The 144,179-nt window shown below is 34.3% G+C and overlaps 7 protein-coding genes across 12 annotated transcripts in view; 4 read left to right on the forward strand and 3 right to left on the reverse strand.

The window, feature by feature from the left end:
- Nucleotides 1-14,579: 14,579 nt before the first annotated feature.
- Nucleotides 14,580-25,393, reverse strand: LOC111058599 (UPF0389 protein GA21628). Its single transcript, XM_022346146.2, has 3 exons — nt 24,954-25,393; nt 21,390-21,484; nt 14,580-14,950 (listed from the first exon to the last, which is right to left on the reverse strand). Exons 2-3 carry the CDS (start codon nt 21,476-21,478, stop codon nt 14,734-14,736), a joined length of 306 nt encoding a protein of 101 aa, XP_022201838.2. The 5' UTR covers nt 21,479-21,484; nt 24,954-25,393; the 3' UTR covers nt 14,580-14,733.
- A 1,801-nt stretch (nt 25,394-27,194) lies between these two features.
- On the forward strand, nt 27,195-28,880 carry LOC111058602 (sialin). Its single transcript, XM_022346149.2, has one exon. The coding sequence runs from the start codon at nt 27,384-27,386 to the stop codon at nt 28,698-28,700; it is 1,317 nt and encodes a 438-aa protein (XP_022201841.2). The 5' UTR covers nt 27,195-27,383; the 3' UTR covers nt 28,701-28,880.
- A 3,338-nt stretch (nt 28,881-32,218) lies between these two features.
- Nucleotides 32,219-80,576, reverse strand: LOC111058598 (major facilitator superfamily domain-containing protein 12-like). Of its 5 annotated transcripts, none has more exons than XM_039422047.1 (10): nt 80,490-80,507; nt 52,276-52,422; nt 48,454-48,579; nt 42,778-42,985; nt 41,837-41,951; nt 39,129-39,479; nt 36,335-36,446; nt 35,102-35,252; nt 33,916-34,022; nt 32,219-32,786 (listed from the first exon to the last, which is right to left on the reverse strand). In XM_039422047.1, the coding sequence occupies exons 2-10, from the start codon at nt 52,406-52,408 to the stop codon at nt 32,653-32,655; spliced, it is 1,437 nt and encodes a 478-aa protein (XP_039277981.1). In that variant the 5' UTR covers nt 52,409-52,422; nt 80,490-80,507; the 3' UTR covers nt 32,219-32,652. The 5 variants fall into 5 exon arrangements, with proteins under 5 accessions (XP_039277981.1, XP_039277976.1, XP_039277980.1 ...); XM_039422042.1 differs by lacking the exon at nt 80,490-80,507 and adding an exon at nt 71,355-71,610; XM_039422046.1 differs by lacking the exon at nt 80,490-80,507 and adding an exon at nt 63,032-63,157.
- LOC111058601 (alpha/beta hydrolase domain-containing protein 17B) lies at nt 57,234-97,523 on the forward strand. 2 transcript variants are annotated; one of them, XM_039422048.1, is made up of 3 exons: nt 57,234-58,073; nt 92,037-92,169; nt 96,449-97,523. In XM_039422048.1, exons 1-3 carry the CDS (start codon nt 57,433-57,435, stop codon nt 96,530-96,532), a joined length of 858 nt encoding a protein of 285 aa, XP_039277982.1. In that variant the 5' UTR covers nt 57,234-57,432; the 3' UTR covers nt 96,533-97,523. The 2 variants fall into 2 exon arrangements, with proteins under 2 accessions (XP_039277982.1, XP_039277983.1); XM_039422049.1 differs by lacking the exon at nt 57,234-58,073 and adding an exon at nt 80,823-81,659.
- Nucleotides 97,524-102,561: 5,038 nt separating this feature from the next.
- On the reverse strand, nt 102,562-119,394 carry LOC111046868 (tRNA selenocysteine 1-associated protein 1). Its single transcript, XM_039420247.1, is given in 8 exon segments — nt 102,562-103,179; nt 107,119-107,300; nt 108,000-108,180; nt 108,672-108,819; nt 110,482-110,582; nt 110,585-110,648; nt 114,343-114,410; nt 119,122-119,394. Coding segments are annotated over 7 exon segments (843 nt in total). The 5' UTR covers nt 114,394-114,410; nt 119,122-119,394; the 3' UTR covers nt 102,562-103,063.
- A 9,183-nt stretch (nt 119,395-128,577) lies between these two features.
- LOC111050088 (peroxisomal biogenesis factor 3-like) lies at nt 128,578-129,810 on the forward strand. Its single transcript, XM_039422050.1, has one exon. The coding sequence runs from the start codon at nt 128,613-128,615 to the stop codon at nt 129,534-129,536; it is 924 nt and encodes a 307-aa protein (XP_039277984.1). The 5' UTR covers nt 128,578-128,612; the 3' UTR covers nt 129,537-129,810.
- A 6,536-nt stretch (nt 129,811-136,346) lies between these two features.
- The window catches only part of LOC120350037 (inorganic pyrophosphatase-like), a 14,357-nt gene continuing 6,524 nt past the window's right edge, over nt 136,347-144,179 (forward strand). Inside the window, exons 1-5 of the mRNA XM_039422051.1 lie at nt 136,347-136,575; nt 140,182-140,297; nt 141,181-141,267; nt 142,294-142,357; nt 143,377-143,439. Coding sequence (XP_039277985.1) covers nt 136,365-136,575; nt 140,182-140,297; nt 141,181-141,267; nt 142,294-142,357; nt 143,377-143,439 — 541 coding nt within the window. The 5' untranslated portion in view covers nt 136,347-136,364. The remainder of the gene's footprint in view (nt 136,576-140,181; nt 140,298-141,180; nt 141,268-142,293; nt 142,358-143,376; nt 143,440-144,179) is intronic.

Genomic DNA, 144,179 nt, shown 5'->3' on the forward strand with positions numbered 1-144,179 from the left:
AGGAGCTTGCAGTGTGCACGATGTTCACTTGCAGTCATTATCCGGGCAGCCCGTTTATGCAGCTGCAGTACGTCCACAACCTTAACTGAAGCCCCCACATGAGAAGACAATCGGAAATATTACAGTGGAAAAGAGTGTAATACATCATGACCAAATAAGCCTACGTCACATGTCCCCGCAGCTTCAGCTATAGGGAACAAACTCTGGGCAGTCTCTTGGTCACCTGCTGAATGTGGCTAGCCCGGCTTAGTATGGACATAGAGAAACAATAGCGTAAGTAGATATCCCATGGTATAGGGCGTTTATGTTGCAACTTTTACGGTTATCTCATGCCGATAGTCCACGAAGTTCTTTCCCGTGAAGCTTTATGATGGTGGTAGTCTCTCATATTGTGCCGTTCATACACTCTTACCCGGTCAAAACAGTAAAAATCGGCTTGAGATAACAGAAAAAGTTGCGACATAAACGCCCTATACCATAAGATATCTACTTACGATATTGTTTCTCTAGGTTATGGACTTCATACTTCTCTCCTTAGTCATGATCACAGATCTGGTTTGACTGTGTCTAGAAGTGGACCTGACTTGTTCCTTGTCGTATTATTGATGTACTAGTTTTTTCAATAATACACACTTATTTACGATTGTTAACTTAGTCAAACATATAAATATAAAACATTTAAACGTAGTCAATTTTTGACTCAGAAGGCTCTGCCTGTGAGCATCACATTTATCACTCGACGTTCATCTTGTGTTTTTGTTGGCCTCAAAATATTCCTCCACTGAGTAAAATGGAGACTCTATTAACCTTCTTGATCTTATTAGGTTCTTGATTTTTGTCCTGAAGCTCCTGCCGTCCAAATTCTCCATCTAAAACAAACTCCTGTCGTCCAAGATCTTGTGTCAAAGATAAAGCCTAGTAACTCCATAGGGTCTCACCAGGCAGACTTCGTGACAGGCTACAAATGATATGCAGGGTCTTGTCTTCATTCAGCTGAAAGCGGTTGACTTGAAACCAAAAGGTTGAAAGCTGCAGATGTTCCACTGACATATCCAACACCTGCTGAATGTCGCACCCGAGGACAGAAGAAATATATCATCCGCAAGCAAGAGAATCGAGCCTTTGCTGTCCAAGTCATTGATCATGATTATTATGAAGTGGCCCCAGTATTAAACTCTTAAGCTGCGTCTACACCAAAGTTATTAACAAATTGTTGATAACTTAATCCTTGTAGATTCTATTAGATTGAACATAACTTATCATACACATGAACTTATGTGTTTGTCAAGTTCCGTTCAATCTAATAGAATCTATAAGGATTAAGTTATTAAGATTTTGTTAATAGCTTTGGAGTAAACCCAGCTTTTGGCACTCCAAAGTTCACAGAGAGTGGAGAGGAAGCTGTCTCTTCCAAAGACACAACCTGCGCCCTACCAGTCAGGTTACAGTCTAAGATGGATAGAGTAGTGTCCACACCCCATAGCATTGGAGTTTATTTATCAGGATGCTGTGATCAACACAATTAAAAGCTCTGCTCAGGTCATACAGAGTTATTGACCAAGACTCACCATCCTCAAATACAGAATCAATCTGCCCGCCTACTCGACGGACATCATCAAGAGTAGATCTCCCCCTTCGAAATTCAAACTGCATGCTTGAAAAAATTAACAAGGTAGATGGTACTTACTTAATAGGCCTACCTTATTCCATAGAATTAACAATCTATATTAAAGATTGTTTATTCTACGCTTATACCTCCTTCTTCTACCTCCATCATCCATACTTGTGGGTTCGATCACTACCTCAGTAAACAAAGCCATAGTGCATTCTGGTGATGTCAGCACAGGTAAGGCTCCTACACCAATATAAACACTAGTAGTTCTGTGAACAGTAGACCTCGCGCTCAGTACGGTAAGTTACATTGACCTGTTGTTATGTTTTCTCAAAAATTAATAAATAATTTAACAATTTAAAATGTCTAGAAAAAATCCTAAATAAACATAGAGCTTCCTGTCCTATCGTACCGCAACGTGTCGTCCCGGAATGTGAGTGTGAGCGCAGTTATCAGGTCTGGCTGCAACTGTCTACAACGTTGATGGAAAGATTCATTTTCAAGATGTTTGATGTTTTTGAATGGGAAGTATTATAGTCCACTAGACAGCTGATTTATGATGAATAATTCTATAGTCTGATTTTTACTCTAATATTGGCGTATGAAGGAGGCTCCTTTTCCTTTTATATTATCCTTGAAATGCAAAATTTCCAAAAACCTTGTATATACGTCGACGCGCAATTTAAAAAGGAACAGACCTGTCAAATTTCATGAAAATCTATTACCGCGTTTCGCCGTAAATGCGCAACATTTAAACATTAAGAGAAATTCCAAACCGTCGACTTGAATCTTAGACCTCACTTCGCTCGGTCAACTAGCTGATATAGATCAGCTGAAATCGACGAATTTTTATTGGTTTAGGAGCCCTACCTGTGCTGACGTCACACGAATGCACTACGGCTTCGTTTATGTTCGATGGCGTCATGTCATAGATAAAAGAAAACCAATAAGTTACTTGCTACACACCGGGTTTTTACCGGCCAAACATCAGTTGCTTCGACAAACTCCATGAGAGCATAAGAATGATCATCGGGTAATTGATATTAAATGCGTAGCTACTTAGAAGATTTACTTAGATAGTTCGCAGTAGCAGACGGGACATCAATTCAGTCACATGAGATCAGTGTAAAAACAGTCAAATCTTGCATTCTTTTCGGAACACATCACTTCTACAATTAACATAGGATCTTCTAGAAAAAATTGTTGAATGACGTATTTAATTAGACAGGGCAATCCTTCCAAATATCTTTTAAAAAGTTTGAACTTACTGTAGTTAATTTTTCTTCAATTATTGAATTATTCTTAAAAATATAAAAGTAAAAATCCATTCCTCTAGAAAATTTAATACAGTATTATTTGCCAATGACTTCCCAAATTTTTAGCATCACCTAAAACCTGGAGATATGAGAATTGACCGTGTAATAAGGGTCCTTTGGTCATTATCTATTTGTCTGCTCAAAATCTGCTTAAAAAAATTACTATATTATAAAAATATTCCTATATTCATTTATTACGTCAAACCATTAGAATAGTGGAAAGAAATATCAGGGGAATCGAGCTTTGCTCGGAAAAACAAAGGATGAAAATTGATAATGAAAGAAGAAAACTTGAATGTAATCTGAATAGTAATAACTAGTAGTATTAATGTAAACTAATGTAAAAATCTGCTTAAAAAATATTACTATTAATAAAAATATTTCTATTCATTTATTACACGTCAAACCATTAGAATATTGGAAAGAAATATCAGGGGAATCGAGTTTTGCTCGGAAAAACAGAGGATGAAAATTGATAATGAAAGAAAACTTGAATGTAATCTGAATAGTAATATCTAATAGTATTAATGTATAACTGATGTAAAAATATGCTTAAAAAATATTACTATTAATAAAAATATTTCTATTCATTTATTACACGTCAAACCATTAGAATATTGGAAAGAAATATCAGGGGAATCGAGTTTTGCTCGGAAAAACAGAGGATGAAAATTGATAATGAAAGAAAACTTGAATGTAATCTGAATAGTAATATCTAATAGTATTAATGTATAACTATGTAAAAATCTGCTTAAAAAATATACTATTAATAAAAATATTCCTATTCATTTATTACGTCAAACCATTGGAATATTGGAAAGAAATATCAGGGGAATCGAGCTTTGCTCGGAAAAACAGAGGATGAAAATTGATTATGAAAGAAAACTTGAATGTAATCTGAATAGTAATCACTAATAGTATTAATGTATAACTAATGTAGAAATCTGCTTAAAAAATATTACTATTGATAAAAATATTCCTATTCATTTATTACACGTCAAACCATTAGAATATTGGAAAGAAATATCAGGGGAATCGAGTTTTGCTCGGAAAAACAGAGGATGAAAATTGATAATGAAAGAAAACTTGAATGTAATCTGAATAGTAATATCTAATAGTATTAATGTATAACTAATGTAAAAATATGCTTAAAAAATATTACTATTAATAAAAATATTTCTATTCATTTATTACACGTCAAACCATTAGAATATTGGAAAGAAATATCAGGGGAATCGAGTTTTGCTCGGAAAAACAGAGGATGAAAATTGATAATGAAAGAAAACTTGAATGTAATCTGAATAGTAATATCTAATAGTATTAATGTATAACTAATGTAAAAATCTGCTTAAAAAATATTACTATTAATAAAAATATTCCTATTCATTTATTACGTCAAACCATTGGAATATTGGAAAGAAATATCAGGGGAATCGAGCTTTGCTCGGAAAAACAGAGGATGAAAATTGATTATGAAAGAAAACTTGAATGTAATCTGAATAGTAATCACTAATAGTATTATGTATAACTAATGTAGAAATCTGCTTAAAAAATATTACTATTGATAAAAAATTCCTATTCATTTATTACACGTCAAACCATTAGAATATTGGAAAGAAATATCAGGGGAATCGAGTTTTGCTCGGAAAAACAAGGATGAAAATTGATTGATATTGAAAGAAAACTTGAATGTAATCTGAATAGTAATATCTAATAGTATTAATGTATAACTAATGTAAAAATCTGCTTAAAAAATATTACTATTAATAAAAATATCCTATTCATTTATTACGTCAAACCATTGGAATATTGGAAAGAAATATCAGGGGAATCGAGCTTTGCTCGGAAAAACAGAGGATGAAAATTGATTATGAAAGAAAACTTGAATGTAATCTGAATAGTAATCACTAATAGTATTAATGTATAACTAATGTAGAAATCTGCTTAAAAAATATTACTATTGATAAAAATATTCCTATTCATTTATTACACGTCAAACATTAGAATATTGGAAAGAAATATCAGGGGAATCGAGTTTTGCTCGGAAAAACAGAGGATGAAAATTGATAATGAAAGAAAACTTGAATGTAATCTGAATAGTAATATCTAATAGTATTAATGTATAACTAATGTAAAAATATGCTTAAAAAATATTACTATTAATAAAAATATTTTATTCATTTATTACACGTCAAACCATTAGAATATTGGAAAGAAATATCAGGGGAATCGAGTTTTGCTCGGAAAAACAGAGGATGAAAATTGATAATGAAAGAAAACTTGAATGTAATCTGAATAGTAATATCTAATAGTATTAATGTATAACTAATGTAAAAATCTGCTTAAAAAATATTACTATTAATAAAAATATTCCTATTCATTTATTACGTCAAACCATTGGAATATTGGAAAGAAATATCAGGGGATCGAGCTTTGCTCGGAAAAACAGAGGATGAAAATTGATTATGAAAGAAAACTTGAATGTAATCTGAATAGTAATCACTAATAGTATTAATGTATAACTAATGTAAAAATATGCTTAAAAAATATTACTATTAATAAAAATATTTCTATTCATTTATTACACGTCAAACATTAGAATATTGGAAAGAAATATCAGGGGAATCGATTTTGCTCGGAAAAACAGAGGATGAAAATTGATAATGAAAGAAAACCTTGAATGTAATCTGAATAGTATATCTAATATTATTAATGTATAACTAATGTAAAAATCTGCTTAAAAAATATTACTATTAATAAAAATATTCCTATTCATTTATTACGTCAAACCATTGGAATATTGGAAAGAAATATCAGGGGAATCGAGCTTTGCTCGGAAAAACAGAGGATGAAAATTGATTATGAAGAAAAAAAACTTGAATGTAATCTGAATAGTAATCACTAATATATTATGTATAACTAATGTAGAAATCTGCTTAAAAAATATTACTATTGATAAAAATATTCCTATTCATTTATTACACGTCAAACCATTAGAATATTGGAAAGAAATATCAGGGGAATCGAGTTTTGCTCGGAAAAACAGAGGTGAAAATTGATTGATATTGAAAGAAAACTTGAATGTAATCTGAATAGTAATATCTAATAGTATTATGTATAACTAATGTAAAAATCTGCTTAAAAAATATTACTATTAATAAAAATATTCTTATTCATTATTACGTCAAACCATTGGAATATTGAAAGAAATATCAGGGGAATCGAGCTTTGCTCGGAAAAACAGAGGATGAAAATTGATTATGAAAGAAAACTTGAATGTAATCTGAATAGTAATCACTAATAGTATTAATGTATAACTAATGTAGAAATCTGCTTAAAAAAATTACTATTGATAAAAATATTCCTATTCATTTATTACACGTCAAACCATTAGAATATTGGAAAGAAATATCAGGGGAATCGAGTTTTGCTCGGAAAAACAGAGGATGAAAATTGATAATGAAAGAAAACTTGAATGTAATCTGAATAGTAATATCTAATAGTATTAATGTATAACTAATGTAAAAATATGCTTAAAAAATATTACTATTAATAAAAATATTTCTATTCATTTATTACACGTCAAACCATTAGAATTGGAAAGAAATATCAGGGGAATCGAGTTTTGCTCGGAAAAACAGAGGATGAAAATTGATAATGAAAGAAAACTTGAATGTAATCTGAATAGTAATATCTAATAGTATTAATGATAACTAATGTAAAAATATGCTTAAAAAATATTACTATTAATAAAAATATTTCTATTCATTTATTACACGTCAAACCATTAGAATATTGGAAAGAAATATCAGGGGAATCGAGTTTTGCTCGGAAAAACAGAGGATGAAAATTGATAATGAAAGAAAACTTGAATGTAATCTGAATAGTAATATCTAATAGTATTAATGTATAACTAATGTAAAAATCTGCTTAAAAAATATTACTATTGATAAAAAATTCCTATTCATTTATTACGTCAAACATTGGAATATTGGAAAGAAATATCAGGGGAATTGAGCTTTGCTCGGAAAAAAGAGGATGAAAATTGATTATGAAAGAAAACTTGAATGTAATCTGAATAGTAATCACTAATAGTATTAAGTATAACTAATGTAGAAATCTGCTTAAAAAATATTACTATTGATAAAAATATTCCTATTCATTTATTACGTCAAACCATTGGAATATGGAAAGAAATATCAGGGGAATCGAGTTTTGCTCGGAAAAACAGAGGATGAAAATTGATAATGAAAGAAAACTTGAATGTAATCTGAATATTAATATCTAATAGTATTAATGTATAACTAATGTAAAAATATGCTTAAAAAAATATTACTATTAATAAAAATATTTCTATTCATTATTACACGTCAAACCATTAGAATATTGGAAAGAAATAAGGGGAATCGAGTTTTGCTCGGAAAAACAGAGGATGAAAATGATAATGAAAGAAAACTTGAATGTAATCTGAATAGTAATATCTAATAGTTTTAATGTATAACTAATGTAAAAATCTGCTTAAAAAATATTACTATTAATAAAAATATTCCTATTCATTTATTACGTCAAACCATTGGATATTGGAAAGAAATATCAGGGGAATCGAGCTTTGCTCGGAAAAACAGGGATGAAAATTGATTATGAAAGAAAACTTGAATGTAATCTGAATAGTAATCACTAATAGTATTAATGTATAACTAATGTAGAAATCTGCTTAAAAAATATTACTATTGATAAAAATATTCCTATTCATTTTTACACGTCAAACCATTAGAATATTGGAAAGAATTCAGGGGAATCGAGTTTTGCTCGGAAAAACAGAGGATGAAAATTGATAATGAAAGAAAACTTGAATGTAATCTGAATAGTAAATCTAATAGTATTATGTATAACTAATGTAAAAATATGCTTAAAAAATATTACTATTAATAAAAATATTCCTATTCATTTATTACGTCAAACCTGGAATATTGGAAAGAAATATCAGGGGAATCGAGCTTTGCACGGAAAACCAAGGATGAAAATTGATAATGAAAGAAAACTTTATTGTAATCTGAATAGTAATAACTAATAGTATTAATGTATAACTAATAAATGTCCTAATAGTAATTACTCGGGTATTATAAAAGCCACTACTATTGAATACCCAACAAGTCGACACCACTTTAAACGTAGATTTACGTCTTGGACTTTCCAATCGCTTTTCACTGGTTTAAACTACTTTCAGTAATCCTGACACAGGCCAGGTCACACTGTGACCAGGTATTTGAGCACAGTCCCTCTCAACGACCAGTTCTGGAGTGATTGAAATTCATTCAGAAATAGTCACTACAGGCTACTTAATGGTCTGTTACTTTTTACTTATATCGAACATTTATTCATTTCATTGACAATTACAAATCATAATTATAATGAATATAAATATAACATAATTAGAACTATTCCAACAATCTCCTACTGAGCATATTTGATGATTACAACTTCTTCCAAAATAATGCAGATCCGTTTCACTTTTCAGTCATCCCAATATTAGGCTACGATTTTTCATCAGAACCTCTTCCTGAAGAGTTCTCTAAAGACCTGCAATTTTCAGAATATCAACGGTTATAATAAACTCTTCACAATCTAATAGAAAGTCAAAGAAGGGATACATTGTAGCAATCGACTTTAAAGAGAACCATTCACAAATAATGGTTCAGTAGCTTTATAATTGTTGAATCACGTATATATTGTTTTCTACATAAAAATCAAAGAACCCTTTCAACGTATTCTTTCACTGTTTTCTGTAAGTCATTCATATTTCTTCAGTTCCATTGAATTCTTAAGAGCAGGAATTATTTAACTTTCAAAATTTCACTCAAACATTTTCAGAAATGAATCATCATAATCTATTTTAAACTTTTGCTTAACCAACTGATTATATATTTATTTTCAGATTCTAACAAATTATAATAGGAGAGAATCTGCTATCAAAGACTGTATAATCTTCTCATCACACAAAATAAAACAGTTGAAAGAAGAAACTAATAGGGATGAGTTACAAAAAACTAAAGCACTCAAAAGTGAACAAACTAAGGTAAGTCTTCACTTCCATTTCGATTTGATAGCCTGATTAAAAATTAATTTAAACTATTGTGTTCTGCCCCGGTTTGAAACTATAATCATTGAAAAACTATGAACATTATTGTCTTGTAATTGAATCAGATTTTACCAAAAATGTTGGCCCACTGGTTTATTGAAATTGTAAAGAATTAATGTTAAAAGCCAATGACCAGATATTCTCAACAATGTTTATGAGGTTGAAGAAGTAAATATACCCTCAAATAATTCTCAATCCCATATTTTGTAGCATAATATTTCGAAAAATTATTACAATAGCAAATATTATTTAAAGTAGTCAATTTGAATTTGGGCTAAATTAGGCTAATTCACTAACGTTGGAGTCTTAATGAGGTTACAACACAGTAATTAGTAAACTGATAAATATTTAAAATCGCTTTGTCTCCAACAAATAAAATTTACTGCTCTCTATTAATATTTAATTAAAGTGTTATTTCCTTGATGAATATTCAAACATACTGTTATCAACAACACTGCAGTATTTACAATTGCTTCAACTAATATTATGCAATTATTAATAGACAAATGATTCACATTTTGAAACTAATCGATTATCCATCCAAAGCTTCTACATTTATCATGTAACAAAAAGTGTTTCAAACAGCTCTAGAAAACGGTGTAATTTTGTTTGGAAGTAGAAGCTTAGGCATTCAATCCGTATTTTATTTTGTTCAATATAGGCAAGACAACCTTCATTGATATTAAGTGCAATATTTGATTAGAATTTGTTATTTTAATCATTCCAAATTCAAAATTTCTAGCTCACATATATTTTTGGACAGAACTTTGAACTTCATCTTTCCTCAGTAAGAACATAACCTATTTTTTCGGACATTTTATTATTTATAAAAATTTGGGAACAGAATAGTTTTGGGCTATGCCTGTTGTTCTATCCCAATCATATTCATATGATTTGTAATTATATCAACTAATAAAATAAAATTCTCAACAGACTTCCTGTGAATCAATTGGAGTTTGAGGTTGAGGCAAAAGGGTTACTACCCTCTGATGCAACTGATTTTTTGGGGGTTTCTGTAGATCAGGGATTAACATCACATGGTCCTCCCATGTTCAATCTCTTTCTAGGAGATTAAACTCAGCTGCGTATGCAATGTCCAGGCTTATTGGGGTATTAGTTCATGAGGCAGTGATCTCTGCTTACTATGAGTCATTACTGTCTTATGGGATATTGCTGTGGGGAGGATCAAGATTCTCTACCTCTAACTTCCGTGCCCAAAAGAGAGTCCTAGGGAATCATATTTAGAAAGCCACCCCGTTTCTCGTGTGAATCGCTATTCAAAGATAATAGAATTTTGACGGTTCCTAGTCTCTATTTGTACCATCTGGCAATCTTTGCTTATAAAATGAAAGATGATTGGATGACAGGTGTGGATGTTCATCAACACAATACAAGATACAGGGGCTTAGTCAGAGTTGAACAGCACAGGACAAAGTTTTATGAGCACAACCCAAATTACATTGGCAAAAAAGTGTTTAACTGTTTACTCCAGAATATTAAACCTGACCAAACCCTAAACTCTTTCAAAACTAATCTAAGATGTTGGCTATTAGAGAAATGTTTTTATGAGTGGCGAAAATATCTTCGACCATTGAATATTTATTTAGTACAGTTGCTTTTTAGGAAATTATCCTATAGCAGGTTGACATTATTTACAAAATTCAATTACAAAAGCAAACAAATCATTACAGAAAATATAGATCACATACTAATCAAGAGAGTTCATGACAATAATGTCTTAAATGATAAATTTCATGGATATCACACTCATCACAGTACAATCAAAAGAAAAAAATCATAGTTCCTCAAATCATAGTTGGCACTTTAGACAGTCAAATCCACATCTTACTCGTTCAAAGAGAATGAGCGAATTTTCAAGCACTGCTCCACAAAAGTCGATAGGATCTTCATATCTCGCGTCGAAAGTGTGGCGTGATTGCGGATCACGAGGCTCGGATCCAGTTCCTCAAATGCCGGAACTCTGCCAATGAGCCATGCTCGCGGTGCTGCATACTGTGGGCATGAGAATAGCACGTGCTCGACTGACTCCAGCTGTTGCAAGTTGCAGATGGAACACAACTGATCGGCTCTGATCTTATGGATGTTGCCGCTACTTGTGAGGTTGAATTGTCGTCTCGTGGCAAGTCGCAGCTGTATCATCAGCCTGATACAGTGAAAAGGCAGATTAAGACCGAAGTAAGCAGCCTCACAATCATCAACTCCTCTCGGGACGTCAAAGAAGAGCGAAGCAGATCCATTGCACCTCTCAAGATCTTGAACTCTGAGCCTCATCTTGAAATCATGGAGTATGACCCTTTTATTCATCTGCCATTCTCGAACATCTCAGCTGAAGATAAGCTCTCTCCTGTTGACACCCTCCAGCAGCAACTTCAACTGGGCCGCCCAATTATATCTGTGATCAACTGCACCCAGTCTTATCAACTCAGCCTGTCTGATGAAACAATTTTTTGGAAGACGATCATCATCCATTTTCAAAATACGGATAACCCAGTTAATAGCTGCAGCAAAAATTAGATAGGAAATGCAAACCTCCCCGACCTCCATGCGCAATGCTGTATTCGGGGTACACTGAGGCAAATGAAAAATCCTTCTGTAGAAGCTGGTTTGCACAGTTTCAAACTCATTCAAGAGTCGTAATCCTCATATGTGTGCACCATATAGCAGTACTGACTTGACCAATGCCATAAATATCTTCTTAATGTAAGAATCGACCATTGAATATGTTGCATCAGTTATAAATGTTGTCTAGGTTTTAGATATAAGTTATTTGTGTTATGATGAGAGTTGTTCTATTATGTACAATTATTGTGTTTTGTGTATCAATATCTTGTTTTTTCTATTATTGTATGACTATTGTCGATATGGTGCTCGTCACTATCCATGACCTGTATAATAAACCAATACTGTATTATTTTGTAATGTTGTTTTTAAATTTCCTTATTTCCAGGTTCCAGGTTTTCAGCTTTCGAATACATTTAATTTCATTTTTATTATTTTTTAATTAATTCATCACTTCAGTAAATTATTTTCTATCGCTCAATGCTATCCTAAATGATTTGGATTCCATTCAATGAAACTCCAATTCCTTAATTCAACGATTGAAGATTCACTAAACCACTTTGGAAAAATAACAATTGTATCTATTTGCAGCTCCGTCTTTTCAAATCTGAACTGGGTGTTGAAGAAGTAATCAGAGATCAAACCCTCAAGACTTTCAATGAGAGATGTCGTCAGTTTTACAAGCCAGCCAATTTATATTCTTAGCATGAAATAGGTATATAAGTACGGTAGTAGAAACAAATTTATGTGTAATTGTTGATATTAAAAAATTGTGAGCAATTATTGCGTATTGCATGCAATTTCAATAGATTTAGAGATTTTTGTACTGTAAACATGATCAGGGATTTTAAATACAATAATTATTTTATCACAAATCATATTTTTGTGTCTTTTCCAAGTCTTATTCCAACCAAAGCGTGTTTGGCTGAGACTGCTTCCTAGAATACTCCCAGCACGCTTTTGATAACCAATCTGAACTGAATATTCTGGTGACTAGTTATCGATTACTATAATTATTGTTTGCTAGACAACCAAGGCTTGCTTGCTTAAAAAATCGTTTATAAAAACGGGCAAAAATAGGTGAAGTTGCAAAAAACGACGAAGCTGCCTTCTAAAGCCGGGTCCACACTGAACTAATGTTCGACAAACATGTTCGTTGAAACAGTTTGGGCAAACTTTATTATGTTTGACAAACAATGTTTGCTCGTGGCTAGTGGACGCGTCACCAAACAAAATATTTGTAATATTAGGAAAAACAGTATTTTTTTGTTTGACAAACAATGATTGTCCAAACATTTTGAAATGTTTGTCACTGAGCCCCTCAACAAACATGTTCGCCGAGCATGTATGTCGAACATATGTACAGTGTGGACACAGCTTAACACTTATTCTTTTGCATTTTTTTATAAATGAGAATATTTAACCAGCTTATCTACAGTGGAGCCTTGTGAGCCATTGAGGCTTTTTATTGCAACTCAATTGTACAGAGTGACATACGTTGAAGAAGCCTTACGTAGAGCTTCAACATACAACATAATACCATAAATATAAGACATCGATAGCATAAGTTATAACATTATGATATCTTTTCTCTATAATAATACCTACATTAAAAAGTTATTAAGCCGTCCCCAAGTAGATTGGAATTATTCGCATAATATGAGAATATCGAGGCACCGAGCTTCGCTCGTTATTTATTTATTGATAAACAGAACTCAATTCTTTAAAATAATTGGGGAAGGAGTAACAGGCATAGCCCAAAACTGTTTCTTCACCGAATTTTGATTTATACACTATAAATGTTCCAAAAAGTAAGTTATGTTCCATACACTTGAATTCAGCTCAAATTTTCAGTCTAAATATTTGAAAACATAAAAGTTCCAATTTAGATTGTTTACATACCAAACTGAATAACAAAATAACACTTCTGTTATCGACAGACGACGAAATTATCATGTTTTTCCAAGGATGAATTATCGTTTTCATGTCCTTCAGCGAGTTTTCCCAGGGATGAGACCTAGTGCAATCGAATTTTTATATCATAAACCTTGTTTTTCCAAGGATGAATTATCGTTTTCATGTCCTTCAGCGAGTTTTCCCAGGGATGAGACCTAGTGCAATCGAATTTTTATATCATAAACCTACTATGTTCCAAATTTCGTGAAAATCGTTAGAGCCGTTTTCGAGATCCGTTGAACATAATAACCAGATATGAAAATACAGAAATTGCTCGCTTAATATAATAGGATAATATATATTTGAAGCAATTGACTTGGTTCAAATATCACGGGGAATCTTCTACGTTGGCACCCAGTAGTTCAACATTTCCGGCAATGCATAGAAAGGCAGAAGAAGAATTTTCAAAATTTGTACAATATTAAAATTGATCTCTACTTATTTCCATGTATCCGTTTCCATGTATTCCCTGTTTCCATGTATCAGTTGGAGTCAATGCAATTATGTTTCTGACAATAAAACATTTTTCATTCTTGATAACCGTGAAGTAATGACGTCACCGTTAAGTGAAAATATTCTTTATGATGAGAACACTGGGATGTTGTCAGAAATATCACTGATTTATGGTAAAATTACATACATGTTTCAATACTATTCAGTGTGAAAAAATTCTTCCCATGAATTCTAATGATATTCTAACTGATATGTGGGATTCTTCATTAACTTGCTCTTCTATCATTCATTTAAATTTACTCAGTACTTACTTTGAAAAACATAAAGTTTATGTAATACTATCGTAGAATAATAATTATACGTTTGTTCAATTAATATAGTTTGAAAAACACTGATATCTTCTGACGTCATGATTGAATTACTACTGTTTTTGGAATAACCCAACAGTTTGTTCAGTGTGTACAGAGATAACTTCTATTTCACTTGAGTGATTTAGATAGTGTTTTAGTGATTTGAAGTGGAGTAGCTTTTCAATAATACTTTCTTTAAAACAGAATAGGCTATTTATTATTTTATAACAGTACAGAACATTACATGCAAAATTGTTCAATAAATATTTTTCTCTAAAACATTCTTAATTTGATTCTATTTTTAAACGTTGAAGGTTACAAACATGATTATTTCGATTGGTGACTCTTTCGTTCTTCCTCTTCGTCCATTTTCCTGTTGACCTCCTTGTGCCAGTCTAGATTCATTTTTGCAACGGTTTCCCCCCTGGCACGCGCTTGCTTCCCCATATAGACGGCCACCAGGCACCCGATTACGGTTGCTACCATCAGGCCATTCGCCGCCTTGATCCTGCATTTGTTTTTGCAATGGTACAGCTCTTCATACCTGAACAAACAATTATAATCAGCTACAATCTGCCAAGAACAAAAAAAATATCTACAATTTATGACATAGAGAAACAATAGTGTAAGTATATATCCCATGGCATAGGGCTTTTATGTCGCAACCTTTACTGTTAACTCAAGCCGATTACTATAGATTATTGTCGATTTTTACTGTTTTGGCCGGATGAGAGTGTATGAACGGCACAATATGAGAGACTACCAGCGTCACACAGTTTCACGTGAAAGAACTACGTGGACTATCGGCTTGAGATAAACAGTAAAAGTTGCGACATAAACGCCCTATACCATGGGATATCCACTTATGCTATTGTTTCTCTATAATTATGGTTTCTTGATACATTCCAAACTGCGATGTATTAATACACTGTTTTAATGTTTTAAACATTACGACAAGCAGTTATTAATTTACTGAATTTCGTTGTACAAAAAATTAAAACAGTGTATCATTTATAATACGATGCTCGACTGCTGACGATGCTGACGATGCTCGACTTCGGCTTCAATATAATAATTTCAAGCGCAAAATTGATCTTTGGATTAAGGAAACAAAGGAAAGATACTACAGTAGGCTGTTTGAGAAGGTCAAGGATAATTCCAGAGCTCAGTGGAGGGTCATTAACTCTTTATCTGGAAATAATAAGGCGAAAAATTGTGTAAAGAGTCTCCAGATTAATGGTAAAACTGTTGACGACCCAAAAGTTATTGCTGAACAATTCAATGAGTATTTTGTTAATGTGCCTAATTCATTGTCGACTTCCCTTATTGCTCCCAGTATAGACCAAAAGGAAGCATATGATAGAGTTTTTAATGCAAATCACGTTTCTAATTCTTTCTTTTGGTCTCCAGTATCTTGTGAAGAAGTAGAATTATTTATCTCAAGACTGAAAGGAGGTACAGCGACAGGTGATGATGGTATTTCTACAGCTCTGGTCAAGACAATTTCACATGTTATTTCTCCTGTGCTGGCTTACATTTTCAACAAATCATTCGCAGAGGGCATTTTTCCACAAAATGAAAATCGCTAGAGTTGTTCCCATCTTCAAGAAGGGACAAGCTGCTTCGATTGGCAATTACCGACCAATATCTTTGTTGTCAGTTTTTTCAAAGGTGTTTGAAAAAATTGTAAAATTTAGATTGATTAATTTCATGGATAAGCTGAATGTGATTTCTGATGTCCAATTTGGTTTTAGGGAAGGTCTGAGCACTGAGATGGCCCTTCGGAGGTTCATGATGCTGGTTCAGAATAGTTTGAACTCTAATGATAAAAACCGAGTCACAGGTGTCTTTCTTGATATAAGAAAGGCATTTGACACGGTTAATCATGATATTCTCCTCAGGAAGATGGAAAGGGTTGGAATAAGAGGACTGGTACATAAGTGGTTTGCATCGTATCTGGAAGAAAGGCATCAATATGTTTTCCTCAATGGTCAAAAAAGTTCACTGAGGAAAATTAATAGTGGAGTACCACAAGGTTCGGTCCTTGGGCCAATATTGTTTCTTATCTTCATTAATGATCTGTACTCTTCATCATTCAAAGGAGAGTTTACAGCTTTTGCGGATGATACGGCCCTAACCTACGGTGAAAAAACAACTCAATTGCTGATGGAGAGTGTTACTTACGATGTTAAAATGCTGTCATTGTGGTTCACGTGTAATAGGCTAAGTCTGAATATTGAAAAGTCTGTAATTGTTAATTTTTCACTGTCTCAAGGTTTTCAAATGCTCACTCCCATTAAATATCATTCAATAGATTGTCAGGGGCGGCTAAATGATTGTCCTTGTAGCAGTTTTCCACAAACGGATGTTGTAAGATATTTAGGTTTAATGGTCGATGAAAAGCTCAGTTTTAAGCAGCACATCCTATCTCTCAAAAACTATTTATACATGTTCATGCGCAAATTCTATTTTTTGAGATCTCTGTGTCCATTGAGTGTCATGAGGCAGATTTATTTTGCATTTGTGCACTCCAGACTAAACTATGCTATTACTTGTTGGGGTAGTACTTATCATACTCATGTGAAGCCGCTATCTGGATTACAGAAGTCTTTTGTAAGAATAATGATGAAGAAAACAAGATTGCATGAATCCTTTCCTCTCTTTTTAAATTTAAATATTCTGCCACTTAGATATATGTACGTTTTTAGAGTTTTGCAGATGTTCTTTAATAGGAGTGGCAATGCTGGCGCAATTGTGATATTATTCGATCTTCATCGCGACATGGTAATAGAGCTCAATTGCCAAGACCAAGATCCACCATGTTCCAAAAATCTTTCTTGTTCTTAGGTCCAAAATTCTTCAATAATTTGCCTGACAATGTAATCTTGTCAATCATACCCCTTGTACAGTAGATTGATCAGAGAGTGGCTATTCGGTCTTCTTCCGGAGGCGGTCGAAGCTATGTTTTTTTGTTGTTCAGTGAGAGATCACATTTCTCAAATTCTAAAAGTTATTTTAATTACTATTTTCTCTTTGTTAGCTTTCATCTTATTCTTTATTTGTTGTATGACTTTTATTTTTGTTTATCAATGCCTTGTTTTCCATTTCCTAGTTATAATTACTGGATACATTATGTAAGGAATTCAATAATAGAATGATTTTTTTTTACTATAAGAGAGTTTCTAGGGTCTGCAGCAACTCCTCCATGCGTACAGGAAGCTTCCCTTGCATGAGAGTATTTATTGTCAAGACAATTAAATGTATATATATTCATAATTGTATTATTTTATTATTATTAGTTTATGCTCTAGATGATTAAGTATTATTTTGTATGCATTGTTTTTGGCAATAAAATGTATTATTATTATTATTATTATTATTATTATAAAGATACTAAGAGTAATAAAGAGTCTATCTACTTGTAATACATTTTCATACTTCGTTATACACTTCTCTATTTTAATGAAGTTTGAACTCGTTTTACGAATAATACTTCATACAGATTTGATGTAAGAGACTAAAAATTGCTTATTGATAGCCTATACTTGAAGGCGCAGTTACAGTTGAATTTGAAAATCGAATTTTTCTATTGCTATAGTGAGGTCCATGTTACAATGGCAGTACTTTATTAACATATTGGTGTTGATATCCTTGTCTATCTTTCGACAAAGAAGATATCGCTATCCTTGTCTAGCTCTGTAACGTTGCCAGATCGTTTTTAACAATGTAGAAATATAATTACTGACAAAATACTCAAACTCAATTTTGAAAATTTATTAGTAAATCATTGAGAAATATATTTTCTTTGGCGAAGAGAATATAATTGATTATTTTAAACGAGAATGAACATTCAACATTACATCACATATACTGGTATCAAACTATTCTCTACAGAAGACAGTGGCAAGGCAGAGAATCGATTATCTTATCTTTCTTTCACAGCCATTATAACGTGGGCCTCACCATAGCTGGTAGTTGTTGCCATGAATTGGTTCTTTCGGCTACAGCAAGATAGAAATAATCACATGAAGCCTACAACGAATAAACGTTTTCACACTTATCTCGACGGTACGGCACGGCAGGAACACGACACGGCAACAACCTCTCCGATTGGCTGATTAGGTTGAGGTATTGAGAATCAGCCAATCGGAGAGCTTCCTGGCATGTTGTGCCGTCAATGAATCGGTAAGGGTAAAAACGACCTTTCTAGAGGCGACAGAAATCTGGTAAGCAATATTGTTTACAACAAATGTAGAGATTATCACTCGGTTTGTGTTTTGCAACCGGTGCTAGGAACTTTGGGACTGATACTTTTTGGGACTAAAGGGTTCCGACATAAGATGGGATGGCTCTTCACAGGTATCTCCAACCTGAGTCGACATTGTTCTAGGAAATCAGTTGCAGTCACCTATACACAAATATTCATTTATTATAATATTATTTATTCTGATTTTAAAGTTTAATTATTATTTCGCTTCTATTCCAAACTGCGATGTATTAACACACTTTTTGTGTAGTTGAAAAGTTGATATTGTGGTGATTATTCATATTAAATAAAAATACTAATAAATTGTCAAAAACCACAGATTTTATTGATAGTTAAAAAGACCGGTTCGGTGTAACAACCGAAACCGGTCTAAATATCAATAAATCTGTGGTTTTTGACAATTTATTAGTCTTTTTATTTAATATTAATAAAATGTTTCATACAACGACATGCAGTTATTAATTGACTGAATTTCGTTGTACAAAAAATTAACAGTGTATCATTTATGAAAAGACACTTATATTCAATATTATAAGTGTATCTACTTGTAATACATTTTCATATTTCGTTATACACTTCTCTATTTTAATGGGGTTTGAACGCGTTTTCATACAGAGACTAAAAAGAGACTAAAAATTGCTTATTGATAGCCTATACTTGAAGGCGCAGTTAGTCACATTTGAAAATAGAATTTTTCTATTGCTATAGTGAGGTTCACGTTACAATGGCAGTACTTGATTAACATATTGGTGTTGTTATCCTTGTCTATCATTCGACAAAGCAGATATCGCTATCCTGTATAGCTCTGTAACGTTGCCAGATCGTTTTTTAACAATTTAGAAATTGTCTACTGACAAAATATTCAATCTCAATTTTGAAAATTCATTAGTAAGTCATTGAGAAATATATTTTCTTGGCGAAGAGAATATAATTGATCATTTTAAACGAGATTGAACATTCACATTCAACATTCTTATTTAGCACTACAGCCCAATATGAGCTTTGGCCGCCTCCACTACAGCACTCCACTCTTCTCGGTCCTCTGTCATTCGTTTCCATCCTCTACATCCCATTTTTGGAGATCGTCTCTTACTTCATACTCCCACCTCATTCTCGGTCTTCCTCTCTTCCTTCTTGAATATTATTTTAGGCATTCTTTTCTCATTCTCTACAGATATGTTCAAACCACCTAAGACGTTGCGCCTTTATAAATTTTACAATATTTCGGCCTTTTATCAATGCCTCGAGCTCTGAATTGGTTCTTCTCAGATTCAACATTACATCACATATTATACTGGTACCTATATGTCATATCCTCTATCCACTTTCAACTATCCTCTACAGAAGGCAGTGGCAAGGCAGAGAATCGGTTCTCTTATCTTTCTTCACTGTCATTAAAACGTGGACCTCACCATAGCTGGTAAATTGTAGTTGTTGCCATGAATTAGTCCTGTTGGCTACAGCAAGATAGAAATAATCACAAAAAGCCTACAACAAATAGCCGTTTTCACACTAAACTCTACGGCACGGCACGAAAACGACAGGACAGTAATAACCTCTCTGATTGGCTGATTAGGTTGTTGAGGTATTGAGAATCAGCCAATCGGAGAGCTTACTGTCATGTCGTGCCGCCAATGAATCGCTAAGAGTGAAAACGACCTTTCTAGAGGCGAAATCTGGTAAGCAATATTGTTTACAACAAATGTAGAGATTGTCACTCGGCTTTTGTTTTGCAACCGGTGCTAGGAACTTTGGGACTGAAGGGTTCCGACAGAAGATAGGATGGCTCTTCGCTGGTAGAATCAGGTATCTCCAGCCTGATTCGACATTGTTCTAGAAAATCAGTTGCAGGCCTATTCACCTATATATAAATATTTATTTATTCAATATAATATTTATTTATTCTGATTTTAAAGTTCAATTATTATTTCCGTTTATATTCTAAAAATGAATCTATGAATGGTTTTCATTCAGTGACAGAAGCGTGTGAACGTGTCGAAAGGACCTACTATTGTTTGCTAATCAGCTAGCAGGTAGAAACCCCTGACTTGGTGGCAAAATTCCTCCTTTTCCTACTTGGTGGCAAAATACCTGGTCCCAAAGTTCCGGTCACCTTTGCAATCCGCACGATTATAGGAGCTACCAACTCTTTCCAATTCTGAGCAAGTACAGTGGAGCTTAATGTTAATGTTCTTAATTTTATGTTCACATGCTATGTAAGAGCCTATAATGTAATTCAGACCTAGACCTGTAAAATGCAGTATTAACCAGTACCATAGAGAAGATATATCCCATGGTATGTTTATGTCAAAATTGGGTGGGTGAGAGTGTATGAACCGCACAATACGAGAGACTACCAGCTTCACGAAAAAGAACTAAGTGGACTATCTGCTTATTATAACAATACAATTTGGAACATAGATGCCCTATACCATGGGATCCATGGGATATCTTCTTATGCTATCTTTCGCTATGCTAGAAGTATACTACTATTTGAAACATTTGTACATATTTATAATATTTCAACATTCTACGACCCAGTCTTCAATCATTAAATGAACGTTTGTTTAATAAAATGATCTTATTAAAATTAAGATTAAAATGATAATATTCTTAATTGTATAAATAAAGCCTAGATAATGACAGTATTTTTCTTCAATTTGTAATTAATTAATTCTTGGAACTTTCCAATTAGTTCGTATAAGAATGTACTCACGTAACTTTCTTTTGGTACATCTTCAACGCTCTTGTATCGACCTCCCCAAACCAATAACTTTTTATCGAAGTCAGAGGGATATACAACATTCCTAACTGAAAAATAAAACATTTTGTTATTTCGAATTTATAATTTATTATTTACACTTACAGTACGCCCAGTCAAATGAAATAATATTAAAGCGAATCAATAAATCAAATCGTACTTGGCTCTAAATTATTTGTGTATCAGCTATCCACAAATTACAATGGGAGTTGGAATTTACTGTTAATTAGATTCATTTTCTAATTTCAAATTGAAGATTCCAATTGATTTCTGAAGAGTGCTATGATTAAAACTCATGGCAATGCCTTCTTTTATTCTTTTTGTGAAGTTGAGAGGGTTCTTTATCCTTCTTTATTCCATTACAAATAGCTGATAACATTATTTACTATGATCTGATTGAATGAAAAAATATTTGAAGTAGATTGAATCAATGACTAAAACAGTCATTTTTACTAATAAATATTGATCAATGAAGAACAAAATGTATGAGGGCTGGGTGCATTATAAAAATATTGTAAGCCTGATTTTCTTTTGTGAGAGTGATGCCCAAGTTCATTGTAGTTTGGTTTGACTTCGTGAAATTGGAGGGATGATGAGGGATGAGCCACCAGTAAGTTCCATGTGTAAAACGATTGTGACACCGTTGGTGTTCAAGCGACCCAAGTGAGACACCAGACGGCCGTCAGAATCTGGAGTTCCCGCTGGCGACCCTAATAGCCCCTAAAGTGAGGTCCACGTTATAATGGCAGCATTTGATTAATCTTAGTATTGCTTTCCTTGTTTATCATCTGACAAAGAAGATAGCGCTATCCTTTTCGCGATCTTTTTTTAACAATCTAGAAATATAATGAACTAACAAAATATCTGATTTCAATTAAGAAAAAGTATAACCAAATCCATTGCAAAATATGTTTTCTTGTTTGATAAAATATAATTATTTTACAAGAATTGGCAGTTAATATTACTGTAGATTTAGGCTACCAGAATTAGCTATCTTCTATAATAGAAGGCAGTGCCAAGGCAGAGAATCGGCAACGCTGTTGTTCTATCTTTTCTACTGACATTAGTGCCTAGTCCACACTCTCGCCAAGTCGCGTGCCAAGCTTGGCCACGGTGTGGTCTAGCCTTCCACAATACAAAGTGACGAGTGTCTGGATGAGATATATTATTTGCGGATGCTCGGCTGGCCACTCGCCTTCGCTTGCCTTGTCTCGATAAAAATCCAAACACAGGCAAGCGCTGGCGTAGTTGCCATCCATACTCTCGCGCTCGTCGTCATTTGTATGCACTTGGCGAGAGTGTGGAAAGTAAAGTGAACCTCACTATCGCCGGCCAGGATAGCCGAGTCGACTAAGGGGTTGCAAAGTACCTACTAGTAGTCTTTCTGTGCTGGACCCTGATGGGACCGGGCTGGTGCTGAGACCCTTAGGGGCATGGTACTCACGGGCTGAGCTCTTTTGGGATTCGTTCTGGCTCCCGTCTCAGGAAGTACTGGATCCACCAGCCACAGGCTCTGGTTCTCATGGTGAAGGGAAAAACGCCAACCAGGGGGTACAATAGCACACGGATGACTGTGTGACTCCGTCCTTGGGAGTTTCCTAGTTTACAGCAGGAGGTTACTAGTTTACAGCAGTAGGTTACTAGTTTACAGCAGAGTTGCCTAGTTTACCTAGTTTCCACCTACCTACGGCTAGGTGAAGGCTCCAGACTATGGGAGGTTCATGGCTTGAATGAATCGCCAGAATTCTCTGTCTCTCCGTTTGGGTTGTGTGACAGTGAGTACCCAGAGTCCTAACTCCGCCCTTAATATAGGCAATTATTCAATTCAATTCTCTGGGAGTAGTTGTGTACAGTGATGTATCTGATGGAGTTTCGTGGACGCCAGTAAGGGACCAGACTATGGGAACATGGGTATCCCCGTTTCTGGAAGTAGCAGGCATGTGAAACCCCCGGTAGGCCAGACCTCGGGTACAGATTGTGGGAATCGGGTACGTTTTCGTCTCTAAAAGTATCATCATAGCATGTCAAAAAATCCTGTTACTGGTCCTACTTTCCGAAACACTCGCACCCCCTTTTGGGCGCCTATGTGGTGGACGTGCAAATGCTCACCATGCAGACGTATACAATTAGGAACCACGAGTATTTTTCCTGGTCTGTAGATGAGATAGAGGATACGTCCGGGCTTGCCCAGCCCACGTACCGCCGGAACTATATAGGGTGATTCTTAATTATGGTAAAATAATTAAATACGTGATAGTAGAGGTAAAAATAAGATAAAAGTTATTATAAACATATATCCATAAACGCTTCATTAGCGAGCTATACAGAGTGAAAGATTTCGCCCAGAATTCAGTTCCTCTGGTGAAATACACCGATGCTGAATTGTTTGGGAACTAGTTTTTGAAAAACTTATGCTGGATTCATATGGAAAAATATCTGAAAAATTGAATAAATCTAGTCTGGAAGCTGTAGTGTGAGTAGTTTTTGAGAAAATAGTTGAAATATGCGAAACATCTAAGTAGAAAACCGATGAGTTATTAGTTCTCTCCTCATAAAACAGCAAATTTTTGTGGTGTAATGTACCACATAAGAATACATCCTATTCAAATTTAGTTTACCCAGCTTACATAATTCTTTTCAGAATTAAATTCTCTACAATTTTTATTACGAAAAATTATTTGTTTACTGGTCATTAAAGAAAGTCATTGGGCATCAAACGTAGAAGTCTGTGTTTTTCTACTTAGATGTTTTGCATATTTCAACTTTTTCTCAAAAACTACTCACACGACAGCTTCCAGACTAGTTTTATTCAATTTTCAGATATTTTTCCATATGAATCCACCATAAGTTTTTCAAAAACTAGTCTCCAAACAATTCAGCATCGGTGTATTTCACCAGAGGAACTGAATTCCGGGCGAAATCTATCACTCTGTATAGCTCGCTAATGAAGCGTTTATGGATATATGTGTATGAGAACATTTTTTCTTATTTTTACCTCTACTATCACGTATTAAATTATTTTACCATAATTAAGAATCACCCTGTATAATGGTGGTTCCACTCAATAGCCTACTGGCTAAACTCCTCCGTGATTCTTGTCTACCGACTAGGCAGTGCCGCTGGGTAGTAGATCGCGTGTCACACCTCATGGGATATGCTAAACGCAGGTGCACATTTGGAGGTGTGACGTTAACGTGCTACCATACTACCTGGTCGCGGGATCGAATCCAGCAGAATCCTATCGAATAGGCATGGACGTCAAAACGTCTCATCAAATCACGCTCGCACTTCTCATTAACCACGCACAAGCAATTTTAAGCTCCGCAATAAAGAAATGTATTGACAGCTAACTCGCTCAGATACTTGACGTTTCATTAGTTTCCAAGGCTGGTGTCCTACTATAATATTAGAGCCTTAAAGTATTGACCTTTCTATAGTCAGCTAATAATCAGTTGTTTATGAAAAGTTCATCATAACCTAAAAGAAAAACAGTCTATTATTCAAAGCTATGGTACTCACGCAATTCCTGGGGACTCTGTTGCTCCAGTGGAGTGGCGACTTGTTCAACTTTTACAGGTTTGTCAGAGAAATTACATTTATGTGAGGAGATTTTTGGTTGTGATCTAAATTTTGATAGTTTTGTAAACGTACGATAGCTATTGATAAATATACGATGATTCATTTTAGCTTATAGTTTTCAGCTTTTCATTACTTTCAAAATGCAATGCTAGTAAAACAGTATTTTTAAAACAAAATTGATAAACTGGTAACTTTTATTTAGTACAACTACTGAATTAACGTTTTACACTGATTCTGAAATTAGCAGATAGTAACCTTAAAATATTTTCTACTTGAACTTGAAACTTTAAGTTAAAAGGAGATACTACATTCCCTGAATTGCTTCAGCTGGCTTCTGTGTTCTGCTGTTTACACACACGTACGCATTGCCAGCTGATTTCTGCTTTGACCAATCCGAAGGAGTCTGTATTGATCCTACTTGGAGCGGGTAAATTTAAAAAGATGAAATTACAATGCTTATCTGAATTATTGAGAAATACTGTCATTAAGAATGTGAATGACGTAACAACTTGACTGTCATAAAACTTACTGCAGAAACTTAGAAAGAATTAAATGAAATATAGGTATTGAAAAATATACTAATTTTTATATAGGTACTGTACAGTATCACAAGACAGGGGTAAATTCAGAAAAAACTTTGAGGGGGTTCATAACATTGACATAGAAAGCACCTAAACTTTGGGGGTGACACAAGGGGTTGTTGGGTTTATAGGATAACATCCCATCGAAAGGGAGCTCTCCCCCGAAAAATTTTATATTTCAAATCATTAAAACTCGAAGAATCATTAAAAGAGCTTGAGATGACTCATATTCGAGGGGGATGAAATTAACAGTTTTTTAAATAGGTCTAAAAGAACATTACTCAGCCAGTTCTCAACAAAATGTTGTCTGGAAACAGTTTTCTAAAAAATGTACAATTTTTTGTAGGAAACATGTTGGTGTTCTCAAAATAATGTAGAAACAAAAGTTGTCAATTTTTTGTCCAGTGAGCGTATAGCCGGAGTAGAAGTATAGGGAGAACGTCATTTTGTTGACAATAACAACATTCTCAGCAGTATCTTCCACTCCAAGTGAAACAATTATTTGTTAAAAACAAGGATTTCTACAAGTTCACAAAAAAATATTGCTGAATTGCTGTGTTTTGAAAGAAATTGGCTACAAATTTTTGCAAGTATAGAGTTGTTGACAACTCTGGGATAAACATGAGACTTAATAGTAGAGAAATTGCACAATAATTAGTGCATTTTATGATACTAAAATTACTTTAATCCGTATAGCATTACATTTTATGATACAGAAATTAATTTGATCAGTACAGTAGATCTATTTTTAAATAATTCAAAATAATAATAATTATTGCCATATTCATGCCAAGCGATTAAATTATTTACTACCTATATAGAAGAGACCATAATATTATTATAAAAAACTAGCCGTCAGGCTCGATCGCTCGCCATATCCGTCTAGCCAGGGGGCTCCGCCCCCTGGACCCCCGACTGGATCGTCCAAAAATGAGATCAGCAGCATTTTTCATTTGAGCATTTTTATCATATTTAAACGTCTGGCTTAACGGATATGGCGAGCGAAACGAGCCTGACGGCTAATAATATAATATTCCCAGGATTGAAGTAGCAGTGCCCAGTCAATTTTTCCGCGATAAAAGCATTTAAATCTTCAACTTGGTGCAAACCTAACAAAGTCAACTCAACTTAATGCCAACCTGACAAAATTATTAATTTAGTTGCCAGCTAACAACTGTTTCGAAGAGGTACTCTATCTAGATTATAATTCTATAGTAACATATGATATGGAAATTTTAATCAAGATATTGGGAGAAGAAGAATATACATGCTAAAAGACGAACTTCAAACCCTTAAAAACAACCCTTAGAGTTGAAATATTGCCAAAAGAATTCTTAGTGCGCCTCTAAAGGGCCAACTGAGCATACCTACCAAATTTGAACGTTTTTGGTCCGGTAGATTTTTAGTTATGCGAGTGAGTGAGTGAGTGAGTGAGTCAGTCAGTCAGTCAGTCAGTCAGTCAGTGAGTGAGTGCCATTTCGCTTTTATATACTGTATATATATATATATATATATATATATATATATAGATAAGGTTTTTATATGTTTTATTTTGTACAGCTGAGAGAAGAATACCGTACTTCAACTATGATGAACATAAATATCAATGAATTGTTTACTTGTGTTCAAAATTGGTTGTAACAGTACAAATTTCTTGTTTTTGGTTATGGAAGTGAACAAAAATATTAGCAATAACTCTTTATTTTTGTCTCAAGTGAACTCTTATTTTCATAGTTATTTTTTTAGATGAGAAGTGAAAAAGTTTAAAATAATATATTGGAATTTTAAAATGTATATCTTAAAACCTCTAAAAAAGAGAACAATTCTTATGATAATGTTGTTTTTTGGTTTTGCATTGAACTTTTTATTCAGGCATGCGGTTCAAATGGCCTTGATTTTTCATGGTTTCATGGATGTTAACTTTACCTCAGAAACTGTGATGGAAGAAAAAGCTCTTGTGAGATTCTACTATGGATATTTGTTTCTACAAATCCCTTTTGGGAGATTGGCTGAAATGTTTGGAGGAAAAACTTTAATTGGCTATGGAATATTAGGCGCGTCATTATCATCTCTTACCATACCCTATGCGGTCAAGATTGGTGGTTATGAGAGTCTGGTGGTCGTCAATACATTTTTGGGAGTATTTTTAGCAACGTTTAATCCGGCTGTGATCAATTTAGCTTCCAAGTGGATTCCAGTGCAAGAGCGAGGCAAACTTATATCTTCCTTTGCATCTTTATCATTAGGAAACGTTTTAATAGTGGTTACACTACAGATAAAATTCTTGACTATAGAAATACTTTTCATCATTCCTGGAGTTTTTGGAATTATATGGTGTTTATTTTGGTACATTCTAGTGTACGACAGTCCACTTACACATCCAAGTATCACAAGAAAAGAAAGAAACTACATTGTTCTAAAGAAGGAAAGCCAAGGAACAATATACAAGAGTATTGGTTGTCCATGGTTTGAGATAGGGTTCGACCCCAATGTTTGGGTTGTATTTACTACACATACATGTTTTTGGATTGGAGCTATATTCCTTACAACCCGATGTTCAACATATCTAAGCGAAGCGTTCCAATTGAACCCTTTGAAAGATCCATTCTTAATGATGACACCTTTCTTTATGAGCTTTACCGTTGCATTTCTGTCAGGATTCCTATTTGACTTTTTGTATGACCTTGGAGTGCCGCTAACAGTGTTACAAAAAATGTTCACTGCAATTGCAACATTTTTACCAGCAATTGCATTAGTTGGATTCATATCATGCCAGAGCAGCATGAGCTGTACAATTTTCTTCTACATGATTGGAATAATATTTCTACCGTTAGCTGTCGGAGGATATTACACAACTTTCTTGGACAAATCACCAAACTATGCAGCCACTCTTACTGCAATCTCTGCCACATTGGCAAATATTGGTTTAGTGGCAATTACTGGAGTCATGAAAAACTTAGATATAGGTCTTAATAGACAGCAGCAATGGGAGAATAGGCACTCTCTGGTTAGTGCTCTGCTATTTACTGCTGGGACAATCTTTGCTATATTTGGAAACAATAAAGAAGCGGACTGGAATACTCCTTACGAATATGAGGCTGTTTAGTGTATTTGGAAAAAGTATAACCAACAAAGTTACAGTGAATAAAGAATGTATGAAAATTTAGCTAAAAGTATGTGATATCAAATATTTATTTTATATTTTCATATTGATTTCAATACTCAAAACAAAATCTAGTGCATTTAGCTGTACAACATTTTTATGGATCAAATAATGTACATTGCCTATTAATTAATAGAACAATATAAAAATCTTAAAGCACCCTTCATTTAAAAAAAAAACTTTAAAATAGTTTAACAACTAGTTTCGGTGATCACAACATCGTCATTGTCATCATCGTCATCGAAAGTTGAGTTCAGGAAAAATTACTTGTTACATTTATGAGTAACAGAATGAATGAATGAATAAAATAGTTGAGCGCAAAACCTTCAGAATATAGATTTATTATGGAACTAGCCGTCAGGCTCGCTTCGCTCGCCATATCCGTCTAGCAAGGGGGCTCCGCCCCCTGGACCCCCGACTGGATCGTCCAAGAATGAGATCATCAAATTAAGATTTTATTTTATAACCTGACGATGGTGTGATCACCAAAACTAGTTGTTAAACTATTTTAAAGTTTTTTTTTTTAATAAAGAGTGCTTCAAGATTTTTATATTGTTTTGTTAATTTAAAAAGTAGCCCATGTGAATGAAGTGTTTTTATTGTCTATTAATGAATGTATAATATCAATACATTTCTCCTGTAAACCTAATTTTTCCTATTAATGTGCTGTTTGAAATTCATAACTGCAAATTGATTTTTAAATTTTCTTATCTAATAGCAACTGAATAGACACTCCAATCTAACTAATCATAGTCCGTGTAAACCTTAGATTGCAGCATTGCTCTTATACAGAGTGGGTGAAAAGTCCGAGAACGGCTTAAAATCTAGTGCATTTAGCTGTACAACATTTGAATGGATCAAATAATGTACATTGTCTATTAATGTATAATATCAATATATTTTTCCTGTAAAACTTTTTTTCTGATGTGCTGTTTGAAATTCATAATTGCAAATTGATTTGTAAATTTTCTTATTCAATAGCAACTGAACAGACAACAATCAGGTATCTATCTAACGAAAGTCCGTGTAAACCTTAGATTGCAGCATTGCTCTTATAAAGTACAGTGCAGCCAGATTTTACAGACTCCAAATAGAGAGCCAGTGAGTTGATTGTGTTTGAGAAAGACAAAAAAAGAGAACGTATACCTTTATGATGGAACCAGCATAAAACCGGCAACAGTGTGCTCCTATTTTTATATTGGAATAGCAATGGCCATCAAGCCCCGTGCTGCAAACTAAGGTTTGCAAGGACTATAGTTAGTTAGATACCTGATTGGTGTCTGTTTCGTTGCTATAGGATAAGAAAATTTACAAATCAATCTGCAATTACAAATTTCAAACAGCACATTATCAGGAAAAATTAGGTTTACATGAAAAATATATTGATATTAGACATTAATAGACAATGTACACATTATTTGATCCATTCAAATGTTGGAACATCAGCAAATCAACTACCTAATGGACTATATTTGCAAATCAATTTGCAATTATAAATTGCAAACAGCTCATTACCGGGAAAAATATATTGATATTATAATTTATAGACAATGTACATTATTTGATCCATTCAAATGTTGGAGCATCATCAAACCAACTGAATATTTTATTGAGCTGACTATGCAGCTAATTTGTGAAAATTATCTGTAATCAGTGTTTGCATCAATGCTGTTAATAAAATAAAAAAACATATTTTAAATAAAAGGTTTATTTTCTAAGTAACACTAATAAACATTTAACAGGAAACAATTAAAAATAAATACCTAATAATAGTTACTGTTATTTACAATATCGGATACAAAAATACTTTGGACGTTATCAATTAAGAATATATATACATTCGCGGCGATAATTTTCCTGCAAATTAGTTATAGTTGAAAATTTTAAAAGATTAGGGCCTGGTAAAATGTACGTATATCAAATTTAACCGTGATTAAACTTGGATAAGAGCCATCTGCCTCTGTAATTGTTTCTAATGGAATTTAATAGACATTTGATTACGGTTTGATTTAATAGACTTAGGTGTAATCATGAGTCAGTTTTTAAAAATATTTTATGTTGAAGTTGAATCTACTTAAATGTAATGAAAAAATCTGTATTTCCTGATAATTTAGGGGAGGATGACGTTTTTCATTAAAATAAACTAGAAATTTTTAAAATATGAAAGAATAACTTTGAAAGTTCATAAAATTCTAAATCCAACATTGTAAGGTCGCTAGAACTACTATTTTTTGGCAAAGTCTTGAGTTTGACTCACGTTGAAAACTTATTAAAAATTCCATAATTTCTAGCTATACGCATAATGTAGTCTAAGATGTATTTTATTCTTTCATGAGCAAAATCTGTGATATTATATGGTTCAATTCAAAACTTATATAATATTACTAATTCATCTTTGACAATTTTTCAATCAGAAGATTTTTGCAGCATTAATTAATTACAACTGATTCAATAGACTAGTTAATTGCTTAGCTAAATTTTATGCGTGTGTTTTTAGAGTTGTAGAGAAGTTTCTGTTTTAACCTTCCATAAAATGTACAAAATACATGATATTTATATGTATTGAATAAGGCGATGGAATTTTCATTTGAATATAATACATATCTTACTATCTTAATAAATTATTCAACTAGAACAAAGAAATATTTTTATAAACCATTCATCTAGAATAGAAATTAATAATTATAATTAACTCACATCACAGCACATACTTCACAAAAATTATAATTTTATGACATTACTTAGTATTTATAAAGTATCTGATTTAGAAGATCTTGAATCTAAACTTATAAATTATTTATTTAATTGGTTCAATGTTTTGTAGCCTTGGGCCGAACCAGATAGTATAAAGTAAGTGCCTTGTTGAAATTGTACCGTATAGGCCTAAGTAGAGAGTTTATGAACTCGCATTTGAGCAATATGACAACATACTTTAAAGAACCAAACATATAGATTATAAATAATATTATATTCCAACTACAAAAATAAAAATATAACATAACTTCTACTAACTGGCATTGCACGTAAACATGAAACATAATAATGGAATGTTTTTAAACAACGGTAACGAAAAGTCTATTTCTAGATATAAAAATCATTATAACCCTACGGGTATGTTGTGTCTTATCTCCGGTTTCTCATAGTAAAAAAACAACTGTACTCTTCTCAGTGAGCTCTATTACATTTCTCTGTTGCATATCCATACTTTTTCACTGTTAAAATTAAACTTGAATTTTAAAAAGCACTTTTGATGTGAAAATGCACTTACTTTGGTAGTGACGATCGTTTCGACCTGTTGTTGGTCATCATCAGCTAAAAAACACTTTTGATGTGAAAATGCACTTACTTTGGTAGTGACGATCGTTTCGACCTGTAGTTGGTTATCATCAGCTGATGATCGTCACTACCAAAGTAAAGTGTATTTTCACATCAAAAGTGTTTTTTAGCTGATGATGACCAACAACAGGTCGAAATGATCGTCACTACCAAAGTAAGTGCATTTTCACTTCAAAAGTGTTTTTTTTTTTTTTTAATTCAAGTTCTATTACATTTATCCAGAATCTTAATTTAACATCTATCAGACCTTATTTTGGAACAAACCAAACAGCATAATGGCTCATTATTGTGCAATATTAAAATTATATTTTCCAAATAATTTAATCATAATATGTGCTCTTATGCCTTATTTTAATTAATTGAACTAATGAGATGTGTAAGAATATTTCCAAAAGAAAATTTTCACAGTTTGATTTATTGATAGGCTGTACTATCAGTCTAAATACTTTCTAGAATAATTTCATCATGGCACTGAAGATGATATTTTTTGATTCTTTACTATTCGTCAAAATATTAAATAGAATCTAGAATAATTAAAACAAAGGGTAGCATGTAGTATTCACTGAGAATTGCCTTCATGTGTGACAGCCACCACAATCGTTGAGGATTCAGAATTAGTGCGATTGATGTCCCCAGCTGATGATTGAATTTCTGGCTCAAAACCTCTGTTATCTTCAGGAGAGTTCCTGTTATCTGTACGCAATAAATACCAAATTATTTATTGTAATAATTAGTAATTACAAAGATTTGATTTGTGTATTGTTAAATGTAAATAAATAAATAAATAATCAAAACAAAATAGAATGGAAAGAGCATAAACACATTAAAACAATAGTGAATTTCATTCAACACTCAATAGTTTTTTTAATAAATGATCTATGAAAATTTTAACAAGTAATGTAACATTTGAAATAACTCTTGAAATAGGCCTAAATGAGTCGAATTACGTCATGTTACTAATCAAAATAATTTAAAAAATACTCGTTTAATTATAGTGTCATTCAATCTGCTGCTAACTTGTTAAATCTTCTACATTGTCCTTTTGAAGTTTTATCGAAATATGACGTTCAAGTTTTCTAGACAACTGCTATGAGAAAATCGAAAAGGAAATGTATGTATTCTCGCTTTACTTCCTTGAAAAGTCCGACTTCCCCATTATTAAAAATTACACTAGTCCACTAGTAAACAGATATCGAAAAAATATGAAATAATCAATTCTAATAATACCAAAAAATGACGATATTGTGAATAGAACAGAAATTGACATTATCCCTCCATTTCCTTATTGAAATATCTCTGTTCCTCATACTACGTTACTACAAGACTAATATCGATAAATATCGAATAATCGATATAATAAAACCGGAAAACGAAGAGATTGAAAATAAAATACAAATTTAAATTAATAAGCAATTTCCACCTCTGGTGTTACACATTTATTCAGGTTTCATGATTACTTGAACAAACACTTTAATGATGATGAATGTGAACTAAATGACTGAATAGATTGACTGATAATTACCCTGTGTTCGGTTATGTCTGTAAATAACTGTGTTATGTCTGTCCATCAATTACTATTTTAAATACAAACATTATTATCGGCACTAATTTCTAATTGATGAATGAAAGTCTCAAAATTTACAATGTAGCTTACTTTAGTACGCTCGTATTAATATGAGTAAGCTATAATATGACAGTTATTAGACAATTATTACAAAATTGGAACAGCGTTTGAACTTTTTCAAATAAATCTTCTTAAAAGTGACACATTCTTTCATAATCACTAGTATCTGCAATTAGAGTTAATTGGTAAATAACTCACCGTTTCTATTTGTATTGCTGAATGTGAAGATTGCAATCAGTCCTATGATGGCTGATACTCCGCAAACGAAAGATAAACAGTCTCTATAATGTGTCCGTTGTTTTTTCCTGTTAGAACAAAAACAATTTACTATAATCAATCTTTAATTCTTCAATAAAAACAGGAAATACAACAGTTCTAAGAATAGCAACAGGCCTTTTACACAAAACTATCCTCCCCCCCGGAATTTTGAAAAATTGGCCATTATCCTGGAAAATGAATTATACTAAGGCTATCCATTAACCTGAATCATTGCATTACCGGTCACAATGCAATTTTTGGACTTTGCTGAAGGCAAGTACTTGAATCAAAATATTTTCTAAAAAGCATTCGTAGCATAGAGATTTAGTTTTGGAGGAGACTGACAATCCTGTCATCTCTTAAATCGCACCACACGCATTATTAAAATTTACTCTTTTTTCAAATTATGTAGTATAAACGAATATTGTATAGAATTTACAATTTTGCCAATGAAAAAATATGTAATCTCATTTATTATAAAAAAATTAAACAAATTTAAGTTGACAAAGAGCATTGTAAAATCGTTTTTATTATAAAATAAACAATCAAACAAAATTCACCTGGTCTTCCCCGTTTAGTTCGTACTAATATAGACCGAGTCAGAACAGTAGTTGTTACTAGTCCTAGACGATCGACTCGACGACATGGTCTCAGGACTAGAAGACTCTGACTCGGTCTACTTTTTCAGGAGTACGAACTGAACGGGGAAGACCAGGTGGTTTCTTTTTCATCACAGAACTAGTAACTTCTAAACGCTGCAACCCATCGGAATACAGAATTTGGATCGAGTATTGCATCTCGACGCCCAAATCTAAAATATTGACGGAAAAACGTTGCACTGTGACTACAGATACATTGTTTCTAAAAAAACTGCTCGACAGCGAACAAACGATGTAATTTCCAAAGCTCATAGCAACTGAAATGGCATAGTGGCACAGTATGGGCCGTCTGCCAACATTCGTTCCAGGGCAATACCCTCTCCCGTCACCGAGTACTAGCGTTTAGAAAAACATGCGTTTCCTCTGCATCACTCTGTATCTCAAGTCACTAAAATCAATTAATTGAATATTACCAATATAATTCAATTTGAATGAAACATTTATAAAACCTTAGACACTCTACTTACATGGACTGAATCACTAATATTGCAAAGCCATTTGAAATTTTGTCGACAAAGCTCATGAGTCCATAAATGAGTGCACCATTGTCAAGATCTTGTCCAATATGGTCGGCTGTGACACCCAAACTCGTCACAAGCATCACAGACGATGCGCACCCTGCAACAACACAAAATCAAATTAGATAATACAGAATTTTCAATTTTATAAATTAATACAATATTTTTCATAATTACAATATTCTATATGATTGTTGTAATATCGCTAAAATTTGTCAAACTCAACTATATCTAAGTTTTCCGTCACGGGAAATTGTGGTTATATTGGCAAAGTGGAACTGGTAGGCAAAATATCGCATTCCCGAAAATGATACGGTGACGTATAGCCAAACTATGTAGCACTAAATTGTTCTGACATGCAAGCTTCCTGTTTCTGCTTTACAATATTATCAAAGCATTTGAATAATACAAGCATTTTGCCATTTAAAAGCAAAACCCTAACCCCCTAACCTACTCTTTTACCTTTCAAACCCTTGAATCTGCGTTTACACCGAAGTTATTAACAAACTGTTTATTTCTCCATCCTTATAGATTCAATTAGATTGAACATAACTTATCATACACATGATGAGCATATGTGTTTGGAAAGTTCCGTTCATTAGATTGAACATAACTTATCATACACATGATGAGCATATGTGTTTGGAAAGTTCCGTTCAATCTAATTGAATCTTTAAGAAAGATTGATTCGATTAGATTGAACATAACTTATCATGCACATGATGAGCATATGTGTTTGTAAAGTTCCGTTCAATCTAATAGAATCTATAAGGACGGAAAAATAAACATTTTGTTAATAAATTTGGTGTAAACGCAGCTTAAGGTTTCTTCAACTTATAGGTAGTGTTTATACTATACAGTCTGGTTATACATCATTGTATGATTTTCGGGAATATGATATTTTGTCTATCAGTGGAACTTCCTACGGGACCACCCACAATCCAAGCCAACAACCGGTCACTTTTACCATAGAGAAACTTTTACCATAGCATATTATGCTATTGTTTCTCTATGCTTTTACTGTCACCGGTTTTTATAATGTGAGGGAATCCAGCTTTGATCGAAGAAATATGTCAAAAAGTTTATCTCATTATAAATTAATCAGAATCAATTATTAGTACAGTATCTATATTGAAAAGTTTTCTAGTGGAGAGGAAAGATGTATTATTTAATGGCACTAACCAAATAGAGCAGCCACTGCGAACACTGTCAATCGATTGTAGACTTCTCCGTGACCAAAGTAGACTATTATCGATGAGGCTACACCAATAAAAACTCCTAGACTGTAGGCCAACTGCAAATGTCAATACAAATATTTGATTAAAATAGTAAAACAACAATATAAAGTACAAATAAATAGGTTCTCAATATATAGGTTACTCGCTAAATAAGCACAAAAGCAGGAGAGCATCCAGGAAAGTGTAAACATAGAATAAGAATAGAGAAATACCGTAGAACTTATGTTTTCTCTATGGTATAAGTTGGTAATTGAAGACAATAGTTTTGAGAATAGATAATTGAGAGTTGTGAAAGGAAAAAAATTAAATCCAAGTCGATTTCAAAGTGAGACTTGCAATAGGGAACACTCTGAAAAAGCGAATTAACCAACGGTCATACAGGATCATTAAGAATATATATTACTAGCCGTCAGGCTCGCTTAGCTCGCCATATCCGTCTAGCCAGGGGGCTCCACCACCTGGACCCCCGACTGGATCGTCCAAGAATGAGATCAGCAGGCTTGCTTCGCTCGCCTGCATTTTTCATTTGAGCATTTTTATCATATTATGTTAGGACGATCCAGTCGGGGATCCAGACTAAACGTCTGGCTAAACGGATATGGCGAGCGAAACGAGCCTCACGGCTAGTAATATAATATTCTCAGGAATAGCTCTGATTGAAGTAGCAGTGCCCAATCAATTTTTCCGCGATAAATGCATTTCAATCTTCAACTTGGTGCCAACCTAACAAAGTCAACTCAACTTAATGCCAACCTGACAAAATTATTAATTTAGTTACCAGTTAACAACTGTTTCGAAGAGGTACTCTCTCTAGATTATAGTTCTATATTAACATATTGTATGGACATTTTTCAATTATAATTAAGAGAATAAGAAGAATATATATACTAAAAGACGAACTTTAAACCCTTAAAAACCACCCTTAGAGTTAAAATATTGCCAAAAGATTTTTTAGTGCGTCTCTAAAGGTCCAACTGAACATACCTACCAAATTTGAACGTTTTTGGTCCGGTAGATTTTTAGTTCTGCGAGTGAGTGAGTCAGTCAGTCAGTCAGTGAGTGAGTCGGTCAGTCAGTCAGTGAGTGAGTGCCATTTCGCTTTTATATATATAGATTTTTTTTCAATTTGATAGTCTATCTTTTGATAATTTTGACTAATTGATAGACTATCAATTTGATAGTCTGTCTTTTCATTTTTACGAGACACGACTAGTTGCGAATTCAACACTTGTCATGGCGGCTCCGCTGCCGCCAGGTGCCTTGTGGAAGGTTTTCCCACCTCTGAAAAAAGCTTGAAATGGAATAATATCTGGTTATGTTTTGAAACACGAGTACTATAGTCCGCGCAAACCTAGGATTGCAGCACGGGGCTTTATGGTCAATGCTATTTCTTAAGATGATAGAGGAGAACCGTTATTATAATGATTCTATTAAAATGAACTACGCTATAGTGAAGTCTACGTTATAATAGCAGTGGAGAAAGATAGGAGAAAAATGTTACCGATCCTCTGTATTGTCAATGCCTTCTGTAGATGGTAGCTGATACAGGTTTATTGATGTAATATTAACGGGGTTCATCCTCGTTTAGAATAATCAATTATATTTTATTAAGCAATAAATTATATTTTTCAATACTTTCATAAAGAATTTTCATAATTAAGATGAAATATTTTGTTAATTAATTATTAATTCTACATTAGTAAAAGAAGATCTGGCAACAGAGCAAAGCGAGAAAGAGATGGCGCTATCTAACTGGTGTGCGCCTGGCCTAAGGTTCGCACAGACATCAAAATGAAAAAACTATCAAGTATCCCAGGAGAATCAAAAACTTAGAATCATTAACATGATGGACAAGTGTATCCCTAAAGCTGAACAATCAGCTGTAACTTACGAATAGTGGGTAGGTTTGTGATTTTGTATTTAATTTTTTGAAATAAGTGCAATATTACTGGAGTTTTTCATTCATTGTGATACATTTCATGATTCATTTAACGTCGAGCGCTTAGCTCTAGGGACAAACTAATTCCGCTAGATCGCTCCAGCTGTACTATTCACTTGCTGCCCGAGCATAGCAGGTGCTTTAAATACCAGCTGCTATTATTGTGTCTATAAAAGAAGTTTAAGCATCAACTTTATTCATCAAGAACAGCGCTACAAGTTGCTATGAATTTGAAGTCTATAGAACGAACATTGAATGTGAAAAAGGAGTTTAAAATGCATAAAAAAATTTTTTCAGATTTTCAAAAACAAATTTGACGTAATTTTTGCTATATTAAAGACGAGACTTGCAAATTTTTCTCAAATTTTCCTGACCAGTAGTTTTTGTAGGGTATGTGTACCATCTGCCTCAAAAAAGTGACTTTTAAAACCCTATTGTTAGCTAACAGAAGCTGATAAAAATATTTCAATTGCATAGATTATGTCCTAAGAACTTATCCAATAGATTAGAAAAAGATAAAAAAGAAACTTTTGAAAAAAAAATATTGAATGCACAACCTTAAAGTATTATGTCAATCTTAAAAATCTTCAAATCATTATTCCTGAACCAAAAATCAAGTGACGAAGCAGTGTGTGATATCATAACCTCATCCTTTGGACAACATTAACTTTTTATCAAAATTTTTGAAGAGAAATAGTACAGGTTCGACCTAGTTTTTCCTTCAATGTCATAATTATATTATGATTGTATAGTAGTATTTTGTACAATAAATGGATAAATGATGGAAGAAACAATTTACCTTGCGTCCAAACCTCTGATTCAAAGGCTTGATGATCAGCGATGTCAAGAAGCTCATGGTGAAGACAACAAACGGCACGGTGGCTATGCTCTCTGACGGCAGCAGCAGGAAGTACTGCAGGTAGAGCGGGATCAACACCTGCGACATGTTGACAAACAGCCGAGTCGCCATGTAAACGATGGCCACTTTGTACAGGTGCCAGTCCTTGAACAGATCGGCGAACTTGGTCCTCTGGTAGAACTCTGTGTCGCCCGGCTGCAGAATGGCGTCATCTCTGATTCTCTCCTTCACTCCAATATGGTAGAGCAGTGAGGTGAATGTTCCTATCACTAGAATGATGACGGTAACATACTGCAATCAGAGCATACATACAGACTGATGATTTATTGATAGAAAGTATGCAGTCAAGGTAGATAGGTAGTAGGTAGGTATACAGTAACTGAATGGTTTTATAAAGCTGCGTTTACATCACAGTTTTAAACAAAATGTTTATTTCTCCGTCCTTATAGATTCTATTAGATTGAACATAACTTATCATACACATGATGAACAAATGTGTTTGTTGAGTTCCATTCAATCTAATACAATCTATAAGGACGGAAAAATAAACATTTTGTTAATAACTTTGGTGTAAACGCAGCTATACAGACTGATGATTTATTGATAGGAAGAAGTACGCAGTCAAGGTAGATAGATAGTAAGTAGGGATGCAGTAACTAAATGATTTTATAAGAATCTCTTAGGCCTGGTTCCTATGACACTTATTACATTTAATAATCTATGATTCAATAAGATTAATTGATTAGATTTAATAAGTGTTCTAGAAACTGTTTTGTTCACTCAGTACCGTTTACACAGAGAAAGTTCTAATTGAATTGATACAGTGTTATGCTGGCTTGAAATAAAAATGAGTCACATTATGAGAAACGAGACTTGATATGGATTTGAGGGAGATCTAAGAGAGCTGCATGAAGCAACAAACAGAGCTGCAGACTGGTTAAAGCAGCTAAGAATAGAATTGTGAGTAACTCTGGAAGAAGAACTGGATATTTTTATTTTCAGGATACGCCTGAAACTGATATTTTAAGTTTTGGAGACGAGGGTCTAAGACCTGATTATTATTTTATTTCCTGAAAAAAAAAAGATTTCGAGGATGATTTTGGCGTCGGACCATACGATTGAATAGAATATGGATTTAACCAATGTACCTAGAATACCTTCTAGGTATATAATGTATAGAATATATTCTAGGTATAGAATGTATAGGATATATTCTAGGTACATTGGATTTAACCAAGTTTAAAATGAAAGTTCGTTTCAACTGTAACTGAGCACACGGTACTTATGTATGCTTCCTAGAAGCATATACACAGGAATCACTAGCTTATTTAGAACTATTAAAAGTGTGATATTGATTAGTATGTTGATGAGAGTTTGAAAATATTGATTGGCCAAGTACCATTCTTAGGTCCGGTTGCACGAACTGTTAAATATAATCATGATTAAACGCCAATCAGAAAATAAACTAGAGATAAATTAGAACTAATCAGAAAAGGAATTTTTTGGAAAGAAGGCTTCTCTAATTACGGTAGTTCTCGTGGCATTTAATGACGGTTAAAATTCAACAGTCTTTTGTGCAATCGATCCTAAATGTATAAAATGTATGGTTTCCAATAACATTAAGGACCGGTTTCTGAGCTCGGGATTTAGTTCTAGACTTTAAACAGCTGGAGTCAGAAAACTGACTTTCCGAAACGGGGCGTAGTCGCAGTTTTTATGATAATCTTTATTTTCTCATTTCTGTAATAGGAAAAGTATTTCCTTGACGAAATGAAACATTCCTATATAATTCAAAATAGCTGAAACTTTACACTATTTTCTTTTTATTTTATTTTGTGTTCAATTTTCTAGTTTATCGAAATAATTTAATTTAAAATCCACGTTTACGTGGACTGCGACTACGCCCCATTTCGGAAAGCCAATTTTCTGACTCCAGCTATTTAAAGTCTAGAACTTAGCTAAATCCCGAGCTCGGAAACCGGCCATCAAAGTTTAACCGTAATAAATAGTAATTTAAAAGTAGTAATTATGTACAACGGAATATAATAAAGTTGAATGAGTAGAACAATTTCTCCAGGGATTTTATTCTACTCACAAGAACACATAATACAATACTTTTATGAAAACAGGTTTTGAGAGTGAAATCACAATTAATTATTTTGTAACTAATCAATTATTGAATCACGATACTAGTATTTCAAAATTTTCAAGTCAAAAATTACCTCATTAACATGATATCCTATTCAATTTTTTAACTTGTGATTATTCACTTTTCAAATGTAGATTTTGTTTTGTATTTTCAGCCACCTTATTCAGGCATATTTAGCGTTTTAGCGGAATTTGGTTGATTATTTCAATGAGAAAATCATATAAATCTAAATATAGAAAGAGATAACATATTTTAACTTATAATCATATCAATTGTGAAAATGAACTCGTTTCGAAAATCGGGTATTTGCTCGTTTGTTCCCTCACAATGTAACTTTTCTTTGTTCTCTCAGCAATCTTTATTACTGTCATACAATTTATTAATCATGTTTGCTAGTTTCAAATACTGACATTTCAATGTAATATTCAGATTTGCATTACCTTATATGAAAAACGATAGACTATCACAATAAATTATATACATACACTTCATACTGTACCTGAAAAATATGAAGTTGATGAGGTCCAACTTGAGTTTCACTTACGCCTCCCAATCTTAAAGCAAGGAATATCACTACGTAAACGGTCATGTTTGATATCACAGTAAAAGTATACCTGTAAAGTAAAATATAGAAACAATTATTGGTGTGATGCAGTGCTTAATTTCAGCCGGAACGTAACGTAGTTGCAGCTGAAAATATCAAAACAAACGTTCACACAAATAAAAATGAGTAAATATTACGCAATCATAATAATATTGTAGACACAAATAAAAATAGTACAGTTTATCTTTGAAGTTAGTTTCATTCTCATTTTTCTCCCTACTTTAAGGTTCTGGCAATTTAAAGTATTACCCTTTTACTATTTGATTTGATCAAATCTGTATTTGTTTCACGTTCAAATTAATTTAAAATGAAAATAATTGAAAACAGACTTGAAACCGTGTTTTTAAGGATAAATTTAGAAAAACTTTCCGGGGGTGGGCCCCCGGACCCCTTTTCCTGGGGGGGGGGGGGTATTCCATACCCCCGATAGTCGGGCCAGCCACAGTTCCGGCACCTGAACGTTTACAAATTAAGCACTGGTGTGATGAGCAATCATTACTGAACAATACTTATTGGTTATGAGGCGATAATCTTGTTGCAATCCTCTACTCAAGTTTTATAAAAGTTATATAATTTCGAGCAATTTATTTATTGACAACAATATGGAAGCACACGGTAAAATCCCAAAAATTCAAGTAATATAATTTTTGATTAAATTTATATAATTTTCAATTCAAATAACTTTTTCGAGTCTTTTATTTCTGTGTTCAACTTTGAAACGTTTATTTGTTTATAAAGTTTGGAAACAATCTCATAAGTGCGGCGGTACTGTAAAGGTTTTCTACAATAAATATTGGATTAAGATTAATAATTTATTGCGTTTAGCATGACTTTACCTGTAAGCTAATAATGCTGTGCGTTCATGCTCGTCAGGAGTGAGTTCAGGTACAACAGACAGATTGGAGATTTGTATGGAGGCCCATCCAAATTGGAAGACACAAATGAAAACCGAAAAGTACAATAGCTTCGCCCACATATCGCTGTCAGCGCAGTTAATGCAGCTTGCGAACACAAACGGGAAGCTTGCCACCACGCATATTGTTCCTGCAAATATAAAAAAGCAATTGAGTTTGTGGATGTAAATTCCAAAATTGTATCTAGATATTAAAAGTTTGCAAACAATTTACAATTATATGTTTCGTTAAGTAATAATAATTACCTGAAAATACAAAAAAGCAATTGAACTTGTGGATGTGAATTCTTAAACTTCATTGAGATTTCAAGAGCTCACAAAAAATTACAATTATCTGCTTTATAATTCAATTTTATTTTTCATGTTATGCATGATTTTATATGATACAATATTAACACAGGTCATAAACAATATTCATCAAACAATACACATCAATATGTGTACAATTATTTACAATGCTGTAAATAACTAATAGTGAGTAGGTTTTTGATTTTGTATTCAAATTTTTCAAATAAGTGCAACATTTCTAAAGTTTTAAACTTATTGTAATACTCTGTGATTCATTTAGAGTTTAACATCAACCTTCAAAATTCAAGATTTTCAAATATCATTCATTATTCCTGGACCGAAAATCAAGTAACGAAGCAGTGTGTGATTACATAACCTTGACTTTGGACAACATTTTATAAAAATGTTTGGAGAGAAATAGTGCAGGCTCAGCCTAGTTTTTCCTCCAATGCCATAATTGTATTATGATTATAATGTTTTATACAATAAATAAATGAATGAAAATGAATACACACCATAAATGCATTACAAATGTCACCACAATATGCATGTAATATAATCTGAATAATTAAAAAACAAATTTAATATCACAGATGGAATTGAAGTTGAATAAACTAAAACAGTGGAATCAAAAGTCTCCATTACTTGAAAGGTACCGTAAAGATCATACAATTAATTTGAAGTTCGAGTTTTTACTTAACCACAATATTGTAATTACTGGATCAAAAATTCACCAATGTCATAAAAACATTTCTCACTTAACCACAATTTTAATTTTCTCTTGAAGACTATTTCAGAATTAAGTTCACGAATTTCAATTGGAATAGCATCATACACTTTTTTGGCCATATGCTGTGGGCTCGCCTAAAAAAACGAGGTTCTGTGGGAATTCAGTCTCACGATCCCTCTGTTGCGTGTGTTGTGAGAGAGAATGTTTGCACCAGTCGTCCAGCCACTTCTCCATTTCAGTGCCATACTCGCAAAAAAAATTACAGACAGGGAACCGGAAGAATGCCCGCTGTCACGAATTAGTCCCTGCAAGGATGGCGTAGCGGTTTTCGATACATTACTCTGATGGCTCTCTTTTGGGTAAGGATGATGTAATAATGAGGCCGGTGTATACTTGGACGCACATAACATCCTGGAATCTATTATCCAAATGAAGAAATCAACCCAAGTGCTCAGATCGGACCGACACAGTTACAACACTAGAGACAGACAGAACATAGACCTCCCACAGCACAGACTCCAGAAGTACAGTAGATCCCCTATGTACACCGGACCTCACCTCTACAACCAGCTGCCATCTAGCCTGAAAAATATCCAAGACAGGAAAGCTTTCATCAGGAAACTAAAGCACTACCTAAGCAATAGACCATACTACAGCCTGGTCGAGTTTGTAGACGAGCACACCGACAGACCATGAGGAATAAACAACCCCTACAAAAGGGAAGACGAAATGACGATTCCCGCAGCCCTGGCTGCTGGTGAAGAACACAAAAGTATCAAGTATCAAAGTAAGTACAAAGCATAAAGAGCGAATGTGGAAGGGTTCAATATGGAAGAACAGTCATTTGAGGAAAGAGACGAAAAGGTAAAAAGAACACAAACGACAAATAGTTGTGGTCTAGACATTTAAAACCACACTTCCATCCTAGCTCTTAACAGATTATTTTATCTTTTGTTTCAAAGATTCAAGACGGTTTTTGTCACATCAATCCAAAAGTGAAGTCGGCCTATAATACTCAAGATTACAATTATACATTGTATGATTAAATACTTCTAATGAAGACAGTATTAAAAATGAACCTCGTCTTTACGAAAACATCCTTTCATGTAAGGAATAAATTATTACCACTTTTAAAATTTAGACAGTAATATCATTGATGTCAACATATCGTTGTAATTGCTACTGTGATTAATAATATTTATGTCTTTTCTGTAATAAATTTTTGAAACTTTCTTGTTATAATGTTATACTGTAATAATACTAGCATATATCTCTACTCGGTAATTCTAAACTCAAATGACGATGTACATGTGTTATTCCTGTAAATACGATGACATATGAATTATTATTCTATTCTATTCACTCTATAGGGCTACTGATATTGAAGCACAATAAAAGTTATCAAGTGACACTTGAAAATTGCTCTGATGAGTTGAAAATAGTTGTGATTTAATTAAATAAAAAGGGTACATGATAACATTTATTGTGCTTCTTTTCAAGTGTTATATAACTGGAAGCCTATGTTACTTAGAGAGGCAGTTGAAGGTTCACCTGTTGCCTCTGAAGAGGTTGGAGATCTAAATGAATAGATAATTGATAAAGTAGGATAGATAAATTATTTATTTATTCAATAATTCAACATAACACAACTTCTATAGTGAGGTCCACGTTATAATGACAGTGAAGAAAGATAGGAGAACAATGTTGCCGATCAAATCAAATCATTTATTGTCACACAACATTAAAATGTTACAACAACGTCTTAATAACACAGAAACATCAGTTTAAAAATATATTACAAAGAAATATTCAACTTTATATAAACATTCATTGACCAGTACTTTTTTTAAATATTTACAGTAACTATTAAAGCTCATTCTTTTGATATTTTCAGGCAAAGAGTTATAAAGTTTTATTGACTTGTATTGCCAGTTTTTTTGAGAACTTGTAAACTGGCAATACTCGACTCTTATATTATTCCTATTTCTAGTGTTATGTTGGTGCATACTAGAGTTAACATCATATTCATTTTCAGTTTTCTTCACTGAAATCAAGCATGACAGTACCTAAAAAAATATCCAGGAAAGTTTTTGTGTAGTTGAGAAGTTGATATTGTGGTAATTATTCATATTGAATGAAAAAAGACCAAGAAATTGTCAAAAAACCACTGATTTATTGATAATTAGAAAGACCGGTTTCGGTTATTACACCATTGTCAATCTCTGATAAACTAAAACTAAATACAAGAGCAGCAGAATTTATACTAGTAGGCGAGTACTGCTATTGGTCGAGGGCATGAACGCCTGCCATTGGCCTAGCTAGACAGTCTCCTCCCCCTCAACGGTGTGACAAAATGGCGGCTTAAGCAACAGAATCGCCATGATAATAAAATTTACATTTGAGTACAAAGTAAAAAGTACAAAGTAAATTTTATTATCATGGCGATTCTGTTGCTTAAGCCGCCATTTTGTCACACCGTTGAGGGGGAGGAGACTGTCTAGCTAGGCCAATGGCAGGCGTTCATGCCCTCGACCAATAGCAGTACTCGCCTACTAGTATAAATTCTGCTGCTCTTGTATTTAGTTTTAGTTTATCAGAGATTGACAATGGTGTAATAACCGAAACCGGTCTTTCTAATTATCAATAAATCAGTGGTTTTTTGACAATTTCTTGGTCTTTTTACATTCAACAATCCAGGAAAGTCTTCATCAGGAAACTAAAGCACTACCTAAGCAATAGACCATACTACAGCCTGGACGAGTTTGTAGACGAGCACACCTACAGACCATAAGGAATAAACGACCCCTACAAAAGGGAAGACGAAAGACGATTCCCGCAGCCCTGGCTGCTGGTGAAGATCACAAAAGTATCTAGTATCAAAGTAAGTACAAAGCATAAAGAACAAATGTGGAAGGGTTCAATATGAAAACACAGTCATCTGAGGAAAGAGACATATAGGTAAAAAAACACAAACGACCAATAAATGTGGTTTAGACATTTAAAACCACGCTTCCATCCTAGCTTTTAACAGCTTATTTTATCTTTGATTTTAAAGCTTCAAGACGGTTTTTGTCACATCAGTCCAAAAGTGAAGTCGGCTTATAATACTCAATATTACAAAAGTAGATTGTATGATTAAATAATTCTAATGAAGACAGTATTAAAAATGAACCTTGTCCTTGAAAAACCCTCCTTTCATGTTAGGAATGAATATTATTACCACTTTTGAAATTTAGACAGTAATATCATTGATTCCAACATATGTTTGTAATTGCTTCTGTGATGAATAATTTGTGTCTTTTCTGTGATAAATTTTTGAAACTGTTGTTATAATTTGATAATGTATGATAATGTAAAAATACATTAATTCTCTTCAGTAATTCATACTCAAATGACGATGTATATGTGTTATTTCTGTAATACGATGACATATAAATTATGATTCTATTCTATTTACTCTATAGGGCTACTGAAATTGAAACACAATAAAATTTATCAAGTGACACTTGAAAATTGCTCTAATGAGTTGAAAAGAGTTGTGATTTAATTAAATAAAAAAGGGTACTTGATAACATTTATTTTGCTTCATTTCAAGTGTTATATAACTGTAAGCCTGTGCTACTTAGAGAGGCAGTTGAAGGTTTACCTGTTGCCTTTGAAGAGGTTGTAGATCTAAATTAATAGATAATAGATAAAGTACGGTAGATAAATTATCTATTCATTCAATCATTTAACATAAAACAACTTCTATAGTGAGGTCCACGTTATAATGGCAGTAGAGAAAGATAGGAGAACAATGTTGCCGATCCTCTGTCTTGTCAATGCCTTGTATGGACGGTAGCTGATACAGGTTTATTGATGTAATATTAACTGTTCATTCTCGTTTAAAAAAATCATTATATTTTATTAAGCAATAAATTATATTTTTCAAAAAATGTATAAAGAATTTTCATAACTAAGGTGAAATATTTTGTTAATTAATTATTAATTCTACATTGTTAAAAGACAATCTGGCAACAGTGCAAAGCGAGAAAGAGATAGTGCTATCCGCTTTGTTGGATGATAGACAAGGATAGCAATAACATTGATAATCAAACACTGCCATTATAACGTGGACCTTACTATATAGAAAATTACCACAGGCTTAAGCCCAAAACGGTTCCAATTCTAATTTATACGATAGTTTTAATCTATTTATTATATTATATATCAATCAATTAGTCACGAAGAACCATATTAGAGAATTCTTCAATGTTGTTTGTTGTTTTCCATCACGAACTGCTTATTATTAAATCACTTTTTGCTATTAGAAAAACCGACTAGCAGTCAATTTTTTTACAATAAATGAATTATCACTCACTGTGACAACGAGATCTTTCGGCAGGTCCGACATTTTCTTGGTTGTAGCTAGGTATCTTGTACCTTGAAGTGATTAATTCATTTATTGTAAAAAATTGACTGCTAGTCGTTTTTTCTAATAGCAAAAAGTGACATATTAGAGATGTATGATGCAAATAGTACTATAGTTGAATTATCGTGGTATTCATTGATGGGTGGCCATTTTTAGCGTAATCTACTCACCAAGCAAATGCCAGCTCTTTCTTCGACCATATCCAGAGCAGCAGAACACGCCGCCTCGGTCTGAGCAGAATCCCACAAATGGAGTCGATATGGCATCAGCCACTTGTCCGATGGTCATCAATAATCCTAACAAATTTAAACAGAATGAGATTGAATTGAAGAACACTAGTGGAAAAAGCAGTAACTTATATAGCAGTGCCGATCGTTTCTACCCCATAAAAAGAGATTGAATTAAAAAACACTAGTGGAAAAAGCACCAACTTATATATGTGCAGTGACGATAGTTTCGACCCAGTGTGGGTTATTATCAAACTAAAGGAACTGAGTCTTGTATCAAGGCTATGTATGCTAGGGAGTAGGTGGTGGAGGAATGAGACACGACAGTGGTGGAAAATTGATAAAATAAAAAAATCAGATTGAATAAAATAGTTATTTGTATATCTAGAGTCAAAAGTACTGTTTTTTCTCCCTGAGGGAAAAGTTTGCAGCCCGAGGTGCGAAGCCGAGGGCAACAATTTTCCTGAGGGAGAAAAAACATTTTCCACTCATGATAAACAGAACATTTTTCATCCACCTACATTTTTATAAAAACTTCAAATAAAATAATTTTTAAAAACGTACGTGACCACACTATGTGTTACAACATAATCTAAAAAGTAAACAGAAACAGCTGGCTTGTAATCACAGTTCTCCGCCGACAGCGCTATCTGTCGGCAAAAGTTGTAACAACAATGGCCGCCACAACTACTGCTATGATGAAGTTCCCGTTTCAAATTTGATTAGTTAATGAGGAATATTCGTTGGCTGGTATTTTGAATAACATGGAATAAAAAAATTTACATTTTTTTAGTATAGTGAGATGAAGTTTGTAATAATTTTAGCATACAAACATAAATTTCATATATTGATAGAATGTCTGGTTGAGGTATTGAATTTAGTTGGTTTAATGACTACTCTATATGCTTCCTCATCTGAGCTTAGACCTTCTAACCTATTACAATGTAAGTTTTTTAAAATAGAGATGCTTCCCATGTTATTTAAATGGAGTCACTTTTCCTCCCTAGGGAGTTTTTCTGTATTTTACTACTGAGAGCGAAAAAGTGACACTTTAGTATTATGTTTCAGGGAATAAAGTAAGTACTTTAGACAGTAGGTGGAGGAAAAAACACTTATATAACAGTAAGGATCGTTGGTGTGGGTCATCGTTGGTGATGACTCATCGACCTGGTGTGGGTCATCATCAGACTGAAGGAACTGACTCTTTTGTCAAGGCTTCGATTGTATGGTAGGGAGTACGTGGAGAAATTACACATATGAGACATGACAGTGGTGGAATATGAATGAAAAAGTAATAGCATTCAAGTGAAAGTTCAACTGATGATGGTCTCAAGATTCAAAACTGATTTCGGTAATTAAAACTAATGTTAATTCATTTAAAACTATTCCACGGATGAATACATTTACGTGGGTAGAAATGGCAAGTGTTTTGCTCCAGATGTATTTTTTAATACCATAGAGAAAAGATAGCAAGATATAGTTATTTGTGCAACTAAGTTTAGTGCGCAAAGTGACAGTTTGCTGCACCGAAAGAAACGCTTACGCACGAGCCGTAGGCGAGGGCGGAATGGTTTCTTGAGGCACGTATTTCACATTAAATTTTTCCTAACATTGAATGTGAAAAGTGGTTGATTATGGGTAAAATGATGGCTGAAATCAATCAAATGCTTGTCTGTATAATTTTGTTATTAATAACAACTTTAATTTATTTTAAACTTGATAATCTGATTGAAAATAAATAAATCGATAATTTATTCAAATTGAGAATTAAATTAATCCAATCAATTTGAAAATTTGAATAATTTTGAGTGAATCTTAATTTCTAAATAATTTTTCAACCAATCAATTTATGAATGAGAAAAATATTATTTGAAATAATAAATAATTAATAATATTCAAAATGTATAATTTAATAAGTTCTCATTTTTATTTATTTGAAAATCATAAAAAATATAGATATAACAAATATCGCCAACAATATACACGCCAACAATGTCAACAGCTGATTGGGATGGCTGCAAGATAATACGCAAAGTAATACTTTTCGCACTAGAGCGGAAAAGTGATTCTTTGCGTTCTGTAATCAGTGCATGAATGGTCACTTTTCAAGGTAACTGTAGAAAAGATATTTATTTAATTATTTAAGATTATTTATCACAAAGACAAGGAAGACTACAGGCATCAAGTATCCATGGTAAAGGATATCTCTATGGTAATACTGAATTATCTACCTGATCCAGAACAGAAAAGAAAGGATAAAACTAATTACGAGTTTCAAGTGTAACGCTTGCCAGGGATCACCATCCTCGAACACTGAACTAATTTTCTCAGCTACTCGATTTACTGCATCAACAGTTAGTTGACCTCCCTCTACGAAAACCACTCCATTGATTGTAAGGGGAGGATTCCTCTTATCTTCTGAAGCAATAACCAATAACCATTTCATAATAAAAGTTATAATTCTTTTTTGGAATAACTTTCGCTCCATCGAATAATTTGTCAAGGTTTTTTTATTAATTTCCAGAGAATTTTCTGAATCAAATATTTCCATAGGTTTTAGATTGGATATTTTTCTATACGAAACATTTCTAAAGGTTTTAGATAGAGTATTTTCGACATGGAATATTTTCAAATCTTCTAGATTGAATATTTCTCTAGCCTATAGTGAATACCTCCATAATTTTCACACAGAATATACTTATTTTTAGACATCTTGGTGCACTTTGAGAAGTAATTTACATTCATATTAAAATAAACTTATATCCCATTCTCTCGACTGCAATACTACCGGGTGTTTGAAAAAGAACTCCCTAGTTTTAATGTGTCATAGAATCTGTAAAAAGTGATATACACTATACTAGTTTGTGGTGTTTGATTCAGCAACTGACCAAGTTTTGTCCCCCTGCAGTTGCAGACCCTTGAACAATATGGCGCCCCTCCTCATTACAGTAACCATGTGCGCGCTGCTCTAGACACTCGCTTTCCGGGAAGGTGGATAGGGAGAGCAGGCCCAATTGATTGGCCACCACGAAGCCCGGACTTAACCCCTCTGGACGTTTTATTTTGGGGAAACATAACAAATGTTGTGAACAGTGAAAAAATCCCAGACATAAACCATTTACGGGAAAGAATTGTCACGGTGGTTGAGACAGTTACACCTGATATGTTGCTGAATACATGGAGAGAACTTGAATATCGTCTCGATGTATGCAGGTGTAACAAATGAATCCTATGTTTAAGTGAACTGATTCTGTTCTCTCTTTCATTGTATGTACTTGTTGATGTAGTTTTTAATTTATTTACACATTAAATTTATACATAAAATTAGGGAGTTCTTTTTCAAACACCCTGTATTATCTATTACTGTAAGATTGCAAATCACATCCTCTTACATCTTGATTTTTAATGGATAGAATACCATAACAGAATTGTTTATAGCATGAATAGAATAATCACTGATTGGGAAAGCTGATTTCGAGGGAGTTAAGAAAATAGGAAATGATACTTGAATTATATAATTATACAATTTGTATAACATTTTCTGGCTCACATTATCGATCTAATTTGTTCATCACAGACAAGGCATTGATTTCATATTGCGAGTCCGTCAGGAAAAGCGAGTTTGGGAGATTTGAAAATCAATTAAAAGAATATAATAATAATTCAATCAATGATGATGTCTTAAGTTTTGTTTTGCAATGTTATAACAATATTATTTTGTATTATGTGTATTCCAATTGCATTGGTCACTTGTATTGTGCTTACCTGCATATTTACTCTCTAATCCGAGGACTAGGTTGAAGAATATCAGGAGATACGAAAACCACATGGAAGCACACAGATCGTTCTGAACATGGCCGACGCTGTAGGCCAGCTTTGTGAAGAAAGAGAGAGCCATCTTGCCCTCTTTTCCTGAAAAAAAAAACAAAATTAGGACTATTGACAAAAATTAATAGAAAAAAATTAGGACTATTGACGATTAACTACCAGTAGAAAAATTGTATCCATAGTGGCTCTATTACTATCAGGCTATTTTAATATCAGGCTCTATCAATATTTCGTGAAGAGGTTTTTGGAAATAATTCTTATTATTTTGATTTTGTTGGATAAATTGTAAATTGATTACTGTAGTTGGAATGTGGAATAAGAGCAGTTTACAATATATTTGTGATATCCATTTCTTCCTGATTTTGCTCGTCTTATTATTGTTGTATTTGTAATGACTTGTGATATATTTGTGCAATATCTTACAAAACTGTAATATAAATTTAAAATTACCTAAACTTCCTACAACATCTTAAACATGTACCATTTACAACTTTTAGTAAATTTCCAGTTATTGTGGACTCAAGAAGAGGTATTTTAAAATCAGAAAATTGAGATTTCGGCAAAAAATAAAGCTGGAGCATTAGATAGGATGGAGAAACGTGGAAGCATGGTAACGCTGATTCATAATTAATGAGATAGGTACAACGAATTAGAAAATTATAAAAAAAAACATGATATACGAGTAGCCTACAAACTGAAAAGAGTTATTATATACTTTTTGTGTAGTTGAGAAGTTGATATTGTGGTAATTATTCATATTGAATGAAAAAGACTGAGAAATTGTCAAAAAAGAATTTTAGTTTATCAGAGATTGACAATGGTGTAATAACCGAAACCGGTCTTTCTAATTATCAATAAATCAGTGGTTTTTTGACAATTTCTCAGTCTTTTTCATTCAGTTATTATATAGGTGCCTTGAAAATAAAGGGTGTTTTAATGGAGCTACTTTATGGATGTAGGTTTTTATTGGATTTAGCAAAAAAATGTAGATTAGAGAATTTGATTCAGGAATCATATAAAAAACATCAAATAGAAATGATTCCAGAATGATAGGTAGGTCTTATTCTCAATAATTTGGATACTCATGTAATATATAAATAAAAATATAAATCTTAGTATCCTTTTTAAATTATTTCGTCACAGCATGTTTCGGCACTAATGCCATTTTGAACATGTCGTGACGAAATAATTTAAAAAGGATACTAAGATTTATATTTTTATTTATATTCAATACTGTAGTAGCCCAAAAGAAAAAAATACAATTATGTAATATATTATGCATGACAATATTGCCCTAGAGCCAGAAGATTTTATTTTGACATGTTGAAAGGCTCTTGACACACATTTAGCGCATTATCATATACCGTACCGTACTTGACATTAATAACAATTAATTATTAGAAAGGTTTCTTCTAGTCTAGACGTGGATATTTCAAGAATCTGGTAAGATGGCATTTAGAGTGCACTAATTGCAAACCCTCTACTCTTCTTGCTCTTGAATTGGTTCTACTTAGATAAGTTTGCAAACCTTATGAAAGCAATATGATTCACAGAAATTCAGCAAAGTATGCTAGAGCATTGATAAACTAAATTTTTAACCGTCATTACTTGAATGGACTTGACTGTTGGACAGAATCTATAAAGTTATTACAATGAATTAATATTTTCCAATTATCAGTCGATGGTTTCAAATAAACTGACTTGTTTTGTTTAAATGAAATGAGATGAATTTCCATTAATTTTGACCGTCAATTTTCAGATAACAGTTTAGATTATCTTAGTCTTTGACTAAAATAAGAAAGTAAAATTTAACAAATATAAATATTTACCATACTACAGAAATTCATTGTATTAAGCTTTAATTCTAGTCACAGAGAAAACATACGATAGCTTATACTATCTTTTCTCTATGGAACATTGTACGTTAGGCTTATTCTTCAAAAATTGGGGATCAACTCACCCCTGGTAAGCAGTAATTTTTAAAAACATGGAACTCAACGATCAACTCAAAAAAATATGTATGTTACAATACATTTTCATCACTTATCCTGATTGAATTTAACAACACCATATTAGTATAAATTATTAATGAGAAACCTATATTATTATGTAAGCCTACTTGGAAAAACTTATATTTGTGCAAGTAGATTAACTTTTTAAATTACCACACAAATAAAGTTTGTAGGGATATTCAATAAAAGAAAGATTTGGTTTGAAACAATTTATTTTATTTTTTACAAAAAAAGCACAGTTCGGGAGAGGAAATCCAAAGATACCTTGTGCTATTTCTCTTTCAAATTTAGATAACATTGAAGAGTTCAACAATGAATTAAATATTCAAGCTGCGTTTACACCAAAATTATCAAACAAAAGGTTTATTTTTCCGTCCTTATGGATTCTATTAGTTTGAACGGAACTTGACAAACAAATATGTTCATCATGTGCATGATAAGTTATGTTCAATCTAATAAAATCTATAATGACGGAGAAATAAACGTTTTTTTAATAACGTTGGTATAAACGCAGCTTAAACATATTTTCAAACATGTCTAGTCTATATGGTTAAACTTGAACTCATTTGTAGAATACGTTGTAGATATTCGAAGCATTAATTAATAATGCGTGAAATTGAATACAACATCCAGCTATGACGTCTGTCTGTTGGGTATGTAACAGTACATAACTTACCTTTGTTCAAATTGAATCCACAAACATGATTGAATTGAGAGAAGATAGCTCTACATTGAATTACAGTGTATCGACTGATAAAGAATTCTGTTACATTGAAATATGAACTAGACACAAAGCGTGAGCCCTAGAATTGCGTTATAATCATTTGAGAACAATTTTATCAAGAAAGGAGAGGTTATGAACTCAAGTGACATAATATACATTCGTTTACAGAATTTGACAATAATTCACAAATTGGAAACAGTTGTGATCGAATTTGTTTTTGGTAGATTAGATTTTCAACAAAGTTTTCTATTTTGTGCGTGAAAATGAATAAAAGTTGAACTTTAGTTTTAAAAGTTAGTTTTGAATCGGCTGAATAAAGAATTATTTTTAAATTAGCAAAATTTGTATAGTAGTGATAATTTTTTATTAATCTTGTTCCAGTAACTATACTAAAATTTGTAAATCACAAACGGCAATAAATAGCGCAAAAATATTAAGAATATAAGTATGAGATATAATAAAAATTGATACTTTATACAACAATAAGTAACAGTTTTTCAAAATTTAAAAATTTAGAGATTAGTTAATTTAGGAATTAAGGTACTAAGTAATGATTGACAACCTGAATCATTTTTCAATTTTTGCATCTCTATCTCTATTAGCCAATATTGGTCTTTAAATACGATTAGAATTTTATCATGCATTTTTGAGAAATACGGTTAAGGTATTTTATACAAAGAAAAGCAAAATTTTAGGAATAAAAAATATTATATGCAAAGCTAGGTAATCTTATTTCTTGTCAGAAACACAACCACACTTCTCTTACGTCTGTTAATTCTGAGTTGTTATTTCAGAGAAAGGTAGAAAAAATATATGAATTTATAGCAAATTTAAATAGAATAGAAGAGGTTCATAGAGCTGGAGAAAAATCAATTTTTGAATTTTTTTCAACTTATTGATGCATAAATCTGCATTTACACCACAATGAATAGTTCAAACTCTTTTGTTTTAAAGAGAAAATTCTTTCCTAAATTAAAGTTTTCTACTGAATTTTGGTAAAGATTGAAAGAAAGACCCACTTGACATCACAGCCAAACCGCGCCAATTCTCTGGCAACAAGTTCTTCACTTTGCTACTTAGAAAAGCAACTTCAGCTATATCACAAAAATCTTCAACTTCTTGCTCTAATTGCACAAGAATCTGATTTAGTTGGAAACTCTAGTGTTTACTGGGGTTGAGCTATAGGTATATGGAAAAGTCTTTCTATAGACCTTGTGCTTTACTCAAGTTAACCACAATGCCCGGTTCTGCCAAGACATTTGAACATAATTGACCGAACGAAGTGAGGTCTAAGATTCAAGTCGACGGTTTGGCATTTCTCTTAATGTTTAAATGTTGCGCATTTACGGCGAAACGTGGTAATAGATTTTCATGAAATTTGACAGGTATATGTTCCTTTTTTAATTGCGCGTCGACGTATATACAAGGTTTTTGGAAATTTTGCATTTCAAGGATAATATAAAAGGAAAAAGGAGCCTCCTTCATACGCCAATATTAGAGTAAAAATCAGACTATAGAATTATTCATCATAAATCAGCTGACAAGTGATTACACAGATGTGTGGAGAAGCCAGTCTATTGCTGTATTTCCATAATGTCTATAGTTTCAATCAGGTACTTGTGGATGAGAATACTGCGTGAGGTCTACTGTTCACAGAACTACTAGTTATTATTAAACACAAATCCAAATTTGAATAATTCGAGAATTTGAAAATATAGCATTTGAATAATTGCAATATCTCAGTAATTTCCATCTACATCTGAACATGTTCAAACCGGGTACGCATTATTGTGTGTTCAATTAATAGATAGAAGCTATCGCCATAGAAATCGTATATTCCAGTGCACTCTGTAAATTGTAGGCGATTTGAATCACTACCTCCTTTGTTTACGGAGGTAGTGTTTGAACATGTTCGAATGTCTTCACCGAGCTTGGTAGAACTAGGCATAAAGTATATTTAGCATACTTTGTCATCAACTAATTCAATTCAAATTTATTTTATTGTTGTATCATTGGAAAAAATTAAAAAAAGTCAAATACAAACAAGTAAAGTGAATAACAGGATTATTATTTAATAATAATAGAATGTATAATGTTAATAACAAATTTTATTATGAAGTCAATTTTATCAAGCCAATCCTGTTATTCACTTTAATATTGGCTAAAAAACACATCATCAAGATAACTGGTAGCCTTATGTTGGAAGCAGCATTGATTCTCTCAAATCAGATGATTAAGCACGGTGTAAGATAGTGTAGTTGATAAACATGTTTAAAAACGGCGTTCATAAAAACAACTTTGTAAAAAAATGTGACATCAACACACATTTTGAATAAATCAGTCACAAAGTGATCAAAAATGTCTTGCTTTAATTTTTTGCGAATATTTTGTTTTCCACCCTGCTACAATGCTGTTGTGAGAAAATTTGCGTTTCACCCTCCCAAATGCACTTATAAATTGGCAAAAATTACTGGCACCAGAAATACATACCACATGGTACTACGACAAGGTAAGAAACCAGCTTACTCAGAAGCTGTGAGATCCATTGAATGCTATCTGGTTGAAACTAAGCGCAAAAATAGGATTGTTTGCATGTATGTTAAATGTGTAAAAGAGCCAAAATTCACGATTTTGTTCTCACACGCCAACGCTTGTGATTTGGGGCAAATAGCCAAGAGTCTGCTACAGTTGGGTACAAAATTGCAGTGCAATATTGTGGCATACGATTATTCCGGTTATGGGAAGAGTACCGGTGTGCCTAGTGAGAAACACATTTATTCTGATATTGAAGCAGTTTTGGTTTCTATGAGGAAGAGATACGGAATTCCTGACAATAAGGTTATTGCCTATGGGTGGAGTATTGGATGTGCACCCACCATCCACCTTGCCTCCAAGGTCAAGCTGAGGGCAGTAGTCATACATTCTGGATTCACCTCAGGCATGGACGTTCTATGTAGAAGTGATGGCAAAGTTAAATGGTGTTGCAATCCGTTCAACAGGTAACATTAGAAATTATCAAAATTAATTTCCCTCTTCTTTCTAGGATTATTCTTTGATTGATTCAACGATACACAATTATTTTTTAAATACTTTGGTGGATGATTAACAGTCAGGACCTCTTTTAAAGGATGAATAAATGGGGGGTAATGTATTATGCCTTTATTTTAATGTAGTATGCCTTTATTTTAACCTGGAGGATGAATAAATAGAGAGATAGGCTGCCTTTAACCTGGAGGGCAATGTTAGGGCCCTCTCTCCCACTTAACCCTCCTATACAGTAATAATGCATTTATATTACAACAACATAAGGAAATAATCTTCTAAATAGTATGAGTTATATACATGTAGGTAGTATAGAGGAAGTTCTAGATAAGGCGTACACACCTGTTTCGATTTCAAAGGATATAAAATTAATTTTGTCAAATGTATTAGTAATGTACGCTGGCTAATGAGTTGAATAGAATAGAAGATAAAATTGACAACTTGATAGTAATTCCCGAGTAGTTTACACACGTGGTTAAGTACGAGTATTTTAATCGTTATTTTTTTCCACGAGTATTTAATTAATAAAAGATTGGAACAGGATTGAAAATTTCAAGAAACTACAAAACAAATTAATTTGAGTCATATAAGATAACAGTTTATTCTATTTAAATTGGAGTGAGATTATTTTTCTGAAAATAGTTTCTAAGAGGAAATATTGATTTTTAATTTTACAGTAATTAAACAATTATTCTGTAATCTTAGTTTCAAATTTTCTTTTCAGAAATTGTTAAAAAGTGTGTGAATATTTTTTTTATACCTTCAGGATAATTTGTATAAATTTCTAATACGAATACGGTGAATTTAATCTTAAATGCCAGACATTCAGAATGAAAAACACACATTTTCATAGAAAATAAACATAAATTGGATGATGAGATAGAAAATTTAAGCACAAATCTTAATGTTTCCAGTATTTTTTTTTATTGTTTACAAATTAAAATAGGTAGGCTATAGGCCTAAGTTTAGTGTTGGAACCCAAACTTTCAGTAATAAGTAATAACGTGTTTAAAATTTGTACTGAATTTGAGGAGGTGTTGTAACTTCAATAATGAGCTTTGTAGATTAAGATAATCGGTAAATTCAAAAATACTTATACACACACTTATACACTTTATCTTCACCAAGACCAGCGGAGCCGGATAGGTTGTGTCAACATAATAAAAATATAACTTTTCTTGAAGTTAGTCATGAGTATAAACTTGAGTTATCAAGATGGCATGGTCACTTCAAAGAACTCATGTAACCCATAGAAAGGGTTTTCCTTAAGCCAACACTTGAGCTTGGCCTTGAAGGCCTGAGTACTCAAGGCTGTTAACCATCTAGGCAGCTTGTTAAAGATTTTTAGTGCCACAGTAGGAAATGAGTCTCTTGTCCTACTTAGTCGGGAATAAGGAATGTCAATCATGCAACCATTCCGAGTGTTATGACTATGTAAGTCTCTCCTCAAGTTGTACTTGTCAAAATTTATCTTGACATGAAGGGCACTTAAATAAATATAATAACTAAATATAGTCATTATTCCAGTAGACTTGAAGAGCGGTCTGCAGTGTTCAAGGTAACCACTGGAGGTGATGATGCGGACAGCTCTCTTCTGCATTATTAAAACTTTTTGGCAATTAGATGCATGACCCCAAAGCTGCAGCCCATAGCCCAGGATGCTGTGGAAGAGGGCATAGTAGACAACAATCAGGTAGGGTCTGCTCACCAGCTGTGTCAGCTTCCATAGTAGATAGGTCACTCTTGCCAGCCTCTTACACAGTCCCTCAATGTGACAATTCCATTTGAGTTTAGGATCGATGATAAATCCAAGGAGGGACACACTGTGATGATCAGGGCTATGTTGTGCCAATGAACAGAGCAGCCTCTGTGTCTTGCCAAGATTCAATTGGAGCTTATTTGTTTCCAGCCACATCCTAGCTTCTCCAAACACGACTTCTGCCACCTGTAGAGCCTGAGTTGGATTCCGACCAGAAGAGATTATAGTGGTGTCATCTGCAAATTTTAGAGCCCTCCCTTCTAGGTTCAAGTCATTTATGGCAATCAAAAATAGCAAGGGACCCAGAACAGAGCCCTGTGGAACACCATGTCTGATGGGCAGTGCCTGGGACTTAGCTCCTCCCAGAGAAACGACCTGCCATCTGTTTTCAAGATAAGATTTTGCAGTCTGGAGAACAGCACCTCTAACACCATAGTGCTCCATCTTACCAAGAACAATCTCATGTGACACACAGTCAAAGGCCTTGCTCAGGTCACACATGATCAGAGACACAGCATTTCTTTCCTCAAAGCCCCTCTGAACCTGCTCAACTAATTCGGTCACAGCAGTCAATGTAGACTTGTTCCTTCTAAAACCATGCTGCAGATCGGAGAACAGCCTGTTGGACTCAAAGAATACTACAATTTGTTCCTTCATCACAGTCTCAAAGACCTTGGCAAATACTGGTACTATTGAAATAGGCCTGAAGCTATCAATGAGTGTGGGATCACCTTTCTTGTAGACAGGAACTGTGCGAGCCATCTTCAACAACTGAGGAAAAACTCCAGCATGAAGACATTCATTGATAGCACAAGATAATGGGGCTGCAATGACATCAATGATGGACTTCAACACTATGATTGTCATGCCATAAATATCCTGGCTTTGAGAATTTCGGAAACCATTGACCATTTTAACAATGTGACTAGGGGAAATGTCATACCACTGCAATAATCTGGCCTCACTTCTGTCCAAGTTCTCCATTGGGTTCATATTAGTGGTTGGTATAGATGCAACAATATGTCAATGTTTTGCAAGAGCACACTATTAAACTCGTCAGGACTAGCAGAGCAAGTGACTTTAGCTGACTTTAGCTGACCTCTATTCTATTTACAAGATTCCAAGCTGCTTTGCATGGATTGGGTGCATTCTCAATTTCTTGCATATTGGCCAATTTCTTGGCTTTGTCAATCTTGCATTTATAATCTGACTTTGCCCTGGAATAGGCTTGATAAATCTTATCCTTCACTTGAGGGCAGTTTGACAATGCATAGTTGTCTTTAAGAGTCAGTACCAGTTCTTTGAGTCTAGATAGTTCAGGGGTAAACCATATTTTTGACTTTGGCCTGTTGCAAGATCTTCTCTGCTGCTTGGTATATCCCTTCAAAATCTTTAGAGGAAAGAAAATGTTGAAGATGTAATCTATCTTTTTGAAAAAAGCATCAAAAGTCTCCTCAGGACCTTTATCTAGAAGCTCACTCATCCAGTCCACTTCAGATACTGCCTCTCTGAAGCTAGGGAGAGAGCTTTCAATTATTTTCCTTACCCCTCTGGTATAATGACAGAACCAATCAGGAAATTTCGTAGAGTCATTCACTATTTCAATGTCAGCTTTGATGATCACTGCACTATGGTCAGCAACAAGAGGCTCAGTAACCCGAACTTGAACTTTTTGCATATCCAGGTTAGTTCCCACGGTGTCTAGACATCGGTTTCCTCTGGTTGGTATCTGCGAAACAATCCGTAGTCCATGAGCAGCCAGCAGATTATTAAACGCTCTTGTAGATTGTTCTTCAAAGTTAACAGGTATGTTGAAGTCACCTCCTATTATAATGTGCTTGGATACACTCTGGAAAAACGACAGACAAGCATCCAGACCATGGAAAAAACCCTCAATACTTCCATTTGGAGATCGGTAGATGCTCAGTACAACAGTTGACATCTCAATCAGTTCGACACCTGCTACTTCCAGATCGAGTTCTACACAAAACTGACTCAAGTCAATTTGCTCGTCTAAGATGCATAATATTTAGGAACCTGCAGAGAATACTTTACAAATGCTAATGTTTAGTTTCTTATTTTATTGACACACTATCAGTTACGTCCTATGCCATGTACAAGCTAATCCGTTATTGTTGCAAACTATTCATGAATAATACACAATAAAATTCCTGTTGCTGTATTTTTCAAGCTTATTCTGTTATCTGGCGTATACGTTGTATCTGAAAATAGGTATTAATACAGTACTAGCCGGCAAGCTGAATATTTAGGCTCAACTCACACTTACTTCTAAAGAGAAGAGACTCGACTCGAGAGCATGTGTTTCCAAATGGTGACACTCAGACCAGTCGATTCTAGTCTCCGCGACTGTCACCATTTGAAAACACATGCTCTCGAGTCGAGTCTCTTCTCGACCCAAGTCGCGTAAGTGTGATTTGAGCCTTACTCGCCTTGACCATCTATAGGTGGGGAGACCCTTTCTCATGATCCCCAGGAAAATAGCCAAATACATTCATTGAAAGCAAACCAATTGTGTTACGTTTTTCTTTATATAAAGTTGTTTGGAATGCAATAAGATTTATGGTTTATCATAAGTACCCACTGATAAAATTATCATTTTGAGCATAGTACATTTTTAACTTCTAAATTTCTCAATTGCACCAAACTCACCACTTTTTACAGTGGTTACGTAAAAAAATACAAAGAGCTCAATCATGCACTTCCAAACTCTCAAATAACCCGGTCAAAATTTAAACTCTACTGGTGATCTCTTTAAATCTGGAAGAATACAAATTTAATATTGGAAAACATTTATTTTCTATTCAATTTGGGGGTTTGCCTAAGTCTACACAAAACACACCCCATGTCTCTACCTGTAGCCTAGCTTTTCAAGAAGTTAACGAAGTTTTTGCCTGCTAATTTTTAATGTTTTTGGTTGAGTTCTGTTTTGATTTTCTGCTGATAAATTGATGCTCTTCACTTTCAAGGTTTTTTAACGGATGACAATCACTCATTGTCATGCAGACAGAGTTTAAATAGAGAATGAATATTATAAAATGGTATTTTATTAGTGTAATAAAAAAATTATTGAATAGAATAGATATGTATTTACCAAACACCCAAATTCACAGGGAAAAACAAAAATACGCTACTCACATTAAGTATGGAAGACTAAATGTGCAGAGGTGGTCTCAAACAGACACTTTAGACAATCTCTACTGAGACAGACACTATTTCTATGTTCAGTCAAACAGTGAGACATGTCAAACAAAGATTCTGACCATTGAGCTTCAACAGAATTGTGTGAAATAAGATAAGCTCATATGCATAGTAATTATTGCGTCACTAATGATTCACAACAAACCATAATCAGAATGATGAGGTGTAACAAATCACTTATTAATCATTCCAAAATAAGCATCGAACACTATCGTTCCAAATTGATAGGAGGAATTGACTTGGACGATAATGAAACAGTGTAGCATTCCGTTTTTTTCTCAATACATTTACTAGTTGCAGATAATTACGTACTTTAAAATAAGCGAATAATAAAACATTGGATGAAATAATACTTGAGCCCATATCTGTTTAAACGGAGATTGATCTGCTGTTGGTTTAAACCAGGAATAAAACACATAATAAACGCAACCATCGTTGCAGCAACGAGGGAATCTATAGGCATGTTGAGAAGATTTCGGAAGTGATCAGAAAGAGGAGATTGGCGTTCTATACTCATTTGTATAGAATTGATCCCGGCAGAAAAATAAAATATTCAAGAAAATAAGTGGGAGATCCAAATCGAACTGGTTTATAGAGTCTAAGAAGGATATGCAAAAATATAACAGAGGCAGATTATTTATTAATCAGAGCAGGGCTACGGAATCAGCTTAAAGTTGATGTTTTCCTAGAAAAACCCAGAATTGAAACTTGGTCGTTAGAAAGACGAATCGCTCGGAGTGCGAAAGCAGGAGGCCATCGTGAATAATAATAATAATAATAATAATAATAATAATAATAATAGCGTTTATGATCATTGTTAATGGTGAATTACTGTGGGCCTTAGTTGGCCTATACAAAATGAAAAAAAAACCGCAACCATATCTTCATGTAATCGTAGTTTAGTGTTAAAGATGGATGATGCATATCGATTGTTAATAATCGATGATAGTATTGAACCAAATAAATTGGTTCTCAAACAGATAATTACCTCATACACGGGATTGGAGACAACTGGAACTAACTAGGAATTTCCTTGATCTTAACATCACTGACTCTAGTTTTCCACTACAATGTAATTCGCTTTTAGAGATTTTTATACATTCTACACCTTATTGAGGCGTCGGTGAATTCAAATACTTAGGTATAAAACTGACCAATGATAATAAAACCAGTCATGAGATATGCAATCTCATCATGATGGGCAACCGAGCTTATTTTGCCAACCCAAAAAATGTTCAAGAGCAGACTCATTGCCCGTAAAACCAAAGGAAATATATACAAAACATTGGAAAAGCCGGTTGTAATATATGGGGATGAAACTTGGACGTTATTGAGCAAAGATGAAAGAGCACTTAGATGTTTTGAGAGAAAGATATAGCCCACAGAAGAATATGGGGTCTACTATGTGACGAAGGTACATGGAGAGGCGGATATAATTGTGAGATGGATGAAGCAATCGGGGGAAAAAATATTATACGCACCATAAAAGCAAGAAGAATCGAATGGCTGGGTCATGTAGTGAGAATGGCTGAAGAAAGAGGACCGGCTGAATAATGGATGATATAGTGTTTGGGACGAGGATAAGAAGAAGTCCAAGGAGAAGATGGATTGGTGATCTATGTGTGCTGGGAGTGACAAACTGGAGAGCACAAGATAGAGAGACGTGGAGGCGTCATGTTGAGGAGGCCAAAGTTCATCATGGACTGTAGAGCCACATAAAGAGTAAGCTATACCTCATTGACTTTTACCGGAGAGTGGAAACCAATATTATACTTTCCTTAGACTCATTTTAAAATGTACACATAATTGGAAAGCATTTCACATGAAGTAGAGAATTATATAATCATTATATTACCAGACCTGCCAGGGAATAATGGATTAATGAAATATAATAAGCTTGAATTGAATAGATGTATCTATTAAGATGAAAGCAAAGCTTGGATTTCTAATTGTTAGTCAATATTTATAAAGTACTCATACGTGATCTTTTGAGAAAGAACATAGTATTTTAGAGACATCAGGTTTAGGATATCAGGTTGATTGCGGTATTCTTGCTATGAATTTCTAAAATAATTCCGTAAAACTGTTTTGCTTGATTAGTTTTGCAACTGGAAAACAAAGTGGATTAAATAAAATCAATTATGACAGCTAGCATTGCTATGAAACATGCTGAAAATAATCCTAATTGAATATGGTAATCACAAAAAGCAAGAGATCAAGAGATATGTGCGAGCTTCTTTGTGCTAAACAACAATACTCATTATTCAATTGTTAGAATGTGTAACTGGGTGAATGTCGCATATTCGCGAGATAATAAATTCTCAGTTTAATAATGAAAATTTTCTTTGAATCTGACAGACACTTTGTCGAGTAGGATAAAGTGTGGCTTCCATCAAATAGATCAATTTAAAGCTTATTTTTTAGGGATCAAATGAAACGTCACCTAACAATAATTCTCTAAGAGCATGTAACTCTCTACAGTTCTGTAATTGGACTTTTTAATGTTTGTTAAATCTATTCAAGACTATTTCTAGCATTGGAAGAATAAGACGTTGACGTCGTCAATGCCACTAAATTTGTTCAAAATCAATTTGAATTAATTGACAGCATCAACGTCTTATTCTTTCAATTTTATTATGAAGAAATACCATAACATCTCTTACCATACAATCAAATTACTATTCTAGCTTATGATAATAAAATTGATAGATTCATGTGTGAAGATATAATAAATCATAGTTGATATATATGATCTTATTATCTACGTTATCTCTAAAACGTGTCTATCTGACTAATGATAATATATGAAACAGTTTTTTTTGCTATGTCTCTATCAATATTATTCACGTTTGATTAATCACATTAACTTACTAATTATTTATACCTAATGTAAAAACACGTCAGCTTCTAACATGAGATGAATCCGATCTCATGTAACAAAGCTCGATTAATTTTCAACAGAAAACATATCAAATTTTACTACACATCTTATCTAAAAATTAATGATAAATAATGACTTGACTGTTAACACTACCAGATTAAAAATTGAAAAAAATTCTATTGTTTAAAAATAAATACGATCTAACTGGAACACAGTTAATTCAACTTTTCTAATACTTATGTGTTATCAATAATTATTATATAATATGTAACTGAAATTATAGAAACAGAAGATATTTGTTTACTAAAAATATTAGTTTATTTCGGAGAAACTTGAAAATGGCTTGAAGGCCGAATCGTGTTGTGTTTTATATGAATGTTTATAAAAAAAGTGTTTTGGAAAAAGAGTACTATGAAATTATTTCTCTATTAATCAACAATTCAAGTGGCCCTATTGAAATAATTTATTGGAAAACAGAAAATTTTTAGGTATCACATCTTCTCTATGACCATAGATCTAACCTTGATAAGGATTTTTAATATTTGAGAATATTTCCAAGAGTTTATGTTTGTTTTTCGACTTGTCAACTGATCTATCAAAATTGAAAATCAAAATTATATTATATTTTCAACGAGTAATTCATTTTTAAGTGAAAGTTGTTGTTGTGATGTGAACAGAACTTTGGACATTTTACTTGTATAAATTCAGGAATTAAGCTGAATCGTTCCACAGAACGGTAATTGCTTCATATATGCTGATGACATTTACTTTTTGATGGTCGCTCTTGGAATGAAGTTTACAAACATGCAGAGTATGGACTGAATAAAGTGAAAATATGGTTCGATCAGAATCGTCCAACTGTCAATGTTAGTAAAACCAAGTGCCTGCTTATTTGTCTCAGAGAATATGCCGAACCTGTGGACTTGGAATTAAGATTGCACTAATGTGGAGCGTTGAATGGATGTGTGGTATGTGACACAGTTGAAGCTGTCTCAGAATATAAGTACCTAGGAGTATTATTTGATAAACGTTTGAAATGGAGCTCCCATATGATTTTCACTAGGAATAAATTAAGGAAATTATTATAAGATTTCAATTTCCTAAGTAAAATCATGAATATTGAAATGCCTAAGCTAGTATATTACGCATATGCCTAATCCATCATACAGTATAGTATCTTAGCTTGGGACGGCGCCACAAAGACTGTCTTGAATCCCTTGGAAGTAACTCAAAGATCTATTCTTGAAACGGCGAGAAAAGAAAAATAGTAGGTACCCTACTGAAACCCCATTCAACGAGTTCAAAGTATTTAGTATTAATCAGCTGTATATTTGACCCCTTCTTATGTACATCTACAAGAATAAACCAGCCATATTTGCTCAAGTCCACCATGACTACACAACCAGGAGCTCGGTGAACATTGGCATTGTTATAAAGTATCCAAATCAATCAATACAATGGATTCCTTCTATAAAGCAAATATACTATACTCAAAACTACCCCAAAACATTAAAGACATTGAAGAACGGTCCATAGGTGTCTACAAACGCCACATGACCACATGGCAAGGTGGTTATTGGATGTTGGTAGAAGAATTTTAGAATTTCTAACAAATCAATCTAACTATACTTTTTGATACAACTAGCCTCAATGCATGCAGCGACGGTTGATCATTGTTCTAATCCGTTTCTCTTTTCTTGGCTTGAAAAAGAGTACTATGAAATTATTTCTCTATTAATCAACAATTCAAGTGGCCCTATTGAAATAATTTATTGGAAAACAGAAATTTTTAGGTATCACATCTTCTCTATGACCATAGATCTAACCTTGATAAGGATTTTTAATATTTGAGAATATTTCCAAGAGTTTATGTTTGTTTTTCGACTTGTCAACTGATCTATCAAAATTGAAAATCAAAATTATATTATAGTTTCAACGAGTAATTCATTTTTAAGTGAAAGTTGTTGTTGTGATGTGAACAGAACTTTGGACATTTTACTTGTATAAATTCAGGAATTAAGCTGAATCGTTCCACAGAACGGTAATTGCTTCATATATGCTGATGACATTTACTTTTTGATGGTCGCTCTTGGAATGAAGTTTACAAACATGCAGAGTATGGACTGAATAAAGTGAAAATATGGTTCGATCAGAATCGTCCAACTGTCAATGTTAGTAAAACCAAGTGCCTGCTTATTTGTCTCAGAGAATATGCCGAACCTGTGGACTTGGAATTAAGATTGCACTAATGTGGAGCGTTGAATGGATGTGTGGTATGTGACACAGTTGAAGCTGTCTCAGAATATAAGTACCTAGGAGTATTATTTGATAAACGTTTGAAATGGAGCTCCCATATGATTTTCACTAGGAATAAATTAAGGAAATTATTATAAGATTTCAATTTCCTAAGTAAAATCATGAATATTGAAATGCCTAAGCTAGTATATTACGCATATGCCTAATCCATCATACAGTATAGTATCTTAGCTTGGGACGGCGCCACAAAGACTGTCTTGAATCCCTTGGAAGTAACTCAAAGATCTATTCTTGAAACGGCGAGAAAAGAAAAATAGTAGGTACCCTACTGAAACCCCATTCAACGAGTTCAAAGTATTTAGTATTAATCAGCTGTATATTTGACCCCTTCTTATGTACATCTACAAGAATAAACCAGCCATATTTGCTCAAGTCCACCATGACTACACAACCAGGAGCTCGGTGAACATTGGCATTGTTATAAAGTATCCAAATCAATCAATACAATGGATTCCTTCTATAAAGCAAATATACTATACTCAAAACTACCCCAAAACATTAAAGACATTGAAGAACGGTCCATAGGTGTCTACAAACGCCACATGACCACATGGCAAGGTGGTTATTGGATGTTGGTAGAAGAATTTTAGAATTTCTAACAAATCAATCTAACTATACTTTTTGATACAACTAGCCTCAATGCATGCAGCGACGGTTGATCATTGTTCTAATCCGTTTCTCTTTTCTTGGCTTGACAGTGAGTTTTCTGCCTCTCATTCATTTTTCTCTCTTTTATTCTTCACATCATGCTTCATTTTCCAACTTTCTACTTCATTTTTCCATCTCTCATCTCAAACTTTTTCATAATTCAATTTTTGCTTTTACAAATTGTTATGTTTGTAATTATGTTAACTTATCATGAACTATTCAGATTGCTACTCTTTCCTGCTCACAGGCATTTTGCCCATGCATGGAAAAAATGTTTATTGTTTTTATTTGAAATGTATTTGTTTTGTAACATGAAATAAATGAATAAAGGAATAGAAGAAGTTTGAGGCTAGGCCTGTTTTTTTTCACTCCGCCACTGCAATTATTTATAACTCAATGTATAAATAAATAAATGAATAAGATTTGCTCAGTCTATGCTATGACTCATGCCAAAATGTTTATTATTTTTATTTGAAATGTATTTGTTTTGCAACATGAAATAAATAAATAAAGGAATAGAAGAAGTTTGGGGCTAGGCCTGTTTTTTCACTCCGCTACTGTAATTATTTAGGACTCAATGTATGAATAAATAAATAAATAAGATTTACTTAGTCTGTGCTATGACTCATGCCAAACAGTTTCCTTCCAAAATTAAATTTCTTCTCATGAATCACTCAAAACTTGAAATTCTAATTATATTGAGGCTCAGTTACACAAGAGCCTGTTAAACGTTAACCGTGGTTGAATGCCACAAGAACCAATCAGAGAAGCCTTCTTTTCAATTAAATCGTCTCTGATTGGTTCTCTCGACATTTATTGAAGATTAAACTTTAACAGACTTTTGTGCAACTGAGTCTAACATTTTATAGAATCTCATCAATTTACAGGTGATATAATGGGTAATTTAATAAAATTATTGATATTACAGTCGTGTTGTGTGTAATGTGGTACTTTTCCATAATGAAAACAAATTGTAATTTTATATTATTGATAAATTATTTGAGAAATGTATATGACATCGGAAGATTATATTTTTATTCTTGTATCACAAATTAATATTGAAAATTGATAGGATAGTCAGATATGAGGACAATATCGTATCAGAGTGGCCATGTGGCCTCTAAGTTCTCATAAACACATGAAAAGAGTCGTATTCCCTTCAACAGAGGATAAGATAATATTACAGAGTCACTTATCTCGTGTTAACTAACTTCATTAAAAACCTTTTAATTTAACTTCTCTATTTAACTTCATTAAAAAATCGAAATCTCTAATTTATTCAATTTCATCTTTAATGTTTAATTTCTATATTAAAAAATATTTCAAACATTGATCAAAATCCTGTTGTGCCTTTTTATAGGTGTAACTTGTAAATTATTCAATTTATAACATTAATTTTTATTGAGACATGACTAACACTTAGCCCCTAGAGTACATTTATTATTATTATTATTTTATAAGATAACAAAACAATTATTATTTTATCACCCAGGTCTCTGCAAAAGGATTAAGATTATTGACATTCTCCTCCTCAACTAGTATTTATTGGTGAATATATGTTTAATATGTTTGAAAATCGATCATCAAAAATATATTAAGCATTGACATAATCAAACGGCAAAATATGTTACCCAATTCTGATTATTATAATTCATGTGAACTATCAGCAGATCAAATACATCTGCTTGATTATCTTGTTAAGCCCAATAGTAATATTACCTACATCAAAATCGTATTATTGATAACAAATGGATTTTACTTTCATATAATTATTACGTTCAAGAATTAATTTATTTTATTGAAATGTATGAATGCAGGGCTACTTATTTTTATTTATATAATAGAATTATATTACCTTTTTTTGAAATTAATAAAATAATATACATTGATTTTTTTATCCTGAAGATGGTGTGGATCACTGAAACTAGTTGTTATAATTTGTATTTTTAATCTATTATTTTATTAATTTCAAAAAAGTGCACTATAATTCTATTTTATGAATAATTTATTTTAGTAGGGTTGCTTGAAACTTCAATGACATAGAATTAAGAGTACCCTAAACTAGTTGTGTTCCTAAACTAGTTATGTTAAAAATAAATAAAAAAGGTACTAGTAATACAATGTAATTAAAATCACTTCACTTATATGGGCTACTTTATTCAAATTAATAAAAACAATATAAAAACTAGTAGTGCCCTTTTAAAATGTTTTAATAAAAGGATACTATAAGTTTTTATATTGTCTTTATTAATATGTAATTAAATTATTCTTTCGAGAAATGAATATTATTTTAGTTCGATCATCTAATGAATTTTTCATCAAATAAAATATCTTTATAAATGTTAATGAAGATTTATTTTTATGATACAACTGAAATTGATTTTGAAGATGATTGTGATACTGGAAAGATGTTACCTTTTTGAGCCACCATTGCGTTTGTACCAACCATGGTGGTCGGTGATCAGTGGTATAAATCAGGTGTATGAGACTCGCGATCACTAGGTACTAACTTGGAGGTGTGAAGTCACAAAACTGTTTCACGGGGCAAGTGAGCGTCAAGCAAGTGCGCCATCGCCACAATGCTTACTGGCAAGTAACAAGTGGGGGTGGGGGAACACAGATGCCACACCACATTCAGTTTGTTTTCAGTCATTCAATATTAACATTTGTTCATTCAATCAAAAAACACACAATAATACACATTGTCTAGCGATTAGAGGAATTTGAAAATTATCAAGTCTATTTGAGTTACACTAAACAGTTGATAAAATCAATAACTAATCACTGAGGACGCTATTTCACAATGCGATGATGAGTTATAAATAATAAAAAAACAGTAGTGATTTAAATGGGTTATAGATAAAATAATGAAAACCAATTACTCTATCTGAATAGAGTAGTAGATTCATGATAAAAGCACTCGATACTACTCAACTCCTTCATTCTAGGTAATGATGAAATTATTTTTTCCGTCCTTCTATTTTATTTCCGGGAGAAATATTTGATTGATTTCAAACGTTGTTCCCAAGTACCGGTAGTTCAAAATGATGTAGAAAAATTAACAGTAAAAATTAAAAAATTAATGTACAATTTTTTTCTTTTCTCTTTTTTTGAACTTCGATTTTTTAACTCTTTCATAAATAGGAAGCTACAGATAGAAATTACTGAGCTATTGCAATTATTCAAATGCTAATGAATTAATTATTATTATTATTAAACGAAAATTGAAATTAAATGTTGTAATTCACCCCGAAGACTTCTGCTACTGCAAATATTGACAACAGGGTAAACAGCTAGATGGAAATTCGATGAGCGCTACTATTCAAAAATTATTTGTATCAATTAATAATTAATTTATAATTATTCCCGGGCTGACAAATAATTTTTGAATAGTAGCGCTCATTGAATTCCATCTAGCTGTTTACCCTGTTGTCAATATTTGCAGTAGCAGAAGTCTTCGGGGTGAATTACAGCATTTAATTTGGATTTTCGTTTAATAATAATAATAGTAATGAATAAATAAATAGGAGGCCCCTTCTCACATTTTTCGACGTATAATGTCATTTTCAAGTGACATTATAAATCGAAACTTTTTGTGAGAGATAAAATTGAAGATTGAAAAAGGGTAGACTAATTCGATTTTTAAATGTTTATCATAAATACGAAGCCCTTACTAGGAAAGTGAGAATTCAACAGAATTAAATTTATAAAAATAAATAGGCTATAGCATGAATTATTCAGCTATAATAATTTTACAGCAGAGTTTTAAATATAGACCCACTGCATTTTATATAGTGTAATTTAGTGAACATGAGAATGGAAAAATAAGCTCTTACGATGATTCAGTTAGATACGGTAAGTGGATTTTTCTTTACAATGCTAAATATAACACACTACAATCCAGAAATGGATTGCTCATGAGCAATCAGAACAACCAAGTAGTAACTAGATGATTCATTAGGCCATCTTACATTTTCATAGGATAGTGTTTGACTGTAAATTGAAATTTGATGATTTCATTAATTTTGTTTTTATTGATTCATACAATAAGTACATCATTAAAATGATAGGGAGAGAAAAAAATAAGGTAACCTTGTGCTATTCCTCTCCCAAATTTAGATATGGTTACACATAATCCGAAATAGGTTGTGTTGTTTGATTGATTGTAATAATTTGACGTTGTTCAACTGTATGGATGATTTTGTGTTATTACACCATTGGGTAAAATCAATATTTTATCTTATTCTATATGTATTTTAACAATAAATTCCCCGGTCTATTGTGGTAAAGACCTAAAAACTGAAACTGAACTGAAACTAAACGAATAATGTTTGTACAGAAGGAAAAGCATTGAAATTTTGGCAAAATTCAGATTTATTCGTAGTAGTGGGATATATACTCCAGTGCAAAGCACTATGCGTATTTCGAATTTTTCACCGTTTTATTCGACTAGTCGATACAATATTGTGGTCTACTCAATTTATTCAATAATAATCACTCGAATCCAAGCAGTTATATCGTGAATGGCGCCTCCATTCATTTCAGGTCTGATTATACTATAAAATATAAAAAAAATTTACAATTACATGTTTGGAAGCGTTTACATAAATCGCATCTTTCTACCCATAATCGCTGAAGCATAATGGAATTTTCAAAGTCTATATAATACTCAAGTGTCCGAATATTGATTTGAATGTAGCAGAACCGAAGAAAGTCCTCTGTTTGACCCAGACACTTTCTTTTGGCTGCCTGTCAGCCATATTTGAGATAACAGCTGAACTCTTGGTACACCCGTTGGAAGGCTGGACAAGCTCCAATAAGTTTTGAGACCGAATGCTTTCTTGGTAGTTCGGAGCCCACCTATAATTCTCAGACCATTGATCTTTTCAAAATTCATATTTATTTATTCATAATTTTTACAAAGTAGCACTGATCGGCAGAGAAAAACTAAGGATACTCCTTCTACTATTTTTCTCCCAAATGTAGATAACATTTTAAAACTCCGAAATAGGGTTTTTATTTTACTTTTATAAAATTTAGTTCATTTCCACTCAAGAAACAAGAAAATTAAGAATTTTAAATTTTGACATCTTATATCATAAGCCTTCCTATTTCTCACGATCTTTGGTCTTTGGACTTTGAGGGCCTCATCCTCAGCAAATAATTCAGATAACGTAATTGAAAACCCAAGGTCTTAGGAAGTAAGTTATCATAAACAGATTGATCAAAATAATTATTTACTTCGAGGCGAACGCACACAGCAGCAAAAAGACGGCTAATCCCTCCCCATTAGCATAGTCCGAGCCCTTTCTCTCAGTGCCAATAGACAGAATTACAGTAGCCGCCCTAATGACCAGATGTAGTGGACGCCACTATTGTCTCTGTGTGTAGGGGGCTCAAGGGTGAGAGAGACGGACACTGAACTGTCGCGTATCTTTGCAGTAGAATATCGCGCTGAAATGGGCTAAAGTGAGGTCCACGTTATAATGACAGTGAAGAAAGATAGGAGAACAGCGTTGCCGATTCTCTGCCTTGTCACTGCCTTCAATAGAGGATTTTTTATATTTGGGACTTTGTAATTTTGGTTTGTCTTGTTTTGTGTGTTTTTAATAAATAATAATAAATTGATTGATTGATTGAAATTGAGAGTATTTCCAAGTGTTTATGTTTGTTTTTCGACTTGTCAATAATTAATCTATCAAAATTTAAAATCAAAATTATATTATAGTAAGAGTACCTAATTCATTTTGAAGTGAAAGTTGTTGTTTTGATGTGAACAGAACTATACTTTGGACATTCTACTAGTATAAATTCTTGGTATTAAGCTGAATCTACAGAACGGTGATAGCTTCTTTATGCTGATGACACAGTGATAGCTGTTACCGGTATATCCTATTATATTAAGCGAGCAATTTCTGTATTTATATATCTGGTTATTTATGTTTAACGGGTCTCGAAAACGGCTCTCACGATTTTCACGAAATTTGGAACATAGTAGGTTTATGATATAAAGATTCGATTGCACTAGGTCTCATCCTTGAGAAAACTCGCTGAACGACATTATAAGGATAATTCATCCTTGGCTGAAACAGCTGTGGATAGTAAAAAAGTTAGTATGTGAAAAATCAAAATATCGCATCCCCGAAATTCATAAGATGACGTATAGCCAGCTGTGAAATATAAACACGATCATTTTAGAGAATTGTGTTCTGTTTATCAAAAAATAAAAATAACGAGCGAAGCTCGGTGCCCCGATATTCAAATGTAATATCAACAGTTCATTCTTGTTAAAAATAATCAATTGCATTTCATTCTTCAAGAATCTATATTTTTCGATGATTTAATGATACATTTTCATAATTGAGATTTAATATTTTGTGAATTATATTTCTACATTAATATTTCAAAAATAGTATACCTCCTGAGAAAACTGAGACACCTGGTTGACTACAGTAGCCTTATCATGGCTACCATTCACTTTTACAGAGTCACATTAACTACGGGTTACTGCTGTGGGGTCATTCACCAGCCGTCCACGTTTTGCTCCTGCAGAAAAAAGCCATGGAGATAATGACCTCAGATTTCAGGGAACATTGCCGGCCTCTCTTCAGGAGTCTTGAAATCAACACTGTGTACAGCCAGCATGTACTGTGCTCAGTGATGTACATAAAGGAAAACCGGGACCTGCTTCACAGAAGAGGTGATATACATCAATACAATACCAGACTCATTGGAGATATCAGACAGCAGACTGGTAGGAACTTGCAACAGCTTCCCAACACAAGCTATAAAATTCTTCAACAGTATTCCCAAGGAGATACATGGCAAACCAAACTCCAGGTTCTACGCAATTGTGAAGAGCAAACTTATTGAAATACCACTCTACTCGTTGGGGGAATTGAGGAAGGAGTCCCTTTTTTTGCAGATCCAGCACCTCCACAACATGAATAGCCATGCAATTTTTCTAAATGTATGCGACAGAAGTTTTTTTTTTACACTGTTTATCTGGAGACCCCAGTCCTTGACATCGACTTCAAGTATTCAAGTATTGTTAAAAAAATATCTGGAACATTGCGGAGTAGAAAAGGAAAGCGATAACTGCTTTGTCTGCAGACAGACAAGGATAGCAACACCAATGTTAATCAAATACTGACATTATAACGTGGACTGAGTAATGAGACTATCTCAAATGACATAGAAATTTTTTTAAAGAGGAAATACCCTGACAGAGATTCTGAGATCGAAAAGTTACCATCTAAGGGGAAAATTGCTTTAAAGTTGCAATCGACTTTGCTATTAAACATGAATTAGAGAACTCTGAATTTTGGCCAGAAAACGTGAAAGTTAGGCTCCACTCACAAAGAGTGGAAACCTAGTCATGAGTCTCAGACCCAGTTGATATGTGATGAAAATTACTGTGATAGGAATTAATGTTCAATGTTTAGGAACTAAGATCAATGTGTTCAATGTTTTTATTGATGATGAAAGGTCAGATATTCTTTGTGTTTCTGAGCAATGGCTTGAAACGGACAAAAGTAATTTATACTTGAAGCTTAATAAAGTGACACTTTTTAGTATCTATTGTGAAACACAGTTCAGTAATGGAGGAACGGTAATTTATGTGAAAGAGTGAAAGATCATTTTATTGACTAAGTTCAACAATTTTTTTGGACAGATGGTGTGAGGAAAGGGTGATTGAGCTCTGTGGTGTGAGGTTTATTAGTATGTCTTTGACTGTTATATCTGTATACCGTCCACCTGATGGCAACATTGAAGCATTTTCGATGCTTTGGAGCTCTGTTTGGCATTTATAACCCGCACAAATGACAGGGTAGTGATAGACCTTAATATCCATCTTGAAGTGATCTCCTCTAGTGAGCAGTCCTTCACAAATATTCTACTGCGTTTTGGGATTTACATTATTAGCCGGTTGCCCGCCAGAGCTGTGGCCTGTCTCGACACAGTGATAACCAACATGAATGTGTGGGACTATGTGGTTGAGGTTGTGGATCCACTGGTGGCTGACCATTATGCTATGATGTGTAATTTGAGATTGAACTCTGACAAGAGAGACCATACGAAGTCAGATTGGTGCAAAAAAAATGTTTTCAAACAGAAAGATAAATTATGATTACATTGGTCATTTAAGAGAGGCTCTATCTGAAATAGATTGGGATAGTTCAGGCTCACATTTTGCATTGTTGAGACCAGAAACACCTTTTCAGTGTTTTTGAGGATTTTCCAGAATACCTTTGATAACATATTCCCTGTGAAAAGCTACTCGAGGAAAATTGACATGAAGAATAAGTGTAGGTCAGTTGCATCATGCAAGGATTGGTACACTGATGAGTTGTCCCAGATAAATTATGTGGTTTTGTTGAAGGATCGGATGGAATCAGCATTAAATGATGAAGAATATCAAGGTATTTACTCAAAATATAGAGAGCTGAACAGGCTCTACAGCAAGAAAGTCGACTTGGCTCGTAGGATGTTCAATGTCGGATTTATTGAGACAGCCAAAAATTCTCAGAAGGAAGTATGGTCCATGATTAATGAAATGAAAGCAACAACTAGGCCTCACGCAAATGCTAGCCCAGATGATTTTAAAAAAATCTTCATTGCCAAGGTGAATGAGATAGTGGATAGCATGCCACATCCAGTGGCAGGTGATGATGAATATAGAGAGCTGACAAGACTCCAAAATCAACCTCCTGGCCTGGTTTCATGGAAGAGAACAAGTCCTGAAGATGTGGTGAAAATAGTGAAGGGCTACAAGATTTCCCACAGTCAAGATATATTTGGCATTTCTAGTTACATTTTAAAAGCCATTGTGGATATTGTGGCAGCTCCTTTGTCTGATCTCATCAATGCCTGTCTCATCGCGGGAGTTTTTCCAGACGAGCTGAAACAGTCAAGGAGATACAGTACAAAAAAAGGAGATCCTCATCTTTTAGCAAATTTCAGACCAGTTTCCATTGTCCCTATATTGGTAAAGTCATGGAGTCTGTAATGAAGGAGCAACTGGTTAACCACTTTGAGAGGAATGAGTTATTTGTGGAGAGTCAACATAGTTTTCTCGGGGGCAAATCTACCACTACAGCCACTACAAGGGATGTTTTGGAGGCAGGAGATTCCATGGGTTTGGTGCTATGTGATTTGAGTAAAGCCTTTGATTGCGTATCACACACGTTGCTGCAACAGAAACTAGAGTGCTTTGGAGTTGAGGGTGTAGTTCTCAGCACTTTACAGTCTGCACTTTACTTTATACCTGCAGAACAGAAAGCATATTGTGGAGGTGGAAAAGGTTCAGTCGAATAAGCTTGATGTGATTCATGGAGTCCCAAAAGGATCAGTGCTTGGCCCTCTGTTATTTCTGTTTCTTGTCAATGGTTTGGACTTAAGAACTCACTCTCTTGTATGCCGATGACACAACCCTGTTGGCAAGGGAAAGAAGTATAGAACAGGTTCAGGTGGAGAGATCCTTACTGTAGCTAAATTCTATTCTATTCATGTAACCTATGGAATTCTACTGTGGGGTCATGCGGCAGGGACGAGAAGAATATTGCTGCTGCAAAAGAAGTCAGTTAGGATTTTGTCATCTGTGGGAAGAATTGAACACTGCAGACCACTGTTCTCAGCTCTTAACATATTGACCGTCTACAGTCAGTATGTATTTGACTCCCTTGTGCATGTAAAGGATAACATTGGAAGGTATGAACAAAGATGTGTGACTCACCATCACCAGACCAGATCATCAAGGAGCCTTGACATCCCAAGGTGTAGGCTTTCAAGAACTCAGGGATCATTTCCAATATTGGCGCTGAAGCTCTTCAATCTTCTGCCTGAGGAGATAAGAATGCTGGGGTCTTCCGACTTGAAGAAAAGGATTAGATAGAGGCTGGCATCCAAGCCACTATACTCTGTTGAAGTGTTCATCCATGACGAGGGAACTGAGGCCATCCACTGATCAAAAATAAGGCCTAAGCAACATTGACACAGCCTATTCAGCGACAACTGGTCAATGGCAACTTAGCGGTAATAAGGTAATAGTAAGACCTCACTATAATAGAAAGTAATGGAACTTCCTGTACATTTAATTACAGCACGACTGGTCACCTTCCAGAAAATTACATTTAGCACATTTTTGCACGGTATTTTACTGGAATATTTGCTAAAATGTACTGCCCTATACGCTAAAGGATATTCGTTTATGCAATACGGCAAAACGACTGCGGTAAAATATTTTTTGTTCTTTTGGGATTGTTGACACGTTTGCAGGCACCGAACATTCCCAAAATTAATTACATGACACAAATTAATATATGACGGTCATTGTGTCATGTCGCATAAACGGAAACCTACCTTAAGGGCCAAGTCACATGAAGCAGTTTTTTTAGGCGTTTTTGCACTGACGGTGGACGAGTCAGCAGGGCAGGTCATTCTCCAATTCTGATTGGGTTGGCGTTCGAGAATCAGCTGGTAATCAGCCAATCGGAGAGCTTCCTACCCTACCGACTTGTCCGTCACCAGTGCAAAAACGCTTCATATGACTTGGCCGTGACTTGGTTCAGTGCAGAGTGTGACTGTGGCGAGTTGAGGCAGATAGTTGAGTACTTACATAGCTTCCAATTGCAGACGCCAAGCTTATTCTGGACAGCATCAAGAATCAAAATTTTTGCACACTGTGGATTGGCTGAATAAATTAGATCCAATCATTTGACTATATACAAAAAGTTTTATAATATGCATCACTTGTTACATGAAGTCGTTGCCAAAGACTTTAGTTTCCAGATAGGAGGTGTCAAAGTTTTCCATTCAAGTACAATAAAAGTAATATGCATTGTATACGGTACGGTATGTATTTGTAACGTGCCTTGTGGGAAGTTAATTTTTTGTTTCTTTCATTGTTAGTTTATAGTTATTATAATTTTTCAAAGTGTGTTTACATATTATATCTATCCATAATTCTTCAATTCTTCTTCGTTCACTGAGAAAACCAGATAGACTGTATGAAGGCATCTTGAAATACCTTTCCTTAAATTCTGGTATAGCAGTAGCAGTGAATTTTATTGGAGAATAAAGACTCAACCTCCAGCTCTGTCAGTGAATAGATGGGCCGTTCCACCAGTTGTTTCTTTATCATGCGTTGGAACATATTTTTTATAATCCTTCACAAGCTCAGGAAGTTGACTGAATTATTTAAGTGCTGCTATGTGGAAGCTTTTTTAAATGTCAGCCAATCAGCTACAAGTAGCATATTGACATAATAATTATAGTATCTAAAGATTTTTATTCAAGTTTTGAATATAAATCAAATTGGACTTGTGAACACCATTTACTTACAGAAGAGCGATTAATTGAAAATATTTTTTCAAAAGAAATTGAAGATGATTTATGAAATTGCGTTTTACCTTGTTGTTTATCAAGAAATCAACATTTCCATCCATGAAGTATGCATTTGCGAATATTATAATGACATCGAAAGAAGCTTTTGAAGCATTAGTCTTACTGTTTGAAAGAAGATGAAAATTTGAAAATATGATTAATTACTTTGAATATCATATCACAATAATAGCCTACTTTATTAAAAACTTTGATAAAATTCTACATTATTCTACTTATAACCTAAAAACAAAGTTTTTGAAAGTTGTCAAAGCCAATCAGCTGATTGTAGAATGCAGCCGACGCTGTTACTAAAAATGAACTTTCAGCGAAATCATGTAAATTTCTATAGTATAATATTCAATCTTTGAGTAAACTTAATCAAATATTGAAACTCAAAATCTATGCTTTCTTATGTTATTAATAATTATATTACAATGAAACATAATATATGTTTTAATAATATTGTTTTGACTTGGCAATCCTGTATTGTTTTGGAATCTTTATGTTGGTAGTTGTGTGGAATGCATATGTCTGCCAATGAAGAACGTTGTCATGAGGCTTCCAGCCTAGTTGTTATTAATTCAATAATTGTTTCAGTTTTAGTTAGTTTTAATTGTGTTCCATTTGCTCAACAGGACACAGTTTTAATGTGTCTTGTTAACTTTCTTCGCACATCCGAATGGTAGCGATGAACGGGTTAAGTTTAAGTGAATTGTGTTGCTTGTTTTGTTGTCCACCATGTCCATCACGAATTGCAGCTAAACTAGCTTTCCTCCCACCTGAACCAACCTATAGTTTACAATCAGATGAATCAGGATCCAAGTTTCAAATATCTCTAACTGAACGGGCGGAATGGCATTATTCAGAGAGAGAACGAGAAAATGTGGAAGGTTTTTTTACAAGAACTTCACGCGGAAACAGGATTGCATGTCTATTTGTGAGATGTAGTGAAAACGCTAGATTTACAATATTGTTTTCTCATGGCAACGCAGTTGATCTGGGGCAGATGAGTAGTTTTTATCTTGGACTTGGAACACGTATCAATTGTAATATATTTAGCTACGATTATTCCGGATATGGTGTCAGTACTGGCAAGCCTTCAGAAAAAAATTTGTACGCGGATATAGATGCAGCCTGGCAAACTCTGCGAACAAGATATGGGATTAGCCCAGAGAACATTATTTTGTACGGCCAAAGCATAGGAACCGTACCAACAGTGGATCTGGCTTCAAGATATGAAGTTGGTGCAGTGGTCCTTCATTCCCCTCTCATGTCTGGCATGAGAGTAGCCTTCCCTAAAACAAAAAGGACGTGGTTCTTCGATGCCTTTCCTAGGTGAATATAATTTGAATATTTATACTAGTTTAAATTTGGATCGTTTTCTAATATTGTTTTCAATTCAAGAAATGAAACAAATAATATCAGAGACCGGCATAGGAACTAGGTTTTTCTAGTACTGCGATACAGTTACCAAAGTATCATACAAAGTTACATCAAGGCCACAAAAGTACTGTAGCTTACTTGATTAAAACTGAGGCCTCTTTTAAATTTCTCTAAAATGCACATATTGTCGTGCTTGAACCGGATGTGCTTCTTGTCATTCAGGAGTTTTTTTTTACTAACGCTTTCTGATGATTTAAAACAGCCATAGAATACATCTCTCATTATTAGTCTTTCAATTAAGTTCAAGTTGGCATCAACCACTTGAAAAAAATATCAATTTAAAACAAATATCGGGGGACCGAGCTTCGCTCTGTAGTAGGTACAATATCAGAAAATTTATTTCGAAAGAGGAGATTATAATGTATTTATATTTTATACAAAAAGGTTCTATCTAATCACAGTGGATTGAGATTGAGATTCCCAGTGGAATGCAAAAATCTCTTACAAAGACCCGTCCAAAGCCGGTTAAATTTTAATCTTGATTAATTTCACGTGAACCAAATTAGAGAAGACCATTTTAAAAAGACGGCTCCTTTGATTGGTTCTCTTGGGATTAATCAGGATTAAAATTTAACCGACTTTGGTGCAACCGGCACTAAGTACCTGATTGAATGATTGCAATAGTTTAACAGCTGAGTCATAATTTTGTATCAGTCCCATACACTGCACTCGCTCACTCCCTTCATTATTGACAGACGACGAAATTATCAGCTGTTTTTCGAAGAATGATTAATTATTATTCTTTTTTGTCCTTCAACGAGTTTTCCGTGGGATGAGACCCTGGGAATTGGGCGAATACAATCAAATTTTTATATCATGTTCCAAATCTCATGAAATCGTTAGAGCCGTTTTCGAGATCCGTTGGACACACAAATACATACAGAAATTGCTCGCTCAATATAATACGATAGGCCTAATTCGATAAATGTGACCATACGATATGATCCATCTAAAAATCCTTGTGAATTGATCAATTACATTACATTACCATAATTCTAATCTTGAAGTTTTTACTATCCTTTGAATGTAAGGGCACAGAGTGCACTTTACAATACGATACTGTTTCTTGATTCAATAAAAATTTTCAAGTTTTCTCAATGGTTGCAAGTTTCACAAATCAAACCAGAATAGAAACACATTATACAGAATGATTCAAAATGAATGTCAATTTCAAAAATTTTATCCATTATTTATAATAATTATATTGAGTGATATGGCTCGCTCAGGTGATGAGGTCGCACCTGATCAAATTCAGGGCCTCTGACATGACTTAAAGACTGGTTTTAATCAGCCAGAACCAACAAATTAACGTTTCCATCCGAAACACGGGAGTGGCCCGATAAAAATATCTTTCCCGGGCCGGGATTTGAACCCGGGCTTCTGAATTATAAGGCCAGCGTTTAATCCACTTGACTACTACCACTATATAAAACTATGTACACAAACCAATTTTAAATAAAATTACTCACAGAAGCATTAACTTTATGATGGTGTATTTTAAGTTCCCTCCTTTTGAGGCTCGGAGACATATACATAAATGTAGGATCCATCCACCATGGTTTGTGAAAATACACAAAAATCGTTCACTTTAAGTAAATCTCGTTCACAGCAATGAGGCAACGTTTCATGTTAGCGGTATGGTCAATCGACACAGTATTCGTATGGGAACTGAAAACCCAAGGATAGTATATAGCTGTATACTATTCTAGCCGAAACCTTCATCAAACAGTGGTGCATGTGTGAGATCCGTCTAAGCGAACGTTTTTTGTGCATTTTCACAAATGATGGTTGATGGACCCTGATTTTTTTTTAGATGTCGTAGATGAAAAATAATACACTATCATAAACATTATGCTACTGTGAGAAATTCGATGTAAAATTGGATTGTGTGTCGTATTTAAAATAAATGTAATTGTTTGAAATTGCGACATTCATTTTGAATTACTGTGTACTTTGAAGTTAGTACCGTATTACATTCCAAATTTAAAATTTGAGCTACTTTTTAAAAATAATAAAAGTATCAACCAATTTATATTTGATGTTTTTTAGAGTCATAGTTTTGAGTCATATCAATAGTGATAAGAATGAGTTTAGATTTTTTAATGCTGAATCAGAAGAATAAATCCTATAAATGATTGTAGAAATTGTAAATATTTCTGATAGTCTACTGTACTTGTTATATTTACGGCGATTTATCAGCAGGACTCCAACAAGCCTTCAGTTATTTAAACTTTGATGATATGACCTGACCCATAAATAACAATATAGATGATAACACGACTTTAATTAATGTATTCGACATGTTTTCAAGTATCTATCGCAGTACAGTTTTCTCTTCTCAGATTTAAATTCATATTGACGATTGGACGCCAGTGTAATTATATAGCATATATAGCATTGTTTATATAGCATATATTATATTGTTTATATAGCATTCATATTGATTCACCAGATAGATATTTGAATAATACTTTTTGGGCATGAGTTCGAATTCTGTAATGACTTGAAATATTAACTGTTATTTCACCTCTTCGCCATGCACTTGAATTATCAACTATGGTAAAACTAGATTCAATCAGCTCTGGTTCCACTTCAATGCCTTTTACTAAAGATTCAATCAGTTTATAAATGTCATAACTTGAATAGAAGATGATAATTATTTTTCTATTGCACAAGTCATGTTTACTGCAGCCTTATCATTACACCAATCATCTAGCAATAAAATCTCATTTGAAGTTCAGTATTATCAATCAGGTCTCAAGCGGAAAACTAGCTTCTCAATTCAAAAAAACCTGATGTCCTCCTTGGACGCTGGCCAATAATCAACTTGAAAGCTGAAACTTTAGCGTGACTCCGATGAATACTAATTTTTAGTTTGTAAACAATAAACTACCATACTTAGCAGTCCGAAATAGAGTTGTTAAAATAGGAAGTCTCTGAAAGTCTCAAAGCTTCATCTTTCGAAGTTTTCAGATTACAGTAGCAAGATTTCCTCTTTAGTCAATGCATACGCATTTGATATTCATTTCTAGCAGATTTTCATTCACTTTCATACTGTATGATTACAGTGAGTCTGTTACTCATTTATATTTAATTTTCTTGAAGCACACTCAGAACATATATTCCATTTCAATCCTTTTTTATTATTAATTGTACTTATGTTAGAACTATTGTAACATTCATGTATGTAGAACGTTGAGAGAGAATCGTCATTTCACACCTCTTTAACTCTGTCCAATATTGTAGCCATGTGCAAGGTATGAGCTTCTGAGAATCCTTACAATTTTAAATTCTTTACACGTGATTCGCTGAACAATAATTTCATAAAGAATCATTCTTTTCTACTTTCTAGTTATTTCACTCAAACTATTGCATTAGTTTATTTCATACATTCATTATATTATTCATTTTTTAATACAGTTTTATTAATAAAATTTATTAATTATTTAAAAAATAATATTATCTGCATTTAATCGTACTTTCTTACTTGGTCTTGCAAATTAGCTAGATTGCTATTATAATTATAAAAAATTCATAATAATCCATCAGGTTCATGCAATTATTGTATTTTTCTCTACTAAAATGAAATAATTTCGAATATTGATTAGAAGATCGTGTTTAGGATGGGAATGATTCAATATATCTATACAAAAAACAATTATTGATTACTACTTATGCAAATTTATTTATGGAAAAATGTGATAGTAGTTCAATTGAGAATCAATGTCTAGTCAGCTTTTCTCTATAAATTTCTGAAATGTAAAATAAGTTTTCTCCCGTAAACAAAATTTTTGTTGTCATCATCAAGAACTAGCAAATAATCTAATTTGGACTTTGAGACCTCTTGTGGTGTGTTAATTGTTTTTCCTGAAAGCTTAATTACTTGAAAACTAGATGTCCTACATTTGAAGCCCTAGGGTTCGAATCGTTAGTGACATTGTTTCCATTTTTGAACAAGATTAATTTTGTTGATTATCATTATTGTGCGTTGAATACTGTGATGAATTCAAATTTGGTGAAATTTTGTTTTTTTTAAATATGGAGTCACTTTAATGTGTTAATTGAAAGTTGATGAAAATATGGAGTCACTTCTATGTGTTCAATTGAAAGTTGATGAAATTTTGTTCCCTAAAAAATATGGAATCACTTCTATGTGTTTAATTGAAAGTTGGTGAAATTCTGTTTCCTAAAAATATTTAGTGATGATGTTTCCAATTGAATTACAATCTAGTTACTGTTTATCAGCTTCCACCAACAGTAGATGAGTAATGGGTGAGGGGGAGAAACATCCGGGCTTCATAGAAGTTGTGACATCTTCATATTGACCGTACTACTCTACACTCTACCCATAGGCCTACTGATATGCATTGTTATGCTGTCGTTCACAACTTCAGTCCATTCCGCTCACCTTCACATTATCGGTTACGTTTTTTCCAAATTTATTGGCAACATTCCTTCACAAATTCAGATAAACTTCAAGTATGACCTATTGCTTGTTATGTTCATTTATCTTATTCATTGATAGGATCAGTTTTTAAAATTCATTTGACAATTTCATTAACTTTTGCTTGATATATTTGCGCTAATAATGCATTTAAATATATTTTAATTAAAATACTAATAACTTGCTCTTAACAATTGATCCACCCTTGCACAAATTGTAAACTTATGTGGTCATGACCCTCAGCAAAAAAATAAGTTCCGTATATCTAAACCAGATATTAAATACTACTTAATCTCTCATCTGAGTCTCTAAACATGATTCAAACAGTATTATGAACCGGAAAAATAATATAAACAGCATTTTTGCCTCTGTTCTCTGAACATAACAGTTATTTAGTTACTAAACAGTATACATGTTGAATTTGCAGAATTCTGAAATATTAAGGCTCAACTAGTATCATCAACGTCAAAACTTAGACTTGAACAAGAAGTTTGTTTCTTTTCATATTATATCTAAATAAATTAAATTGTTGTATAAAATTGTTTAAACTATGGAAAAAATCACAATACAGAAATCTTAAATGTCGAATTAAATCTTTAATTCGAAATATTGGACTAGCGCCTGTTTTTCCATTCTGCTACTGTAACTGTGATTCAATGTATGAATAAATAAATAAATAAATAAAAACCAATTACATGGTGGATGGTGGTGGATTTATATGTGTACGAATGATGCATATATTCTGCAAAATATATAACTTAATTGAAATCGTCTTTTATCAAGCTTGAGATGGTTATTTACTTGTAATAGTTTTATCAGTTTGGCATGATTTTAATCAAGCATTGATTCTATGTGACACAACTCCCTCAATCTGTCCGATTGAATAATAAACTAGTTATAAATTTAAATCTATTATTTTAAATATTAGATCCAGGTATAGCAAATGCCAATTGGAGATTGGAGTAATTATAAATTCCGATTGAATAATAAACTAGTTATAAATTCAAATCTATTATTTTAAATATTAGATCCAGGTATAGCAAATGCCAATTGGAGATTGGAGTAATAATAAATTCCGAATGAATAATAAACTAGTTATAAATTTAAATCAATCAGTTTAAATATTAGATTCAGGTACAGCAAATGTCTATTGAAGTGATATTGTAGGCCTGAGTGACCTGTAATACTCTAGAAATTTAATGCAAACTGTGTAGCATCTATGTTTGTGTAAATGGTGATTTGCAACAAGAGGTGTTGGACTGTAGCAAGTGAAGATAGTGGTTAATCAATACAATTACTGTCTATTGGACTCCCAGCCACACCGTGCCTCTTACAATAGTCACCCAGTCTGTCTCCACATATTGATTTCCAATCAAGGTGCATTCACAAATATGAAAGTTCAACTTTTAAAGTGACATATTATTATTATTAAAGTGACAAGTTATTATTAGTGGGAATTGAATAGATTATCATTCATCAACAGAGTTGTTTCAATTGTATTGCTCTTATTAGATTGAAAAAATTATTTCTTATTTTTAGAACTCGTGGCTGGAGCTCAAGGCTTCTTTTTCCAGTCACGACAAAAACTATTGTATTTTAACTATTATTTTTATTTGTAAAAATATTTCTTGTATTTGACAATAAATTCATTATTCATTCATTTATATAGAGTTACAGTAGAGTGGTAGACAATCGAAAGTTTGAAATAATTTTCTGTTTGACAATGATTAATAATTATTTTTTAAATTATTGTCATTGATACACTTGACCTTTCAAGAACATTTTTGATTATCAACTCCCCAAGTTTCTGTGAAGTATTTTATCAGTCATTCAAGTGTCACAAGTAATATTTGTTATGCATCCAAAATATTTAATTGTGAAATTGCATGTATTGTACTTTGTTGAACTGATTTTTATCGCTTTGAAAACATTACATTTTTTTGTTAGACAATAATGTATCGATTCGAGAGAAAATGGTCGGGATCTCCTGATTTGCAGTCAGTTTTTATTAGGATAACTAGCTAGGTTGAACGATGTTGAACTAGTTATAAATCACATCTAATAATTTTAATAAATGATGGGAGTCTGTTACCAGAATGTGCAAAATATTTGTTTAATGAACGAAAAAACTTCAATAAATACTAATAAAGTATTTTAATATGGCTACTTGAATGTTAAATTATAAAGAGAGTACTAGTAATTCTTATAATAATACAATAAATACTATTTTCCTGTAAACAAAAAAGTAAAATTAATTATATACCTAAATAATTTTTGAAAAATAATTGTACTACAAGTGGTTATAGACTAAAAGTGATTGGAATGATGATGATAATTCCAAAAAATATTAAAAAAAATAATTCTATAATCTATAATTGGTATTATACTTGAAGTGATTGGAATAAATAATACAATATTTTAATAACGATTTGGAAAAAATCCGTACAAGTTTTTTAATTTTCTGGGCTATGAGTAATTCAAACCCTGTAAAATTTTCTAAAAAGGGGCAATTACAATAAATGGAATGAACCAAACACCTCAATATAATCACAAATTCATTTATGAGAACATAGAAGCAAATAGGGTTCTCCCAATAATTGATTTCATGAATAATTAAAATGATGCATTACATGTTACGTGAGAATATTAAAAATAAAATTAGAATATTATTGAAAATTAAAAACTACTGTAGAACTGCATCGCAGTAGAATATTGTTGATGCAATGAGTTGTGACTCAGTACAGAGTCATATACGGAAAAATCAAAATATGTAGAAATATAAATAGTCTATGTAGAATTCAACTACATCACTACAAGTTGTAATACTGCAATAAATTTAGATAAACGACAAAAGTAAAAAAATATATATGCAATAGGTATTTTTGAAATAGCAATCAAATCACAGAAGGTTATTTGAATGCTCAACTGTATTAGAAAAGTAATTATCTAAGGAAACCTAAATAGTTGATTAAAATTAAATAAATATCGTTGATATACTAGTAGTTCTGTGAACAGTAGACCTCACGCAGTATTCTCATCCACAAGTACCTGATTGAAACTATAGACCCTGCTGGAAATACAGCAATAGACTGGCTTCTCCACACATCTGTGTAATCACTTGTCAGCTGATTTATGATGAATAATTAATTATTCTATAGTCTGATTTTTACTCTTATATTGGCGTATGAAGGAGGCTCCTTTTTCCTTTTATATTATCCTTGAAATGCAAAAACCTTGTATATACGTCGACGCGCAATTGAAAAAGGAACATACCTGTCAAATTTCATGAAAATCTATTACCGCGTTTCGCCGTAAATGCGCAACATATAGATATTTAAACATTAAGAGAAATGCCAAACCGTCGACTTGAATCTTAGACCTCACTTCGCTCGGTCAATTACTTTATAGTACCTAACAAATTATTAAATCCAAGGTAAACAATTTATTATAAAAGAGAAGGGGGAAAACAAAAATGAACAATATGTAAACATAATTAGTGTTAATGAAAATCAAGCCATAGATAATCAATGCAAAAGTGGATTAAATAAACAGGCCATATTAATTAAAAGACATGTGACACACTACAAACACATGACAGTCACATTCGCAGAAGTTGTCTATAGTCAATATGAAATAAAGTACAATTATTATCATTTACCTTTTAGGTGTTTCATCCTGAACTCCAATAATTACTAACAGTGCTGAAGTAGAAGTAGAGCAGATAATCCAGATTAGCATACAATACCGTGCTCAGAGCTGAACTAAATCTTGGAGATCGGAGGTGGAGGAGGCTCATCACTGATATAATACATATTCATTTGTTTAAGGAAGGAGAGCTTTGTGAGAGATATTATTGTTTAATAATGATGAGTATTGAGTGAAAGTAGTAATTCTCAAGCTGGATCAATGTCGGAAATATTTTCGCATTGTGTTTTTTATTGTGAGAACAAACTGTTTCATTTAATATATGTAATTGCTCACGTGTACTAAAAAAATTCCATAGTAACAAACACACATACAGGAATTGTGCGAATTGTGGATTTTGGTGTGTGTGTGTGTGTGTGCTATTATTTACCAGTTCGCGTGACACATCTATTTAGATGTTACTATTGACTTTCTGCAGTCTCCTACCTTTCGTATTAGTCAAGGGTGTTTCAACATTAATAAAAATTTGGATATGAATGCTCGAAGGTCATGAATAGGGTTTAAAATAGTTTGTTGATTTTTTTTACACAGTATAGGAATTATTTAACAGGGTGGCTGGTGAGAATCGATAATTTCCTGCTCTACTTAATCACCGTGAACGTATTTTATACATCCGATATTTCACTCCATAGTGAAAGTGGACTTGCAAATTCTTCGTTCTTTTTCATTCGCTCATTTGCATCAGTGAAGAACTAGCCTATTGTGATTTTCCAGTTCTTCAATGATTATGAACGTTTTTTAATTGCGTTCATTCCGCGCTCACCCTAATTAACTTTTGTGACAATTGCTTATAAATATCAATAGTAATATCATAATTAATATCAATACAGTATTGATATCATGAAGATTGAAATAGTAAAAACAGTTTAATTCATCTTTAATAATTGTCCCATGAATAGAATCTAAGATTCTATTCATGGGACAATTATTAAAGATGAAGTAAACTGTTTTTACTATTTCAATCTTCATGATATCAATATTGATATTAATTATGATATTACTATTGATATTTATAAGCAATTGTCACAAAAGTTAATTAGGGTGAGCGCGGAATGAACGCAATTAAAAAACGTTCATAATCATTGAAGAATTGGAAAATCACAATAGGCTAGTTATTCACTGATGCAAATGAGCGAATGAAAAAGAACGAAGAATTTGCAAGTCCACTTTCACTAAGGAGTGAAATATCGGATGTATAAAATACGTTCACGGTGATTAAGTAGAGCAGGAAATTATCGATTCTCACCAGCCACCCTGTTAAATAATTCCTATACTGTGTAAAAAAAATCAACAAACTATTTTAAACCCTATTCATGACCTTCGAGCATTCATATCCAAATTTTTATTAATGTTGAAACACCCTTGACTAATACCAAAGGTAGGAGACTGCAGAAAGTCAATAGTATTAGTAACATCTAAATAGATGTGTCACGCGAACTGGTAAATAATAGCACACACACACACACACACCAAGATCCACAATTTCGCACAATTCCTGTATGTGGTTTGTTACTATGGAATTTTCGAGTACACGTGAGCAATTACATATATTAAATGAAACAGTTTGTTCTCACAATAAAAAACACAATGCGAAAATATTTCCGACATTGATCCAGCTTGAGAATTACTACTTTCACTCAATACTCATCATTATTAAACAATAATATCTCTCACACAGCTCTCCTTCCTTAAACAAATGAATATGTATTATATCAGTGATGAGCCTCCTCCACCTCCGATCTCCAAGATTTAGTTCAGCTCTGAGCACGGTATTGTATGCTAATCTGGATTATCTGCTCTACTTCTACATCAACACTGTTAGTAATTATTGGAGTTCAGGATGAAACACCTAAAAGGTAAATGATAATAATTGTACTTTATTTTATATTGACTATAGACAACTTCTGCGAATGTGACTGTCATGTGTTTGTAGCCTAGTGTGTCACTTGTCTGTTAATTAATATGGCCTGTTTATTGAATCCAATTTTGCATTGATTATCTATGACTTGATTTTCTTAACACTTATTATTTTTACATATTGTTCATTTTTGTTTTCCCCCTTCTCTTTTATAATAAAAAGTTTGTAATTGGAAATAATAGAAGTGATCACTTTGTTTCAGTATCGATAAGGTGCCAAAAGTGACTTCTCCGGTTCTGGTCATTCATGGCATGGAAGATGAAGTGATCGACTTTGCGCACGGACTGGCCATCTACGAGAGGTGTCCCAGAGCGGTTGAGCCGTTGTGGGTTGAGGTAAGCAAAAAGCAGTCATCGATTATCTCGAAATTACTTTAATCTGAATGTAAACATGAGTAGGCCTATGTTTGTTCATGTCTTTGACCGGAATGAGTACTGTCATGAAGAAAAGATAGCAAAAATAGATATTCCATGGTATAGTTGGAGTAGTTTAAGTTCCCAATTTCAAGCCGATTTTTTGTTAACTAAAGCCGATTACTGTCGACTACTTTCTATTATTACTGTTTTGGCCGGGTAAGAGTGTAATAATGGCACAGTATGAGAGACAACCAGCGTTACATAGCTTCACGAAAAATAACTACTCGGACTATCGGCTTAATATACAGTGAGTTAAAATTTGACTTGAGTTAACAAAGAAGATAAACGTCCTACGGGATATCTTCTCACGATATATTTTCTTTAAGGTACTGTTAATCCCCATCCACCCGTTTCTCCCGTTGTTCAAATTATAAGAAGTTCGTGAATTTATGTTCTACGTCATTCGTCCAAAACATACCATTCTTTCTCCAGTCTTGAATAATGAATTAAATTCAATATTTTCTAATGAAGTATTTGAATAGGGCTACTTGAATTGTTTAATTATTATAGAACTTACTCGTACCATTTTTATAGTATTTTACATGAACACAACTAGTTTCGAGCACTCGTGCCCTTTTCAAGTGTTAAAATGACATTGAGTGTCAATTTCATTTTGATACTTGAAACTCTGTGTTTATGTAAAATATTATAAAAGGGTGCCTACCAGTAATTTCTATAATGATAAAAAAATGCAATATATTCAACAGCCAATACTTCATAAGTTATCCGTGGTCTAGTGAATATATAGTATTTGCGTAGCTGCCTAGAGGACCCGGGTTCAAACCCCGAAGAAACAACAATTTTTAGCCAGGACACTCCCGTATTATCGGATGGGCACGTTAAACTGTCGGTCGCAGCTGATATATAACAGTCGTGCGGACCATTGGCGGCTTAAATTATGTACTTAGGCGAGGTGGAAGTTTCGTCAGGGACCAATAACAGCTGATTCATAGAGAAAGTGCAGTAAAAGAGCTTCCATCGATAAATTGTAAAAATTATCACCTCGTTTGTTTCCTACGGTTTGTAAAATTCTCGTCATTACTAAGAGAAGTCCATATATACTGCCTGTACACCATGGGAGTCCAGTATACGGGCTTTTGTATTGATCAGTTCGGATTCCAATCCTATGTAACCTAATCGTCATAAACTCATTTAGTGCATTGCAGCCCTTAGACCAGTTATAGAATAGACACGCTGGGAAGTCTAGCCTCTGAAGCCAACATCTACTGCCATATCTCCAAATCGTGACGTCATCATCGGATAGAAAACTTTCAGATTGTGTCTATTTCAGAAGGATGTAAATTATTATTCATTAAAATGGTAAACTCCAGCTGCGCTCCCGCTAAAATAGACACAATCTGCTATGGAAAACAATGTAAACAAACTCTACAGAGAAATTTTCTATCTGATGCTGACGTCACGATTTGTAAAAAAATTTACATCACGATAAATTGTAAAAATTATCACCTCGTTTGTTTCCTACGGTTTGTAAAATTCTCGTCATTACTAAGAGAAGTCCATATACCTGCCTGCACACCATGGGAGTCCAGTATACGGGCCATTTTATATATATATATATATTATATATATATATATATATATATATATATATATATATATATATATATATTATATATATATATATATTATGAACTGGGCTTAAAACTATCAATATTTACTCAAAATTCGCCCTTATTGTGGACGATGCCCCATAAGTTTCAGGCTTGTGCGTGGTTAATAGACGGCTAATGAGAGATGAATGGACTTGAGGTTGTAGGTGGATTGCTAACGACCATAAAAATGAATTTGAAGCTCATAAATGTATTATATGAGAGCTGATCATGTTTATAATTTATTGACAGAAGCCCATTTACTGTACTTTCTCTACGACTTGGCTTTTATTGGTGGGGAATCCCTGACGGAAGTTCTACCTCGTCTGAGAACATAATTTAAGCAGTCTATGAGTCTCACGACTATCATTTATATATAAGCTAGGACGGACAGTATAACGTGCCCGTCCGATAGATAACACGGGGGTGACCTGGTTAAAAACTTGAGGAGATAAGTGGGTTTGAACCCGGGATTTGCAGGCTGCTACTCAAGCATTTTATCCACTGAATCACGTTAACACTTTGATGAGAATTGTGAGAGATAAATGGACCTCATTTAGGTTTCAAATCAAAAGGACGTGATTTTATTGTTCTTAACAAATAAATAGCGGAGCTATCGAGCTATCACCCGACCAACTGGAATACCGAGCTGCAGTCGCTTATCTAATTTGAAACAGTAAACTGTCACTAACTATATGAAAAATCACTTCCAATTATCAGAAACTTCAGCATCTACACCTGAATAATAGCTCTTCGCAAATGTTTTGTTATTTGCAATATTGGATACTTCATATTTTCCTCACTATTAATAAGCTTTTTCCAACTGATAATGCAACCGCAAAGCCACTCACTTCCAATAATTAGTACTTAGAAAAATACTGTTTTCTTATTTCGTGGCAAATTTTTCGGATTGCAGTTTATATTTTCTAAATATAGTTTTTTCAAGAGGTAGAATAAATTTTTCGTAAATTTGCTACCAAATTTTTAAAATGTTACCAATTACCCTACTGAGTCACTTGGAGAAAGATATGTTTGTTTGGGCTTCTATTGCACAAATTGGATTTGTTTTAATTATTTAATTATAATTAAACTATTAATAGCATTGAAAATAAGCTTAAATCCATCCTCGGTAAATTCAGAATCCTTATGTAAATTTGCAAGTTAATTATTTCATTAGTTCATAAGTGATAATAATATGTTAATCGTTTATTTCCTATCCCGTACATGTACAATGTACAAGCCAATACCTTCCTTTTAAAGATAGATAGATGTTAAAATAGATATTTGATTGATTATTTGCCTTTATTAGGGCGGAGTTAGGACTCCAGGTCCTCTCTGCCACACTTATGGAATATGCATCCCTTAAAGAGAAGCAAATTCTGTTTTACTATCATTACTAGAATATTCAAACTCACACTCATATTGGATTTAGTATTATTAGGTTCATAATGTGATCATAGAGACCACAAAGACACGTCAAAAAATAAAAACGAGAAAGAAAGCTAATAATAGCTAGTCACAACAACAAACCCTTTATCTACATAGATGATATTAAATAATAATATTAAATATTAATAGAATATCTATATAGAGATATTAAAGATATAGATGAACACTCAAGCAAAGTATCACAACCTGGAAACTTGACGGACTGAAAACTTGAAGACCTGCCGAATTGTAAATTCGACTAACTGAAACCTTGACGTACTGAAACGTTGAAAAACAGAAAATAGACCTATAACCATTTTCGGCAAATTAAGAATCTTTCTGAAAAATTTCAAGTTCAATAGTTCAGACGTGATGATGCGTCAATCGTGTATTTCCTATCCCGTACGTGTATAATTCGATTCTTTCCTTTATAATGCCGGGTGTTTCAAAAAGAATAACCCAATTTTAAACAGTCATATTTATTTTAAGAAATGGTGCACACAAACCAATTTTACATAAAATTACTCACAGAAGTATCGAGTTTATGATGATTTATTATAGTGTTCTATGTGCCCTCCTTTTGAGGCTCGGACGACGGAGGCTCTAGACGGTAGCCAAATTTATCCCAGACTGTTCGCAAGATGTCTTCTCGGACTGTAGCTACGGCATCAGTTATCCTGATTTTTAGCTCCTCAATTTCAAGTGCTAAGGGAGGAACATAAACACGATATTTAACGTGATTCCTCCCTTAGCACTTGAAATTGAGGAGCTAAAAACCAGGATAACTGAGGAGCTAAAATATAACTGATGCAGTAGCTACAGTCCGAGAAGATGTCGTCCGAGCCTCAGAAGGAGGGCACATAGAACACTTATAATAATAATAAATTTATTTGTTCACAGTAATCATACAAATAACAAATAGAGTTATAGAGTTGAGCCAACAAACATTGTATGATTACTGTGAATACTTATAATAAATCCTCATAAATTCGATACTTCTGTAAGTAATTTGATGTAAAATTGGGTTGTGTGCACCATTTCTTGAAATAAATATAATTGTTTAAAATCGGGTCATTCTTTTTGAAACGCCCGGTATTGTAGAAGAATCTCGATGTATTTGAAATGTTGATAGTTTATTCATTGATGAATGAATGTTGCAGGGTGCTGGTCACAATGATGTGGAGCTGTACGGCCAGTATGTGGAGAGGCTGAAACAATTTGTCTCAGTAGAATTAGTCAACTGACAGTTAATGTCCGGCTGTGACGACTCCCTCAACCAGACCTCCACTCTCAGCTCTGCGTCAGCCACCACCAGTTCGGTCACTGAAAAACTACTCTAGCGCCAGCGCTGTCGGACTCTATATTTTTCTATCTTTGAACGTGTAACTCAATTCAGAAAAACACTTCAAATTGTATTGGTGCGATGACAATTGCTAAGAAAGTTATCATACTGTTTGAAAATTTTATAAATCCTGTTTGTTGTGAAATCCTGTGCAAATACTCTTAATGTAATTATGTACATTTGAAAACTAATACCCAATTATATATGTAATTATGGTGATCATTCTCTCGTGGAGTTTCTACTGTAGCTGAATGCTCGACTGAGCTCATATTCATCACATTCACAGCCGTAAATAAAAAACTTTACATTCTTTTTTAAAACAATTTTGTTTATTTGTATGATTGTTATTTATTTCCTTATACTTTTTATAAACAGTTGATAATTTAGATGTAGATTGGCATTTTGCTTTTATATTACTGTAGGTCTTTTTTACAATCAGACTGTAAATAACTTAATGGTAATAAATGAATCAACATCATTGTTATTAACAGTGCTGTTAAACTGTGATTAAATTTCGAATGTCCTACAAAATAAATGCAAAATATAAATGGAAAAATAATAACGCTGTAATATAAGTGAAATGATATTACTAAGTATCACAAGTGGAATATTCGAACGTATCTTTACTTACTTACCTGCCTACCATTTTGTGAAATTAGGATCCGTTTGATGAAATTAATTCCTTTATCAGCGTAGATAAGTGAACTTTTTATAGTATTTATTTGCAGTTCTTGTTCTTTTTATTATAATTATAATGTTACTATATATATAGGAATTTTATTATTATATAACATTTTCTACTACGTATATTATTCTGTTTGAGATTCAAACTACTATGATATTAAAATTTATTGTAATCAATATTTCTTATTAAAATCCATTCCTCTAGCTCATTCATTTCTTATACATTTTATTTGCCTTTTCTATTCTTAGTTCTGTAAGATTGCAACTTTTTATTTTTTCTTAATTGGCTTGCTATCGTATTCTTGGACGTTTGATTTTGTCATTATGACTCATCTGAGAAATTAATGGATGTCAGCGTTCGCAATGATAGCTGGGTTCTCTGATGATGGATCTGTTATCTTATCTACTTGAAGCTATTCTTTGAACATCCCATTGCTATTGAAATTGAAGCTTGTGTGGTAGAGAGGACTTGCAGTCATAACTACACTCTTCCGTACACACACACACACACACACACACACACATCGATTTTTGTTCGTACGATATTTTGTCGTCCTTATGACTTCTATCAGATTGAACGGAACTTGACAAACATCATCTGTTTGAAATCATCTGTTTAATCTAATAGAATTTATAAGGACGGCAAAATATCGTACGAACAAAAATCGATGTGTTTCTAGCTAGCCTGATAGTGGTAGTTTTCACACGCACCGATTTTGCGACGACACTAGTCCAACATCGTTGAAGCCTTTCACACGTTCCGACACCCACACGATTTCTGTAATCTTAGCACACAGCAGAGCTTTGATCAAGCATTTATATTGAAACGTCTTATTTGTATTCTCCATAACCATTTTTCTTTATTCATTTAGTCAACAACCATGTACACTAATTATTATTATACTTTGTGAAAAGTCTCAACAGTTGTTCCTTGAAACTTACTACTGGAATACACTTATTAGGCCTACCTTACTACCTAAATTTAAATTGACAAAATGTTTATTAAAAACATGAAGTACCCTTTTATTTCAAACATTTTGTGCCGGTTCAATTTTAACCGTGATTAATTCCACGAGAACCAATCAGAGAAGCCGTCTTTTCAAAAACGCCTTCTCTGATTGGTTGGTTCTCGTGAAGTTAATCACGGTTAAAATTTAACCGGCTTTTGTGCAACCGGGCCTTTGTAAAGTAGCCCATACAAGTGAAGTGATTTTATGACAAAATGATGTACAACACTCTCGGTGACAGAGAGATGCCGAAACAAGAGTGGGAGCGATGCTTTCAACGACACTACATGATGTCTGTCGGTCGACACCTTTGTTCATGTGAGAGTTTCTCCATTTTTGATTTTCCATGTAATTTCGATCTCCACAACATCGGACCGGCAAGAAATCGGCGTGTGTGTAAACGGCCATTGGAATGATACCCTTCGACTTCATTTTCAAGTTACCCCATTCACTGAGAGATAGCTGTTGTCAAGCTATTGAGTGAAGGTGGATTGCTACATATCAGTATCAGCATAGAGAAAAAATAGCTTAACAGAAAGCATAAAGATGGCTTATGGTATCAGTCAGTGACCGGTACAGAGAAAATTTAATTTCCATGAGTTCTAATGGGACAATTCCCACTCAGCCAGGCCGAGCGATGGAAACCAATCTATTATAAGTCAAGATCTTAGAGCCTGTTCACATGACAGCGATTTACGTTCGGTTGTCGCGCGGTTGACAAACCGAGCGATTGCCAGGTATAGGGAAACACATGGTGCCGTACACATGCATCGCTCGGTTTTAGTAGTCGCCGGTGAATCGCGGCGGTTGTAGTCTCAGACTACAACACAGAGAAGGGATCCTCTTCTCTGTGACTACAACCGCTCGGTTGCCGGGCGGCTCTATATACTAGAGCAGGCATGAGAGCGTACACATGTCTTCAGTCAACCGAGCGGTTTCGATCAGAGCAGTAATATATGTTTAAGAGTAATATAATGATTAAGTACATAGATTAAGATATTAAGATTGAGTACATAGATGTTGTACCTAGTAATTATTTATCATAACCGAGCGCAAACCACTCATGAATCGCTGTCATGTGTACGAGGCTGGCAAACCGAGCGATTTGCCAATCGAACGGCAACCGAGCGTGAACAAGCTCTTATAATAATAATCACAGAGAAGAATTCCTTCTACTTTGTGTAATAATGTAATAGTCGATTTGTCAGATGTTTGTGCATGTAGGGACTATAGTCAGGTCCACGTTATAATGGCTGTGTTTAATTAGCAATGGTATTGCTATCCTTGTCTATCATTCAACAAAGCGGATAGCGCTATCTCTTTCTCGCTTTGCTCTGTTGCCAGATCGTCTTTTAAAAATGTAGAATTAATAGTCAATTAACAAATATTTCATCTTAATTATGAAAATTCATTATAAAATTATTGAAAAATATAATTTATTGCTTAATAAAATATAATTGATTATTTTAAACTAGAATGAACAGTTAATATTACATCAATAAACCTGTATCAGCTACCGTCTATAGAAGGCATTGACCAGACAGACGGAGAATCGGCAACGTTGATCTCTCATTCTACCCTGCAATCATAATGTGGACCTGACTATAGATGGAAATTTTATCACCAAGAGAGAAAAAGCACTTTATTCCCGTGATGATTTTAAAAGTAGAATAGTATCAAGTTCAAGAGCAACTAAAGTTAAAATGTACATGACGTTAGTCAGACCGGTTGTAACTTATAGAGCTGAGACTTGGACACTTCTGAGCAGGGATGAAAGAGCACTAAGTAAGTCGTTCGAAAGAAAGATGTATCGGAGGATCTGGGGACCAGAATGTGATGGAGGGGCTTGGAGAACCAGATATAACAGTGAAATTGATGATGCTATGGGTGAAGGAAATATTGTAAGATTTATGAAGGATAGAATGGCTTGGGCATTTGGTGAGAATGAATATGGAAAGGACGCCGCTTAGACTGCTGGATGGAAGAATGATGGGGACGAGAAAGAGAGAGAGAGAGATGGATGAATGACGTGACTGGTGATCTGCGTGTGCTGGGCGTATCAACAACTGGCAGCAAAGATCCCAGAGAAGAGACGATTGGAGGCGTTGTGTTGAGTAGGCCAAGGTCCACCAAGGACTGTAGAGCCAACTTAAGTTAGTGAATAAGTCCCGTGATATACAATATTTTTCCTCCACCTAAACCAATATAAACGCTCTGCAATGGTCAAAGGCTATTATGAATATTGGCTTTCACTAGAACTGGCCATTAGTGGCTGGCGGCTACTAAAATTCCGTCTATTCCTATGAGAAGGGGTTTGTGGGATTCGAACGCTGCTAATGCCCCTGTTTAATGGCGTTTGTGCCATTACTGGCGGCTACTAATGGAAGCTAATACTATCCCTATGTGCAATTATTATTGGTTAACTAATCATTCATTATGAGCAATATCGGGGAGCGAGCTTCGCTCTGGAGTACAGAAGCATAAACAATTTATTACGAAAGAAGAAATTATAATAATATTCATACAGAAATGTTCTATCTAATAACAGTAAATTGAGATTAATTCCCAGAGGAATGCAAAAATGTCCCTCACAAAGGCCCAGTTGCACAAAAGCCGGTTAAATTTTAATCCTGATTAACTTCACGTGAACCAAATCAGAGAAGACCATTTCAAAAAGATGGATCTACTGGAATTAATCAGGATTAAAAATAACCCGGCTTTCTTGCAATCGGCACTAAGTACCTGATTGAATGATTACAAAAGTTCAACAGCTGAGTCATAATTTTGACACAGTCCCACACACATGAACTCGCTCACTCGCTTCCATCACCAACAGACGACGAAATAATTATTATCAGCTGTTTTTACAAGGATGAATAATAATTATTCTTTTAATGTCCTTCAGCGAGTTTTCCCAGGGATGAGACGTAGTGCAATCGAATCTTTATATTATAAACCAAACTATGTTCTGAATTTCGTGAGAATCGTTAGAGCCGTTTTCGAGATCCGGTGAAATACAAACATATAAACAGAAGTTGCTCATTTAATAGTATAGGATTTGCTCCAACATGACCTATAACCTTGCTACAAGCTACAATGGCATTTTTGCCCTTGTTGAATAGTTTTTAAATGAATATTAATCAAATTTCTACAATAAAACAATTTTAAGCGAAATTGTTTGATGTACAGTATTACATGCTTAAAGGTGCGTACAGATATACGCGCCGCGAACATGAGCAATTCACTTTTAATCAGCTGACTATTTATCTGAATTTTTACAGAAACGGTATAAGATATAGATATAAAAAGCTTGGCATCAGCTGATTAAAAGTGAATTGCTCATGTTCGCAGCGCGTAAATCTGTACGCACCTTTAGACAAACGCACACAGAAGCTGACATACGGAAAAAATGAAACTGCAGACGTGAGCAGACATAATATTATAGTGACAGTGACACACGGACGTCTGTGTCACGGACGGTCCAGCAACACCTGGGGAGTTTTTCTCCGTCCGTCTGCTGCCGTGTGCGTTCGCCTTTATAATATTAAAAGACTTCCAAAACTAATGACACTGTGCCCTCTATATTAGACCGATTTACATATGGATTTACATATTATGGATTCGCCCAAACAAAGTGCGGCGTTCCTATAATGACCAGATCGTATAATTATGTTTAAACTATTATATTTACTATTTAAATTTCAACAAAAAACTTGCTACAATAATTTATCGGAATTGCTTAGAAAGGCACAAGCCTTATGGACTGTCTTTGCTGCATCAACCGCGTGCAATCAGCAATATAATTACACATTATTACGAGGGCTATTCAGAAAGTAGATTACGTTTTTATATGTAGCGGCGGTGGGTGGGGCGAGCGCGGCCATTTTGGTGTCTGGGCGTTCCGCAGGTCAGTCGGCATTCAGCCGTGCTAGAGAGAGGTCAGCCGCGTTGCTCGATTCGTCACAATAACCTTTTGAAATGTGCGCTGCAATCGAAAATCCCGCCAGTTGTGAGGTGCAATCAGTTATAAGGTTTTTGTTAGCAAAATTTTTTTCTGTACTTAGTTTTTTTATAAAAAAAAACTACTTTCTGGATAGCCCTCGTATTTCAGTATCAACTACATAAGGCGGCCGATTTGAGGAAAATAGCGGTGATGGGTGAGTCTAGTTCACATGAAAATATACTTTAGAGAAGGATAGAAATTAATGAATAAAATACAAACTACAATGATTAAAACATATTTTTCTTCATAATTCATGGATATTTTATTCATTCATCAAAAAATTTAAATACTGTATTTAAGATAATCAAAATAAATTCCACGGAGCAAATAATTATATTTAAAATAATCGAAACATAAATGGTATTTAAAATAATCCTATCAAATTCCACGGAATAATGGTGGTTGGGTTTCTATCATAATAATATAAAATCAACTTGAACACGAAAGTACAGTAGAAATTAAAATTGTTTCACACTGAAGGTATAAAAACTAGGGTTTGAGTCTCAATCTCATTATTGTTCAGTGAGCGATTCAAACAAGTTGTCAAACACACTAGAGAATAACTAGAGATTACTTCTTGTAATCTCTACAAGTAGATTTCCTCTAAAGATTGTGAATAAGTGGAGATGTGAACAGTAGAGCACATCACATGATAATCAATTGACAATCGATGAATCGATCAATCGACAATCAATCAATCGATAATCAATCAATCGACAACCGATCAATTTACAATCAATCAATCGAGTATATTGACAGGCAGCCACTTGGAGCATTCCACAGCATCCCACAAGTTGTAATCGCGCTGGATCAATTCTCTATTCCAAGTATCGATGTCCAACTTGGTGTTATGCTCTGAAAACGATTAGAAAAATAAATTAAAAGATCTTAGTTCATTGATGAATTCTATTATCAACTCAATAGATGATAGCCCTACTTTGGACAATTAAGTTAACTAAATTCAGGAAAAGAAGAAGTTTTGGGCTTGCACCTGTTTTATTATTCCAATATTGTGATGTTTTAACCTAATAAATGAATATTAAATTGAATTTCTGGTATTCTGATAATATTATACCTGATAGTATTCTGAAAGTGTATTTTATTATTAAATTGGTTTCTGGATGATCTCATGAATCTCACAACTTTCCTTGCCGTTATGAAAATTGATCACTCGCGCATCTCAAGTCTACTATTCAAAGATATGAGACAGCTGGTGATAGGTCAATAACGCTGGAAACACACGAGGTCTGCTATCTCTTCGTAGTGAATGATTTAATAGAACCAACAGTTGCCAACAGATTGCAATTTAATAATCACATTTTCTCGGATTTCAAGCTTATTTTCAATTCTAGGTGGAAATGTTACTGGACATTAATTGCAGAGATTTTCATGCTCAATCTTTTCCACTTAAAATTTTCTGTTTAAAATGTATATTAAGGCTGATAATTGAGAATCTAAAATCAAACTTTGCATAGATGGGGCAAAGCTCCTGAAATTTTTACAGATATGGGACTAGCGTCAGTTGATAGATCTTATCAATGACTTTTTTAGGTATAAATTTGATCAAAATCGTTGGAGCCGTTTTCGAGAAAATCGCGAAAAACCCTGTTTTTGACAACATTTTCGCTATTTTAGCCGCCATCTTGGATTGCATTTGATCGAAATTGTTCTTGTCGGATCCTTATAGTGTAAGGACCTTACGTTCCAAATTTCAAGTCATTCCGTCAACTGGGAGATGAGATATCGTGTACACAGACGCACATACACTCATACACACACACACACACACACACACACACACACACACACACCACACACACACACACCACACACACACACACACACACAACACACACACACACACACATACAGACCATACCCAAAAACATTTTTTCGGACTCAGGGGACCTTGAAACGTATAGAAATTTAGAAATTGGGGTACCCTAATTTTTTTCGGAAAGCAATACTTTCCTTACCTAATCAGCCAGTTAATATGTCACTGTTTTGCATTCTCCAATTGTCTTAGTCATGTAGATTAGGGTGTTCAGTTAATTGTAATAAAATAGAGAAGGTTAGCATTATCAGATATCTTGGAGTAATGTTGATCAGCATTTAAAGTGGGATGTACATTTGTCGCAGCTTACTACACGATCTAGAAAACTTCTTTATTTATTTGTGAAATTACGTTCTGTTTTGCCTATGAAAGTCATGAAGATAGGGGTATTATGCACTGGCACAGCCATTGCTCCAATATGGTATTTGTGGGTTGGGGTGGTGCATACAAATGTTCTAAAACCAGTAAAAACAATACAAAATTTAATATTAAAAATTATTCTGAAAAAGAATAGAATGTATTCAACAAGATTGGCTTTTTTGGAATTTTCAGTTCTACCGATTAGACAGATATACCTGAAACACATCATATTATATTATAAGAAGCTATCACTTTTTCATTCATTAATAGAACGGATTGTGCTATTACAAGACGGGAGGAGTCAGGTCTGGTTACTGTTCCTAGATTATTGACTACTACGTGGTCAGCGTAGCTTCATATATTTATCTCCATTATTTTGAATATCTTCCAAGTAATTGAGAGGTTTACTCGCCCAAAAAAAACTTTGAACTACATTTGAAAAGTATCTGGTTAGATCTCATGGCTGGGATAGTGCCGAGAATTTCTGGATTACATTAGTATAGTAATTATTCCAATGAATAGATTTCATTTTGTACCACATCGTATTCATGTTATACACTAGGCTAGGCAATATCAGGTCATTATTATAATTTATTATAATTTACAAATTTTGTTGCATCTAAACATATTGTATGTAATATATTGATCTATTATAGCATCACTGATTTATCTTGTTATTGAAAGGATTTGATTTTAGTTGTTAATGTATATACTGTAATGTTAATTAATAATAAGTAAGTAGTCAAAGTACGGCTGCTCCTTCCCCAAGCTCGAGCTGCTCTTTTGGGAAGTAGTTCCTTATGTTTATTTGTATTTCCTATTGATTCATTTTGTTGTTATATTTCTAAATTGTGAATTATTGTAATGCTTTTTCAAGGAATAAATAAATAAATAAATAAAATATTGTAATAGGGCAAGGAAAGTAAAAAGTAGGCTAGCCAAAATACAGTGAAACACAAACTATGTTGGGAATACATGCGAAATTGTATTTGTTCAAATGAATAGAATAGAATGACTTTCATTTGATGACGTGGCGAAGTTTGGACAGCAATGTCCACTTAACCACGAATGTTCGAATGCCAATTAATATGAAATAATTTTCAAACTAGTAGTTCTGTGAACAGTAGACCTCACGCAGTATTCTCATCCACAAGTACCTTATTGAAACTATAGACCTTATGGAAATACATCAATAGACTGGCTTCTCCACACATCTGTGTAATCACTTGTCAGCTGATTTATGATGAATAATTCTATAGTCTGATTTTTACTCTAATATTGGCGTATGGAGGAGGCTCCTTTTCCCTTCCATATTATCCTTGAAATGCAAAATTTCCAAAAACCTTGTATATACGTCGCGCAATTAAATAAGGAACATACTCGTCAAATTTCATAAAAATCTATTACCGCGTTTCGCCATAAATGCGCAACATATAAACATTTAAACATTCAAACATTAAGAGAAATGCAAACCGTCGACTTGAATCTTGGACCTCACTATATTCCTAAATAAATGCTGTCAACCACCCCGAAGACTACTGCTACTGCAAATATTGACAACAGGGTGAACAGCTAGAAGGAAATTTGATGAGAGCTACTATCCAAAAAATTGTTGCCAACCCGGGAATCGAACCCGATTCCTCCTATTTGCCGGATGGGAGTTTGAGCCGGATTCAATTTCTGGGCTGGCCAATAAATTTTGGATGTCGAATTTCCTTCTAGGTGTTCTCCCAGTTGTCAATATTTGCAGTAGCTGAAGTCTTCGGGGTGGTTGAAAGCATTTAATTTGGAATTTTGTTTTATAACTAATACAATTTGAACTTGAAAAAAGCATATGCTTTTCAGAAATTTTAGATATGCGAACCAGGCTATATTCGAATTTAATAGGTGTGTAACCTGAAATATATACGATTTGTTTTATTCTAGGCAAACCTAGGTTTAAAAACGCTAGCAATAATAGCTAATATGTAGCGCTTCCCACTTTACCCTAAGAACAGCTTCAATCTCATTTCATCTACTAAATTTTTAGTAATAGATTATTTATTATTATTCTTATTGGATGCTACCCATGAGATTGTCATCAACAGTTTTAAGAATGGTCAAGGTCACTTGAAATATTTTCAAAGAATACTTCTATAAGCATACTTGAAGAGAAGCTAAGCATTTATACACTACAAATTTCCTTACTAAAGCTTTTTCAAGATGTCTTGAAATCGTACTTTGAAATTTCTCATGTGGATTCAATATTAAATATTCATAATTTGGTGAATTATATGATAATTTGGCTATCAATGAAGCATATTATCTTCTCTAGCAAGTAATAAAATCACGACATGAATCTGATATTAGTTTAAAAAAAACAGTTTTATTTTTGTCAAATTCAAATTTTTATAAACTTCTTCATCAGAAATGCAGTTTTGTGTTGAAACAAACACATCTTCAGCTGTACTGATGCATCAACATGAAACTGCAGTTCTGATAGTGAATTTGACAAAAACTGTGTTTTTTAAATCATGGAGAAGTTTCAAAATAGCAATGCATATTCTACAAGTGATATTAGTTTATTCATGATATTAAATTCTCTTTGATTCGAAACTTACCTATTAAATCCATATCATCTTCTTTTTGAACAGAAGTTTCAATGATATTTATAGTAGCCATCTCGGTAGCAAAATTATAGTGGACTGGATCTCTGAAACTATTTTGCCAGGCTGCATATTTGTTCCAGTAGGACTTTTCAAATCCGTAGGCTGAGTTTTGCGATGAGCTATTTCCAGAGCCACTGTTAACAGAATATATAATAGAATAGAATGACTTTTTTTATTTATTATTGACGTGGCGAAGTTTCGACAATAATGTCCACTCTACCACTTAACCACGTCGTTAGCAGAAAATACAAATACAATATAAAAATTTGAAGAGATCATAAAAAAGAATATGAGCTCAATGAACTAGAGTTTGTTTTCTCAAGAACTATCAACAGTAGGCTACCCGAAAATTTTGGAATCAAATATACAGACGAGCAGGGTATCTCAGGAACCCAGGGGTCCAGGGAGTAAAATGTAAATAGATACTAGAGAATCTAAGAGGATGGTATTATCTTTGATAGAGAAGTAAAAAAATATGTATTCACTCATTTATCAACAGAACCACGAATCACAATAATATAGAAGACAACAGGACTGAACCCAAAAACTCTCTCTCTCTCAATTTGATGGATAGAAGTCTCTAACAATAAGGTTATGATTTCACTTTGGTCAACATTTGGTCAATTTTCTCTAAAAAGTAACAAAAACTAAGAGTTTTAAATTTTGACGTATTAAACTAAATGAAGAACAAAATATAACACTCAAATCACCATCAAAATTCTAGAGTCATTTCACAAAATTAGAGCCAGAAAAACACTATTCACTGGTAAATGGCCAGGATGATATTTTAATATAAATATCTAAAAAAATATGTAACTTATTAATTACCTTACTATATACGGTATATCTTTTTGCCCACATTAGGCTGGGAGTTGAGGGAGGATGATACTTTCAACGGCCTGGTTCCAAGGCCTTTGAATCCATTCATATGATTCAAACAATGCTTCTGTTCATCTTCACTGCTGAACTTTATGTGAGCGATGCCTTTGCTGTATCCCGTCAAGTCAAGAATAACTGGAAAAAGGAGCTGTTTATTAGTGTCAATTCAGCCGCCAATTTTTTCAATCAATTTTCAAATGCACATTTTACTGAAATGATTGTTATCAGAAAAACACTCAACTATTTTTTGAATATTTACATAGATATTAGATTGAGATCTATTAGTCCTAAATATGTTAATGACGTTAGTGACTTCACTTTTCACAATCCCATTCAGAGTACATGAATGTTTACTCCAATTGGTGTAGGAGCCCTACCTGTGTTGACGTCACACGAATGCACTATGGCTTTGTTTACGGAGGTAGTGCTGAGGGTCGTTTTCAGAAATGATTGTTGAGGCGTTCTCAGTGAAGTTCAGTTTGATAAGTAATCATTAAGTAGTTTTTCAAGTCGACTTTGAGCTATTTTTCAACAGGATATTGGCCTAATGAATTCAACTCAGTCAAGCCAATTTGTCTCTGAATACAGTCTTGGATTACATTACTCAATGCATAATTGTTACCCACCTTTAGCTTGTGTAACAGTTTTATAACGGGAAGAGAATGTTTTCTGTAGAATATTATCGTCAACATCCGGGGATAGATCGTACAGCCAAACATTATAACTTGGTAGAAGATTTTTCACTCCAACTGTACTCAAGAAGAACTTTGCCGGCTGTAAATTATAAACAAAATTGAGAGAGAACAAAAAATAAGATATGCGATTGAAATTCATTCTTTCATTTAACATAATAATGATAGCGTAACAGATAATAACATTGTTTGAACATTTTACTGATTTACTAGTTTGTTACTGATTGAATCATCAACTAGTTGATTTATTCAAGATTCCTGTGGAATTTAATCAACTATAATTCTTAAGCGAAGATTGTAGACTGTAGTCTATTACAGTATGAATCTTATTATTGTAGTCGAATATAGCCTATTAGACTAGGCTAATAGACTTAGCCTATAGCCTAATAGACTTCAGCCGATTCACTATAGTAGTCGCTTAGGAATTTGGACCTTAAATAATCTCACAAAAACAATGAAGCTCGAATAACACATAAATGGTCATAATACTTGAGTTTGTATAAGGGTACAAACACACTGAGGGCAGAGCGGTGGGGACTTGGCGTGGCCACAGTGTTCATGATACTCACAGAAAGCGTCAAGGGCCTAGAAACTGGCGTTGTCTAAGTTTGCACGGACATCACTTTGTGAGAATAATTACTTCAAGTATTGGATATTAGCTAAGCGTACTAGGTCAGAGTAGGTTAATGAAATAAACTTAGATCGTCAACTATTTGGTGAATATCACCATCTGTTTAATGTGTTAAGAAAACATGAGTCTCGATTTTTTGAGTACAATGTCAACTTCAACCTTTGGTTATATTTTGACGAGAGTGAAGCCTGATTTGGTAAAACAAGTCACTAAGTGGAGGAATCCTATATCTGCTGAAGAAAGACTTATAATAACACTAAGGTAACCTTTTTTCATTAGAAATAAACTTTCAAACTATACTCCATTCAAAACTCTACTGGCAGCATTAGTCTTATGGCAATGCAATTTCTTATGTGAATAATAGTTTCTTATATGAATAAGATTAGGAATAAGTAAAACAAAAATTTACTAGATGGTGAGAGAATTGGTGAATTTTTAAAATGTCATAAGAATGAAATAAATTAGAATAGCCTTACTTTTGATTTCAAAGTGAAATAAATAAATGTTCTCTTTTGAATAATCAAATAAACATTAAAGGGGAATTTTTATTTTTGCTGGTGATGCCTAGATTTTATATTTTATTTTAATTATTCAAGTATATGTATGAGTAATTATGTTTATTTAATTATATTTTTAATGATATGTCATATTATAAAGAGTTTGTAATATGTTTTGAATATTCTAATTGGCAATAAATGAAATTGAAATTTGGGCAAATATTGAATTATATACTAGTGTACTAGATGGTGGGAGAATGTAGTAGAACAAGTAGTACATATTATGTACAAGAGTAGACCAGACTAGACGCTCCGCTTGTAGACGCTCCAAAACAAACGAACAAACAAGCTCGTTTGTTTTTTGGAGCAGGGGCGCTCCGCGAGTAGACGCTTCCAGTGTGATGCATATCATTTCTTGACATGATATTGTTCACGACGCTCCGCAACGCCCCGCTCCGCTCCGCCTTCAGTATGTTTGTACCCTAATATGTAAATCTAGCAATACTACAAAAAGAACATGTATTGTCAATAAGAGATGTATTATAAAATCTGTAGAAGAATAAATTGAATAAAGCGCATACTTACTGGAACAGAATTTGGGATCAACTTCCATTCAATTCTTCAAAACCTTTTTTGCTTCTTCCTCACTTGCAAAATGAACAAAGCAATATCCAGGAGGTTCAGTGATCTTCTTCCTCTTGCCCAATTTCACTAAGACGGTCTATGTCCCATTTTCAGAAATGCAGTCACTATAAATGTTTCTGTCATGTAAGGCTTTATAATCTGTAAAAATAAATAAGTCACTATGAATATTTCTGTCGTGTAAATCCTATTGTACACTCCGATTTACACTCAGTTATTGGTAAACATGGTAGCGCGTTTCAATTATTGCAACAGTATTTGTACATAGGTCTACACAGTGTGTACGTTCTGTGTACAGTAAATTGTTCCAGTTCCAATGTGCCTGACCCTTTTAAAAGATGATAAAAAAGATAATTTTGAATAAAATTTAGAATTTAGAAATAGGCCGACACATCTAGAAAAACCTGAGTCTATACCTAATTCATGCAGGTGAACGGGCTAGAGTCAAGAAAACTTCAATTAATCTTGCCATGCCGATTTACTAGGTTTCTACTATAAACTAACACAACACTTTGAAATAATTAAAAAAAAAATACAAACAACTTCAATAAACATTGGCAACTAAAATCGAACAACAGAAACAACAATGTCATGTTACTTTGTTGACATTCTTCATCTGATTCGGGGGCGCATACTATCCCCGTTTAGATAGCAATACGTCACAAAACCAAACAAGATCAGTCATAAAAAACCAATTAATTTCAACATGAAATTACTCAAGAAAGAAAAAACCCGTTGAACCCAAATTTCGTCGATAGTAACCCATATAACCCATTTCATAATAATTTTGAATCCCCACTTTTGATTGACATCCTCGAATGAACCTTTGTTTCACTACACTGCACTTTCGTTGGTCTGTTGCTTTATCGTCGGGGTTACAGTACCTTGTTTTTGGCGGTGAACTTTACCGATTGAATTTGGCTTGACGGCGACGTCCTCTTACGTCCCTAGACCTGTCGTCTGAACGGGTGTCTTGAAGCGGTGTTACATAAAGTTGCGGAACCAAAGGGGTGGTACATAAAGTTGGTTTGGGGACACACATGAACCGCTTAGCGGTTATTTGAAGAAAACAATTATTCATACATGATGAAGACACACAATTAAACTTTTCAGGACATGGCACTACTAGAAAATTTAAACTTTAATAAAAATAAACTAGCTCCTACATTAACTAATGATATAAACTGCCCAAAAGGGCGAAACATAGTGACTACATCTTTACTCTCGTAGTGCTCCTAGCAAAGTGTCCTCCGAAACGTAATCTGGTCTCGCGGCTGGGGAATCCCCCCACTACGTATTTAGAAACAGGTCTCCTATTGGGCGAAGGGAATCAATTGACCAATCGTCGCTTGGCTTCTAGAGCCTTTGGACCAAATAGTAACTGCAAAATCGGTAGTTTGTTATAATTTCAATGCTTGCTGTTTTCCAGCTTATCGCACTCTATGTCGCGACAGGAAGGCTAAGGTTTAGAGATAATTCCATAATCTACATTCCTCGACAACTCGGAGCCACAATTTTTAAATATCTATCATGGGAAACTCGAAGTCATGGCCGTTCATAATAGAGAGAGAGAAAATAATTTATTTCGCTAACTCACAATAATGGCTCTAGTCTATTGCGTATTAAATTTACTATTATAACTTGGAAAAAGGCCTGAATTAAAAATAGTGCTCGGCACACAATCGTGAATTGTTTCATCACGTGACTAGTGCAAAATGTTCTCATGGAACGCCATTTCAAAATCGTTGGTTCAAGCTTTTGGCGCGCACATATAAAGTTGATTTACACTAAAATGTGTCGTTTAATAAAGGCGTGAATGAAGAAAGGCTGTTTTACAAACTTACGTCTAGAAGAGTGTGCATTTCTTTTATTCCATTGCTCTCAAATTTTTATAGAGAAAAATTCATTTATGAATGGTTATCAAACATCATATGTTGGTATGTATTCTATAGCTATGCTATGGTAAACAAACTATCAGCGCATGCGCAGAGAAGCAAGCAGACTACAATAATTGACCAATGACAGCTCAGATAGTTGGAACTGTACCAGGTCGGACAATTTACCACGCTTCGACTGTGGGCAGGATTTTGGAACTGGAACTGGTTTCTGGTACAGAATCTGTCAAAACTCTTCCATGGAACGCGAACTTTTCACCTGGTAAATGTGAATCGGACAATTTACCACATTCCATGTACACAGAACGGGCCCAGTATTTTCTCAACATTAATTTTGGCCGAACACCAAGATAGTGGTTTACAAACAGGACACATGTATCTGGTTACGTGAGACTCCTTCAAAATTCTAAAATTTTTACAGTATTATTTTACTCAAATAATACTGCACCTTGATTTTTAATATGAATTTTTACTCTGAATAACACACAAGTATAACATACACATAAATGACAAAATACGCAAATTGAGAAAACGCATTCTTACACCAAGTAATGATTTACTTGGAGTTTTATATTAGCTGAGCTGTTAGGTCAGAGTGGGTTAGATAGTGCCAATGGTAGCATAATCAAAAATATTATGATGTGATTATTCACACCAGCAAGTAAGAGAGACTCATGGATTTGTAGAGGGAATGGACATAGTTCACTATAACGAAAAGAGTGAAAAAGTTTCATTATACAAAATATAATTATAATGATATGATAAGGAAATAATAGGTTTAAAAGAGCTGAAAACTGTCATTTTGGGTTTTCACACAAATACAGTAACTCGAACACTATGCGTCTTAAGCCGTGTCCACACTGAACAAATGTTCGGCAAACATGTTTGTTGAGGAGCTCAGGGACAAACATTTTTAAATTTTGGACAATCATTGTTTGTCAACAAAAAATTACTGTTTCCAAACATTTTCAGTGTTTGACAGCTGTAAAACATAAAACCTGTTCTCCTCACTTAAAAATATTTTGTTTGGTGACGCGTCCACACCGGCCACGGGCAAACATTGTTTTTCAAACATGAAAAATTTGCCCAAACTGTTTCAACAAACACGTTTGTCGAGCATTTGTTCAGTGTGGACACGGTTTTACGGACATAAAGCTACATACAAGCTTAACGCTTAGAAAATTTCCTACAAGATTTTTCATATATTTTATGGATTTCAAGATATCTGTTCTTTAATGAATGATATGAAAAAAAATACGTTTTCCTCCATTTTTTGCATTATATAGTTTTAATGATTTATGGAAAAATTTATGTTGATTATGAGCTTGTAGAGCATTAGATTTTCTCCAGTTTTATGTATAACTTTACAATTTCACGCATTTCCAACTACTGTTGCAGCAGTTTTAGTCTTGAGTTTGAAATCTTCACTTTTGCAACAAAAATAAGTTTTATTGTTGAGTGTGAAATCTTTACTTTTGCAACAAAAATGAGTTTTATTGTGAGTGTGAAATCTTCACTTTTGCAACAAAAATGAGTTTTATTGTTGAGTGTGAAATCTTCACTTTTGCAACAAAATATTTTATTGTTGAGTGTGAAATCTTCACTTTTGCAACAATAGATCAATATTGACAAAGGAATTACAAGGGAGTGTTGGGAACACAATTTTTGGCTTTGCAGCTTTGTTGGGACTAGTTAGGAGGTGAACATGTCAATATTACCTTTCCCTACCCATAGCGTTAAAGGGGATAAATTACTGGAGGAACCGAGGTTTCTGGAACTCTAGAATCCAGAGGTAGGTTTATCCTGGTAGCTCCAGGGCTAAACATTATAGATAAACTCAGGTGATTCGGAGTTTTACCCCGAAAAATTAACCTGGTAAATAGAATAATAAGAAATATTGATCAAAGAATACATCAGTCAAAAGATTATATTTTACTTACGCCACCCATCCACACTATTCGACCAGGATTGGCCGATGGATTGAACGACATCTTTGGTTATTCCACTCCTGAAAAATAGAATTTCCATCAATTTTACACTTAGCCTATGCTGGAGGTTGAATGATAATCTCTATTTTACATGGTGAGGTTGAAAACTCATAACTTAATCTATTTCTGATCTCCTAAGATTTAGAGAAAAGGAAACTTTGACAGAGTCAAAATCAATAATATGAGATGATACTTTTAAAAAAGTAAAAAATGGCATTTGATTCTGAAACTTCCGGATCGTTCCTTCGTTAAGCCATCGTTCCTGGCTGCCTAAAAATGTCATTGGTTAGGTCATTTCAGAGACCCCGAAACTCATAAGGTGCGATCTGAAAGCTCTGACATCAGACCTAAACCAGCCAGGTCACAAGATATCATCATTTTCATTAATCTGAAACTAAATGAATGAAAACAAAATGTAATCATATTATTCAAGTTATATGAGACTAGGGATCGCTTAGACCGCTGCTATTTCTCATATAAACTAATGATTTTCATAGAGAAATTGATAGTAGAAATAGCTGTTACCTTATTGCTGACGAAATTTCCAATTTATCGAGACCTATTCCCGGATATTCCTGTATAATCATAGCACCTGGATATATCAACAGGCCTACAGACGCAATCGTTATCAATAAGGACCAACCACATTAAGCGTTTTTTCAGGCGCCAACCCAATTAGCCAATCGGAGAGCTTCCTTTTAAACACTTAATATGGTCTGGCCCTAAGAATGATAAATACTCCACATGAATCAGACCCTCAGAAGGTCAAGAGCAAACGACAAGTGAAAAAAGTAAATTCCTACCCACCTCGCCTGAATATATCTTTCAAGCCGTCAATGGGCCTTACGACTGCTGTCATACTTTAGCCGTGACCGACAGTTTAACCTGCCCATCCGATAACAGTTCTCAAATCACAATCCGGGAGTGACCTGGTTAAAAAACTTCTGGTAATGAGAGGGTTTGAACCGGGATCTCTAGGTTGCTACGCAAGCACTCTATCCACTAGACCACGGATCACTCAAACAATAAATATCAAATTATATTATAAAAGGTATAATTGAGCTCATAATTGTCCCACTTACCAAATGTATTAGCATAATTATGTCTGTCTCAATGAATATTTCCAGACCAGCTAAAATTGGTAAAACTTATGCCTGTGTTAAAAAAGGGAGATAGGGGTGACCCTAATAATTAAAAGCCCATTTCAATATTGCCAATTTTGTCCAAAATATTTTAAATGGTGATAGCTGAGCAACTCTATGCATTTTTTGAGTTAAATGATCTGTTTACAGGTACGCAGTTTGGCTTCAGAGTGAGGAAGTCAACGGTGGAGGTTGTTTAATATATTGTTGTCAAGGTTCATGTGGGTTTTGAAAAGGGAGGCCTTGCTGGGCTTACACTGTGTGACCTCAGCAAGGCATTTGACACTCTGAACTGTGCTACTCTATCGGCAAAGCTCGCTTCCTTTGGAATTGGTGACAGTCCTCTGAAGCGTCTATGCTCCTACCGGGAGGGACGTGCACAGATAGTCCAGGCAAATGGTGTGATGATTCAAGTTAGATCAGTGAGTTGTGAGGTTCCGCAAGGCTCTGTACTGGGGCCTCTCCTGTTTCTGATTTTGATGTTGCCTTTTCCAGAAACAGGACAGTGGTGTGCTATGCCGATGACACCGCAATGGCTGACCTGGGCAGAATGATGTGTGCTTCTGAGAGGGCTGTTGCAGACTGGTTTCGGGAAAATCTTTTCCTTTTCAATGGCGAGAAGACCCAAAAAATGTGCTTGGCCTAAGGAATGGTGTGCTATACGATTTTTCTCCAGTGAAGCTCCTTGGCTTCATTCTGGTTAGAAGAAGCTTTCCTGGGATGGGCAAATTCAGGTATTCTGCTGCAGACTCAAAAGGGTGCTCTTCTTGCTCAGGAGCCTGAGAAGTTGTATACTAGAGGCCCATCTCCGCATGTGCTATTTTGCCTTCTTTCAAAGTGTGATGGCATCACCATGGTTGGTGCCTCTGAGGTAAAAGATATACTGCTGGTGCCGAAAAAGACCATCCGGATTCTTTGTGGAGCAGACTTTTTAGCACATTTTAGGCCTCTCTTTGTGAGAAAAGATTCTCACAGTTTTCAATCTCTCCATTACAGGTCATCTATAAAGGCCTTCCACAATGCCCATACTTTGCCTAGCAGGGGTGATGTGCATGTCCATGGCACCAGAAACAGGCTGAAACGTGCTATAATGTAAATAAGGGAAGACCCAGAACAGCCTCATCCACCAGCCAGACAGAATTTTGGACAAGCTGCCAGTATCAGCCAGGAGTGTCTGCTTGGACAGTTTTGAAGAGGAGACTGAGAGCTTTCTCTAAAGGAGTTTTATGTTTTTGATTGAGACTGTGAGTAGTTCTTCTTGTCTTAGTCTTGCTGCTTGGTATGTTTTGTTGCATGTTTGTGTTAGTGTTTGACTTTTATTCTTTTACTTGACCTGCATCAAGGCAGTTTTTATTGTTCTTGACTTGTTCACTTGTGGACATACCAATGTAGTATGACCACGCCATAAACAAAAACACCTTACTTATAATTACAAAACAATAGAGATAGTGAAGTTGGCCCGTAATAACTAGGACAATACTATTTTAATAATCGCAAATAAAAATGTCTTATCATCAATGAATAAAAAATATTTTAAATTGTGATAGCTGAGCAACTCTATGCATTTTTTGAGTTAAATGATCTGTTTACAGGTACGCAGTTTGGCTTCAGAGTGAGGAAGTCAACGGTGGAGGTTGTTTAATATATTGTTGTCAAGGTTCATGCTGGTTTTGAGAAGAGAGGACTTGCTGGGCTTACACTGTGTGACCTTAGTAGGCATTTGACACCCTGGACCATGCTACTCTATCGGCAAAGCTCGCTTCCTTTGGAATTGGTGACAGTCCTTTGAAGCGTCTACGCTCCTACCGGGAGGGACGTGCGCAGATAGTCCAGGCAAATGGTGTGATGATTCAAGTTAGATCAGTGAGTTGTGAGGTTCCGCAAGGCTCTGTACTGGGGCCTCTCCTGTTTCTGATTTTGCCTTTTCCAGAAACAGGACAGTGGTGTGCTATGCCGATGACACCGCAATGGCTGACCTGGGCAGAATGATGTGTGCTTCTGAGAGGGCTGTTGCAGACTGGTTTCGGGAAAATCTTTTCCTTTTCAATGGCGAGAAGACCCAAAAAAGTGTGGTTGGCCTAAGGAATGGTGTGCTATACGATTTTTCCCCAGTGAAGCTCCTTGGCTTCATTCTGGTTAGAAGAAGCTTTCCTGGGGTGGGCAAATTCAGGTATTCTGCTGCAGACTCAAAAGGGTGCTCTTCTTGCTCAGGAGCCTGAGAAGTTGTATACTAGAGGCCCATCTCCGCATGTGCTATTTTGCCTTCTTTCAAAGTGTGATGGCATATGTTATCACCATGGTTGGTGCCTCTGAGGTAAAAGATATACTGCTGGTGCCGAAAAAGACCATCCGGATTCTTTGTGGAGCAGACTTTTTAGCACATTTTAGGCCTCTCTTTGTGAGAAAAGATTCTCACAGTTTTCAATCTCTCCATTTACAGGTCATCTATAAAGGCCTTCCACAATGCCCATACTTTGCCTAGCAGGGGTGATGTGCATGTCCATGGCACCAGAAACAGGCTGAAACGTGCTATAATGTAAATAAGGAAAGACCCAGAACAGCCTCATCCACCAGCCAGACAGAATTTTGGACAAGCTGCCAGTATCAGCCAGGAGTGTCTGCTTGGGACAGTTTTGAAGAGGAGACTGAGAGCTTTCTCTAAAGGAGTTTTATGTTTGTGATTGAGACTGTGAGTAGTTCTTCTTGTCTTAGTCTTGCTGCTTGGTATGTTTTGTTGCATGTTTTGTGTTTGACTTTTATTCTTTTACTTGACCTGCATCAAGGCAGTTTTTATTGTTCTTGACTTGTTCACTTGTGGACATACCAATGTAGTATGACCACGCCATAAACAAAAACACCTTACTTATAATTACAAAACAATAGAGATAGTGAAGTTGACCCAGTAATTACTAGGACAATACTTTTTTAATAATCGCAAATAAAAATGTCTTATTTATCAATGAATAAAAAATATTTTAAATTGGATAAATAATAATGCCAATATTTAAGTATGAGTAATCCGTCAATCCCGGTAAGTGATTGTGGGATTTCCAGGTAACTTACCAGAATTGAGCCGGGATCCGGGATTGACATCACTTATCCACTTTAAATCTAGAGTCAGTTTTATTAAAACAATAATCAATTGTAGGTAGTATGATATAATACTAATTACTTTCTTTTTGAAATGCAATTTTATTTAAGCTAAATACAAATTAAAGTATGTTACCGGTACCTTTTTTGACGTACAGTATTTTTCTTATTTTTAAATGAAGAAGGGTATCTTGATATCTCGTACAACGAGATATAGGCCTAGTTGAAGACATAAAAAATAAACTTTATTTGTCTTTATTTCATATTTTTTCAAATAACTTACTCATCTAAATGAAAAACATATTTTTCTAACCTCAAAATTATTCCATTTATTTAGGCTAAAGGTCTGTAGGCTACTAACCTACTCCTTCATAAGATAAGAAAAAGCTACTGCACAACTTGAATAAAATTATGTAGTAATAGGAACAGAATGTATAGAATGATATCAAAATTACTTGAAAAATATATTAATTAAAAAATAAACAAATTGATTATTTACCTTTCACAAATTAGGCAACAGACTCAACACTCACAACTCACTCTCACTCTTGACTTAACTTTTGACAAATGAGACTGTCTCTCTTGAGGAAATTAAGACGTCAGCATTCAACGCTCAAGCTGAAGGTGGACGTTTACTCAATTACAAAAATGACAATAATAATAATATTATTCTAGAATTTTCAAAATTATATAAAAATTTTAGAGAATACCAAAATAATATCTATTTATGAGCTATCTATATGAGGATTATGAACGCCCTGAATGTATTTCCCACGTCTTCAAAATGCTTAGCCCATGGAATTTTAAGCGAAACTTACATTAGTCAAGTTTCCTCTAAATGTGTAAAAACTTAAAACACATTTGTTTCAAACAAACTAGGAGAAAACTACTTGACCAATGCACGGATTATATAGAAGGAATTCTTTTCTGTGGCTATAAAAAAAAATAATGTGATTGCCTCTTAACCAATTCTTTATGCGCAGGTGCAGAAATTCCTCGAGTCAGAACGATTAGGGCTAACCTAAATGCCATGTTTTCTTGTTTTGTCGTTCTGAAGCTCCTGTCGTCCAAGTTCTTCACACTGTCAGGTAAGGCGTTGTAAATCCTCAGGGCTAGTATTGGGAAACAATCCTTCTTCTTACTCAGCCTGCAGAAAGGGATGTCTATTTTCGCTTTTCCTCTGGTGTTGTAGGAGTGTCTGTCTTCTCTTCTTGTGAGCAAGTGGAAATTATCCCTTGCGTGCAACAGGGAGAGCCAGATATATTGATTGTATACCGTGAATATTCTCAGCTTGATAAAGATGGGTCGGCAGTGGTCCAAGTATCCCGCCGAATCTAGGATTCTTAGAGCCTTCTTCTGCTGGAGCAGTACATCTTTACAGCCTGGAGCGTGCCCCCATAACTGAAGTCCATAGTTGATATGGCTATGAAACATAGCAAAATACACCTCCACCAGATGCTTCCTGGAGATTAATGGCTTCAGACGTCTCAGTAGGTACATCACTCTGGCTAGTTTCCTACAGATGTTATCAATGTGGCTACTCCAGCCAAGTTTAGCATCCAGTGTAAAACCCAGTAGCTTCACTTCTGTGAGATCGTCAAGCTGCTCCCGAACAAGAGTGCATGTTGTCTCCTGGGTTTTGCTTTCATTAAGCATCAGCTCATTGCTGGTGAACCACTGCTTCGCCTGCTCAAAAATATCTGCTGCCAACCTCTTGGACAAATCTGGTGCTCTACCCCTTGCGAAAATAGTGGCATCGTCAGCAAACATGAGGATGTTGCCCATAAATCCAAGGTCATTTATCATTACCAGGAACAAAACAGGACCAATCACTGAACCTTGTGGCACTCCGTGACGAACCCGTAGTGGACCTGAGTTCGCTCCATCAAGGTAAGAACCTGCCTCCTATCGGAAAGGTAGGCTCTGAAGGTGGCAAGGACTGGACCGCGCACTCCATAAGCAGCCAGTTTCTTGAGGAGAATATCGTGTGAAACACACTCAAAAGCCTTGCTCAAGTCCGCCAGAGCAAGAGACACTGAGTCACCCGCCTCAAAAGAGTTGAGGATCTCAGCAACTAGCTGTGATACCGCAGTGACCGTTGACTTTCCCTGCCTGAATCCATGCTGGGCGTTTGTAAATAGGTCTCTTCTTTCAAAGTAGAGAACCAGCTGCTTCTTCATGCACACCTCAAAAATCTTTGCCAGAGCTGGAATAATTGAGATGGGCCTGTAGCTACCCATGTCTGATGGATCTCCCTTCTTGAAGACAGGTACAGTTCTGGCAAGCTTCAGAGCAGAAGGGAAATAGCCTGCCTCTAGGCAAAAGTTCAAGACAATGCTGAGGGGGTGAGCAATCTCCTCAATAATAGCTTTCAATAGGTCAACTGACACACCATATATATCCTGGGTACTTTTACCTTTGAAACTCTTTACCATCAGAATGATATCGTCTGCTGTTACCGGGTCCCACCTATCAAAGACTGTGTTGTGATTTCCTGGCACGTGGAAGTCTTCATCTGCTTCACTTCTCCCTGGAATCGACTCCACTATCCTCTCGACCTGCTGAATGAGAAAATGATTGAACTCATCGGGGCTGGCAGTGACTTTAGGCCTCACCCTCTGACAAGCAGACCCAGTGATGGACCTGACCAGGTTCCAAGCTGCCTTACACTTATTAGAGGCTTGGTTAATTGTACTTATGTTGGCCTCCCGTTTAGCTAGATCTACTTCTTGTCTATATATTTGTTTTGCCCTGAGATATTGCTCATTATATTTCTTTTTATCCTCATCATTGAGGCTAGCCCTGCTCTGATAGTTTAGTGAAAGAACAATATTCTTGAGCAATTGAAGTCTAGGTGTGTACCATGACTTATTTTCATTTTTTTATGAGTCTGGCAACTTTGTAGCTTCTGTGTTCTTGAAGGAAAAATGTTCTCAAATACTTCTGTGAATTTTTTGAAAAATGTATCGAATAACTCTTCAGGGTTATCCGTACAGCCAGGAAGTATCATTGTCCAGTTCACATTAGCCAATGCCATCTTCAATAGTGGAAACTTATCAGGATCGATTTTTCTCACTGATTTTTTATAAAGATTGTGCCATGGCAAGGTATGGGGGGTGTCACTCATCACGCTCCGCCAAACATCTATCACCACTGCATCGTGATCGGCAATCAAAGGGTCCTGAACAACTACATTATAGCTCCAAGTGTCAAGAGAAGTAGCAACAGTATCCAAGCAATTATTTCCTCGGGTGGGCGCATGATTTGTAATGTACATTCCATGACTTTGGAGAATACACCTAAATGTGTGATAGATACTGTCATTAACATTTAACTGGATATTCAAATCACCACCAAGTACAATCGGCAAGTGCAAATTACTTAAACTTGAAAGACATTTGTCCATAGCATTGAAAAAATGTTCAATATTGCCATTTGGAGAGCGATAGACTGAGACGATAATAACAGAATACTCATCAATCTTTACTCCTGCAAGTTCAATATCTAGCTCAGCACTGAAGGTACTCAGATCCAGACGATCAAAACTTAAATTCTCCCTCAGGTATATTGCAGTTCCTCCATTCCTGTGAGTTATGCGAAAAAATCCAGTAGCAAATTTTAAATTTTCTATTACATTGAAGTATTCCTGTTCATGAATTTTTAGATGATGTTCACTAATGCACTATATTAATATCAATATTATATCATACAATTATACAATTATATCAATATTAACACAGAACAGACGTCAAACAAAGTAGTGGTGTATACAATGCATACTAGACGAGTAGGAAAGTGCCATGCACAAGGTATTTCAAGTCTATTCAGGTTTTCTATTATTACATCCAACAGGTTTTTTCGTCCATTCTCATTTCAAACAAGAGATGAGGTGATTGCGTTGCTATTCCTAAAAGTAGAGTAAAAAAATGGAGATCACCATAAGATGACAATGTTGGAAAACTTGCATTTGGACTTCTGTTAATCAGCCACTTTGATAAGGATGTCTTGATAATGCATGCTGGATGCATTGTATTTGACCCTGACTCTTTGAAAATTTTCATTGCTAGCACCGGGAGACAGTCTCTAACAGCTCTTGATAGTTTGACAGACGACAATGTGACACATTCAAATTTTTCTCCGAATGTTGTAGGAGTGAAATTTCTCCCTCCAATGATGTGTTACATATATGTCATTGCATAACATTGCAGAGAAGCCAAAATATAATCACCAGATGACCACAGACTGTGTAAATGCCTAATTCGAGGATTGGGCTGGCAATGAGCCAGCATAACATTGTCCTTGCATAGAGGTGCGTACAGACTGTCGCTCTGCTCCGCAACCGAACGTTACTCCAGCAGAGCGATTGATGATCGACCGGCGAGCAATAGTGGTTCGACCGGGGAACGCGAGAAGATCTAACATCTTCCGTAATGTGCATGATGGGTGCGACTGAAGAGCGGAGGCGGAGCGACTGCCGTGCGATGGAGGAACGAGGGCGGTACGAGGGAGGAGCGTGCTCGGTGCGGGTTGGAAGCGCGAGTATGTGTACGCAGCTTAACATTGCAGAGAAGCCAAAATATAATCACCAGATGACCACAGACTGTGTGAATGCCTAATTCGCGGATTGGGCTGGCAATGTGCATCATACTTGCTATTTATCTTTTTAGGAGTCATATCTTTCCAGGAAGTTGAGAGGGTTGCTGAGAATTGGGTGATTGCTGATGTTGTACCATGCAGTTTTTGGTACCAAAAACAATATGGTATCCTGATCTGAGGTTATTCACCACATGGTAGACAATTTATACTGCTTATTATACAGCAGGTATGCTGTAATGCGCATAAACAGTCAATATTCCACAGATTGAGCATCCACACAGTTTGTGGATCCTACATTCTGGCTTCACTCCGATTATGTGAGGAGCAGCATCACTACAGCAAAGAGAGAAAGTGCACTCCTACAACACTCGGAGAAGGACACATTTAGATGTAGCACACTGTCGTATGTAGAAAGTAAGGGCTGTTTCCCGGTGCTGGCGCGAGTATGTTTAAACCCCTACCAGAGTCGGTGAGGGTGCGTCCAGTAAGTGTCTTCAAATTTTGCTTGTCCAAGTGGCTGATTGATCATAATCAAGTAAAGTGTTTGGTCTGTTTAATCAGTTTATTTTCATGATAATAATAATTGACCGAGAGAACCGAGAGAAGTGAGGTCTAAGATTCAAGTCGACGGTTTGGCATTTCTCTTAATGTTTAAATGTTCATATGTTGCGCATTAACGGCGAAACGCGCTAATAGATTTTCATGAAATTTGACAGGTATGTTCCTTTTTAAATTGCGCGTCGACGTATATACAAGGTTTTTGGAAATTTTGATTTTCAAGGATAATATAAAAGGAAAAAGGAGCCTCCTTCATACGCCAATATTAGAGTAAAAATCAGACTATAGAATTATTCATCATAAATCAGCTGTCTAGTGGACTATAATACTACCCGTTCAAAAACATCGAACATCTTGAAAATGTATCTTTCCATCAACATTGTAGACAGTTGCAGCCAGACCTGATAACAGCGCTCACACTCACATTCCGGGACAACACGTTACGGCACGATAGGACAGAAAGCTCTATGTTTATTTAGGATTTTTTCTAGACATTTTAAATTGATAAATTATTTATTAATTTTTGAGAAAACATAACAGGTCAATGTAACTTACGGAGCGCGAGGTCTACTGTTCACAGAACTACTAGTAATATCATAGAGAAACGATAATATAAGTAAATATCCCATGGTATAGGGAATTTATGTCGCAACTTTTACTGTTATCTCAAGCCGATTACTGGTGATTATTGTCAATTTTTACTGTTTTGTTGGGGTGATAGTGTATTAATGGTACAATTTGAGAGACTACCTGCGTCACACAGCTGCATAGGAAAGAACTATGTGAACTATCGGCTTGGGATAACAGTAAAAGTTGCGACATAAACGCCCTATACCATGGGATATCTACTTATGCTATTGTTTCTCTATGGTAATATTGAGTGACCTTGCTGGCTTAGATCTGGTGTCAGAGTTTTCATTCGTAAATGATCAATTGCAGGGCCTCTGACATGACCTAATAACTGATTTTTAGGCAGCCGGGACCGATGACTTAACGTGTCCGTCCGAAACACGGGAGTGGCCCGAGATAAATATACCTTAATACCTTCAGCTTCATCCATTACCCACAATTGTGGGATCGATGGCGTCAAAAAATCAAAACACGTACAAACACATGAAAAAAAAACTAACAGTTCAGATGGCAGTGATCCAGTGCTCACGCTCTCAATAAAAATTCAATATTTTTTATATTTTTAAATTTTTAATATTTTGCCCGGGCCGGGATTTGATCCCAGGCCTCTGAAACATTAAGCCAGCATCTGATCCACTCCACTACCACCTCTGTTAAAAATGTATTTGAATGACGCGATCAACCCAGGAATGCCCCTGTCCTCACACACTCTTATCCATGTCAACTCAGTCAATACCCAGTCACAGAATAGATACAAAATGGAAACTGTCAATCAAACGCCTGTCTAACCAATGCTTTTTACAAACATTAGACACGTCACGTGACCTTAGGAAGTTCCAATCCTGGTCTTTTGATTGGCTCGCGGCAGTGAACGAGATCAATAGATCCCGATCAGTAAAGTGATCCGAACCTCCCATCAATACTATAGTGCGGTCCACGTTATAATGGCAGTGTACGATTTACAATACTGTTGCTGTCCTTTTCTATCATACAACAAGACAGATAGCGCTATCTCTCTCTCGCTTTGCAATGTTGTCAGTTTGCCAGAATATTTTATTTTTACTTTTGACAGTGACTGTACAAAAGTAAACAAACAATTCTCAGACGCCATTTTTTTTCTTCATTCTATCAAAATATTTGAGTACACAAGTCGTATAATTGATTTAAAATGTATTTTTGAAACAATGAAATAATTTTAGACATTACCGTATGAGAAACATAAATTAAAATACCTGAAATGACATTTTAAAAGTTGATATCTAACCATCCTAGACTTCATCATACCGGTACGAGTAGATCTAACCTATACGGGTAGGCTAACTGAAGCATGGATGAAGTCTAGGATGGTTAGTTATCAACTTTTAAAATGTCATTCAGGTATTTTAATTTGTGTTTCTCATCGGTAATGTTTAAAAATTATTTCATTGTTTCAAAAATACATTTTAAATCAATTATACGACTTGTGTACTCAAATATTTTGATAGAATGAATAATGAAAATGGCGGCTGAGAATATGGTTTGTTCAGTTTTGTACAGTCACTATCAAAAGTGAATATAAAATATTCTGGCAAATATAGTGATGTCCACGTTATAATGACAGTATTTGATCAACTTTGGTTTTGCTATCCTTGTCTATCATTCGACATAGCCGGTGGTACTATCCTTTTCTAGGTCCACGAAGATGCCAATCATGTTTTTGACAGTATAGATATTATTAATTAATGCAGAGAATCGGCATTCCTATTTTTCTATCTTTATCCACTGCCATATAACTTGGACCTCACTATAGACAACATTGCAAGGTGAGAGAGAGAAAGTTCACTCCTACAACACTGGGAGAAGGACAAATTTAGATGTGCCACACTGTCGTTTCTCGAGGGTGAGGGACTGTATCCAGGTGCTGGCGCTGAGTATATTTAACCATTTCCCAGAGTCGGTGAGGGTGCATCCGGTAAATGTCTTCAAATCTTGCTTTTCCAAGTGGCTGAATGATAATATCTATATAATATCAATTAATTTGTTAATCAAATTGAATTACTTGTGATCCGTGACACTGCCATCGTGTCAAGTGAAGTGTTTGGTATGTTTAATCAGTTTATTCTCATATTAATAATAATATCGAGTGACCTGGCTGGCTTGGGTCAGAGTTTTCAGGTCCCAACTGATCAATTTCAGGGCCTCTGACATGTCCTAACGTCTGTTTTTTAGGCAGCCGAGACCGATGGCTTAACGTGTTTATCCGAAACACGGGAGTGGCCCGAGATAAATCTTGCCCGGGCCAGGATTTGAACCCGGGCTGCTGAAACATAAAGCCAGCATCTGATCCACTCCACTACGGTCACTCCTGTTAGAAATGTATTCGAATGACGCGATCAACCGAGGAATGTCCTTGTCCTCACATACTCTAATCCATGTCAACTCAGTCAATTCCCAGTCTTACCCAGTTGCTCCTATGTCAACTGGGACTTGAGTCAATGCCAAATCCAAGGAGAGTATCTGAAGTTTGATTGAGATTTGTGGTGACGAGAGTCCACATCAATTTTTGGGGTTTCCCTTCATTGAAGAGTAGCTTCTTATAGAAAAGTAGTGAAATGAAGTAGGCTACCTATTCTGGATAAAAAGTGAAGTAGGTTTGGTTTAAGGTTGGGCGCGAAATTTTTTCTCTTTTACATTATGCAGCTACTTTCTTTGAATTATGTGTCTCACAACATTCAACTCATGTGAGAAACTGATTTTACCGGTTTCGTTTGGGTTTAAAATGTTGCTTTTAGAATTGTCGCTTGGATGGTTACGTCTCTCAAAAGTACCAGATCCTAACCTTAGGACCCCATTACACAGTCATTTGTATGACTGCAGTAATTCACAAGCCTTATTTTTAGTGTTGAATCATTTTGAAATATTTTTGTTCTACATGGTGAATAGAAATTTTGCCCAATTATAGATAGGAAAAAATATTTTATTAGATCCGCCACTATCTCCGAACAGACGTTTCTTTGAGGACGCGACCACACTACAGTGCAACGAACTTTATTCTACGAATACTCTGCATATGTTCGAACGAACATCAACAAACTTTTTAGTTGAACATGTTCATCCAAAGTTCAAAGTTCGCTTGGTGTGAACGCGGCTCAATATGTTGGAAAACACTTTTGAATGAAAACTACTTATATTGTCAAAACCACTAATTTAACAAAACATTTTGAGAATGATTACAAAAGGAGATTGATCACAAAATTGATTACAAATGAATTTATCAAAACATTCTGAGTTTAATTACAAGACATTGATAATAGTGTAACAACCGCCACTATTATCTCAAACAGTTTCAATAAATTAGTGGTTTGGACAATATCAAATCGTTTTCATTCAATGTAGCCTACATCAAAAGTCTAGTTTAGCAACCAGATGAAAGTGAAATGCCTGGGGCAACATAACGAATAGTATTGTTGTTTACCTTGTTGAAACGTTTTGAAAGATAGTGTTCTCTCTACATCATAATTTAATTTTCCTTTCATTTTTAATCATTTTACCTTTTAATCTTTAGTGGTATTATTTTAAAGTAATATAATTATTGTTAGTAAGGAGTTTTGTGGAATTTAATCGGTCCATTTGCAATGATGGAATTAATTTTATTTCATGGAGTTACGAAATTTAAATTATCCTTTTAAATTTCAGATCATTCATGGGAAATATCCATAACTTCCAAATGATGAAACTGCAGTTGGATCAAATTACCGGATGCTTCAACAAGTGTTTTTGATGTTGAAGTTGTTCATCGATATACTGAACTGTTCATCAGACTGTTACTGCAACAATACCTTGAGGATGTGTTATCAACTGAGCTCAAAGGTTTAATACGAACAACTAAATGGTGAATTTATCTTTATTTTTAATTATTCTAATGTTTTCTTACTTGGTTCTCTGCAAATAGTTATTGAATTCTAAAATGTTTTCGGGCATGAAGCGGTTCATTTATCGTCATAGGAGAAAGATTGTAATTGGAGGTCTGTTTAGTGGTGCAATGTATGCTTTATACAGACTTGCAACTCGAAGACTGCTTAAATGGCAGGAAGAAGAGATGAAAGAATTGTTGGAGTATAGTATTCGAAAAGAGCATTTTGAAAAAAATGAAAGAACATGCAACCAAACTATTTTGTCCCTTTCCTCATCCCTCTACAACAAAATAGAGAGCTTTTTGACACAAAAATGATTGTAAGCAATTTAAAAAGTGGTGTAGCAGAAGATAAAATTGCTTTATGGGAAGAACTGAAGATAATCGCATTTGCCAGATTAGCTACTCTTGTTTATGCTGGTGCAATGATAGTTATCATGCTAAGAACCCAGCTCAACATCATAGGCGGCTATATTTATTGTGAATCCAAAAAAAACAGCAATGGTTGCACAGATAGTCCTGTTACCATATCAAACGAACATCAGGAGCAATACTTGTCAAGTTGTCAACACTTTCTAACGGTTGGAATAGAAGAGTTAAGCTCACTAATTGAGAAGAAAGTCAGATTAGTTTTGGAGAATGAATCTTTGAAAAAACCACTGTCGTTGCCAGATATTGAACGATACTTCTGGGCAATCCAGTCCTCCATTTCCTCCGATGTCAAGAACCCCATAAAAAACTTGTCCACATTTGTTCTAGCGTCCTCGTCCACAGGACAGCCCACCGATATTGTTCCTTACAATGAGCCATTGCTGAAGAATCTATGGGAAGAAACCATCGACCTAATAAGCAGTAGTGAAGTAAGGTCGTTGGGCACTTCGTGCGTGAGTCGAGGCTTTTCTCAAGTGATGGATCGAATATCCGAGTTTGTGATTCCACCCCGTGAGAGTAGTGGCGACACTGCAACCACACAAGCTGTGCCTTCAACTTCAGCTGCATGCCAAAAACTACTATCATCAGTCACTCAGACCTCGGTCCCAAACGGCACTATTGTTAGTATTAATAAATCTACCATTCCAATGGCCAAGTTGATTCCAATAATTAATGGCATGTCAGGAAGCTCGGCTTGTGATCAATGGATGCAAGATTTCATCAATATGCGCAATCTCAAAGTGTACGGTGCTAATGTTTATGAAGCATTCTGCTGCAATACTAATGTCCGATTTGATAATAGGTGATGGATAATTATAGTATACGGATTTTTTGTCGTTCATCAGTATTCTTAATCATTTTTAATTTTCAAGGAAATATTGAACCCCGTAAGCAACTACAATAGTTGGATAACTCATTCATGCAGCCTTTACATACTCCATTTTCTCCGTTCTCTTTCAATGGTCTATTCGTAAAAAATTATTATTCAATTGGAACATGGATAGGGTAATACCATAGAGAAACAATAGCATAAATAGATATCCCATGGTATAGGACGTTTATTTCGCAACTTTTACTGTTATCTCAAGCCGATAGTCCACGTAGTTCTTTCCTATGCAGCTGTGTGACTTTCGTAGTCTCTCATACTGTGTCGTTCATACACTTTTTCACCCCAACAAAACAGTAAAAATCGACAGTAATCGACTTGAGATAACAGTAAAAGTTGCAACATAAACGCCTTATACCATGGGATATATACTTACGCTATTGCTTCTCTATGGTAATACATATTTTGAACAAAATTTGTTTCTTTGAAACGTTGAGCTTTTCAATAGCGATATTCAACATTTATCAATGTTAAATGTCATAATATTAGAAGCCTCATTACCAACTTCGGTAACTTACCCGAGTAAAATCAATTATTGTCATTATTCTGAAAATAATTTCACATTTATAATATTTCATTATCTACCCTATCCCATTACCTTTTATCTATCTTCATGTATTAATCAATTAAGTTTTGTGTAGACCACTGCAATTCGCTTGTTAACGACAATTTCATCCATTCAACCATGGATAGGTAACTGTTCATATCCCATCGCCGTTATGCGAATCGTACTGTGTCTACAAGGCATAATAAAGGTAGAAATTAAACTTGAATTTTAAAAAACACTCATGGAGTGAAAATGCACTTACATTGGTAGTGATGATCGTTTCGACCTGTTGTTGGTCATCATCAGACTTGGCAGGATAGTCTGTACCAATGTAAGTGCATTTTCACTCCATACGTGTTTATTAAAATTCAAGTTCAATTTTAATAGTGAAAAAGTATGGATGTGCAACAAAGGTAGAAACATTGATTAAGGGGTTAGAACTCACAAAGTTTTCAATGTATGATCTAAGGGCGGTTTACAGATAAACTTTGTTCGGTCTTCATTGAATACAATATCATTGCATTAAAAAACTATAAAAAGCTGAATTATTCAGATTTACTGCAATATAAAGTGTTTAGTTTCTGCTAGTGAATGTTTTTGACCAAAACTTAATTAGTTTTATAAAATTTAGAGATAAGACTTTGTGTGCTCAAAAAAATGTATGTAACTTTCAATATTGGGTTGGATTGAATGCAACTCTTCTGCACAGGTTGACTGAACTATTTTATAATTTATCATTATTTGTTTAGAGATTTGGTATTTTTGGTAAGTGAATATTATAATGTTGTTCCATATTATTTATTCAATCCACCTTTATGGTTTTTTTGATTTTGTGACACTGGTGATTATTTGTATTTTGTATAAAGGAGATGATCTTAAATAATAATAATAAAGTATTATTGTTGGAACGGAATTATTCATTTCAATAAAGTTTTCCTTGTCTATAATTCAACTGAATGTCAAATTGTCTGCAAAAAACAGGAACTTGTAATCTGAGAGGATATTGTCATTCAATTCGAAATGCATAAAAGATGTTGTTCATTGAAAGAAATGTAGAGTGTTACCAAGCTAGTATAAGCTAGGTACTGTATATAAGGTAGTTAGTAGTTCAGTCATACATATAAATAAGATGCGTTTGTGAGAAAAAAATGCAAGGACGTTATACTTATTGGGTGTGGTGGCTACCAAATGTCAGATAAAAAAATAACTTCAACTAAATTGTACCTAAATCATCAATTTCTTGTTTTTTACACTGGTTTATTAGTTCATGGCTTCGTTTATAATCATAAATCAGAATTACCCGACTAAAATTTTGTCTTCACCTGTGGAGTACCCTTCAATGGTAATAACTAATTTTTCTCAGCTTGCCTATGTGGTCCAAAGTCACTTACTGTATTTAATTTATTGAACCATTTATTATTTCTGAGAGTTTTTATCAAGAGGAGGAGGTTTCGGAGTTCTATTTTCCTGAAAGATTGCCTATTTCCGTCTTTAGTAGGCCTGTTGTTTATCTCACAAACCGTAGAACTAGCAGAAAATTTTCACTTGATCTAAAATTGAAAAAAAAGATATTTCACTTTCATCTCTATTAAAACAATTACCAAAGTTTCTGTTATTATGTTCCTTTGCTTAATGCGTTACTTGATACTTGGTTGTCTTGGTACTTGACTGGGTAGATCCAGATAGACTGCTTCAGTGACAATTTCATTTCGGTCGTTGGTTGCTAGGACCGCTGGCGGGGAAAAGCGGCTCGTTCTCAAACTCTGACAGGAGCATAAATGGGTCGCTCCAACAGTTTCCTCCTTATCAATGACCTGAAGCTGGTGATATTTTCACTTTTGATGCAATCAGGGCAAGTCAGTGCTGCTATTTGGTAGCTCTTCTGTGTCCTTGACAGCCTGCAGCGTGGAACTTCCAGGTTTCCTGCCAATCTATTGTCAGTACAAAGTTACTTCTGACTTGGAGGAATATGCGGCGCAGAGAAATGGAGGGAGATCAGCCAATTACAGTGATTAATAGATTCATATGTAGAAGCGCAGTTGCCAATTTGTCAGTCGTCTGACTGCTTTCAGATAGGAAACTTCGCATGTGTAGCATGAGCACATGAACAGTCACTAGGAGTTGGAGAACGCTGGCCGCTTCAAAACGGCAACATCGTGCCTCTGTATCCCTCTTGCTGTATGCTTTCTCTTCTACGCATGTCCATCCCAAGTAAGAAGTAATTTTGTACAGAGTATAAAATTGGCTGAACACAGTCATTATCTCTATGAAGAGTGGTCTGTAATATCACAAATAATATTGTAAACCGTTCGTTATGAAAAAAATTGATGAAATTTCTTTTCAGAGTTTGACGAATATATTTATTTTTTTGTGATTAAAATGGGTTTGAGAACTGAGCATGTAAAGGATTAAATTTTCTTCATTTCTGGATAATTTACAGCTGAAGCTCTTGCCTCAACTGACACAGAATGAACTAGAAAAATTCACTTTGAGCAAGATGGTTCACCGCCTCACAGCTATGAGGTTCGTGATTGGTTTAAACATAAAGAAACGATAATCATAATATCATTAGCTTTATTTTCTCTATGGTTTAACCTAACTTTACCCGCTGGATTGGTCGTAAGGAACCTAATGGCTTGTTTCCCATGGCCTCCACGGTCACCTCACCTAACGTCGTAGGTATGATTTCTATATTTGGGAGTTTATTAAGGACTCTGTGTAAGTGCTTCCACTGCCAGCCGACCTTCCCGAATTAAGAAATGGATTGAAACAGCTATTGCAGCAGTTACTATAATGAGACACTCAACGATTTTTGGGAAGAACTCTCATATCGTCTTGATGTGTGCCAAGTGACGAATGGTGCTCACATTGAACATTTGTAGGCTCTTATGTGGAACTGTTCGCGTTTATCTTTAATTTTATACATACTCGTGCTTGGCTGTGTGTTTGATGTAATAAATATTATAAATAACATGTTAAAACCCCATCATTCACTTTGGCACACTTGGTATAATGACTGTGGTTGAAATTAGAACATATAATACTTCTCAAATAATACCTTAAAAAAATATTTCTAAGTTTAAATAGAAACTAAATTTATAACTTGAAACACCGCCACGAGTTATATATAAAATTGAAGAGAATCTCGAAACATTTTTACATAATTGTCTACAAATGTTGAATGTGAGCACTATTTGTCACTCAACACAAATCAAGATTCTAAATTACTAGTTTATAATTATTATGGATTTAATTGGAGTCCAATTATTGGACAAAACTTATGAAGTAATAAACATAACCTACTTCTGGACAATTTTTATCCGAATTTAAGAAAGGAACAGTTTTGGGCTTTAAGCCTTTTGTCCCTTTCTCAATCATTCATAGTTGAGAATGATATTGTATGTATCATTGTATGAATGAATAAATAAATAAGAGTGTCTCATTAGTAGGCCCAATATTGCTGCAAAAGCCGTGTCGATCCTTTTTCTAAGGCCCATGTTATACAATAGTCCAGGCAATGAATGCTCAAAAAAGAGTATAGAGGGGAAAGTTTGGAAGACAATTTTTGATCCCGCAGTTCTGTTAAGGGTAGTGAAGAGGTAAACATATAAAAGTCCCCACTGCTAAGGTGGTAGGGGTGGTTCAAAGGTACCATTTTTTGGTTTTTCGCATATAACTCGAAAACTATGCATTTTACAGCCATGACTATTCTATAAGAAATTAAAACTTACATAATTTCCTATAATATTGATCCAACAACTTTCTCCATATCTCTTTCAGTTTTCGAGATATCCGCTCTAAAAGATGTGCCATTTTTGAAAAAAACATTTTCCCTCAATTTTTCCTATTTTTGCTCTTATAACTTCTTGAATATCGATGGGAAAAATCCATGCTGATCATGAGCTTATAGAGCATTGAATTCTCTTCAATTTGATGTATAATTTTCACAAGTTTACGCAAATCCCCACGACTGTTGCAACATCTTCAGTGTTGAGTGTGAGATCTTCAGTTACCTATGCAAAAATAGACCAATTTACAAATGAATTTGGAGAGAATGTTTTGAACACAATTTTTGACTTGGTAGCTTCATTGGGACCAGTTAGGGGGTGAACATATCAAAAGTTCCCATCCCTATCCCTTGTGCTAAAGGGATGAGAGTGGTTTAAAAGTTGCATTTTTCAATGTTTTGCTTACACGCTCATATCTTGAGAAAAATGCGTTCAACCGACATGACTAGCTGTTCTGAAATGAAGCTTGATAAATCCTATACAATATTTGTTCTGTGGTGATTTGTGATATCTCCAACAGTTTTCGAGATATACGCTCTTAAAAGTGTAAAATTGTTAGAATAACAGCTTTTAATCCTATTTTTTGATGTTTCAGGGCCTACAACTCTCCAACAAAGCATCATGAAAATGAATGCTTACCGTAGATTTGTAGAGTATTACTTAATGTTTTCTTTCTATTGTTATAACGGATTCAATGTTGGGGGTGAAATTTTCAACTCTGCAACAAGTGTCAAGTTAGCAGTTCCACGCCTTCAATAGACGAGCTAGAGATGCGTATTTTGGCTATGTTTACCTACCAAAATGCATAGTTTTCGAGTTATATGCGAAAAACCAAAAAATGGTACCTTTGAACCACCCCTACCCACTGTGCTAAGGGGGTAGGGGGTGGGGACTTTTGATATGTTTACCTCCTCACTACCCTAAACAGAACTGCGGGGTCAAAAATTGTCTTCCAAACTTTTCCCTCTATAACACTTCGTTGACTGGGCTACAAGCGCTAATGCCGCGGCGTTTTTAGCATCGCGTTAACTGGGAAATGATATACTTCCATAGTACACAGCGTTGTTGGCGCGCTCCATGGAAGTACCATTGCTCAGTTAACGCGACGCTAAAAACGCCACGGCATTAGCACTCGTATAACATGGGCCTTGAAAACATAAAGCGTTTTTACATTGGCGACTATCATTATCAGCCAATTGGAGTAGTTCTTCCTGACCTGTCCACTTGTCCGCCGGCAGTGCAAAAGCGCCTGAAAAAACGCTTCATGTGGCTTGGCCCTTGATTCCGGAAGGTCGGCTGGCAGTAGAGGCACATAAACATACGGCCCTTATTGAACACCCAAAGATAGAAATAACATGGTGTTAGATCAGGTGATCGTAGAGGCTATGCATAGCAAGTTCTGTCAATGTCATTGAGGCCTTCAACAGCTTTTAGACGGGGTGAGTAGAGACGGCAAGTCAGTGATTTTCATGACATCACTTTTCTCCATCAATTTATAAAAAATATAATTTACAAAACATTGCATGGTCTGGATGGAAAGTGATGTTATGAAAAGCTCTACTAGCCATTCAGTAACTTTTCATCCCTACTTTAGACACTTTACAGCCAATTCTATTAGCAGGCGAAAATATATTGCGTACTGATGCAAACAAGACAACATCAACAACAAAAAACTGAATTTTCTCTCACTCCTGAGAATTGTATTTTCACTGTTATGTGCGAATCCAGCGTTGCATAATTCAGTCTGCTAGTGCTACCCGCTGGTCATGGGTTCAAATCCCACCATTAGGCATGGACGTTCCATAATTAAATCACTGTCGCACTTTCCATTATTACTCACTCTCATGTGGGCATCATCCGCATTAATATTATCTTTCTCAATGAATCTAACATTGTTTTAGTTATATAAGTTATAAGAATTATTATCTCCTGAGTTCTGATAGTCAATTTATGGATAGGAAAATTAGGGAAGAAGATAAGATAATATTATGCATCAATATTTTAATGGTTTTAATATTAAAACAAATAAAGCCATGGTTTTTCATATTAAAAAAGATTATTATTCTACTTTAAATAGTTTTAATTAGATAGTCCAGACTCTAGAGTAAGTAATTTAATAGGCTGTTGTTATCATTTAAGTTTTCTCTTATCATGAAAAAATCAGAAGTTTGAATTTGGAGGTCAAGTGCAAAGACCACAGACAAAAATAGAGTGATACATCCGCATTCTTCTCTACCTTTAGCTTCAAATTTCTATTGAAACTGGAATCAATTCTATTTTTTATTACATAATTATGTGTTCTTATCATTTAATCTTTTCCAATTCATAAAATTCATAGTTTTTGAAGGTCTAAAATTATTGATTAGTTTTGTGTGTAAAGGTAAAATTGAGTTTTTAAGTTGGATACTCTGACATGGCCCTCTCTCGTGTGGTCTTGTCATTGCTGAAATTGAAAGTTTCGTATTCTTGCCAGCTTGAGTTGAGAAAGTCTATTCCAAAATACTTTTTTAATAATAATACTCGTTTAATCTCAACTGCTGCTATAATTGATAAAACAAAGAAAATGCCTTTCGAAACAGTTGAAGCTGGAACACCTAATGGCGATGACTTCAGAATCTATTACAGTAAGATGACTTCTTATCTAGACCTTATTCCTAGTTACTTTGTAGGCTAACTATTTATCTTAAAGCTTAACTATATGTAGTCTAATTTTTTATTTTTACAAAAAAAATGACCGGTTCAGATAAGATCTGTGATCATTTTTAAATTGGCTAAACTAAAATTTTCTTTGCAGGTTAGAAATTTCTCCTTTACCGGTACTTACACGTGAAGTAATGCAAAGATGCATGTTTTACGTTTTATCTAATATTATTCACTCAATATCCTTGAGAAACTAGACTATTTTAGAAGATCATAAGTATACAAATTTTTTAATCAGTTGTTTAAGGCGACTTTGGATGCATTGAAATTAAAATTTAGTAAAAAAATACCTGATGTGTCCGTTTTGGATAATTACTTTGAACTATATACGATTTGTAATATTAGTATTCAACTTAATTTTTGTTAAAGATCAATATCAATACATTATTGAAATATGTATGAATCATGGTTTTAGAGGGGGTAAGTCCAAAATAATATCAGCTATGCTTTCAATTGCTCGGAGGATTCAAGAGGCTTGAAAGACAGGGATTAATAAGAAGTAAAATTAATTATTGCTATTGTGTAATCTCTGAAACGCCTTCAATTTTGTTTCACATGTCATCTTGTTGAGTGAAGGAGGCTTTTATTGAACAGCATAGAAGATGGTTTATGACCTGAAGGATTAAAGCCAATAATAATCTGAAGTTAAATGGGGTTAAGTAAGTAAGTAAGACCAAGACTCAGGAAATTATGTGTTCTCTCAGCAGAACAGAGATTCTTGATGCCGAGCCTGTTTTCTTATTTGGTTTTGGTATTGATAGCAAATTATCATGGGAGTCTCATATCACCAAGGTTTGCAAAAGGCTCTCAAGAATTGTTTAACTACTTTGGAATATGAGGGGACCGCTTAGTGTTGACCGCTGGTGCTGTACCATGCATTATTTACCAGCCACGTTCAGTATGGTATCTTGATATGGGGACATTCGGCGCATGTAAAGAACATAGAACATACTCCTGCTCCAGAAGAAGGTACTTCGTGTAATGACATGTAGTGAGTATGATGCACATTACCAGCCCATATTGCAACGATTGGGCATCTAAACAGTACTGTAGATATTATTGTCATTACTTCTACACGTTAGGAAAAACATCTCTGCAAATTAACCAGAAGGGAGGAAGTGCATTCACATTGAATCCGAGAGGTAGTCAACTTGGATGTGCCGCGCTATCACCTGTCAGAAGTCAGAAGGAGAGTTTTCCAGTGATGGTTGTGTTAAAATGCTCAACTGCTGTTCGAATCAAGGTGGCTCCACCTTGATCCATTATCAAGGTGGCTCATTGGAAGGAGCTTCTTTTGAGGTTCAAGCGCTGTGATCAGTTGGTCATACCATAGAGAAACAATAGCGTAAGTAGATATCCCATGGTATAGGGAATTCATGTCGCAACTTTTACTGTTATCTCAAGCCGATTACTGTCGATTATTGTCAATTTTTACTGTTTTGTTGGGGTGATAGTGTATGAACGGCACAATTTCAGAGACTACCAGCGTCACACAGCTGCATAGGAAAGAACTACGTGAACTATCGGCTTGGGATAACAGTAAAAGTTGCGACATAAACGTCCTACACCATGGGATATCTACTTATGCTATCGTTTCTCTATGGTCATACTGTGGTCACCCCATGACACCATATTATGGGAAAAGCACTAATTCGCCAATTCCTCAGTCAGTAGGTGGATAAAACTATTTGTTTTCATAAATAATTGACTACATACTGCATGTCGGTGTATGAAACATCAAAATTGTATGTTAAAGGTTCGTACCCACTAGAACGTACCAGACACGGACCGTGTCAGACCATGCCAGGCACGTAGAATAACAACTATGCCCACTACAACGGATCAACAGCGTTCTATGCCAGTACATTACGTGTATGGTACGCGTATGGTACGCGTATGATGCCCGGTCAGAAGTTGTTGGGAACGCGTCGGTTAGCAAGAGAATGTAGCGATGAACAGATGTACGTATTTTGCGGTGTTGTGAAATAGTGTTCTAATCAGTGTTCACATAATTATTTTTAAATAAATGGCTATTAGGCGATTATCATTAACAGAATTGGCAATGGTTGCAATTATTTTGGACGAGGAAGAGGAGAATAGAGGAACTCAGAGGCGCAATTGGATTCACGAATTTCTAAGAAAACGGAAAACTGAGGGGGAGTATTGGACATTATATAGGCACCTAATGGATGATGAAGAAAAGTTGTTTTCGTATTTCCGTATGACGTCATTCCAGTTTAATGAATTGTTGAGAAAAATTGAAAATGATATAACCACAACTAATGTATAGCTACAACTAGCAAGTAGCAACTAACTAGGTACTTTACCACAATGGTGTCTACACTGGTTACCAACGCGGCGCATGCGCGGTTACAACGGGGTTTGCAGGCGTCACGTACCATGCAAGGAGCGTTTCGTCACAGACAAAATATACTGGCCGACAAATGTTGACCTGGACGTGCTTGGCACGCTCCGTGCTTGGCCGGTGACGGAACGGTCTAATGGGTTTATTACATATCAAATGATGCAAAGAATATTTTTTTGCATGTGTCGGTACGGGAACGGTCATGGTATGATACGTTCTAGTGGGTACGAACCTTAATACATCGCAGTTTGGAATGGATCAAGAAACCATAATTATTAATATCGTTTTTGATTATTTTATCTTCAATATTTGAAGTATTGATATAATCGGTGTTACATGAAAAAAAGTTGGGTAATTGATTCAATAAATTATTAATATTGTTTTTGATTATTTTATTTTCAATACTTGAAATTTAATGGAAATGCTTGATGCTTGTTTATAATAGTTCTAATAGTTTACTATCAGAAGCCTATTAAAAAAAATGTATTATTCTCTTCTCTGAATGCTATTTTTATTGAAGTGTACGTCCAAGTTGAAATAGAAAACTTTCCTTCCATCATTCAGAAGTATATATATAATCAGAGTTACATAAAACAGTTGGGTAATATGATTCAATAAATCAAGTCTGTCAAATTATACACCTACTGTGCAATCAGCTTTCCATTCAACCTATGCTGACCGTCTGTAATGAATATCATTAAACATTAGTACCCATTAATATTATCTGCTGTAAGCTATCATAAACTGGTGTCAACAGATTTTGAAATCTTGGCATTTTATGGCCCTCGGTTCTGTTCTATCTCGAATATAGTATCCTATCACTTCTTGTAATCGAAAACATAATATTGAGATTTGAGAATTGTTGAGATTTATTATTCCACTGTCAAAACTATACTGAGCCTGATTAGGCAATAGAAAGATGACTATGAATGAATATTTCATCTAATTATAGATCATTCAACTCAATATACTGTGAGTCTATTGTACTGTACTGTATTGTTCTCTATCAATACTGTGTACTGTATTCTAAAACAACCTTTCAATACTAAATTCATCTCGATTTGTATGCTTTTTTGTAGTTAAGTTATTCTCATTATTGCGCATCGATTTGTTTATATTTCTATTTGCATTTTTCTCAAAATTGTGAATTATTGTTCATTTTTAGAAAATGAAAATGGCCCAGTTTCACCGCTGCATGACATCCCGTTGTACGCTGACCCGGCCAATAACGTCTTCAACATGGTCGTTGAAATACCTAGATGGACAAATGCAAAAATGGAGGTATTGTAGTCGTTTTATCAATCATGTTTTTGATCAGTTGATGAAAATGCAATTGAAGTCACATTTTAGATGTAATATAAAAGAAAACTCTTGATTATGGAAACCAATATTCACTAGTATTTAATACATCGAATTCGAAATTATGGCTTGGACTGAAAATTTTGTGATAGTGAAGACCTGATTTTATCTATCTTAGTGAAGACCTGATTTTATCTATCCAATTTTAACAAAACGAATAATGGAGGGAAGGAATGCGTGAGGAAGGCCAAGATTGGATTACATAGAGCAACTACAGAGACCTCAAAAGGATGGCGGATGACAGAGAGGCATGGAGTGTTGATGCTAACCAGCCCAACGACTATTAACCAAAGAGAGAGAGAGAGAATTTTATCTGAATTTGAGAGAGAAATATCTCAAGGTTACCTTATTTTTTTCTCTCCCGATCATTTTAATGAAGCTTGTTGAAATAAAATTAAGAATAAAGAATGGATGCTTCTATCTGTATTAAATTTTATTCTTCATCGATCAATAACTATGTTTGTCTATAGTATTTCCTAACAAGTGTAGATACAAAAACAATGCAGTTCTTGATTATAAAATCCGAACAGCACTGTTAAATGCATCCCACTCGTAATTCGTATGTATCCTTCATCGATTGCTTAAATTTATTGAAAACTTTGTACCTTCTTCTATTGTTAGTTGTATTACTTCTGTTTTTTGTTTAAATTACCCAACTTTACCGTATAGACAAAAGCTAAGTTTCTACCCTTACTTCTTTTCAATCTCTTGATATCTATTTACTATAATAATAATGATTATTTCTATTAAAGTTAATTGCTTTTAATTGTTATACAATCAAATAATTTATTGTATTTTATTGCAGACATGGGAAAATCCGGCTCATGTCGATTCCCACACAAATCATAAAGGAGATAATGATCCAATCGATGTTTTGGAAATCGGCCACCGTGTGAGTGACATATTCTACTAATTACTTATTTGCAATTTAAATAAGACCAGCTAAGAAATTCAAAATTTCTAGTTCATATATATTTTGAACGGAAATTAAACTTGAAATTTCAACAGTACAAACCTAACCTATTTTTGGTCATCTTATTCATTATGAAAATTTTGGGCCAACCCTGTTGTTCTTTCCCAATCTTATTCAAATGATCTCTGATTGCATCCACAAATAAATCATCATCATCATCGTCAGTGCTCTGCCCTTGGGCAGGTCCATACATGATTTCTCCTTCTCCTTTTCTCTCTGTCCTGTGCTATTCTCCTCAGCATGAAGTATTCTCCCTCCTCCCTGATATCATCCACCATCTTCACTCTCCTCCGCCTCAGCAACCTCCCTCCCTCCAACATTGCCGTCAAAAGGAGGCCGCCATGCCTCAGCAAGTGTACCAAATAAATAACTTACTAAATTTAATATTATGTTCTCCTATCAACACGTAGGCTACTTCCTATTCACTTTCCATAACTCAACTTATTCTGTGAAACATATTTGTAATATTGGTAAGTATGAGTTATTGTGCATAAATTTGTTGTGAAGAACAGTTCTCAATATTGAAAATAATGATTAAGCTCCAAATACTCAAGTTTCTCTCTTTGTTTTTCTTTTATCGTATAATAATGAATACACCAATTTCGTTTTTGCTGAGAATGGTGGATTAATCGGTTTTGGAATAATTCATTTAGAAACAGTTCAGTTCACAACAGTTCTAGTAAATATAGATCACGATTTTTTTCATTCAACATGTTTTTTTTTGTTTAGTGTATATTTAATTGAGGTGTAATTAATATTACGAGCATACTAATTCACTAGGTATAACGATAATTTCTTGAGTGGGCCGATTTTATTCAGATTTCAAATCTTCGGTTGGTCTTGAGTGGAAGACTAAAAAATTGAAGTCATTGTACTGATATAACTATTTATTTCAAGAGATTTATCAAACTTCTGCATTTTCTCATGCTTTGAAACGATTTTCAGGTTGCCAAGAGAGGAGAGATAATTCAGGTGAAAGTTTTAGGAACGATTGCTCTTATTGATGAAGGTAACGTATTTTTAGTTTCAATTAGGCATCTTTGCCCATCCATGAATGGATATCATGAATAATATCGTCTGCTCATTTATAATTTTTCATCAGCTTATTATAATCTAATGCTTTTCTAATCAGTACCATGATGAGATGAGAGGTGCTATAAACTTGTAATAAATGTTGTTTAATTTACTCTGAATTCATCAATTATCTTTCTAACCAATTTATCTTTTAAAAGATTGATTCTAAGTTTAATTTTACAATGCTCAGAATGGTGTGCTAGCTCAGAATGCTATCCGACTAGCGCTAGTGTGTGGATGGGTGGTCGGCCAGCGCTGGCCTACGTTGGTTTACCAGACATGGCCAGCATGTGGACTATGAACTAGGCATTATAATACATTGATATACCTTACTCACATCTATTACAATTAATGTGATTTTTCATTTTTGTATCTTTTGCAAAGACATAAGAATATTTGATGCTCATGTAACAGTGCAATGAAAAATATGTTGAAGTGGTATCTGAAAATAGTAATTTTTATATTTCACTATCTGAATCTAATAGTATTTATTGTTGGGCATCGCTTAATAATAATAATGATATCGAGTGACCTGGGTGGGTCAGATCTGGTGTCAGAGATTTCAAGTCGCAACTGATCAATTTTAGGGCCTCTGACATGACCTAACTCAAATAACTAAAAAACTCAACGAAAGGGTCAAATTTACTTTCTTAATTGAGTTAAAAGAGCCAGAAATCATAATGTGAAATTATTTTGGAAAGTTTTTTTTAATAAAAAACTCATTGTGTAATAGAGAAAAAATCCACCGCAGTAGGATCTCTTAATAGAGTATGAATGAGATTCTTTGTCAAGAAATTACTCTACTGAACTCTGTGAACTGTAAATCTCGTTCAAAGATTTCTGATTAATATATTCAAAATCGTGTATTTTTTAATCATCGGACAAATGATAGCATAGTTTTGGTAGTTGACTGGAAGTTGTATATCAAACATTTTTATATTATGCTTTTTTCAGGTGAAACTGATTGGAAAATCTTCACTATTGATGTCAATGATCCTCAGGCACAGCAAATGAATGGTGAGAAGGAGCTTTCTCTCTTTTTCTTTCTTTTTCCAAGGGCCCTATTAAACGTGCATATTGCAGATAAGCTTGTTAATTATGTATCAGCACTTGATGCCTTGAAGCGCTCGATTGCACATATCAGTGGATACCTATCTTACCAATAATTTTTTTTTCTTATAATGCGGATGATGCCCGCATTAGAAAGTGTTTGATTTCCAAGTGACCACTCGTGTCTAAAACTAACACTGTTCAAATAAGTGTCTATTTGATCAAAATTAATGATTTGTTGCTTTCTTAAAAATGTTACCCTTATTCTCATCAGGCAACTCACAAATAACATTAAAATGTAAATATAAATTATAACTTAATTTTATATAAATTATAACTTAAATACCTATTGAAGGTGGGGGGATGTTTGGTAATTTTGTTGAAATTTGTGAAGAATGACCTGCTATTTTTCTAGTATTTTGGAAAGTTTGGTAGATTGAATACAGATATAAATTACGAGTATTTCGAAGGTTCATCAGTGAAAGGCGTAAATTAATTTAGGATGAGGTTTTTTCAAATATAACTTGATTAAATGCATAGGTTCATATGCTATTAGGATGTCCTATTCCACCCTCTAGGTTTCCTAATAATTGCGAAGTATTGCTACGACGCGGACTAGCTACAGTCGGATATGGGTCGGGGTCAGTAGCCGTACTGACAGGTGGAGTTACCGGACCTACACTTCTCCCTCTATCCTGATTCTTTAC

This window comes from Nilaparvata lugens, chromosome 2 (genome assembly GCF_014356525.2).
Source record: "Nilaparvata lugens isolate BPH chromosome 2, ASM1435652v1, whole genome shotgun sequence".
In the NCBI taxonomy this organism is placed as follows: domain Eukaryota; kingdom Metazoa; phylum Arthropoda; class Insecta; order Hemiptera; family Delphacidae; genus Nilaparvata; species Nilaparvata lugens.

Excerpts from the sequence above, each read along its gene's own strand:
- LOC111058599 (XM_022346146.2), bottom strand. The coding sequence starts at position 21,478 with ATGTTGTATATCCCTCTGACTTCGATAAAAAGTTATTGGTTTGGGGAG. Across the intron at positions 14,951-21,389 it reads ATGTACCAAAAGAAAGTTAC|GTATGAAGAGCTGTACCATT; the intron begins GTGAGTACATTC and ends TTGTTTGTTCAG.
- LOC111058602 (XM_022346149.2), top strand. The coding sequence starts at position 27,384 with ATGTATATCTTAAAACCTCTAAAAAAGAGAACAATTCTTATGATAATG.
- LOC111058598 (XM_039422042.1), bottom strand. The coding sequence starts at position 71,388 with ATGGTTGGTACAAACGCAATGGTGGCTCAAAAAG. Across the intron at positions 41,952-42,777 it reads ACAGCATTATTAGCTTACAG|GTATACTTTTACTGTGATAT; the intron begins GTAAAGTCATGC and ends TTTACTTTACAG. Across the intron at positions 36,447-39,128 it reads ATCAGAGGTTTGGACGCAAG|TTGGCCTACAGTCTAGGAGT; the intron begins GTAAATTGTTTC and ends TGACATTTGCAG.
- LOC111058601 (XM_039422049.1), top strand. The coding sequence starts at position 81,004 with ATGGTAGCGATGAACGGGTTAAGTTTAAGTGAATTGTGTTGCTTGTTT. Across the intron at positions 81,660-92,036 it reads TTCTTCGATGCCTTTCCTAG|TATCGATAAGGTGCCAAAAG; the intron begins GTGAATATAATT and ends ACTTTGTTTCAG. Across the intron at positions 92,170-96,448 it reads TTGAGCCGTTGTGGGTTGAG|GGTGCTGGTCACAATGATGT; the intron begins GTAAGCAAAAAG and ends TGAATGTTGCAG.
- LOC111050088 (XM_039422050.1), top strand. The coding sequence starts at position 128,613 with ATGATTGTAAGCAATTTAAAAAGTGGTGTAGCAGAAGATAAAATTGCT.